The sequence below is a fragment of the Styela clava genome, chromosome 11, assembly GCF_964204865.1.
Source record: "Styela clava chromosome 11, kaStyClav1.hap1.2, whole genome shotgun sequence".
Lineage (NCBI taxonomy): Eukaryota > Metazoa > Chordata > Ascidiacea > Stolidobranchia > Styelidae > Styela > Styela clava.
Genome location: NC_135260.1, coordinates 15,152,808 through 15,279,079, shown reverse-complemented (window position 1 = coordinate 15,279,079; position 126,272 = coordinate 15,152,808). Strand labels below are relative to the sequence as shown.

Here is a 126,272-nt window from a genome sequence, read left to right as displayed (position 1 = left end):
AGGTCTTGTGCCACTGTGGTCTTGTTGCAACTTATACTTTGCCATCCATCTATTCCATGGTCGCACCCATATCTGTAAGATAATGGATACAGATAAGAGTTTTCATAAAATCTAACGATCAAGGAGTGTGAAATTTATGTCCATATCCCACCACAGCCACTAGTCGTAAATGAATTTGATTCCGGGTAGCATATCTTTTTTACCAATGACAATAAAAAGACATTTTGCATCAGTTGTACAAGCACCATTAGGATAGGATTTATCTGGGGGGGAGCCAGTCATTTGTTTTCAAGCATGGACTTGGATGGTGGGGAATGGTCGTAACCGATCAGCGGTCATGTGAACCACCCTCGGTGGGAGTGGAGCTGCAATCCTCTAGCACATAACTATCCCCGCATGGGATTGAAACCAGTGAAACTACCAGGGTGATCAGAGATGCTGAGATGCGGTGGCGAGCGTATTCCTAGATGGCGAATTCAATTGAATTCTGGTTATTTTTTGCATGACCCCTGGTGTTAAACGTTAGTTATCTATTCAACCTTTCACACTTAGTAAAAGATTACCTGCTAATTAGGGAAACAATACCTTACAGCAATTGATTATTAATTCCTTACTGTCTTACACAAGTCAAGTCTGCAACTGCAAGTAGGCCCACGCCTAGGCCTACTAATAACAGTAGTTGATTATTAGATTAATTCCTTACTGTCTTACACAAGTCAAGTCTGCAACTAGGCCTACTAATAACAGTAGTTGATTATTAGATTATTGATTATTAATTCCTTACTGTCTTACACAAGTCAAGTCTGCAACTGCAAGTAGGCTCACGCCTAGGCCTACTGATAACAGTAGTTTGTCATCTGCTTTCCATTGAAATGAGGGAGCTTGTGAATATTTAAAGAAATTGATAACGGCACACTATCACTCACCATCAACGAAGTGCTGTCCACAAACAGTGAAACACAAGTAAGATGGCTTCTGGACTTGACACCAAGCAGTTCTGCCAATAGGCAATAGATGATATCCACATTGCGCGACGTTCAGGATCTTTTGAAATCAGTGGAATATTACTGAAGATCCATTTTGTTGTCTATACTATACGTACAGCCAACAGAACAACGAAATAACCCTTTTCAACAGCCAAACAAAACGCAAACGTATAATCCGACTTGCAACCACAGAGATATATTTCCAGTTCAGTGCTTGCAACTGACAGGAGCCAAATGGACGTTTTTGTTTTATTGCCGTCCAGCAACAATGTCACGTGACCCGTGCAAGTCCTCTATATAATTTGTGATGTAACAATTTGCTCACGTCGGTTCTTTGCGTAAATGACATTTTATATTTCACGTGCTCCTCGTTTGCATTTTTGTCTCCGCTTGAATATTTTATAATTTATTATATTATAGTTTAGGATGACTTAACTTAAGTTGTACACCCTTCGTATACCCTTTATCAGTTGTATATCCAACTAATGGTCCGGTATACACTTGGGTATACCGTGTACCCGGTCGAAGAGCACTGTTTTAGAGCTTTGCTAGGGGGAAGTTGTGAAGCTCCTTATCAGAAGATGGAGGCGTTTTATACTATGGCTGTATTCAATGTAATAGTTCTATACATAACGTAAATTTCATCTTTTTAAAATGCATAGTAGATGTTAGGGTAACTCCTTGTTCAGACCTTGTTCAAAAAAAACATAAACCCCATACATAAAACATACTCCATAAAAACAGTGGTGCTATATATCACGAATTTGAATGATTAATTAATTTCAGAAATAAAGGGATAAACTGAAGAATCCCCCGGACCCGCCTGGTTGGACTCACCCGTTGGTTGGACTCACCTGGGGGAAATTCTTCAATTGGTCTTAGTTGGGGTGGAGATTCCTCAGTTGATCCCGTATCCCAACTGAAGAATATCCCCTTCCCCCAACCCACCTAAGCCGATAATACCAGTTGATCCTTTATTTGACCTGGTGAATACGGGGGGAGATTCTTCAGTTGATCCAAATACAGTAATCTATTAAAACACAGTGGCACATCGTCAGTCCGAGTCCCAGGAAAGTCAAGTTCTAAGTGGTATCAAATCAGTGCTGCTTCTTTTCTGAAGTTTCGGGTTAGGGTAATTATGGAATTCACAAACAATAGTAAAATTGATGAATAGATTGGTAATATTGTGCCATATTGATGCGTCCTCACTGTTGGAGAAGCCCCTTTCTTAATGCAACCACGCATTATTCCAAATGCGTATTTGATAATGTAGGCTACCCGTATCGTTGATAATGCGCCATTCCTAATGTGACCTAACTTTTCCTAATGCGCTGTTTATTTGACCACTCGTATTTTTGCTGCACGAAGAAGCAAAGTCCAAACTAGCCAAATTAGAGTCCAGGTTATATCAAATATTATCGATCAGTATAAGTAGTTTAAATTAAAATTAATTACGGCCGTATGGTACTGAGGTAAGAGAATAGGTAAGCATAAATGTTTTACTATATCTCGTAAATCCGCACAGTTAGCCTTCATTCAAAGTTTTGGAAATTTTCATATTTTTCTAATTTGGCTGCATTGCGGAGTTGAAAATAAATTATTAAATTGTATATCACGGTAGATTAGTAGATTACAGAAGAGTCATTTGCAGGAAGAGCTAGAACGACGAACAGAACACCAGGACCAGGGCAAGCAGCAAAACATTGCAATTCCTCCATTTGTTTTTGTAAAACCGCGGGGTATTTGTTTTTCCTAGCATGTCGATGCTTGGAGTGAATGGTTGCACGTTGCAATTGCTGAACAATTTTTGTAGTTTGCGGCTCTCTGTCTCTACATTCAGACGCTGGACAGTGACATCAGAATATCCAATCTGCCATTTGTGTTAAAAATATGGCAGTATGGTATACTAGACTTTCTTTGGGTGTCAATTATAGTATTTCAGAATCGGGAAATTGCGACTGTACTACTGTACTAGGCGGCGAGGTGGTATAATAAATATATCTGTTTTCTGGTCTTTGTAATGCCTGAATTAAATGCTGGAATGCCTGCCAGACTACCTTTATGAATATTCAGATGGCAGGATGGCGACAAGGTGTTATAAATACAGAAATACGTAAATTCATCAATTTTCTGGTCTTTGCAATGTCTGCCAGTTTACCTTTATGATATTCGGATACTCGTATTAGTCGAGGATGCTCTTCTGGTCTTGAGGATAAAGCAGTAAAGGATAAGATTTACATGTTTATCCCGGGGAAGAGGAAAGCCGATAAGATGGCTTGACCATATGGGGATTCACGGCCTCTCGTCCAGTTACCATTCCATGTCGGTTATGGGATTAGTTAGTTATTTTTTTTTCGGAAGCATGAACTTGATGGTGAAGGAAGCCATAACCGACCAGCGGTTACGTGAACCGCCCTACGGCGCCGAGGATTTCAGCAATCCTCTCGCACATAACCATCCTGTATGCTGGTATGCCATAATACTGTGATATGTCTCATCGCGTTACTTTTCCTGGGATAAAAATGATATTCTCTCCTTATTGGAGGAAGCTTGAAATATAACTATCTTGCATTTGCAAGTGGTACATCTGTACCTAAATCTCAGAACTTGTGTTTATAATCCAGTAATTCTGTAATTGGATTTTTATCACGATTTTTTGCAGTTATCCTCAGAACAAACTTCATGAATTTGAAGCAAATCATAGTAAATCCTTGTGTATTTATACTCATCATGTGTCATTAAAGAATTACACAAAATAATTATAGTTAGTTCTTTAATATAATTTGTTCAAACTCATGCTATTAAAACTTTGTGCAATGGCAGAATGGTGAAGATATTTGTTTTTGCAGCTACTAGTCAGGTTGTAAGGATTCTAGTACAATGTGTGAGCTTAGTTGTTTCCTTGTGATGGATACAACCAATTCAAACTGTGATAATTATTCTCACTCATGGATACTTGAAAGTTAGGTATGAGTAATAATATTAATAATTTTATTTAATTATTCCAGTCATATTATTATTGATATTTCAAATATAGATACACATGCACATGCATCATGCATGTGTCATTTGGTGTAAAATAGTCTTAAAAGAATATATTTTTGATATCGTACAATTTTAAATTTTTTTAAATTGATTATTCATCTCATTTTTTGGTGTAAATCAGCCGTTCCCAAACGTTTTGTTCATGCAGAGTCAAATTATCAGGGAAAAAACTCACGGAGCAAATACACAAAAAAAGTTGTTTTCTACAAATAAAACTCAATTTTGTGATCGCTTTTAATGTTTGTAAACATGTAACCCTAAGGCATAAAGTCAATGTCAAGAAAGCAATATAACAGCATAGCATTTACACTTATTTATCTAATGAGAGGTGTGCAGCTGCTGCTCTGAACACATCTTTTCAAATATGAAAAAAATCAGGAGATCACACTTTGGATAAATTCATCATTTAGGCATTCAGTTAACTAGATCCATTAATGGCTCATATTATAATGGTTGAAAAACTACACCTTGATTGGATACCTAGTTTTGGATTTGAAAATCTACTATTTGGATCATTTGAAGGCTTTCTGGACCAGTTAAGTGGTACTTCAAGTCCAAACCTTTCATTCATATTTCAGAAACAATGGACCAGAGTCTAATCGAGGCAGTTTTGGAGAACCACTCGAGATCACATACCGCAATTAATGTGAGTTTGGTGAATGAATAACTTGTTTGAAATGATTTGTTAGTTATCACTTATTTCTTGTCCTTAATTGGCAGGTGGTAATAATGAATTCGAAAAAGAATTACAAGTTCATCCCACAATTTGGTTGCTTATATATTGTATTGATATTAATTTTAATAAAACAATAAATTTAATCAAAATACCTTTGAAAATTCAATTATAATCCTCAGTAAAAATTGTTTCAATTGCTATAAAATTCAGTAGTTATTTAAAATCTCTACATTAAAATGTTATGTTGAATGATCAAAATCTGATTCAACAGATGATTCTCTCATGCATAGCCTATTAATTTGTTAATATTTTTGTATATCACATTGGTTAGTTGCTGAAGTATTTTCAAAGTGCCTGAAGACTCGGTTTGGTACCTTTCAAAATGATTTTGAATTTCGAAAGGGAAAAGTGATTTTAAAGTTCTAAAGGATTTTAATGAAATGTGATCAAAATTATGGCCCAGTCTCAACACTTGCTTTAAACAGGTTATAGATTATTTTTCACATAAGCTACTATTCCCATATTTTATTTACAAACCCTGTAGCTTTTATTAAAATTCAAGAATAAACATTTTCTTCAAATACAGTTCTTTTCTCGGTATGTTGTGGTAAAAAGAACATTCAAGACGAGCCTCAAGTGTTTTGAAGTTTCAAACCGCTCCCATTTAAATTACACTTTATATTTACCTGTCTTTAATAGATTCTAATGTGGCGAAGGTACTAACTCTCTGTTTGCGTAAGGCTTAGTTGAGTTTGTTTTGTGAAGTCGACGGCTCATCATAATATTTATTTGTTTGAATTAGACTTCATTGAATATGATTCTGTCAAACGGCCTTGGTTTGAAAACATGATAGTTTGTCATTACCCCACTGCTATGCTGTGGCTTCTGTAATATTTATTACTAAGCTGTTGAATTATGGGGGTAAATGTATAGCTCTTTACATTGTGGGACAGATTTTTGTACAAGAGATGCGGTTCTAACTTTGTTATCATTAAATTGTTTGTGGTTGATTATTAATAGAAAGTTATAGTTCTATTATATGTACAGACCAGAGTGTTTTTAATTTAGAATATAGTTTGCCTGTGATTTGTTTTAATAAATTGACCGGACAGTTTTGCAAACTACAACAACATTAAAGGGTGTCTCAGAATAGTATTTTTAAGTGAATTTAGTATTTTGTGTCTCATAACATCCACTCCATCGTGATGTTCATGGCTGTCACGAGGGGAACTTTGTGATAAATTCTCTATTCACTAAAGATATCATTGCAGTGAAATATTTGAGATTTTTTAAATGATTATTTTCCCTAGAATTTCTGATAAATGTCCTTTGCTGACAGACATTATCTCTTAGTCCTCAGTATCTCCTATTTGATATATTTTGTGCATGGAACGACAGATTTTTTTTTTGTATTTCATAAAATGCCTCATATTAATAAAAAGGTGAGCGTTTTCTTTTTTCATCATTTTCATCAAAATATTTTCAATCAAATCAAAACTATCTCGAAATTACATTTTCACTGATATTTTAATGATTTCACTATGCTAGCTGATAGTGGGTAAAATCATAAATGAATGAGCTTTCTATTCACATTTGGTTAAAATGTATGGGTTGTTATGGTATGTTTTGTCCCACCCACCATTGTTTTCGAGAACAATAAAAGTTAGTAATTAGGTTAAGTATTCATTTCAATATATTGTATTGAAACGTCTGCCAACCTGTTTCCATGGCACTCTTGTGTTGATAAAACACAGTTCTAAATACTTGGATTGTTGTTTGGTGAGAGCTATAGCAGTGAAAAGGTAGAAATTATAGTATCTGATTTAGCCGTTAGAGATTTTGAGGGGTTTTATTAATGATAGTAATAACATGTTATGGCTATGATTACTTTATTCAGTCTAGATTCACCGTTGCTCTTTGCTTTCTTTACTGTAATATTATAACGTACGGTTACAATATTGTGTCATATTATCGGAATAAAAACTTTTCATTTTATTACATACTCTTTATTGTGTCAGACTAGCTTTTTAAATCTATGACCGGGTTTGGTTTCATTAGAAAGCAAAATCATGGGATTATAACAAAGTTGAATCAATACCAACCCTACTTAGTACAAGGACTAGTTAGAAAGACGTGACACAATTATCATGGTTTGGAAATTAGAAGAAACCTAGGATCCCACTGCCTCATACCATTTGTGCTTCCATCAAATATTAATGATAATAGTTAAACCTCACTGTGAGATTTAGTACCTAAAATGTCTGACGGAAATACGTGAAAAATTATTATACTGAAATTAGGTTTTGAACCATGATTACCCATCCCAGTGATATGGGGAAATATGCGCAAGAAAGTATTGCAAATTGAACATCGTAATTTTGGCCGGAAGCTACAAATCAGCAGAATCTATATTTTTTCAAAATTCACGAGAATGTTAGCAAGAATTATTGTAATGTTCCCAATTGATATATTACCGGTAGTAGATATCTATGAGTCAAATTTAAACGATTCTGTTCATTTTACAGAGATTGCACGATCAACTCCAATCATTAGAAATATTGCAAGATTCTGCTAGAAGATCTTTTACAGCTGTGAGTTTTTTTGCTGTGTTTCTGATTGTTTAATATCAATTTTATATTTGTGGTTATAGTAAATATCTTAGTCTCATCGTCTTCCAATATTCAGAACCTTGTTTGAATGGTTTGAAATTCATGGCAGTTCACCACTTTGTTGACAGAGCTACTGTTTTATGTTATGCAAATACAAAGTAGAATTTCTCCATTGTTCAAATGATGCCCACTTTCTAACTTAATTGTTGGCCCTAATCCCATTTAACTTCCGTGTCCGTAAGTAAACAATAGTTCACACTAAAATGGCTTGTCTTAAATATTTGTAAGTCTTTTATGACAGATAGACGTTTCATATTTATTTACTTTCAGTGGAATATTTCTATAAAAATTGGTTCGATGCAGAAATGCCATTCTAATTTTCGAGATTTTTTTAGGACAAAAGGGCGTATGTTGAAATTTCAAATTTTTCTATTTGAAAATATTGAAAAGAAGAAGGAGCTCTTCAAGTTTGAAGCAATGTTTACCAAAATTTCACTTCTTTTTATGTAGGCTCGAGTCTCTGGTGCTGAGTTGGATAGGTCATCTAACAATTTGTTGCGATCATCATCCCAAATTTTAGTTCCATCTCCTGAAGTAACTTCTCCTGTATATGGAAGCAAATCTGCCTCTGATCTGCATGGTAAGTTTATTACTGATTTATTTACAATATATGTAACAATCAATTCTGGCTGACCTATATAAGGAATGTCATTTTATTTTCCAAGTGTTTTGAATATCATTTCTCATGTTTGATTTTGAATTTTCTAATTTCCTTGCTATGTTGTATAGATAGCGATTATATCCATGATTATTGTATTAATATTTTTTTTAATATTTGATTTAATATTGGTAGAAAATACTACCCAGCAATGTCAATTTTGAGTGAAATCTGGTATTACTAATTTTAGTATAATATACCTCATTTGATAGTCTTTATCTTGGAAGAACATGTCAAAATACGTTCCAATATATCCCCCTTTTTCTCAATCTTAAGTCAAAGTAAAGTATTTCTTCAAAACCCCTAATTATGGGTTTCATTTTTCAACCTATGGTTTGCATCAGTAGTCGCATACTAAAAATCCCTTTTTTTGTATCAGACATTTCTCCGAGAAGACATTTTTATAAGGACGTGAGTCCATCAAAAATGAGATTATCTGAAAGCCAGACTTCTGGATTCGATGTATCTGCAATTCTCTCACAACTGTCTCCACCCAAACCATTTGCTTCTGAAAATTCAAACCGTTTATCATTTGGAAGTCACAATATGAGCGGTGATGAATTGCTGGGAATTCTCGATAAAATATCAGTCACTGGTCATCAGTTGCAAACAGAACTTCAGGTAATTTGGAGAAGTTTTCTTTTCTCTTTGATAAATGACTGAAGAAAATATTTACCCATTAAACTTTCAATTTGTTACCCAGGACTAATGGGTAAATGTACTCAATTTTTGGATGAGTGAAATAACCTTTTGATAGATTCCATAGGATCCGGGTTTAACATCGAAGTAAAATTATAACAATTAATATGTTTGTGAATTTAGACAGTAAAAATTATTTGAAATGTATTGTAGACAAACTTCGAATTTCGAACTGTTCCAATATTACTAGATGTGCCAGTAGTAGTCAACTTGACCAGAAAGTATAATTGTCCATTCTGAAAATTGAAATTAGGATGATTGAAATTCCAACCTCTGGTAGACCATGCAATATGACATACAATTTGACAAAATAAAATTTGCTAGAAGCTAAATCAGCTTGAAGAATTCTTCTATTCAAAAAGAAACTGACTTTTGGAAACAAATAGTAGGAATTCTCAAAATTTACCCTCAAGTTTCATATAGATATTGCTAATCTGTGAGTGTGATAGCCAAGTTAAGCACTCAACTGTCAAATTTCATTTCCACCAGAGAGTAATAGATTGGGTAGAAAATTGCAGATGTGAGATTCCATTCAATTCAAAATATTGTTGTGCCGTTCATAAAGTTACTGCTAGTACAGAGACTTGTTCAAAGCAGCCTGTGCATATAGGCAACTTCATTTTTTCGTTTTAAATAGTGAATTTTCCATTAAATTTGCATGTGTACTTAATTTTCTAGGATGCTAAAGTTCGGGAGGCACATCTTATTAGAGAAGTTCAAAATGCAAAGTCAAAGCAGAATGGATTTCAGAAAGTATCTCCGTGGAAAAGTAACGAATTTGGATCAACTTGCGCTTTTTGTAAGACTGGAAAACATGACTCAACAAAAATGAGTAGTGATGATGCAGCGCATATTCGGGCAAAATGTGAAAAATTACAGGATGCAATGTTATCTCTGCAAGACGAAAACATGAAATTGAATAGGTAGCAGCATCATAGATTGTTTTATTATTGGAACTTTAGTTTTTCACAGCATGATATTATGAAGCAGGTTAAATTTTATTTAAATATAGTGCACAGTGAATTTTCGAATATAATTTACTCTAATTATTGCACTCTCAGAAATGAACCCTTTAACATGTTCCCAGTAAACATATTTCATTTAAAATTAAAATTAATTGCTAATAATCAATGAATAATTCCCACAAAACTGATCAGAAATGGACACTTATTATGTTCTTAGTAAAAATGTTCATGTATGTTTTAAATTAAGTAGACTGTGATTTACTCTGGGTTCATGAAGCCTTTGAATACTTTGATACTAAATACTTTGATGTACTTCCCTATAACTAACAGTGGGATTAAATAAAGGAAAACAACTCAAACAAACAATGATTAAAATAAAACAAATCAGGTTGAGCTATATTGAGAGTTGACTTTATACCGAAATCTTGATTGTAACATGACTTTATGAACACCCTATCAGTGGTTTTCGAACTTTTTAGTGGCGCTACCTTGTTAGAATTTCTCAAGTCTTGTGCCCCACCTCAAAAATAGCAAGTTAACAATTACCGGTAGCTAAAAAAACGTAAAAGTAAAGCGAAAGTATGTTTCATTCAAAAAACACATTGAAAATAGGTGAATGGAACATAAATATCTAAAATAAAGGAATGAATAAACCAAAATAAGGCGGGCAAGATCAAATCTCACGAATATTTTCATTTTTAACTAGCTTCCCGCCTCCTCGAAAAATTTTCTACACCCCCTTTGTAGGGTGCGCCCCAACCACATCTCTAAATAGTAATTAAGTCTTTGTTTGGAATTTACAGAATGTTGAGGCTTCCTTCACATAGCCAAGAGAATGATTCGGTATTAACAAGCAATTCTAAATTGAAACAAAATGATCAGGAATTAATTAAGCTCCAGGAAAAAATTGATAAATTAAAGAAACAACTGGATGAAAGTGAGAAAAGTTTACTGAAAGAGAGAGACAAAGTGACGTCATTTGAAATATCTCAGGTATTTATTTGAAACCTTTGTAAAACTAAACGAAAGTTAAAGAAGTCGGCGCTCCAGAAGTGTGTGTACCAATATGTAGGTAACTAATTTTGTTTGCCTACTTTACATCAAATTGTGTGAAGGGACTGAAACTCATGGGCAGGGGTATATTCACTTGGCTAATACAGACAGTCCCCGAACTAGTGAAGAACTAAAATAAGGGAAATGTGAATAAAATTATGCCCTAACCCTAACCTGGTACACACACTACGGGAGTAACAAAAAGTCAATCTATATGCAATAGGTTTCAATTTGTAAATGCAGGAAAGCTAAGATATACAATGATTTGGCCCTCCAATCTTACAGCTTTCAAAATTTGAGGTGCTCACGATTATAATGCAAGTCTTTCAAATAGAACTATTTCAAATTATTCTTGAATATCAAGTATTCAAAAATATTGATTAGGTTATAATTAATTTCTATGTAGTTCTAATATCCAGTTTATTTTGGACGTCCCTGGTTAACATATCATTGCTTACCCAAATTATTACCCCATTTACTCTTTTCAAATCACCGAAAGTTTGTTAGTAAATCGGAATCCTCATTGTTTGTAGCAGGTTTGTCACCAGAAAAGAGATGCTGGAATCAACACCTCATCTGAAAAGTTGAACTATAGAGAGAATTCTGAGAAACAGCTTGAGAATTTATGTTCAAGATTACAAATAAAAGCTGATACTTTGCAAGAACAAAACAGTGAATATTCAATGCGGTAAATATATTTATGTAAGAGTTGACGTGGCAAGCATTAGAGATTAGACTTCACATCACGGGTTACACATCTTGAGGTGATGCCATAATTGACTGAATTCTGTCCTTCCTTTCAAAATAGTATCCTGTTGCATATCCTTCGCTGTCATTGGCTGCTTTTACATGGCATGGCCTTGTTGAGAGCAAAAGGCCTTGATAATTGTTATTGCTTGTATGAGAGTGCTCATGGACTGTTTCATAAAACAGGCATATTTTACCACCTGACCAAATTGCTTCAATTAAGACCATTAAAATATGCAGAATATTATGATAGACCTATTACTGATGTCTGCTATAATATTTTATTTGCTCGTCTGATGAATGGTTTCGATGGCTAATATTATAAATATCATTGCGATATTTACCAAAATGTATATGATATTTCCACAAGAGAATATTACCTAAAATATTCTTAATATACTTAGCAAGCTGATAGAGGTGGCCTTGCTTCGTATAGCAACCGCTTTTGTGCGAACATGCGATGAATTCATTATTCTAATTTCTTGATTTTATTTAGAATTCAAAGATTAGAGAAATGTATAAGTTTAGCCAATGAGAGTAAAATGTCAGATGAAACATATAACATACGGATAGATGATTTACATAATGCACTTCTTGGCAAAGATGATCAACTGAAAAGTTTAGAAGGTACAATAGGTTATTATTTTATACCAATTTTATACAATGTTGAAAACGTATATATAGAAGCTTATATTTTTGCCCATTGGAATCAAAGTATAACTGATCATACAAGTTGCCTAGTTTGCTTAAAAACACCTACCAATGCTACAGACACTTTGTATGGTATGCAGTTGTAAATTTGTATTCATAACTCAACTTGTTGACTGTAATTGTGATCGATACAATTAAACAAGTGCTTAAGTGGTCTCAATGGCTTAGTGTTTAGAGCACCCGATCAAACCAGAGCCAACCTCCTTTTGCAGGCTGTAAGAAATTGGATTAGCAAATGGCGAACTTGAAAAATTTCTGTGTTTCCAAAAACGGTTGATCCTCAAATATCAGTTGGGTTTATATGTTCGCATATGTTCGCCCTAAAGGAAAATTGTGCGACCCGCAGAGAAGTGCCAATTTTGAATGCTGTACAGCCCACAAAACAAGTTTTTAATTCAATTTGGTGTGTACGAGTAATTCCAATCTCTTCGCGTTGCAAAGCCTATACCTGAGTCCAATTATCTATGCCTATGCCTTGACCAAAGGCCTTTACAATGCCTTGACCAAATTTTTAATTAACCATTAATCAAAATTTTTGCTCGCAACTACTAGATAGCAGGTTTCACCCAGTTATTTCTATCTGTCCCTCCTGTATTGAAGGTTGCACACCCCTGCTCTACACAATAAAAATTGTGTGTTATAGTACTTTTAATAATATAAGACACATTATCATCCACTTGAACCTAAAATCCAATTCATTCATCTGTGATGATTATCGAAGGTGAGTGCACTTGAGTAACAATATTATCATAACTATGATCTCTCAACAGCCAAACTGAAATCTGTTAATAAACAAATGGAGGAGACGGAAAACAAAACACAAAAGATGAAAACTAAAGATATTTGCAAAAGAAAGGAAGTTTTATTACTTTGTGAAAAATATGAACAACTAAAGAAAAATGTCAAAAGGTAAAGTAACGTATATTTTCAAGTGTGATGGATATGGAGAAGAATTGTGCAAACCAAATTCAAAATTATGAGGTTCAAATTCGGTGTTTTGCAAAATTCCAGCAATTGGTTCTCTCAGTTTAAATAAAAAATTTCAAGTAAATTCGATGATTATGGAAATTTATTCATGGAAAACGATTTCTGAATTTTAAATTATTTGTGTACATACTTCAATAATATAGCAGGTTAAAATTTTATTGCTTCAAGACCTGTTTTGTTCGATATTTAAAACATCCTTGGAGTGGAGAACTTGAACATATAATACTTTGTGACCCATGCATGTTTCTTGCTTGAAATAAGGTTTCGATTAGAGACGTACCATTGGTCGGTCTGTTTTTCTAGATTGGATAACTTTGTGGAAACCTACACATTGATTTTCTTGTTACATGATTGCAATCCAGACCTATGCTTCTATTTGCATATCACTTGAGTGGTATCGCTATTGAAAATGGTTCAAGGTTTATAACAATATACTTGATATGTTCAATGTTCAGATTGGAGTCAGATCTACGAGATTCTCAAAAGAAACTTCAAGAATCAACAACAAAAGCATGGGCATTAGAAACCTCGTATCAAAAGAATGCAGAAGAAAATGAGATTCTGAGACATCAACTTCAACTACATGAAAGTATGTTGGCTTTTCGATTAAAGCGTTAGACTTAGCTGCTTTGGTATCGTAGGTTACATTACACATCTATGGTTTTCTCGCCCAAGAAGTGATAAATTGCTCAGTTCGTGGTTCGTGCTTAACCGGAAAGATTCCGGTCCTTCAAAAAAGGTACCGGTAGTTCCTTCCATATTGATGGATACCAATGGCTGCTTGTACCTTGTTCTCAAAGGGACTCTCTGAGTCCTGGTGTTGGTGAGGTCCATTTTGTGTTGTACCTCAACCTGTATTGCATTGGAATTTTTGAAATTGTTTGAGATATTTGTCATTTGCTAATTAAATAACATTAAATGAAAACTTGAAAAATTGTCTGAATTTTTGTCATCTGCCACAAAAATGGTTGGTAAATATTTACAGTATTTGAAATCTCAAACCTTCTAGTTCTAGGACTATAAATCATAAGTTTATTCAGTATTAGGAAATCAGTAGCTATATTAACGCAGCATTGCTGTATATAAAAAATAATTTCAGTCACAGTTGTAACCAAGGTTCTGTGCCTCGAGTTCTATATAAATTCACGTTTCTGCACTATATGATTAGACTGTATTGCTGAAAACCAGTTTTGTCTTTTAAATTTGATATCTTCTGAATTCCAGGCCTCATTAACTCAACCAGAGCTTGCCAAAATGGAAACGGTGCTACGAATATTTTAAAAGATTATGAACGATTGACTGAGAAATATGAGGCATTATTGGATTTGAGATTGAGAGAATATGATAGAGTGAAAGTAAATACAAAAACCAAGAAAGTAATGAAGCAAATAAATGTTGAACGAAGACATCACACGGATAGAAAACCTGATACAAGAAGATCATTAATTAAAGATTATGGTATGTATATTATAAGCAGATACCTCAAAAACTTTCATATTATTTTAACAACAGTTTAGACGTTTTAAAGAAAGTTTTTGAATTGTGTATGTTGTTGTAACTGAATTTCACAACTTACTCCAAGAGCAGGGGACCAGACAAAATGCTTTAGTGGGTTGTAGTTTTGGTTTCCATGTCCTACACTGTAATTTGGTATAGTCTTGATAGCTCTTGGCACTTTGGTAGTAGTCCGTAACTCTGCTCAAAGATCAATCTCATTTATTTTTGAGTGAATGCGCTGCACATAACCTTGCTTAGTTGTTTTAAACAATTTTTTTTTAAATAAATCTTCGCTCTTATTGAAACCCCATTTGTTAATAACTACCACATAGGCTTGTTATGCAATTTTCTGGCATAACCCTTTGCTTATAACTTTGCCTCTATGGCTGTTTTTGATAGATTTCTATTTTTTACAGAAGCTGTTCAGCGTGTTTATCAAGTCTTTTATTTTTCTAGTTTCAAATGAGGGTTTATGACACAGGCATTCAAATAAATCCTGCACAAATGTTTTCTTACAGACCAGCATGAAAGAGTAATGACAGATTCTATGTGGAAAAGACAACAAGACTTCAGAAGATTTTATGCCCGAGATGAAATTTCTGCTCCATCAAGATTGAGAAGTCAATCAGCAGATGAAGTAAGTTTATTGAAAATGATGATGATATGGAGTTGAATATGATATTCATATGTAAATCTAAAGATAACACATAGGATCTCAAAGTAAACATATGCGCTATACCCATCGGGTATTGTCATATGACACAAAATTCAAAAGCTCAGAATACAAAGGCGATTGCTAGGACCCTACAAATATTTTGGGTATAATATCCTTGGCTGGACTGAAGTCTATGACCTGCTGCACATAAGGATTTGAAACCAGAAGTATACTGGTCAAGTTTAATCATGAGCTACTTATCTAGAGTTTTATTTGGAATGTACCGTAAGTAATATATGTAACTTGCTATTTCTTATTCAGATTCCAATCAATTCCTGTCGATCAGAGCCGAGAAAAATTCACATTCAATCTAATTTGAAGGAAGACTTGCCCATGAGAATGGAAGAATTGAGTTATCCTCGTCACACGTCGCGTGGAAGCTATTTACCTGGTGATGAGTCAGGATTGAGATATTCAGATGGTGAAAAGTATCTTCCTAAAAGGGATTTCAATAATAATAGTAATAACAACAACCACATGCTGAGCCATTTCGACTCTAAAGGCAGAGATAGAAATATGCTGACTAGTACTCCAGTGAAAATGTTGGAATCGGAACAAGACAGGATTGAAAGACGAGAAAAATATGATGATAAAGAAGGAAAATCAACTTTTGTTGTACCTACTGACAGGCAAATACCGTTGCTGTCATCGCGAAAGAACACAATTGATAATCGTACAGCTTCAAAAACACGTTCAAGATCGTTATCTCCTATAAGAATTGATGATAAAGATTTTGAAAACAAAATGGAAGATTTCAGACCTTCATCGAGCAGAGAATCTCAAAAATCTGTTTCTTTTAATTTAAATCCAGCACATCGGCGAACAAAATCAACTAATTCTGTAATGGATGTCGGTTTCGTCGGATCAAAATTAACATCACCTCGCCGTGAAAACATGCTAATGAAGAGAAAAAACATCTCTCCAGTTGAAGTTCTCGAAAAGGTGAAGAGCGCATATCAAGAAGAGTATTTGCACAATATGAAAGGAGTGGACTGGATCATATCACCTGAGAATTCACCACCTGACCTGAAACAAAGCTCAAATCTACCTGGAAGTTATGTAAAGTCCGCTAGTCTATCACCCTCACAAAAATCGTCACTCATGGGGGCCACATTGTGTGCAAATAGATATAAAAGAAGCACAGAAAGTGTGAAAACACTTCTGGAGAAAAATTATGGCACAAATCACTACAATGGAATATCAGGAAGTAAACATGAAACCATCAGTGAATATGTTCCTACTCGAAAATTATCCACCTCACCTAAAAGTATTTTAAAAAAACCGAAAGATTCAAATGCATCTTTAAGTAATTCAAATAGAACACCTGTAGTAGTGAGGGAAAAATTTTCTCATCATAAAATAGACTTCGATTCTACTTATGATCTGTCGCCACCTGAAATGTTTCGCGATTTAAATCGAAAAGATGAAAGCGTCGACAGTACACAGACTGTCGTGAATGAATCTGTTGAAATTATAGATATAAAACCAAAATCAATGAATCAGGATGGCACTTTGATTTCTTCTGATTCTTCTTTTAAAAGTCACGAGTCACAAGTTTCTGGAAAAAGAGAGTATTATGGTAACGAAGTTTCAGAAATGATAGAAAGAAAAGAAGAAAAAATAAAACGTGAAAACAAACCCGAAAATCTTATGATCCCAGTGCAGGTATGTCCTTAAATTCATGTTTTATTTTATACAAGACTTTAGACTAGCGGTTCCCAACCACCCCAAAATAACACTATAAATACCACTGGAAGGATAAAAATGGGGGGCCAGGAGCCATAAAGGGTTGGAAACCCCTGATTTAAACCAACTGAACTTATAATTTGGATTCCAACTCTCTAAGAGTTTTGAAAATACAACTCCAGTGAAAACAACAAACTCTCAATTCCACAACCTCGTTTTTTTTCTACCAGTTTGGTAAAATTGGCATCTATGGTAGCCAAAGTTCATATGATGTCATTTTCTAGTAGCAATGTAAACTCAAGCTTCAGGTACTTGTCTTCATGTGTGAATACTTGCTTAAGTTTTGCCTTGAATATGGCAACGAATTATAAGCTAACAAATATTTATTGTTGATTGATTACTTTTTTAATTTGCCGGTTGGCACCATGCTGTTTGTTTTTCATGAAGACGTGAATTGTGAATTACCGGTAATATTGTAGTTTATGATAACCTTAGATGGAATTATTAATAAACATTGTGTAGTTTTCTGGAATATTCACATTTCTAAGTATAATAATGCTAAAATTGTTTTTTTTCACTTCAGGATTCGAACACTTACTTAGTCCTGTGAATTTGCCACTTTAACAGTTTCACATAAACATGATTTTCTATTAAATTTTTATATTTTTTTATAGTTTTTAAAAGATGATGACACTGATTCTTTGGGACAGTCTAGCATATCGAGTACCCGTGATCATATTGGAAGATTTGAGTTTTTACAAGAAATGCAGTCAACGCTGAAAAACCCTGCGTTTTCCTATCAGAAACAACCTTTCAACGACATGCCAGATTCAAATGACAAAATAAACCTTGATTCTGACATTGGACTCAGTGCACGGCAACAGGAATATGCAGATAAATTGATCAAAAAATACATGAAAAAATCGAATAGCTAATTGACGTATTCTGAAATAACAAGACAAAAGAATGAATATTGAAAATTTTGAAAAAAATTGATTTGAAAAAATTATGAAGAAATAAATGCATTTAAAATGGGTTTCTAAACCTCAAGTCCTGTAGTTAATTTATCAGTTATTTCCACCTTGCCCCTTTTTTTCTATGTTTTTAATGATTTGCCATTTTTGTATGGCTATCGAGCATATGGGAACCTTACTTTTATAGCACGTTGTAGATACTGTACAGTTCTTTTATGGTGGAGGTTTCCGATATTTCTAATGAAAATTTGCTTTCGTAAGTTAGAAATAGTTATAAAGAATAACAATATGCTTGAATTATGATTCTTTTTGAACATTGTATATACGTGAAATACCTGCTGCTATGTTTTTGTGATAATTCCAAAGAATATTTCTCTTTTGTATATTTTTATGAATCCAAAAAATTTACCTTGATGCATTTTTATGACACAAGCAAAATTTCTATTTTTTGCTGCTGTAAGGCTAAAGTGATTTTATACATTTTTAGGTAATTTGATAATCTGGTTTGACCGAAATGACCTGCTGCTTATGTTTGAAATATTAGATTAAGAGAAGTGAACCTTGGCACCATAGTTGAGGATGAGCAAGCATATTACTTCGTTAATAACCTTGCTTTTGGGGCAAACCAGCCATTTGCTGCTATTTCTGTATCTGCTGCTTCAAATTTATTCCAAAAATGCTATTTTTATACAAAATTACCTAAGAGATATGTCACTATTTCATTTTTTCTAGTTCTTCAAAAAGACACTTCACTGTTTATTTTTACCTGTGTGCCTCGTTAGAATTATCACTGTTTTTGTCATCTGATTTGTATATAGCACTATTTGTTTTTCCGAACATTTTTTCTCAGCTACTTATCCTTACTTGGTTTTGAGAGATGAGGATTGAAAAATTCCGTAGTGCTAGACCACAAAAATGTCTTTGTGTGAGCTAGCTTCAACTCTGGTGGTCGCAGCTCAATTAAGAGTATATAAATTCGTAAATAAAGACAGATTTTAGTTTTCAGGAAAATATTTTTTAACACTTTTACTTATCTTAGTTCTTTATGTTCCCATTTCATTGCATTTGTTTCTTACAATCACTGTTTAGAATTACCTATTTTTCACTATTCACAACACACACGTACTATTAGAGTTTTATGGCAATGTACTGTTCAGATATATTTATTACCTCAAATCATCATGGAATCTTAACTTAAAAAGCTGATGTGTAACTTGTGATTTAATAACCCTGATTCTCTTATTGTTACTTATTTTCAATACTCCAGTCATACCAATTGAAAGCTCAACATTTGAAACCAAATTATGAATTGAAATCTTGGTACCAGACAATTTGGGGATGCAATGGTTTGATTATAACTGCAATTAATACTGAAAAGTAACTTCGTTTTAGTATCTAGCTTCGTTCTTGTGGAATAAAATTGAATATTTTGTTTAGTGTCAATGTATGCTACCTGTTCTTTTTTTTTAAATTTCCTACTGTTTTTGTATTGAGGTGTGCTGGAAGTAGATTTATCTTAGTTTTTTTCTAATAAACTAGGTTATTTATGAAATCTTACTCTATTTTTTTTGTCTTGCTGTCTACCATTGTATCAGAATCTGGGACTTTAGAAGTATAGTTTGTTAGTAATCAGCTTCAATCTATCTAGACCAGGCGTGTTCAACAGACAACTGGCCTACCATGTCAAGCAAGCATAAAATCCTAATCCAACCGTTTGTTTAAAAAGGTGCTCACTTGGGTAGATACATGATTTTACCTTTGTTGTTCAATGAATCTCTCGCCGTTTTGCCCGGTAGCCGGTACCTTCATCAGTGAAGGGCTAAGTGTGATAGACACATTCTCTCTTCTTGCCTTTTACTGTAGCGCTCGCTAATTTTTTTTTGTGGGGTGCAGCCAGATAGATTTGTCTGCAGTTGGTTATACCGACAAAAAAATGTTGCACACCTCTGATGTAGACAGATAGTATCCCCGTTCGGGATCTACTAACAGGGATTTCGGCCACCATATAAAAAAAACTCTTCATACCAAAAATAACAATAATTCCATTTTTCATTTATGTAGTAGCAGCAAGAATGAGAACGAGGGAGGCTATCTATCATCATTGAAATCCAACGTTTAAAAGCACAAAGCTTGATCAATGGTAGCAATTGTATAATCCAATCAGCCACTTATACGCATCCCAGAATAAATCAATCCTCATTTATGTATATATTTCAGGCACCAAGTGGAAAAAGAAGCAGCATAATAGACTATTTAAATTGAACTTTCAGAACACAAATCTCCATCAAAAGGTAGTAGGCAATGTGCAAGACATCGCATAAAATGCAGAAGCAGCATATTAGTACGAACACACAGTTTGGCAGATTTATTATGAACAAAAAATTAAAATGTCTCGATCTTTTCTGCAGAGTATTGGATAGAGTTTATACACACTTGATAGCAAGAAAAAAATGACACGGTGAAAATAATTGTTGGGAATGTTACATCAGATTTTATATGTCAACAATACTGCAAATATACAAATAGCATTTTTTAAATTCAATGCAAATTTTTTTCGATAGCAACCTCACAATTGTTAGGTTATCATGTATCACCCACAGGATAATTATGGACAGCGTCAATAAATGCTTTCAAATGATCTGGACTCATATCAGGATACATTCCATGACCTAAATTAGCTATGTAGCTTTTGGTTCCAAACTTATCAATCATTTTCTTAACTGCTCCTTCAATATTTTCTTGTGTGTCATATAAGTTAGCAGGGTCAAAATTCCCTTGCAAAGATTTTCCATATTTCTTTGCTATTTCTCGAGCTTGGACAGGATCAACTGTCCAATCCAGTCCTATTACATCATACTTGGTTTGGGCAAGATCTTCGATAGCATAATAAGCGTCTTTTGCAAAAACAATCATTGGTACCGGTTCAATATCAGCTTCTATTAAATTCTTTTTCACTTCGTCTACAATTCTTTTTAGATATGGCAGTGAATATTTGTTAAACATTTCTTGATTAAGTACCCCAGCATGACTTTCGAATAACTGTGAAAAAACAAATATAAAACCTGTAATTTTTTTCTTGAAGATATTTGAATGAATTAACTTGGTGGGTGCAGTGGCCTATTGATCAAAACGTTAGACCTAATTATGATTGCATCACAGATTCAGCGAGGGTTTGATAAATTGGGTGGGCAATGCCAAACTAGAAGAATTCCGTTCTTCCAAACTATAATATCTCTTTACCTAACAGTGGAGGATTGTTCAGAGTGAAAGGAGGCATATGAATACATCACATAAACATATATTATAATAGATCATTATCACAAAAAGTTATATCAACAAATCTGAAATGCCTGAACATTGAATTTTATCCTCCTATAAAGGGCTACAGACATAAAACTAGGTCTCAGATTTGAAAAATAGGTAAAATATTACGCAAACAAACATGGCACATGACACATCATCGCTTCAACATGAAATCTTTCCCAGCAATAATACTTACTGGAACTATTCATTGCCTATCACTAACAAATTCATTTAGCTGTAATAATTGATATCATAGTTTAGTGCACTGGGCCATCATCCTTTTCATGGGCCATGGAGTGGTTCTCCGGAGGCATGAGCAAATTGAAAGTAAATTGACAATATTTGGTCAATTTTTGACTATGGCATCTTAATTCCTTTTTGTTTGTTGGCTTTTATTATTCAAAATGGCTTTGAAAATACATGTTGGAGACGTGCTGGAAACAAAACTAGATACTTTTATACAAGATATGAGGCCTGCAGAGTTGGGAGTTATTTGAAACAGGGCGGCGAATCATGAGTTTGATAGGTTTGGGTGTAGAAATTCTTCGTTAAATCCACTGAATATTTCGAATCAGACTTGAAATTTGGGTAATATTTACACATTACATTTTCATGTGGGTCCTTACCTGCAATAACTGAGCTCCTGCAACCACTTGACCAACCAGATACTTGATTATTGTTCCAGTCAAAATATTTAAAAGTTCTTTACTCTCTTCACTATGCTTGTACAACCAGGACCTCGGCTTAGAAAACGTAGAAGAACTTCCACCTGTCATTGGAAATTATATAAGATTTCAACATTGCTTGAATTTTGTAGACACTTCAAAACCCACAGGCTGGGTGGACCCACTAGCTGTCTGTTACGGTCTAACTTGGCAATTAGAAATCCACCCCCTTGCAAATTCTGGTTACACCCCTGTCTACGTCATTTGGGAATCAAGGAGATAAAAAAAAACAATTAATCTATTAAAACAAATTGGCAACATAACAAAATGTGGTAAGCTAGAGTGGAATTCCTTCACAGAGCCATCATATGACAAAAGTAACAAGCTTCCTGATGCATTGAATTGTAACTAATTCATAAAAATCCTGAATATTAAAACATAAAAAAACAGACCAAATAATAATTATTTTTATACCTTCAACCATATAAGCCATTAAAGTCCAAGGTGCACCACTGAACCCAATTAATGGAACTTTTCCATTCAATGTTTTTCGAGTCAATGTCAAAGCATCGAATACATATCCAAGTTCTTTATGGACATCAGGCTTGTGATTTAATTTTGAAATATCTTTGGGAGTTTGCAATGGCCTAAAAATAATAAGTGCTGTGAAAATTTTTATCCAACATTGATTCAAAAACTAATTTTACCGGTTTATTTACAGAGAGCTCTGTGGAGTGAAGAGAGTCTGAGATTGGAAGGTTTTCATAGATATTGGAGTCAAGAGCCGGAGCCAAAATTCAAAATATTAACAGAAATAAATGGATAGTTATGGAAGGCATGTGTATGAAGTTTTTGTTATGAGAAATTGGTTTTCCTTGGGTTAGAACTAAAGTCTGGAGTCAGGAACAGAAGTCGTTTTAAATGGCTCAGAGTTTGGAGTTAGACGTACATATTGCTTGAATTTGTGTGTGTGCATCAAGGATGTAAGTTTCGAAAGTTTTTAAAAAATTTTATATATAAACTATAATAAATATTACTTGACTGGATTATTCAGCTCAATTAAATCTATGCCCAATATAGAATATTCAAAAAAAAAGGGTAAAGATTGCTAAGTCTTACTCTGGAAAAGTAGGACCTTTACCAGGAACCATTTGAACTTCCATTCCTAGGGCTTGAGGTATCACAAGAATATCAGAAAATATGATTGCGGCATCTAAATCAAATCGTTTTAAAGGTTGTAACGTCACTTCACATGCAAGTTCTGGTGTTCTACAAACTGTGAAGAAATCATGTTTTGCACGAACTTCTTTGAACTCCGGTAAATATCTGAAAATCACACAAGAATATAGAAGTAAATATAAAAGAAATCTATATAAGCACATGATAAACATACAACTATACAAAGTGATGATCAATAAAAGGCCCATTCGAAAATGGGGTATATATCATGAAATAAGTGAGTTTCATGTCATCTTTTTATACTTATTTGACCATTTGATGCTTTTATAATTGCTAGATACTTCTTGATGATTTCTAATAACCTTGAAATCATTCGGATCATTTTCCATATATGACATATTTATGTGGCTTTTGCTTTGTACAAGGGTCGTTTGCATGTTACTATAAGTTTGGAAGGACAAGAATCTTTCCAATTACTTGTTACCCAATGTGCTCATACTTCAATGCCTTAATCACTAAGCCACCCCCCTCACCAAAGAAAATGTTTAAGAGGATGAAGAATAATTATAGAATTACCTGCCTGCCTGTCTCATAGCCCACACAGGTATACGGTCCACTTTCTCACCTTTGGCTGCTTTAATAATAGCATCATTCTGCAGGTTGGGAAAATCCTGCTTCATTATAAGCTAGTACAAATTTCCTTCAATGTCTTGTGAATTAGGGTATTAACCAGGTACAGAGGTAACTGTTAAAGGAAATAAAATATATAGCCTACATGGAATAATGTATCATATGCCAGTACGCAGATACTCGTCAATACCCAAAATAATTAGTTTGGCATTGTTTTGGGAGGTATTTTCAAATTATTCTGAGCAAGGCTCTCAAAACAGGACTGATTTATGATGAGCTCAGGTTTAGTATTGTCCCATCAATTCGAAATCCATTCAATAATATAAATTCTACATTTCTGAAGTCTTGAATATTAAATTTTTTTATAGCAGAATAGTAGATCTGTAGATCAAGAATATCTTAGCAAAACAAATATCTGAATATACAAGATTTCTAGACAACTATAATGAGGTTAGCGACTTTGTTTTGTAGCAATAAACCTCTCTCGTTCTAGCAAAACAGTTGCTGTCATGAATTTCCACATGTGAGCAATACAAAAGTTACGGTAACTTGACTTGTACCCATACCGTACCGGTACCGGTACTAGTCGCACAACATACACACTCGGCGTTCATTTTAGCACAAGAAACGTAGGCCTACCGTACACAGCAACAGTTTCGCTGAAAGCACGCGACGCGAGTGCATTCTTCGCAGAAAACGTTACGTAACGGTAGAGAATTTTATGAATTGTTTGAATTTTATCACAGCTGTTTCTAGACAATTTTTGATTACTACAATCAAATTGCAACTTCTAGGAAACCCATATGGTGATTGACTTATTTGATTCGTACCAAATCCGGCCCGCGTAACGATTTAAAATGGCCCGCCTAGCTCAGATGAAATAGTGTTCAACAGATTACGTGATTATCACAGTTTAAGCATGTGTTTTTTTTGTAACAATTCAATTAATTAAACGCACCAGTATTAGGATTACATAGGGCAGTAATTTAATTATCAATCACATAAGAAAGCTTAGAGATATCAAAACACAGACGAAAACTACACTCCTTGAACAGAAATTTTTTGGAAACAGTGGTGAATCGACTGAACCACAGCTACTACACTCATCCGGCCCGCGAACATCCCTCCGATGCTAATTTTGGCCCGAGACCAATAAAGTCTTGGAACCCTTCTAAACGAATGCGAAAGAATCTATTGCTACGTCACTTTTTGCATCTTGCCGATTGGTCAATGTTACAAAATGAACAAAGAAGTTGATGATCGGGAAAACATTCTTGGAAAAAAGAAATCGCCATTTTTCGTGTTATAGCGGGGCAGATGAAATGACGTCGCTACCAACCAACCCGTCCTGACCACGGTCTTTCACCTGGTTACGGAGAACCAACGTCAGCGAGGAGTCCAGGAATTCTTTCTCAAGTATCCCGCGGCCATTATATAACGACCATGATTATCCCACACGGGATTCGGGACCTGCGAACCCACGCAAGTTTATCAGAGCAATGACATTAAACAATGTTTAATTAAACAATGAACATTAAACAATAAACAATGTTTAAAATCATTGATCACAGGTACGGTGGCGAGCGTATTCCGAACAATTTGAAAGAAGCGCCATACTGCACGGATTAGGCTAGATTGCCTAAGCATAATGTTATATTTATTACTTGGACACGGAATGGCCCGATTGATCGTCTTTCTTGGCGTTGTTGTGGAGGCCAATATTTGGGCGAGGAAAAACATTACTTCTCTTTGAATCTGTATCAAATTTTCCAAGAGATCACAATCAGGCGTGATCAAAGTCTGGATAGAAAAACGGAAACTATCGCTTGAACGTGGGGTATGATAAAGTAACAAGGACTAAAATAAATTATTAAAGGACAGAGAACTATATGTTAGTCGTTGGGTGCTACCCTACTCCGACGATGCCCATAATAATTATCGCTCTTTCAATGACTTGATTATTCATCTGACTTTCATCTTATTTAAACTTAATAAAATTGAAGATTATTTAGAATCGATAATCAGTATAAAGGACGAGAAAATATTGAAAACATTGATAAAAGCAAATAATACTTTATTTTATTTTTCCCTCATTATAGTTACATCGTTAGTCGTTGAGTTACATTGATTCCAAAAATTAGTCGAAATACGAGGACTTTATGTATTCCAGGTCAACCACAATTCTAAAATCTAGATTGAATTATACTTAATACGTCCACAAAATTAGTTTAGTGCTGTGGTCAAGCGTCCTTCAGAAATAAATAAAAAAAAGTTTACGCGAGAAGTATTTTCCAAGCTCTTGCGCTCTGCCCAATTTCCTTCTCTCTTGTCTAGCATACGCCAAAAAATCAATCTTATTAGCCGTTCAATAATAGCTGGCAACACTTCTATCAGTACTCGTTCGAATTATATTCTAGTAGAGCAGGGGTCGGCAACCTGCAGCCCGCGGGTCAAATCCAATTCAATGGCGCAGAAAAATAATCAAATGGAATTTTTTGAGATGCAATGTAATGAGAAAAATAAATCTATTTTATAATCGAGAGATGTCTCACTGCTTGACATTTTTAAAAAATGTCTTCTTGAATGAAAATTATATCCAAATTTGACAAACCATGCGAAAAAAATCATATCGATGTTTGGAGGTACATATATATGCGTGCGAACAATCATTTTCGAAAATGAACACTACAAAGAATCAGCTGAGAACTCGGATTAGTGATTCCGATTTGAAAAATATTTCAATCTTGGCATTATCCAGTGTGCCGCCTGATGACGAAAACGTATCAAGCGTGATGCAACAAAAAGTGTCACATTAAACGTCATTTGTAACCGTTTGCTTCAAGTAAGACGAGTGAATTGAATTCACGAGTTATCGCCGTCTTCGCGCGCTGCTCAAAATTTCTGTGTGAAAAAATGGGATTCATCGGCCATCTGTTCGGTTTTTAACTTTCTGAAAATATGTGCTGCTCGCCAAGACTGCAGGCTGCCGACCCCTGCTTTAGAGCTTTGAACTTGGGTTGGCAGGCATCGTAGCACGTCGACTAAAACAAACAAATTTAAGTTTGATGAACCCATAGCACACGTTCCATATTGGAGCCCACGGAAAGTTTTAAAATAAATAAACAGATTAGCCTCCTAGCGAAAAATAGAATCTTCAACCACTGAAAAGGCAATTGCCAATTGGTCCAGTAGTTAATGAGAAAAGCGATTTTTTTTCTCAATGACAAAAACGAGATAGCGATCGGAGACAGCCGACTTATCGATCTTCCACAAAAAAGTAATAATTAATCAATAACTCGCTGATTACAAAAAATGGATGAATAAATGAAAATAAAAAAAATAATTAATAACTCGCTAATTCCACGACATATTTCATCCGAAATAAATAGGCATCTGGTCTGAGATATGATGAATGCACCTGCAAAATTTGGAGCAGATTCAACCTCACTTTCGTGAGATATCGCGTAACATACGAAGGTGTCCAACAGACAAACGAGAATATCGGTCAGAGACCGAAGACTTATCGATCCAAAGTTAGGGGATCCCCCAAAACAGCGCTCTTACTCCATAGTGACACCTTGTGTCCCATCACTAATTAATTAATAACTCACTAATTATACGACATAATTTATCCAAAATCAATAGGCTTCTGGTACGACATATGATGAATGAACATGAAAAATCTGGAGCAGATTCAATCTCGCTTTCGTGAGATATCGCGTGCATCTAACAGACACATAGACAAATACCTATCAACATACTTACTGATTAAATTCGATAAGTAACAATCCATATGGACATTTCGTCTCCAATTACTCTTCGTCGTCAAAAAATGATCTAGTAGTCCATAGGCTCTTAGAGTGTATCGTGATACTCCTGGGATTGTTTAATTTTAATAGAGGGGTCAATGTTCAATCCCAATTTTGTATGACTAAAATGTTTTACAAATATGTCACTACATAAACGCTCTACTAAATTGCCAATATAGGCCTACAATGTCATTATAATAATAATAACAACAATATAACTACCAAAAATAGAGTTAGACAACGCACAAAATACATTGACAGTCTGAATAACTACAACGTGGAAAGAATCCTCCAGCAGTGAGCTCATCAGGAGAACTTACAACAGATAGGGATGGACGGCCTCGATTGCCGATTTCAGCTGCAGACATGAACAAGAAGAATGTGATGTCATAATATACTTTGAAAGAACGAATCATACTCAAATCCATTTTCTTTTGGGTACTCACAGTTTTTCAGACGCATCAAATTCTGCTTATCACAACATGTGAAAGTGAAATCAGTGGTATATTACCAGGTATCAGATTTAATCCAATTCAGAATTACTAGTTCCTCTCCGAACGAGAGCTTGAAACGAAAAAAGCGGTCGCGAAGAACATCGACTTTTGTGATTTGAAATGGCCCCAGGGCGATTACATCTATTTGAACCGCAAATTTTATAAATCGAATTGAAACTTTTTTTTACGCTTTTTCTTAATAATTTGTTCAAACAATCTTTCATTATCTAATGCAACCATTTTTGGTATCAAATGTTGTAATTCGAGATGACAGCTGTATAAATACCCTTCAGAACGCTCATTTTGCATCAATTTCCGAACAGACAGTAAAAAATGAGGTCTTTTACGGTATTATTGTTACTTGGGTTGGCAATGGTCGCCTTGGTAGGCGCAGCCAGTATGGAAGAGCCCGAGAAACCAGTGGGTGGTGCAAAAACTAAAGGTGAGGCTGGGGAGGATGACGTCACGATGAAAGGAGAAACAGGTTATGGTGACGGCGAGACATCGGACGATAACGCAACAATGGGTGGCGATGACGCAACAGTGGGTGGTGATTCTCCAGATAGTGACGACACAATGGGTGATGACAACGTATCAGTTTCAGAACCTACCCCGAAAAAACCTGAATACTTTACGGAGGCGTGGCGGACCGCTTACTCTGCTAAACAACTCGTCAATCAACCAAAATGGAGACTGGCGGAAAAACAGCCGGAAGATGGTACGTACCAGGTCAGAGTATACCCAGAGCAATGGTGGGCAAGGTCGTTCAGACAATGCCAGGGTCAAAAGAAAGCTGCAGGAGATGGATATTTGAAGCTTTACCTTTACTTCAACGGCTTCAACTACCAGCGCCAATATCACTCACTGACATATCCGATCTTAGAAACAGTAGATAAAAGGCCAAAGCCTACGATGAAACCAAAAACAACAATCAAGCCAAAATCAACCATCAAATCGAAGCTAAACAATAAGCGGCGGAGAAGGCAAAAAAAAAACAAATAAGCCAATGAAAGTTTGCCCTGTTGAATATAATACTCAGTTTTATTTACCGATTCCGCTGACAAAATATGCCCCCCAAACCCCGGACAAGACGATCACATCATTCAAAGCTCCCGAAGAAACATTCTATGTGCGTTCGTATTCTGCTAACTACACTTTTGAATATTGCAACGAGCAAGCCGGCGCCCTTTTCTTAGATTTGCTGAAAAATGACATCAGGACCTGGGAAGACTACTGGATTTGTGCAAAATACGAACCGCCAGAGGGCACTACAGAGCAAAGATACGAAGTCTGGATGAAGGAGAGACTGCAGTGATGAACTCTGGATTAAAATCCTCAGCACAAACCAATATAATATGTTACTCTAAATATAAATATATATCGACACAATAATAAGTATAACAGGTGATAAAATAATAGATAAAAAAAGACAAATAAAAAAATCCATATTAAAATATGTTTCTAGCGCTAGAATTTGCCAGACGAACTGATTCAAGGCCTGATACTCGTGGGTAAATACGATACGATGATTTGTTCTGGGTTATGTTGAATTTATAATTTTTGCATATTGTCTTGACTGAAACGTTACAAGTTTATATCAAATGGCATTTCCTTGCAAGTAAAGCACCATCATAATTCTTTATTATCCCGGCAGCTTTGTCATTTCGAGGGTCGCCAGCAACTCAAAGATGAGTCTTCATAACTTCTGATTAAATCTGTTGAATGCGTATTGAGCAATATTTTATTGGAAATTATTTTACGGCAAATCTTCTATTCCGCATTAAATGGTTTTCTCACAAAAGATACAAACAAGTATAAAAACTTTCGACTTTTGACATTTTCTCTCCCTTCGGAATAAATATGAAAATCATATAGCAATTGAGACCCAAAACGTATCGTCTAATTCTCTTCACCATCGAATGTTAAGAATATTTTGCGCCTATTGTTTATTCAAATGATTTTCCGAAAAGTTGAATTCTGCATTCCATAGCTGCTAGTCTTGTATATTATTAAGTATAACAGTGTTTTAAGTACATTGTATTATATTAGTGGAACGACATATATTTATGATGATAAATATATTTCAATATTATCGAAAATGTATCAAAATTTATTGTGTATTATTTTTTCGGCAGTGAGAGGATATTAAGATTAGACTTGATATATTTTACTTGGGCGAGGAGAAAGTGGATTTTTCGTACAAAGCCCCCACCACCGCCAATATGTATATAATAGTAATTAGTCGTTTGGATTAGGGCCTGGAATGCAGATTGCGCTGGAAATTCGAATTTTTAAATCATTCCTAACCATAATTGGATAATTGCTAATTTGTTATTAAAACGTAGCGGGGGTGTTTTCGGAAATCATGAACAACACAAAATCATCGCTCAGATTCAGAGTTCGCATGAGAAAACACAATCAAATATTGCCTATATCAGTGCTACGTAACCAGTGAGTCGCGAAGCTATTCAAGGCGGGTCGCGTAGTTTTCAATTAAATCGAGAAACTGTGGCATTACGTAACAATCACAATTATGCGTCATTATCAGACTTGGTCTGATAATATCCTTCATAAAAATTCCAAGTTTCGTATCAACAATAAAATGCATGGCGATACATTGTTCCTTTTCACATTTATTAACATCTCGTTGACAGAAATCACAGAAAAAAATGGCAATATAAGTGGTTCGTGAACTTAAACAGGCTAGGAAGCCCTGGCCTAACCACATATGAAAGGATTTCTAATCATGAAGCCTTGCGGTCGCTTATTAAGTTTTTTTAATCGAGTTCTCCCTTTTCGCTGCAGCTACACTTTTAAATTAAACAAGACTTCCGGCAAACAGCTATGCCAATATGCAAGAAGCCACTTTTTAGCGAAGAACCAGGTGTTTACGATTCGACATTGCTTGATGGGCGTAGAGCAGTGATTCTAAACCCTTTTTCTTCCGTGGCCCACTTTTGTTGCACAAAAAATCTGTGGGCTATCAACTTTCTCATACAAGGGAAAAATACAAACAAAACAAAAATTTTGCAAAGATACTAACGAACTAATTGGGGAGAATTTTTGTACGACCTGGAAGACATAAAATCAACCTCAAAACGTCCCTGTGTTCGTACTAGAGCAGAGTTTTTCAAACTTTAGGTGGTATGGAATCCATGAAGAGGTTGGAACTTACAGATGATGTCATATTTGAATTACCGCCTCCTTGCCACATTTCGTTGACATGATAAGCATGATAAGCGAAAAAACAAGTTTTCGGTATTGCACAAAAGTAAGACTTGAGAGGACAATATGGCGTCATATAAAAAGTAAAACTAGTACACCACTGCATTAATTGCACAAGGACTTTACCACGAAAAAACTACTTTGATTATGATAAGCGAAAAAACAAGTTTCGGTGTTGGCACAAAAGTAAGACTTGAGAGGACAATATGACGTCATATAAAAAGTAAAACTAGTACACCACTGTATTAATTGAACTAGGACTTTACCAGGAAATAACTACTTTGATCATGATAAGTAAAAAAACAAGTTTCGGTGTTGGCACAGAAATAAGAATTGAGAGGACAATATGACGTCATATAAAAAGTAAAACTAGTACACCACTGTATTAATTGAACTAGGACTTTACCAAGAAAGAAATAACTACTTTAATCATGATAAGTAAAAAAAAAAAAGTTTCGGTGTTGGCACAGAAGTAAGAAGTGAGATGACAGTGTGACGTCATATAAAAAGTAAAACTAGTACACCACTGTATTAATTGAACTAGGAAATTACCAAGAAAAAACTACTCTGATCACATGTGCAGTAGAAACTGTTCTCTTGTATGGATCAGAAACGTGGACACTCACAAAGGCAGCAAACCAGAAGCTGAACGGCGCATACACAAAAATGCTTAGAGTAGTTAAAGGAGTAACATGGTAGAATAAGATTCCAAACTAAACGCTATACGGTAAATTACCAAGCATCACAACCATAATAAAGGAGAGACGCCTTAGATTCAGCGCCACTGCTATAGAAACAAGAAAGAAATCGTACATGAACTGATTCTATGAAAACCAAAACATGGGAAAAGAAGCGTGGGTAGACAGCGACGTACATATATATATTAATCAACTCTAACAGGACACGGGAATACCATGGGAGAATCTTGCCAGTGAATCCGGAGGAAACTTTATTATACAAAACAAATTGACATATCACATAGCTGGCATAGAATTACAGTCTATCAAAAACATGTCATAAAAGAATACGAATTAAAGGCAGTCACATATATACGATAGTTATGTACATGCTACGGCATAATCTTAACGATTGACAAAATCAGACGACAACTTTTATAACGATAATCAATGGGATCGTGGTCATCAATTCTCAAGAATCTTACTTTAAAATTGTTTTTTAGTTAAGAAAATAAATGATAAGTAACTACAGAACAAATACCGATAGAGAATTTTTGTGAAACGACTGTTTTTCATTTAGTTTAAACAAGATCACAAGAATCCATCTAAATTTGAAAATGTATCTTGACAAAGAAGTTTATGATTTCATTTGCAAAAGTCAGTCAAGTTATTTAAAACGGCAACTTTACCACCAAACTAAACGTTTCAAATGCACTTCTCGCCATTAGCAATCTAACTATCAAATTCTATTTTTAAACGTTAAAGCTAATCAATGGAATAGGGGGGATAGGTGAAGTATTTATAACATGCTTCAGCCGATTTAGTACCACTGACAATCACCTATTTTATTTCAACCATGGACAGCGTCGAATATACGAAGTGATTTTGTCGTGTTCATATCATTTACAGTAAGCCATGACACTTTCCATCTATGTATTCCACTCTCATGCTCACGTGTCTCTGCCATGTTTGAGGATGAACTCGAATGTATCGAGATGTTATTACATGTGGAAACATGTTGGTGACCTTGGTGCTCCTGTCACTATTTCCAGTAAACACCTAGAAAAAGTCCAATATAGTAATCATCTCAATAACATATCACACAAAAATTTATTTTCTGTAACATTGATTGTGCAAGTAATGCACATAAATTATGTCACGCTTTTATATTCATTCACTCTGAGCAAGTCTATGTACAAATTGCGGCACTCCCGAAGTATGTGGATCAAGATGGCGGACACTGGCAAGGTTCATCAACCCTGCAAGCACTGGGACATAGAGACATCTCATTGTTGTCAACTACATTTGAAATTTGTGTTTTACAAACCTCGTCCTAACGAACTGGTGTCTAATATATTGTGCATTTTATCATATAAGTCTGTGCACAATGACTCAGAAATTCCTTATCAGAGCAACAACCGACAGCTTGTTAGGTTTAAAATGTGTTGATTATGTTTTAAATATATACGTAAAGAATATCTCAAAATACTTCCTTACCTTGTCTAAACCGTTCTCACGTATTACGACCATCGCGCCGGTGGAATTTCCATGCGAAATTTTGAAAGACGAAACCCATTGATCGTGATATACTCTTCCTTGTGTGACGATTCCTCCTATTGGTTTAGGTTCACCAAAATCAACCTGGTGCCATTCTCCTTTCACATCTATAAAATAATTGTTCATTGATTTGAATATTATATCAATTGGGTATGATTTACCTTCCTCGCCCACATTTTGATTGCATCACTTTTTAAATGCTGGTAATTTTGCAACAGGCAGAGAAAATAACCCGTAAACAAATTGCGCCACAAAAGCAGTAGCGTTAAACAACCTTAAATAATAAATTCATCTACAGATGCCCCAAAATATTGCCTGATTTGTTTTTCCCTTTCAAGTTTGGCACAGATTAACAATGATAATTTCGGGTTGATAAAGCCAAGAAAACTAAGTCTTTCCAAAATGGGTTATTGTCATAATTTGGTGCCAAACAATTCAGAATTTGTTTTGAGGCGTGTATCATTACCTCGGTACTCAATTACTATTCGTTTGAATTTTATTTAAAGACAGCTTCAAAATTTCAAGAATTTGTGTAAAGCATCAAATTTAAATAACCACCCTAAATATACTTACACGTGTAACCAAATTGTAAGGCTATTCTAATTATAGAAAATTAACACACACTTACTTCTCGCCGCAGACCAGATTGGATACGTTGTTGATGAACTATCAATATTGTCCAATCTGCCATTATGAGCTTGATGCCGGGTACTATATTCTGATGACGCTGCGATTTGAGAGTCAGGAATTATGTGATGATATTTCACACCCATGTAGCAAATCTCGGCTGAAATTCAATTAGTATAAGTTACCACAGTATGTATGACATTCAATTTCTATATTTTAAGTCATTGAATTTTTATGCGAAAACCGAGGCGAGATCAGCTGTTGTGAATCACCATATTTTTAAATTTTACTCGATGATATATTCTGGGTTATGGTAGATAGGATAAACTGTATCTAAAGGTTAAATAAAGAAAATGTGACGACATACCGTATTCAACCTAATCTATAGTGCGGAACAGATAAATCAGGTTATATTGCATCTTTTTTGGACTGTTGAAATAGGTCCCGAAATGGGTTCATTAGCCCTGCTTACACTGTGTTTGTATAAATCACCTATAAATCACCAAATTTTCGTTGTTGTATTATAATAAAACCTAAAAAACTATAATTTTATTTTCTATTAACCTATTGAAATCGAAACTAAGAAAATACAATAAAATCTTTCTATTTCTTCCGAGAGCGCTTACCATTCGTCATCATCTTCATAAGCTCTTTGTTCTTCAAAACTGAATCTTGAACATAGAAATAAATACAAACAGGAATGTTAAAATGAAGTATATATATGCTTATCTAGCATATGAGATCTTACAGTTGAAACCAATCCTATTAACAGCTTGAGTATATTGAAAAATATTTTAAAAGAACTGTAACATATATAAATTGATGAAAAACCTTCCAACTTTCTAATCCTTTCTTCTATATATCCCACTGTTCCGGGTTTCCCCGGTTCTCCATTTGTCCCCGGTTCTCCCTGTTCTCCTTTAATTCCGGGTAATCCATGTGGTCCTTCCATTCCTCTTTTTCCTGGTCTTCCTTGACACTGACTCGAATCACATCGTGCACGACTCACATTGCTGTTCGCCATCACGTGTGAACAAAATTCATACAATGTCGGCATATGACATAATACACAGGAAAACATAAATACCAAACAGGCAACAGCGAGAAATTTCATGATGGATATATTGTATGAATCAGTATGTTCCCAAGCTTTTCTTTTTAGGGGGGGTGTTTCAAAATTTAGGGGGTGGTAAATGATTTGCTATTAGAGATAAAACTAGGCTATTTGTATTCTTAAAAAAATGGTATGTATTTAAGAAACGATGTACATGGGGGCCCCCCAAGTTGATTGACGCGAGCCAAAATCCACAGCAGAAAGAAATTGTAGGGCCAGAAAAGGGGAGCGAGGAAAAGCGCGGGACGACACGGCTGGGCTTGAGCGCGCCCTGAGAAAATTTTGAGAAATAGGCACCAAAATAGGCTCTAAGCTTGATTTTAGATACACCTAGCATCGCAGTTTGTTATGTAATGAAATCAATAATTATATTATTTAGCTGATAGAATTCCCGGGGAATAGATAACAAGCACGGCTTTCAACCGTAAATATATACTACTACGTTTCAACAAGTAATTTGCAACTGATATGGACTAATGAAGTTACTTGCTAATCTGGCATTGTATGAATGGCTACTAATGGCTTGTTTTGTTACACATTTCTAATTTTTTTGAACATGTTTGTTTGACTTTTGTATGAATTAAATTTTGAAATAAGCTCGTCAACTAATCATAATGTCGCATAATGTTGTATTCCTTCAGAACTGAAATATTTTGTTGGTAAGAAGACAAATCGCTGAAGTTTGATTCTTTTCAATAAAGAAATAAAAACGCTGTCATTCATCTAAAAAACGTCTGTTTTCAGTGCCTAGTTTTCGTTTTGTGACATCTTTAAGCTTTCTTAATATACGGCTGATATCTAAAATACTGCAGTGTGTAATCCTAATACCCATACGTATACATAAGATACCGGAATAATTCAATTGTTACGAAATAAACGTGCTTAAACTGTGATAATGATGTAACAATAGACGGTATCTAAAACTCAAAGGCCGTAATTGGCCCGCAGACTGCGGTTTAGAACACCTCAGTGTGGAATCGCACCTCAAAATTAGGGGGGGTGTTTGAAATTTTAGGGGGGTGTTCACCCCCTATAGGGGGGGTGTAGGAAAATCACTGGTATGAATAATACTAAGTGAGAGCAAAAAAACTATAGAATGTCAACCGCATGGAAATCTCAAGTTGGAAAGTTGTTTCACGTGGAATTCAAGACTGTAAGGTTAATAATTCCATGAACACTTCAGGAGCATGGGCAGAACTGAGAGTTATTATTATCTAGGAGTCATATTTGGGTATCCGCATTAGTGAACAAGCTACTTCATAGTTTTCCACCCATAAAAATGAATTATTCAACGACCTTTGCTATGTTGGTGTAATTCATTAATAAAATGATTTTAGCGTCTGTCCCACTTTGCTAAAATATCAGCTTCCTGCACGGAGTGAAGGTATGACAAAAATTTGAAATATCTGAAGTACTTCATAATAAATTTTTGAATAAGTCAAGAATCTAATCAAATTCAATATATTATATCTCTTCTCCCAGTATCTCTTTAGCAATATATTCCGTTCAAGTAGAAACTCATCTCTAACAACCGGCTGTGATTGAAATATCTTGAAATGAAACAGCGCGCCGAGTAAATGCTTTTAACGAACTAAGTTAAATATCATAGAATCAGATACTCTACCTTATAGGCTAGAACTCTTTTGTGTGGTTGTTCCTTCAAAAATGTAGGTGAAAAAGTCAGTATCATTGAACGCACGTCGTTTACCGTGTTTGCAGTTTGTGTTGTGTAAAATTTTAGAAAAATGTGAGACAGGAAGTATTGTTGAAGTAAACTGAGTCAGATAAAGTAATTAGGTCGTAACCTATGCCATTCTCCACGATCCTTGGTATCTAAATGCAAATAATTCAAATGAATGCTATTTAGAGCCGTGGAAAAAGTACAAAAACCGTCATGGGTAAGTATTTTTGCGGTCATGTGACGGGGAAAACAAAAGTGCCTTGTAACAGAAACATGCCCTAAAATGAAAACAAGCAAGGTAAATATCATATATATATCTGAATACAATGTACCCAATAATAGCGAAACTTGCTTTTAATTTCCTCAACTTTTTCATGACGACATACTCATTTCATTAGGTTCATCATTGCCTAAATGTATGCGTGTAACGTTTATCTCTATACAAAGTACTGGTATACTAGTCGACATATCAACTCTGGAGGTCAAGAAAATTTTTATATGTAGGATAAAGGGGATTTATTTCTATATATGCATCCTTACCTGTCTACATGAAGTTGCTGTTAGGTTGATATTTGCAAAATGATATTTTCCCAAACTACTCTTAACAAATTTGTATTTCAATGTTTCCATGATAAACTTAGGACCTAAGCTATAAGAGTTGCCACCTTATCGTGTTACTTGTAACCAGTGGTGGGATTCAGCTGGTTCGCACCGGTTCTATAGAACCGTCTCACGGAATTTTATGAGATCAGCGAACCGGTTAGCATTACTGATTGATTTCCTAAAAAATATGACTTTTTGTAACAGAACCGGCTGAAAAATATGACTCTTGTGATGAAACCGGCTGACAAAAATTTTGAATCCCACCCCTGCTTGTAAGTGTAACTCACGATGCACGAGGAAATAACCATCGAAACCTCTGCTGTATCCGGTTGTCTATTCATCGGTCAACTTTGTATATCGACTGGAAGCAAACAGATTTATTTTTTTATCTATACCTATTTGTCAACCAATAAATCTAACACTGCAGAAGTAGAACTGATTTCAAGATGAGGGTGATATTTTAACTTGTCTAAAATGAATACCGTAAATCACCCGCCGTAACCGTTACCCGTAAATCACATGTGCTCGAAAACTGCTCTGCATTCAATTTCCATTCAATTTAAAATTGAAACAATTCCAATAGCATTGCTGCAACGTTCATTCACGCAATACCAAATTGCAAAGTGTATAATAGTATTATTCCCTTGATTTCTGGCTAATTGGGCAAATTGTATAGATTTCATTTCTAACACACGGTCATACATGCATGTAAAATCGACTCGATGTGAATGGGCGTTTATGTTTATATATATATATATATATATATATATTTGAGTTTGCTGCATACGTATATTTATGTTTGTTAGTTGGGTAAAGCGTGTGTCGGATACATTCTCTATCTATATTGTCACTAGACAAGCTAATTTATTGGACCTATGGATCGTTTTCCTATTATGCTAGACGGTTGTCAATTTCGTTTATTCCGAAATTTTCTATGACATTTTATATTTTGGTACTCATGTAGTATGTGGACCAAGATGGCGGACACCGGGACGTAGTATGTTTATCAGGTTAAGGTTGGGGTCCCCGAACTCGTAATATAACTAAAATAAGGAAAATTTAAATAACATTATAGCCTAACCCTAACCTGGTACACATACCACGGTCCGGTGTCCGCCATCTTGGTGCACATACTACGGGACCGCCGATATTTTAATCAAAATTCCGCTGAATTATATTTTTATTATGGGAACACGGATTTAAATCCGCTAAGCACGACGTCTGTTTCCGATTCGACGCGACACTACGCGAAACTCTGAGATTAGTTGATATCGGTAACGCTAGATACGGTACAAAAAGTGCTTTGTTTGGATTCCGTGTTCCTAAATTTGATGTTTTGTTGTTCTTTTCTTAGATGACTATTGCGCCAAGAGGCCATCGAGTGTGTTTCAATTCTTGAAAATAACTACTCAATCATATTTTTAGACCGATGACATTTACTGCATTTCCTCTTCCGCAAAAGGTCTTAAACGCCTGCTTAACATATTTATGTGAAAAATATACTATTGAATATGACATTTTGCACAAATTGAAATAATATGTGGATTTAGAATAAGAAGTTTGGGTTAAATAATTAACTGGATATGAAGCTGTGCAATTCTGTTATGGAATAGGATGTGTCTACTCAATATCTTTTCTAGTCCGATTATCTTGATTTGGAAGACCAATTCAAATCAATCTGTCTGCAATCAATATTACGTTCCCAGATACTTTATGTCAGGGGTTGTCAACCTGCTTTCGACCGCGATCGATGAAGTTCTTTAAAACAGCTCGTGATCGTCTGATCGGTAATAAGGTCATACACAAAAACGAATGGGTACTAGACTGCAACAGGGCCGGTTTCAAGAAGATTTTATCAAATTGGGCCCCGCACCTTGAAGTGGCCCCGCGCTAATGGGGGTCTTTTTCCGTATTATGAGGTACAAAATACTACTGAAAACATAAAATAAAAAGTGAAATAATATTAATTTGTTATGCATGGTAAATTTATAAGAACAGCTTTGCCAATACCAACGTACAACGATGCTAAAAACTGTAGCATCAGGGGGAAGAATATTTTCAAAGTTGTAACTAATTAAAAAATACTTGAGGTCAGTCTGCGGTCTCACAAGAAAGACTTAACAGTTTGTCAGTACTTTCTATAGAAAGCGAGATTGCTAAAGCTACTGACTTTGAAAATACTTCGAATGATTTTGCTAATAAAAAAGCTAAAAAGTCATTTTCTGAAAGAGTATTATGTAATTGCCTATTTTGCCTTGCTTGATGTTAAAAGTAAAACAAAATCATTCACATTACCTTAAATTTGTTAAATATCAAGTATTGGATATCTATTTTTTTGGTTTGTATGTATGTTTTTTTTTTATATAAAACCCATAAATTTTACTAAAAAGAGAAGGCGCGACATCAGATTTCAAATTAGGTCTCGCAGTTCCTAGCACCGGCCATGAACTGCACACAGGCGTACAAAGAATCCCACCGCTGCCGATAAGCTCGGCTTTGTGGGCTTATTTTTAATGAAATCAATTGTGTTCAATTTAAGTTGTCCATTCGAGATTTTATTCAAATCCTACAATTTAACACAATCATACATTTTTTAGTCGAAGTGGAAAAGTACTCAAGAGACCTTGCCAGGTATTCATGTTTTATCTAAAAAGCGAAAATTAAATATTCTCAAACTATGAATGTTACATTACTGCTCAAACTTCAGTATTTAATTTATAGTTTTGGTAGACCCGATGTATGTGTACCAGGTTAAGGTTAGACCACAATTTTATTCCTATTAAGAGTCCGGGGACTGTCTGTGTTAGCCAAGTGAATATCCCTCTGCCATTGGTTTCAGTCCCTTTACACAACTTGATGTAAAATAGGCGAACAAAATTAGTTACCTCTATATTGGTACACATACTTCTGGAGCGCCATCATTTTATCTATCCAAGTGCGATTCTTCGCTCGCTTGGAATTAGAAAAAATTGAGCATTCCGATATGTGATGGGCTACATCGCATTTCCATGAAGTCCAATTTGTTGTTTCCTAAAATGCTGGACACAACGTGGACCCATAAAAGAAATAAAGGCCATGTCGAGTTTTTCATATTGTAATTGTTTCATAAAGAAAAAGCAAGAAATTGATTTAAGAAAATTACAGCAACTCTCGAAGAGTGGACGAAAAACTTCACATAATACAGCCACCGCAGCGTCAAAATAGAAAAAGCAAGGTAGTTACTTATTTATGTACAATCAATTAGTTGCAATTGAAATAAAGCAGGATTGAGGTATAGAATATGTGAATATGAATAATATAATACGTTGTCAAATGTGATATAAAAGGTGTTAAACATCAGTAATAATTCCAAGATCGTAGATATTGATGTTCAATTGTCTCTACCAATGCCAGGTCCATTTACAGCGGACTAAATCCGCACGAGGTCGCACGACCCAGCGACCGTCGAACATCATGACCCAGTGCTATAAACTCGGCAGTTTTAAATGGCCGTTGAAAGAAATTTGATTGTCCTCAAATTGTTAAGGTTGTTGATGTAAAATAAACTGAAAAGTTCCATCTTCAGCTCTGTTCAACGTACTTTTCTGAATAGTATAGAATACAGATTAGCAAATAACATAGGTTGTTCAAATAAAGGCAGCAAGATTGCATTTTCTTTACGAATAACACGCCAATATTACGCGAAAAACGAGATAATCAGGTTCAGTTAGTTTATCGCCTTTACAGAATAGTCAGTTCAGTTTGTTTTCTCGAACATAGCCTTGAGTTGTATATACATATGACATTAATGCGCAAAACGATTCCAATTCCTAAACGACACCAGTAACAAGACTTCAGAGCGAGATATCCCCCCCCCCCCCCCCCCCTTTCCGTATGATATACAGTGAATTTGCGAATTTAAAATAAACCCCTCCTTTCCCATACACCATTCGTTAGTCGCACAAAATCGATAAGTCAAGTTTGATAGTCTCTGTGACAATTTTACTAACAAAACATGCTGATTAGCAACGCACAAATAACCGATCTTAATAAAACAAATGAAAATTAACGGGAAAAATTAAATGGGCAAGCGAATAAAATAATCAAAAATAAAGAAATTATTTTAAAATAATATTGATAAAAGTAATCAAAAAACGATAAAAATAAGATTGTCCGATAACTGAAACTAACTAAACGACGGTTAAACCTTGTACGTTATAATTAAGCGATGAAGCAGCGAAAACTTAGGTTTTACCCATACCTTGATTTATTCCTCTAGGAATTTGATTTTAAAAGTACTCAGAAACGTCATTACACATTACTCAAATTAATCGATTTCGGTATCAGAGAAAGATTTAGATTGGACATTTGAATGTCTTTGCGATGTGCGTAGTTGATTTTGCTTATGGGATATACAAATATCAAAAAAAAATAACAGTAAAATCCCAAAACGAGTAACGAAGTATACTTACGGAATAACAAAAATGTTTAAAATTATTAAGTAATAAAGCAATTATATTTCATTTTCTATATAAAAATCAATTTATAACAAAATTTAAAACGTCTGAGATTCAAATGAAGTAAATGGGATCCATACAAGAACAGTTATTCACGAATTATATGTTCTTGTTCTTCAAATTTTATGAACTTTTTATATTACAAATTGTAATAATTGTTGCAAACTTAAATTCTTCAAAGCGTTTATACTTTAAAGCGAGGACGAGTAAAGGCCGATTTAATTGATGGCCTCTTAGATTCAGTGTCTATTATACAAGTTATGAAACCATACAAATTAAGCGCACTTACGTTCAAGTGAATCTCAGAATTTTAAAAATAACGACACGTACTAGATTCGGTTCGTACTCGAACGAGTGTGTCATTATTTATTAGAAATCAAAAGCACACGATTGGTATTCCAACTTAGATTCTCATAAACGTCCAAGGCCCTTTCCGATCTACGTAACATATCCGAATCATACTTGTCACCAAACTTGTCACGTTTGGTCAAGTGTGATCGACCGGGTAAAAATTGTAAACGGACATTCTCGGACCTTGGTTGAAACCGGACCATGTATATTTTATGTTTTCCATTGGTTACTCTATATTCCTTATGGCAATGGGATTATAAATCCAGCTATAGGACTGGTTTGAATGTTCGGTTTGGCCAAAGGTAAATCGCATGACAATGATTCAATATTGACGTATGAATGACGTAATGAAATGAAATCGTTACACAAACATGCAGAAAGTCATGACGTCGCAAGTCAAAAAAAATCTTCATAAAATACTCGGTCCATAATGAAACGCAAATATTGTATGTGGTAAAAGCAAACTTATCTCCGATTCATAAATGGCCGAGTATAGAAGACTTCAGACTTGCGTAATAAAATACACACCATATTAATAATATATAATTTGCACGAAAAATTTAATTTGTAAAATCATCATTCTTGTGGGTAAACGGTTTTCGAACGCGATAAAAAGATTTATAAAAAATTAAATGTTTATAAAATTTCCTAAAATTTCATTTACGAAACCCGTTTCCACAGACTAAAATCGTTTTACAAATTAGTTTTAATTTTTATTTTCACCGCTTAGTTCGCGTAAATGATTTAGCAGCATCACCCATGATAGTGTTCATGCTTTCATTTGATTGTTTTCCACCGCAACGCTCGGCGTGCTACGTTATATCTTGCACGCAGACGCAAATGTCGCGAGCGGACTCACGCATGGGAACGCATCGTCCCGCGTGTGATCCGCCGCGTCATCGGCAGTCTTTCAAAACGTTGTTTGTGGGCAATGCCGCAGCAAATTCGTGCATTATACAAATGGCAACACAGCACTGCAGTCTTTCAATATGGCGACTTTCAAACTCTTTCCATGACGAATATACGGTACGAACCGTCTTTGGTCGTTGCATGCTATCGCTGCGCGTGATGAAAAGCATATATGAGAGCATATTATGTGATATTTTGTCATAATCCGATGTGAGATTCGTTGTCCATTTTGATTGTAGATTGATGAAATTCCGTTGATAATTTGTGAGTGGCAAGCAGCACGCAAAGCAGATAAAAATAAAAACAATATATAGATTAGTAAGTTGAATCAGGCAATTGTTTCTGCATAGGTAACCGGAAAACGACGACGGATATTAAAAATTCAGAAGGATATGAGAAAAAAATAAGACTCAAAATTAACCGAATATATTTGAAAGCATCGAAGGTGAAAAGGTGGGAGTAGAAAGGGGTGGGAGTAATTAAGGGCATTGCCTCATTACACGTTTTAACTGTTTGTCGTTTCACAATTACCATGCAACAATGTACAGACAACACCAAATTAGGATACAGATTATGCAATTTCATGAGCAACCTGAGTAGAAACAACCTGCGGTAAATTTTTCAGTCTCAAATCATCATATGAAATTGCATAACCTCATCAAAAGTGAGTATACGATATAATATTATTACTAGATATATATAACACCCTTGCTGTTAGTTGTAAATTCTAGTACTATTATGGTTAAGTAATAATATCCTTTTCATATCATTTAAAAAACTTGTATTTGGGTCTTTTAATACCAACACAATTGGAAATGTCAAGACTAATACTAAACAGTTTTAGTTATCCCTGACTTGTACATAAAAGGACTTCGGAATGCTCTATAGCTGAGAGCTAAAACGCATTTTTTGTTTCGTTTCAATTGGTACTTATCCAAGAAAATTATTTTTCATATAACAATGTAACTTATGCTGAGGAATATCAGTTTTGCTGGTATATTTTTTTCTGTGTCAAAAAAAAAAAATTGGACTCGAAATATGGAATAGTGGTATTTGTGTGGAGCAGTGCATTTTCCTTCCAACCCATACTGAAGGATCGTGATGCTGATTTGTTCATCGTATGTGAAGATTGTTGCAAAAAGAGGGATATATACACAATAGTAAAATTGATGTAAAGTTAGTATGCTTTATTGTTAGTAAACTCCAGTTCTTGAAAAGAACGGTTCGATCAATTTAGTTATGTCCAATGCACTGGTCATCAGGTCAAGTCATCATCAGCGCAAATTGGGAGATTTACATTGTAGTGCATTTTCACCGACCTTGATAGTTTTAGACACCAAAAATGTAGAAAGAGGCAGAATGATGATTACGTCACATATGTCTTTGTGTGCTAACACAACGTTGCTTTTCATTGTTGTTTGTAGAATTTTGAAGAAACACTCCCGCAATAGTCAAACCCCAACGTGGTGTTTATCAAATTTGAAAATACCCCCGTCTTCTGATGTAAAATTACCTACTATAGGTCGTATCAATTTACTGCATTTAAGTGATACAGATCTGCAGCACGGGCTGCTAAAAGTTTTATTTTTCTAATAATATTATTTTCACATTTTGCCATAGATGAGATGACGCAGTTATTAGAATATGCCCTAGCTTGCTAAGTTGAGTGAGCTTTCATAACGAACTTGTTCAAGGGTCCGGCGTAGGTCCGTTATCTTTATGTATTATTATTACGATTTACTAATCCACCCTCACCTTGCGTTCTAAGGATAATGTGTCACAAAACCTTGTTTTATTGAAAGGTACAAACCTCTACTTGAAAATCAAAACTTTGTACAAAAAAAGAGAAGTAATGGTATCGTGAAAAAATATTAAGTTACAAGAAAGTCAAAAGTTTGAATTGAATGATACTGTGGTAGATGTGATATACATGTATAGGTTGAATTTGCGAAGACACACAGGTACGTGAAGAATGAAAATTATCCACGCTTGCATGATTACGAAAACGAAATCTGTGAAGGTTCGATTCAATAGTATGAAGAATTTGTTTTTATTTGAAGACATTGTCGGTGCATTGTATTTTTGTAAAAAAAAATTCAGTGGGAAAAGATATTCCACAAAAATGGTGTAATAAATGTGGTGTAGAAGGTAAAATAAATTAACCTAATATGAGTTGGAGATCAGAGTTGTAAGTAAAATCATTTAGTTTTGAATCTTCCTGGAATTCGAAAATACTAGCCCAAACCGAAAAAAATAATGGTTTGAGGAAAAGTTCGTTTGAATGCTCCAAGACGCAAACCTGATCTACCTTACAACTCTGATGTGTGTCACACATGTAATTATCTACATGACATGGAATGTGGCAACTGAGCCAAATGTACAATAGCAGTTTTTATGCTGGGCTGAGGTGTGTTGTATATTGACTTTTTACAATAAATTTGGACCAATAGTGCAAATGGTATTGGCTCAAATGTACCACACTTAAAAGTGAAACTTTTTTAAGTTAAGTTTGTAAGAATAAGAAATAGTCTTTTTAAAGCAAAGTTAGTCATTTCTCAAAAAATGTTTACAGTTTATAATCTAACGCCTTGAATGGGTCAACATCTGGGGATGTGTGACCCTTCAATGTTTTCTTATCCCCGCCCCTTTTGTCCCTTCTACGTGATCTAACCTTCTTTGCCCAGCAGTTAGCCAATGGCATTCCGTCTGTACCCTGTAGTGCGTCAACGTCATCAAAAAATAATCATTGTTGAAAATCAAGTTGAAAGTGTCGTCAGGAAATCAACAGCAGCAGAACAAACATAAACAAAAAAGTATTTGTTAGAAATTTGGTATTGGAAAAATAACTTGCCAGACTATTTTCCATACATTTTTTTTTATAGAAATTGATAATGCATAGAGCAGCCAAACATTTTAATTATATAAATTATGAGAAAAAGTCTTTCCGAAATGTTGAAAGTATTAATTTAGAAAACTAAGAATCTCCAGAACCTAAGATTTTAAATAATTATTAAAAACAGTTGAAGTATAGTATTTCTCCACATGTTAGTGATTGTTTCGTATGGGACTAGAATCAACTAGTTCTTCTTAAAATCATATAAAAAAATCCTAAATAAATGTGATAATTCACACAGAATATATTTGCCTTTCTTCCGTCATAAGAATTTGTAACGATGAAATCACAATTAAAACAGAATACCTTCGCAGACACTCATCATACTCAATTTATTCACTCATTCTCATTTTATCAACACACTCAGTTTCATACTTTACCAGTTCACAATTTGGTGGAAATGCATCCACACCATCAAGGCCTGGTATACCCTGGTCTCCTTTCACGCCTTTTCTTCCACGTTTACCACGTGCACCCTGTTCCCATCCAAACGAGAGAGAATTCATAGCAAAAAAGAGAGAGAAGAGAAAAATGTGAACGAGGGGAGGCTACTTAATATTCAGAATATGTCTTCAAATTTAGATGCTGATTGTTTATTTATACCCTCAGCGCAAAAAATTCCTTTTATTAACGATAATGGGTGAAATTTGGCGAGGCTCGCTACTCTTGTGTCATATGCTGATTTCCTCATTCTTTCTTGTTCGAAAAACATTTCGTAAATAAGTCGAAATAAAATGTATGATCGTTTATTTATAGCTTTGGTGAGAGTAAATATGTGAAAGCAAATATTTTAGTATCCCGCAGTTGCGCAATAAAATATGTCGAGATATTGTCCCAAAATTGAAAATTTGTATCTAAAAATGAATAGCCTATGTGTAAAATAATAACATCAATGGCGATGATGAATTGAAAATGTGTGTGACGCGGTATGTGTGTGTGAAGCACAAAGACATGACAAGTGGAAGACTTGAAACAAAAGACAACAAGCAGACTCTTTGTAAAGCATGGGTAAAACCAATCAAGCCGTTTCACAAGCATTCTTACACTGTTGCACACATAAGCTGACAAACAACAAACATGCTAACAAATCCATTAACAACATCTGTGATTGACTTGTAGCAAAAATTAGTTAACCCAGAAAAGAATAAATTGCCATCGTTATACAACAGTATCGGATCGCTTTATGAATTTTGGTAGTTTCGTTAGATCGAAAATTTTGAGGGTCGGTAGTACGAAATTGCTGCACAAAACTGATTTGAACATATTCAAACATTCTAGACAGCTAAAAAATCTTGAATTATATTTATTTACTTCAAGATTCAAAATTTAAATTAAGTTACGTCATCAATATTTATTACATCACAACTTGTATTTAATAATCAGCAATTTTTCAACTATTTCCACTATTTGTAAATAACCACCTGCGAAATATTTTATAAATGTAATTTTTTTTTGAGAAACCTCTCAACCTACCAATGGACACGGTGCATCTAAGCCTGGGGCTCCTTCTTCTCCTTTGGTGCCCTTATGGCCACGTTTACCCCTTGGTCCTTTTTTACCCTGGTGATATGAATGACCAAAAATGCAAAAGGGAACACTACATTAAAACGAATACATGCAATATTACAATCACAACATCAATCGTTAAATTGTTGATGCTGTTTAAAATACAATAAAAGCAGCAAAAATGCAATTTAACCTCTACCAAACATGGGATAGTGCAAAATCATGGAATATAGAACATGGTTTATCTACACTCCGTGATTGGTAGAGCTAAACAAAATAAGTACGCGATGTATAGATCAGGCAAGTGCTGCAAGTCTCGTTAACCACACATATGATAATTATGTAAGAGCGTGAGCACGATTTTGTGTTTGAAATGATAATTGTAAAATCAATGCGACTAATTTTGAACAGTTTGAATTGAATGTATTGGTGAACTGGTAAATATATAAAATTAACTATAAATAGTCATGGCATGTATTTGTGTGATAAATTACCTTTTAATATTTTATAATTAGGAAAAATTGAATTCGAAGTATCTACTATTTCAAGTCAAATCTCTGATCAAGCAAATTAATAACGTGGCCTCAAATTGGTATATATCATAAATATGTGAACGGAAATACGTATCATCTAGTGTAGTATCTAAGCGGCGTCACTAAAATACTAAAATATTGAATGGCGTGACTAAAATGACTATAAAATTGTTTTTATTAATAATGACACTCTGAATGAATATTAAATATTGTATAAAGTGGCATAAGATCATCTCGGATGCCTGGTAACTTGATTGTTATATTCAATTGATATTATAAACATGATAGCTTAATACATATGAGCGGATGCTCCTAACCCTTGCTTGAAGTGATGGTATATGGACAACTCATAAAATTAATTGAAAAAAATATTTCTTTGACGAAATGGTTGAAGTTTTTTATTTGACCGATTTTGACTTTGCTTTGGACAAGTACTTGGACAAAACGTGTATAGTTCAATTTGTTATTAATGTATTGCTAACCATTTTCTACACTGCGGCACAATTAATGCTATGATATAATTGCAGAAGCTTGAATTGAATTCAAAATTAATAAGCAGTAAGCCTTGTGACAAGTTTGATTGCAATTATGCACATTATTCATCAACATACCCTCGGTCCTTTAGGGCCCTGTGTTGCATAAAGCGCAGCGTAAAGGTAGTTGTTAAAACCTTGTAAATTTTAGAGTATCACTTTAACACTAAACAAAAAAACTACATACCCTTGGACCTCGTTGACCCTGGAATACAATATAAAAAAGTATTGGTAAATTTGATCGATTTTTTGGTTGAATTTATAATTCAAATAAGTGTCTTCGTGTTACAGGATACTTATGTTAGTATAGCTCTAAATAAATATTAAACTTACGTCAGGCCCTTGAAGACCAGGCAATCCTCTGCTACCCTTGTCACCTTGTGGTCCAGATGTTCCACTCAATCCCTGAAATTAGTTAAGACCTATCAAATTGGCGAACATTTTGTACCATTAGGTAAAGGTGCCGTGTTAAACATGCCTATATTAAAGCATTTACAGAACTGAACCATTTTGTTCTTCGCGTTTAAACACACAATGTCAATTGGAAATGGAGGACTTCTTCGAAGAATATCTTGCAGTTGGTACCATTGGTGTACATGTAGAACGTGAAGCAGAGTACGTTTGAACGTACTGGCTCATCGCTATTTTTTGGTAGACTGTGTTGTGTAATAGTATATTGCAGCAAGAGCATGATTTAGTAATGAGAGTGAGGAAACGCGTGGAAAATACCGAGGAAAATCTCAGGTAATATTTCAAAATCAACTTGAAAACTTAACAAAAACGGGAGAAAGGGCATAAAAATATGTAAAATACATTTCACATTACAACTCCCGTATTTCGCTTTCATTGTTCTAAAGCAATGGCCCTGAATCTTATTTTAACTTTCCAAGGCCCTTTTCAAAGCCCTTCTCAAAAAGCTGGTTACTATAATTATTGGCTAAATACTTAACCATATTCATTTAATGTGATGGGTGCCATTGTTTATCGCAACTAGCTGTTCAATGTCTGGGGGAGTGGATAATACGCAAGTACGCGAGTGGATAATACGCAAGTCAACGTCACGCCGGTTTTATGCTGTAGATTTGACTTTTTATTGTTTTTACTTTATTTAAATTTATTTACGGTAACCCTAAAAACAAAGATATCTACCCCAGGGATAAATTAATGAATACTGTTCTAAACGAAATTGTTATTGGAATCAATCAGAGATAAACGAACCAAAGGGGGTTTCAAGTCTGAAAAATTATCATGTGAAAATCGAAAAATTACATAGGTTTTGGTGAAAACTACAGTGCGATAATTCATCATAAATACAAAGATCTGCCAGTTGTTCTAAAATAGAAAATAAAAAAAATAATGGTTGACTTACCAAAGGTCCTTGTTCGCCCTTGTCACCCTGATAAGCAAGAATTATTGAAGCAATGTTAAAAAACAGCAGCAACAAATTACAAGCAATGATTCATGAGAGGCATGGGGATGATGTGAAAAACATTTGAAAATTTGAATGCGTCAAAATGAACAAGGCAATTTGAACTAACTTTAGTTGATTGGATATCGAGGCATGGTGTGTTTTGTAACGAAGAAATCAAAAGTTGAAAAGTATTATTATATGTTATAAATGGGATGAATATATTGAATAATAAACGATGGACCTACATGCCATGCACAATTATTCATGTGAAAGTAAGTTTTTATCACGTCAGTTTGCAAGATATAGTGGCTTTAATTATATGGGAATGCCCAGGCTGGGCTTACTCAACATTCTTTTATCTATATTGTACAGCAAAAGTCAGTTTATATATACTTTCGTAAAAGGAACTTGAAAGTTAATCTTACTTCGATTTGGTTAATATTTGTATTTTGCAATTTTCAATTCTATAGATAGATTAATTTCAAAGTTTCTTGATTTTTTTCTTGATGAGGTATGCTACCCAACAACACCACCAAACTCACAGCAAACCAAGCAATATTACATCTAATTATTTATCAAGCATGCAAAATGTGTTAAGATGAGTAGATATCAGATTCTTGTTATAAATGGTAACATAGTGTAATAAGGGGACATTCGATTTTCAGGATACCCAAAAAAGACTAAAACGGCCCACTAAACAACCAGATTTCGTTTGCGGTTTTCAAATAAAGTCCGAATATGCATCCAACTGAAGTTTGGGCTGATATTTTAAAAAATTACACAATTCGATAGCGAAGACCATTACACAAAGCAAAAAATTGTTAGCAACGAATGACTGACGTGTTGTCCGTTTACGAAATAATAACAGCTATTAAGGCGATCATGGTATAATACATATCCATGAAACTTTATTGAATTGAAAATTTTTACAAATTTGATTAGTTGAACAATATCGGTGGACGCGGTGCGGTAATCTAGACTAAAGCGTATGACCTGACTATGATGTCATCGCAGGGTAAAATTTGCGACTAACTTCATGCCGACTCCCTCACCAACTGTGTAATAAACCTATCACCACCTGAATATTGATAAAAAATTTAATTCTTGGAGACTTAAACCATCATCCTAACATGGTTTTCAAACAAAACAAATTACAAATTGTATTATAATATTCAAATCCAATTACTGATAAAATGGTAAATTATTGAGAAATGTGGCAGACACCGAAAGTTTGAGAGAGACGAAGTTTAGAACAGATGGATTTTTAGTAAAAAAAATTACTATTAAGTGCACAAAAAAATTTCCACTCTAAATTCAAAAAATGTGTAAATGCCATAAATCAAACAAAAGTATTATTTAATTTTCACTCGAAACCCCCAAAATTCCGTTTTTTCTACCTTTTCGCCGGGCAAGCCATGTAGACCGGGTTCTCCTGGGAAGCCATCTAAACCGCTTGGGCCCTAATTTTAAATCAGGAATGGACAAAATATGATAATGAATGAAGGAATGACATGAAATGTAAGGAAAAAAGGGGTTGAATTAATTACTGAATATTTTCGATTAAGGGCAATTTTTCTACTTTTAAATTTCAGAGATCTGTGGGCCAATATATAATCATCACAATTTATAGTGAACTGATTACAGGGGTCTTATCGGAATAATATTATAAAAGAGGCACGCAATAATACAGTAAGAAAATGTGTGGATTTATATTTAAGAAATTACAGAGTACTTAATTGCTTAAAATCGTAGGGTTTAGACAGCAGAAACTTTCATATTTTTAAAAATAGTTTGATCATCAAGATTTGCGTTGGCCAGTTCCCTATGTATTATAGCACATCAAAGCGTTATGTCGTGAAGAGTCGAGGTTGGCAAAAATTAAGCAACAATTTTTAATCGTGAAAACAGAAATATGATAAGGTGCCGGAAGCATTAGCCAAGTAAGCAATCACTGTTATGACTAAGCATTTATAACTATAACTAAGCAAAAACCCTCAATCCCGACTACATATTATTTATACAGTAATTCACATACAAAAGGCTGTAGTAAATAGCACAAGGTGTTACCTAATTTTACTTAAATAGAAGATGAGTATAAGTATGGCCTAATATTGAAACAATCTAGAGTCTTTTAGAATCTAGACTACATGCTACGTTTAATTCATCAATAGAAAACGAAAGCTAAGATTCAATCGCAGAAGAAAAACTTGATAATCTCTAAATGTATTATCAAGGGACATAACTAATAGCAATATTAATTTTTATATAAAAATATAATATTGCAGCCTAAAGTATTTTCTACTATTTCAATCACTACTACAAACCTCTTATACAAGTTTGAGAAGGCGATTAGATAAAAATATAAATCATTTTCTTACCGGGAGTCCCATTGATCCCATGTCTCCCTTTTCTCCACGGGGACCAGTCGGTCCTGGTCTTCCAGTACCATCACGTCCAGGTGGACCCTGAATAAGCAGAAAATATCGATTAACGAATATGGTAGTTACCATATGGTTGAAGAAAACCTTCTATACAAGCCAACAAACAGAGCCAAGGCAATACAGTATGCACAATTTAGTCCCGATGCGACGATTTTGGTGTCTGTAAAAATGTTTTTCGAGTTGTTTTTGATCCACAATGAGTCCCATGAAAAATGGGTCAGGGTGAGTATATATTACAGAACACACACTTACCAATAAACCTGGTGTACCTCGCGGGCCTGGTGGTCCGGGGATCTGTAAATCAAACAGAAAAAATAATCAGATTCTGTTCAAAAGATAAACCCTGTATGCAATGCGCAATTCACAAAATGACAAACAACATGCTGAAGAAGAAAATCCGGATGACAACTTTTTACACACAGAATTTATTCGGCGCAACATGCCACAAAATAATGTTTTACAGTTTTATGCAGTCACGTATATGTCATCTTCTTGATGGTTCTAGTCCTATATTACAGTGTTCGTCACGAGTCATGCGAGTCTCGAGTCGAGTCAGACTAAAGCCAATCTGGGCTAAATCAAGCCACTGGCTAAATCAAACAGGCAGTAAGTGGAGTACGAGTCTTCGATATATAGTGACTCGAGTGACTAGGCAGGAGTGGGCAAGGTTTTTGGACCAGGGGCCGAAGATCTTGTCCACATACACTGGTGGGTCATATAGGTGTGACGTGAAAATTTACATTTCATGTACAATATTTACAGTGTTACAAAAGCAAGAGTTGAAAACAATAAACAATAAGCCTCGTGCCAAAACTAAATTCAATCGCAAGCTCAACAAATTCCTTGAGCTATTTTTTAGTTGAAACATCAAAATTTGGTTTGGGTTTGGTTGTGGCAGCATCAGATAGGCCAGATTGAATTACCTAACCGGTCGTATTTTGCCATGCCAGGACTAGAGCCTTTCGAACAATGTGCAACATCATCTTGGGATTAACAGTAAAACCAAGATATATTAGGGTGGCACTAAACTCAACATGTTATTTGTGACCGCTGGCAATCCAAACAGTCAAAATTGCAAGCGATACATTGGAAATGGATTCTTAGTCATCCCCAAAAAATGAAGAACATTATTCGATATTTTCTACCTATAATTCAATATTAAGTATAGCTGGGTATCCAGACGCCTCAAATGTTAGTATGGTAAAATATTTACCTATCCGCGTATAAAAAAAACGTGCATTATAAAATCTGGACAAAACTGAACGCAACCAGACATACAATGCCAAAACTGTAATGTAAGATGTTGAGTACGACAAAACGTCAAATAGAATTGTACCGCAGTAAAATATTATGGCATTTTTCTTTTATTTTTATAATAGTAGGTTTTAGCCTTCCTCAAATCGGAGTAGACCATGCATAAAAACTTGATGCTGCAAAATCACAAACTTTCTTTTTAAAACTTGATCAATGATTTGTTTTTCGTTAGAATTTTTGTCACCTCGGAAAAATAACGAAATTTTTATTTACCGTTCAACATATCGTCTATTTCAGTCTCTAGAAAGAGATCCCTATATGTTATATTGTTATTCACCGTTTTTAAAATAAACTACAGTTTGTTAGGCTACTGAATTGGTATCCAAATTCAGCTTTGTGTGTGTGACACGCATGAACGCACATAAAATGCAGTCATGCATGACAACCAATTACAACAGAAACCTACAAATATGTTTGTTCTCGATCCACGGTAGTCTGACGAACATGAGCAGTTCTGTACGATTAGATCATTAAGGATTAATTAAAATATGTGATAAATACATCAAATTTTAAATAAAAATAATAAAATTGAGAATATCATAAACTAGCCATAAATGAAAATGCATATTAAGACTGATATATGAAGACAAGGTAATTTTTACTTTTACCGACAAAAACAAGATTAAGTATCAAATAATAGTGTGCTTTATCATTGAAGATATGTAATGAGATTTCAAAGATAGAAAATGAGATAAATGAAAATGATAGGTAGATGTAGAAGGCATGAAGAAAATCGCACCTTTCCGTTTATTCCTGGTCTGCCCGTTCGTCCCTGTTTGAGAGATAGAGTTAGAAGAGAAGAAAAGAAAAAAGGGGAAAGCAAAACGAGAGAGACAAAGAAAGTAAACGAGAGAACATAAAAATCGACTGAAATATGGTTAAGACCAACTAGTCGTTGAGACCAACAAAGTACCGTATAGATTGAGGAATTTGGAAAACTTTTATTGGTTTTCGAAACATAATTTAAGTAGTCACCCTGTCTTTTAAAGGCAATATTGTATTAAAACTGACATCAGTGGTGCTTGCAGAAATGTATAATACAAATTTAGTTTTAATAAGAAAGAAAGAGAGCTTACCACATTTCCAACTGGTCCGGAAGGTCCCATTTCACCTGGCTCACCTTTAAGTCCGTCACGGCCCTGAAAATTTGAATTAATGAAAATTGTTATGTGTTCTCACTGCCTATTCAAATGAAACTGGAAGAATTTCTCATATCACAACTTGTAGCCGATACAAAGATACAAAGATTTACTTATGAATAATCCACAGTATGAACGGTGTTGCATTTCTATTCGAAATATTACATTTAAACACTACCACATCTACAACCTATTTAGAGTACTGACATTGACATACAAAACATTATATATAATTGAACTTACAGCAACGCCTTCTTGTCCCTGTAGAAAAAAACATATCAATGTTACATTAATTTACAAAGTAAAACTATTGTAAGCAATAAACATCAATGGTAGTCTCTTGTGATAAAACGGACAAACGATGATTATTGATTACCAATTACTAAAATACTAGGACTTGAAAGTTTATTCATAAAACATGATTACATAAGTTGGATACGAGATAAAATAAAACAAACAGTTTTTCTCAAGGGCATCACGAGCAAATGGCAAAATATTAAGATGAAATGAATGTACCTTTTCGCCTTTGTCGCCATTTATTCCAGGGATGCCATCCAATCCGCTTCCACCGATTTCTCCCTGAAAAAGGTTAAGTAACGATGGAATGATTTATCTATTTATACAGAAGAGAATTTACATCTTCTGTAGCTTATTTATAGCTTCATTCACAATTTTGAAATGAGATAACATACCTTTTCACCGGCCTCTCCTTTGATACCTATTCCATGTTCACCATCTTTACCATTCTCGCCCTTGAACAAAAGGATGTAAGAAATGATTATTTTTATTATTATTAAGACATAACGTTCCTATAAAGTTGACATGATAATGGAGGCTATATTAATAGGGCGTTTCGCTCCCCATTTATATGAAAACAGCTATAATTTCATGACCGAAATCTTTCTTGTATGATTTTCCGTTTCGTCTATGTTACATATAGAATAATTTTCTCACCTGTTCGCCTTTAATTCCCTGTTGGCCTGGTTCTCCCTGATAAAACAAGCAAAAACATTTATTAAATTGATAAAAACTATTACTGAAAACAAAAGGGAAAAATTGGTCAAATGCGATTATAAATATCAAATATCGAGAATAAAAACCTATTATATTGTGCATTAGACTAGAAAATTAAATTAAATGAATTAAAATTTCATTTTAATTTCTGGTAAAGTCAAGGTCACATAAAACCAACAAAATGATTGATCATAATTTCAAAAATTGTGTGAAATTTGACGGGTAAAAACACGCAAATCTGTCAAAATTAACAAATTGAGACTTAATCCCATAAACTGCGAACGAAACCCAAATGACTAAAATTGGTCATATATATAGAAAATAGAGCTATACCTTTTGTCCAATCATTGATAAACCTGGGGGGCCTGGAGGGCCAGGTGGTCCAGTGGCTCCAACTCTGTTCTGTATAAGTTAAAGTTTATTTATTAATTAGCTACAAAACACGCTGCACAGAAAACAAAATACATTTTCTTGAATTTTTTCGGATGATGCATTCCATTGGTGTGGTAAACAAATTAAATTCAACCATTTTTTTATTGCAGTGGAATTTTCACACGACCCAACAAGCGAAAATTTTAGCAACAGCGCGGTACATTTCAGTTCCTACCTGGTCGTGAATAAGCCAAACATATTTATATATTCATTGGCCTTGCATGAACAATAGAGATTGGTAAGAATTTATAATTCATAATCGGAACATGCTTACACCACGGGTAATACGAAAATAATTCGATTAACGTACCTTAATCGCTTCTTGCATCTCCTACAATCACAATGCATCAAGAAGCAATCAGACCAGCGTTACGTGCAGTAGTTAAAGTAGTACAGTACGATCGAGGCAGATTAACACGCATTACGCACAAAAAGAGCAAAAATAGAAAAAGCGACAGTTAGTTACTAGAAATAACACTAGAATTCTACTATAAAAAAGCGCTTGACGTATCATCAAAGTATTGGTATCAAATCCATACTTTTTGAGATTCAAGAAATGCACAAAGTAAATGAATCAATTATGTCGATGTTTAGATGGTTGGTATTATAAAATCTCACAACAATTTGTATTATTCTAATGTCTTTCATTTTGAATGCAAATTTTGATTATCATAATGATTGAATACTTTTCAAACGTCAATATGTATGACAAAAAGCGATTCCCAAAAGCAAAGAAATAATGTATGATCCTCGGAAATACAGAATCCATGAATTTATTGATATCTTTTACTAAAATACAGAAAATTTATTTACCACTTATTTCAGAGTTCGAAAACTATTTTGGATCCCTGAATTTATAAATTTAAAGCCCATTCTAGGGGAAGTCAATTCTATCATAGTTGAAACCCCAGATAGTTCAATACTTTGTGCATTTCTTGTGAAACAATTAAACAGCATCAGCACTTAACATGCCTATATCTCAATACAAAAAGTACAGAAATACAAGAGAAATCAATTATTTTCACATGCTTGGTATTCAACTACACATATCCAGCACGGAAATGCTACAAGTACTGGATTTCCAGTATTGGTATACTACTCAAAACATTCCCTAGATATTAGATCAAGTTATATTTATCTTATCTTAAAACTTATCTGCCATCAGAAATAAGTAAACAATAGTATGTGACTTTGGAATATTCAGCAAAAAAATTCCTATTGCAAGTACAGTATTGAATATGACAAATATATATTGATATGTTGAAGTGTTAGTAGTGAAAAGTAGTGATGAATGCCAGTGGTATATTCCCAATCTCAATACATGGGGGTTAAACATTTTGTAGAAATTGGAAAAACATGTAGGCCCTACGATAAATTGTTTATGCATCGTGTTTGTTGTTGTTACAAAACGACATAAAATTGCCGATTAAAAAAGCCGTAAAATTAACTTCTTGAAAGAAACTTGAAAACTGGCCGAATTATAGTAAGTTTATGATGTCATGAATTATCATTATTGTGTCATTTATTGAACATACTGCCCCATCGCTTATAGCCATGTCACAGGCAGATGATAGAATGATATAGTGTTTGTTATAAAATAATAAGACAGCATTATGAGAAGATAAAATTTGGTATATTTTTAGTATTTTTTTATGGACTTCTAAAAAATCGAATGATCCATTCGATAGCCGGAATGAAAATACGAAAGTAACTTTGAAATGATTGTTAATTATAATGAGACTTTTATTAATGAATTGATTTTAGAAGGAAGTGTGCAAAATGAGTAAAATTGCGGGTTAAAATGAAACGTTTATTTTTATTTATTTGTGCAATGTTTTATCACGAAGAGAGAGTGACATGTTAGAATATAAATGAGATAAAATGCCTGATCAAAAAATAGGCGTTTTCGAGTATGATTTATACATGGGGCATACATGAATCATACACATTTTTTATATTTATTTTCTGACCAGGCAAATAAAGTGACTATGTGAATGTGCATGTGCGGTATAAAAGTATATATGTGCGTACCTGTCTAGAAACAATTGTGGAAACATCTACCGATGTACCGGGTAGGCCGTCTTTACCCTGTTATTATTATTTATTTACCCATAATTTTTGTTGAAGTTCAAAGTGGTATAATTTTTGATTTACTCAATTTTTAAATAAAACCAAAAACTATCAAATCCCAAACCATTTAATCCAATTGAAATTAGAAGAAAAATTTATAAAATTTCTAATTTGATATATATCTTTAAATACAATTTATTTATAGTTGGGTTTTTTAATTCATGTGAAAATTCTTTTATTAACTTATATTATATTAAAACTTGACTAAAAAATACAAATATCTTAGTTTTGCATGCACAGATAAGCAATTTTATTGACATGCCAGGCCTATAACAATACAAAAATGCGCAGACGAAATGACGGATATCTGTTTTATGTATAATGTAAGCTACGTTGAATATGAATTTGTTAACCAGTTTTTATTTACTCATTCATTTTACTTAGGGGGCTAAATATACATGGTGTTCATAAAGTTCTGTTACAAGTCAGTTTTTCATATATCTATGCAAGGTTTGTTTTATTATAATCAGTGTTTAATCAAGTTTTTTTTTCTTATTTAAATATATTCCGAATATATATAAGTTGAATGAGGCACATTAATATCACAGTTCTTTTACGTAATTTATTACAGAACTTTATTACAACCCTGTATATATATATGAACTCTGACGGATATATAAGCGCATAGTACAATGTCCAGGCTCCAGAAAGCCGGTGGTATGACATACTACAATGATCGAGCAGCAAACATCGGCTCAGCATCGTCGAATTGGCAGTATGGTAAGACAGTCGGAGCAGATTATATGATTCTCAGCACGAATTTATATTTCGATAACCATTTGGGTGATGGAAGAAGAATTCGCCAAAGTAACTTTTTGTGTACATGGATATTCACATCATTACAAATTAATTACGGGGAAACCAAGTTGATTTTTTTTCAAATTTATATTTAGATATGACGAGCTGAGTCCGACAAAAATCCAAACTCTTTTACAAACGCGAGCGGGCATGCCATACAACATCTACGGGCATTCTTATTTGAAATTGATCAAAAACGGGCCACAGCGACTTCAAGGCATCAAAACAAACGAAAAATCATTCCATAATCATGTCCATAACAACAAAAACAATCATTTCATTTAACTGACCACTGTCGAAAAATGACCGCCTCGGCCAAATGTTGAGCCGCTCGTAAATAAGCTTTGTGTCTGTGTGTTAATTAATACATATATATGTTTCATATATACCAAGTTTAAAAATAATTAATTATTAATGCAATAATTATTAATTAGTCATAATTAAAATATATCAGATTATATAAGAAAGCTTCAACATGTTGGATAAAATATAGTTATCAAATTTTGGCCAATGATAATGAAACAAATGGAATATCTAATTTTACCTCTTTCGTATATGATGGACATTTAAATAATAGTTTCACAAAAGTCACAATTGAACCTAAGATGGCGGAATTTTGAGCCATGACAGGACACAAGACGGCAGTCGGCTTATCACTATCAATGGCCAATATTTGACAACGTTACAGAACGAAACTAGTTTAAACCGCCGAGTGTACTCAGCAATGTCTACAATACAGCAACAATTTGAACGCCTTTCCCTACACGCTACTTCACACCGCAAAAATGGGTAAATCCAAATTTATATTTCATATTTTTTTTTTCAAATTACAATTCCAATTACAGACCCAAGTTGGTAAAGCTTGATCTATAGGTCTTGGTAGGAGTCCTCTCCGTTCCTTTGCAAAAAAACATTTCAACTAAATTGTAATTTCAGCCGGCAAGGCATGCGTGATCTTGAGGGCCAACTTGGGAATTCTAGTTATGACTAAGCCATATAGGACAAAGAAGAAATGTAGCGGAGGTAAAGATAAATATATATTAAAACATAAAACATTACTTACAGCTCTTCCGAATGGACCCTGTGTATATATGTTAAAAATGGTTAAAAAGATTCGAAAAAAAAGAAATTTGAAATATATAAAATCGATACCTCTTGAATTAATTAATACTGGATAATTTGCTTGCTTGGGACTTTTTTTTAATTGAATAATATTAATTGCTTATCTCTTGACACAGTAGAATAGAAATGATAAACAAAATGTCCAATATTTCTTTTAAGAACTTCAATTTGTTAAATAAAATATATACATATGTCAATCTAAATTGACTTTATGAATAAAGGAAGTTCAAGGTTGTCAGAATGAATATGGCCGGAAACGTGTTTAAGGTACTGTCCAGTCACAATTACTGATGGCAGCAAAGTCGCCCATTGTTATGCAGTAGCTAATTCCATATAGCACATAAACCTAAGTGAGCTACCAAAATTTTGCAATGTAGAAAAAAAGAAAATACAAAAATATACCGGTAGTCCTCTGTCTCCTCTATCACCTTTAGCACCATCGAATCCCTGAGTACCTGTTTCGCCCTGAAAATATAAACATATAAAAAAATAAGTTTTTTTCAAAGTATATACCGGTATCTTGAATTTATTAGTGCATTGAAAATTCCATTTACCTTTGCGCCTTTAGGTCCTGGTAATCCAGGCATACCTGGTCGTCCGTCAGTACCGTTGACGCCATAAACCTTCAGAATAATTGTGTATGTTATATCATGAGGTAACTTAAAATGAAGCAACATAACATTGCGACAAGGTATATGTTTGCTCAGAAATATTCGTTTTAAAAATATTCGTTGTTTCGTTTTTGGGCGTAAACATGCACAAAAAAATATACAGCGCTGAAGTTGCGAGTATACAAGACTCGACTAAAGTCAAAAACCATTTTCGTGTAGTTTCTCTGAGCTATTATGGGTATTTAAATAAATAAATACAATAGAAAAAAAAAATGATTTGAAACAGACAGTTTTTATTAAGTAAACAAAACAGAAAAATCTCAATTGTGACTCACCACCGGTCCGGGTGGGCCAGGAGGCCCAGGAGGGCCGGGGGGACCCTGTGCGCCAGGTTTGCCTTCAGTCTGAAAATAAAAGAAATGGCAAGGTTAGAATAGAAAATGTATAATGTGGAAGTACATATCATCCTCTATCAAATAAGAACAACCCTCAATCGGAAAATGGGACCTCCAGAAGTATGTGCACCAAGATGGCGCTCAAACCGAACATAGTATCAGGTTAGGGTTCAGGTTGTGCGCCATCTTGGTGCACATAGTTCGGGAGAGCCGGAAAATGTATATATTTAAATTTACTTCCAAATTGGAGAATCTGTATTATTATTTATACCGTTTAAATGACATGAAATACAAAGTATAAAATAGCCATGAAATGTGTTTTATAGAAGACATTCAGGTGTTCCGCATCAAATTGTTGTTTCACATTCTATGATAACAAATATAATAATATATATACTCAAATAGACATAAAATCAATTACACGGGAGAATGATTCATTGGGTTCCGTTCCACTGAAAAAGTTGAAAACTAATGATATAGACTTAAAACGCGAACTCACCTCGTAAGCGTAAAGTTTTTCTTTTTCGTGGGCATTGATTCTGAAACCATCTCTGAAAGCAACCTAAATTTAAAAAATAACCACTGTTAGGAAAAAAACGTTTTTCATACTAATTAAAAGCATGCAAAAACACCCGATGTTAAATATCGAAGCGTGATTTGTGTAATCATATAATATTACAAATATTCGGGAAGTGCGAATATTGTGGCCAGTTTTGTTTACAAAAATAAATTAAATATTTAAATGTTTTCAAGGGGACTGCATAGCTTCAAATGCAACCAAATATCCAAAGTTTGAAAGTTTTAGATAAAAGAAATCGCGTAATTCGGCCAATAATTTTTTTTTTATATCGTTTATTTGTTTATACTTTTTATTTAGGCCGTTACACAGTCTAATATTGAAGATCAGTTGTAAACTTATGTCAGATAAATGCCAAAGTTCCAAAATTCTGGTAAATTTAAAACATCAATTTTTTTTTTTTGGAAAACACACACGACGGTGATACGGCTGTTTATCCAGTTCTTATATAATCCAACAAGTACACAACGTCGTTCGCTATTCAATATTGAAAATATTATTAAATGCTATCACCACAATCAATCACCACTAAAACACAAAACAAAAGCAACTAAAAATTAAAAATTTATCTAAATAATAATTAATCAACAAAACAGTGGTTGGATAAGTGAAATAAATTACGTTTAAAAGATGAACATGCAGCATGCTAGAATATTTGAAAGATAATTATGTAAATATGATAAAAAAAGACAAAAATAAAATAGGTATTCATGGATATTCTTTTTGTTTACGGAGAATTGTTGTGACCTGCTGTGTACATGCAAAGCAAATAAAAAAGAGCAAGCAATCTGAGACGTTATTTCCGGCGAATATTCTGAGGAAATACAAATTATCGCACTTGATTTTTTTATCCGAATTTTAATTAGATAAAATAGTGAATTCGAATTAGTAGTCGAGTACGCATGCATTCATACGTGTTAAAAATTGAGAAATTAAACATGCTTGGCCAAACACGATTCAGCTTAAAATGCAGAGAATCGTGGAGGTCAAGGGGTAAATTAGAAATACTTGACCTTTGACCGATCTCCCGCACTCATAGACGAGAGCAGGTTTTCGTACTCTTGCGACGATGTCACTAAATAAACTTGCTGGGGTGGCTGAAGCAGGCTTGCAGGACGGGGCTCGGTGCTCTGAACCGAATCCTGATGGATTGAGCGGTCGTCATCGATAAGCAAAATGGTATTGTGACGTCACAAATTCCAGATCGAAGTGAATGACAGTAACAGACATATACGATCATCATGCAACAGGGGTGGAACAGGATACATGAAATGGTACAAGCAAGAAAAAACAAAGTGAGAAATGGACTTTACACTTTTGCTCAATAAAGCAAGATTATTTTGATATTTATGATCGTTTTGTTACAAATTAGGCCAAGTTAAAACATCAGTCAGTACAGAGAAAAGTTTAAAGATTGAAAATTCAGACAAATGTTATTAATCAGTTGTAAAGAAATTGACTGATTGAAGTCAGTTTAAAAGCTTTAAAACAATAATATTAGCGGATTTTACTGTGAAAATTCATGAAAACATACATATATGGGGCTACGTCTAATTCTACTGAATATAAGGTTTACAAGTAAATATTTAGAAAATGAACAAATGGGAATCAGCATCGAGTTTAAACGATTCTACACAAAACTCAACCCTATTCAAATTGGAATGCATAGCTCAAATTATTGAGTTCAAATAGGCAGAATTTTGCGCTTCGAAGGTCGGTCAATTCTAGTGATGATAAAAGGTAGGACAATCTAGCAATCTTCTAGCAATCTTACATGACTTATCGCTATGAAATCAATTTGCACAATGTCACATAATTTTTGAGAAAAAAAAGGTGCTATGAACCTATATTTTTTTGATTGTGTTAGCACTTTTACCAGTCCAACTATGCTTTCTATACTCTACAATTTTCTACTGATATTGGTATTCTACCACAATTGACCAAGCATAATCTGTAGGTGAACAGCTCAACAAATCCACGGATTATGTCTGACCAATTGAGTTTCATATTTTCCTGGTGAACAAACACAAAAACCCCCAAAAACATCACCAAACATAAGAATAAACAATCAGAAATAAGTACAAAAATACGACATACCGCTCCATATTGTGTCATTCCAGGTTCGCCCTAAAAACAAGACGACAAGGTCAGATAATTTGCAAAATGAACAGATTAATTTACCAGATTGGTAATATAAGGTGACTAAAAATAGAATTCAGATTATTTGGAACATATTCCAGAGAGAACATAACTTCGTACAAAGCGTCCTACATTACTGAAACTTTTGGATACAGTTATACGCGACCAGAAGTTGAAGAATTAAATAAATTTTCTTCATTTTTGTAGAAGTAAATAAGGAATTCATGGTTTCCGTTTTTTTGTCTATAATTATAAACTAGTTCTCCACGAACTATATAGTATATTGATAACTTAAATGTATGTATGTCATTATTCCTACAGGACATAAAAATTTTCATTAAAGAACAGAATAATAATAATAATGACACCATCTTCCTAAAATTTAAAATTCAAATAACATCAATTTCATATTCGTCTATCATGAGAGGTTTGCCTTGACATTAATTTACAGATAATATCTAGTTAGTTACCTTAGCTCCATCTCGACCTGCAATTCCTGGTGCACCCTGAAAAAATAATTGGCATCGTTAAAAAAAACTGTAAAAACAAAAGGATTCAACTGAAAATCGAAAGATTTTGATTTCCTATTCCACCTACCCTATCGCCTTTCATCCCGATAGGTCCCTGTATTAGAAATAATATATATTAATAATAATAAATAATAAAAGTGGCAAAGAATGGGGTTCAAAGATATTTCTAGCACTTTCAAAAGTTGGTTTTGACATTCATAGTGAACGCTCCTAACACTTGTTGAACCAAAATTGTCGTACACAACAGTCAAGCATATGCAACCACACAATATAATAAATTATGATGTTATGATTTCAGGTTTAAAGCACTAATAGTAGTTTTTCGGGATCGGAAAAACTTCAAACCGGGAATCCTGGAGGTCCACGAAGTCCCTGTAAATAGAAAAAGTAACGATGAATACAGTGCACGAATCTGTGGCGGGAGATTTTTTCAATTTTCGAACACAATTTTAAAGATAATAAATGAAGTAAATGCCTTTCAAAAATTATTTTTGCAATGTGTGTTTGATGATGATCACTAAAGTTTTGATGACAAAGCGGATATAATTTTTGTGGTACTAAAAACGCTATGATGTATAATTAAATGCACGAACTCGGTGGCCTATTGGTTAGCGTTAGCGCGTCAGACTTAGCTATGGCGACATCGGGTTTACACACCATGCCGACCATCTCGCCAAAGAGTGTAATAAAATGGAATAGTAATGCCAAAACGACAAGATTACGGTCTTTACAAAATAATGGAGCAACTAACATACCAGTGGCTGCTTATATGGAGCCTTGCTCGGAGCGAAATTCGTATAAAAAAAAAATAACACGTACGACCATGTAACCCGGGGACAACATTACCGTATGTGCGATGATAAAAACTGAACGTATAATAAGAATTACTAAGTCCAAATGGCGTTTAGGGTGAAAATATATATTAGAATGAAGGATGATGTATCATGCTTATTCATACCGGGGATCCTCTGGGACCAGCAAACATTGGCTTGGCTGCATCTCCCTGAGAGAGCAAGAAATAATTTTGGTCTCAAAATTGCTGTCGAGAGTATACGATAGCCAAATGTAATGTTAAGCATAACATGGTTAACTTACTTTTGGTCCGACTAGTCCCCTTTCGCCAGGACACCCCTAAATATTAGAAGGCATTTGTAAATAGTAATATAGATGAGCGAGTTAGCATTCGTGTTTCTTGGTTGAATTTGTCATGATTATATGAACTTGTAATGTTTGTATCCACGATAGTTTATAGATATATAATTGCGCTATCCAGAAATATATCTGTCCTCGTTACTTCTGGGGATAAAAGTGTTCGAGGTTTGTGCGAGTAACAACTAATCGAGGAATATTTTCCGGCATATTATTTAAGAATTGGTCATTTTATATACGAATTATTCATTTACCTTCTCGCCTGGGCGCCCTGGCATTCCTATCGGCCCCTAAAATAAAATATACAGAGTTAGATTACAGTTTTTATTACTTGTCACATTATTTCTCTGGTGATAATTATGGAAGCATGCATTGATATGCATCACAAAAAACTTGTAAATTCAACTTGCATTTGACAAAAAAGTATTAAATGTCAAGTTAATTTTACGTTTTTTTTTGTGATAAAAAGAGTTAATTTAATGATAATTGTGATTGTTTAATGTTGGGTTTCAGACATAGGTCCGTTTTCGTGCTATGTGGCAGAGCTTTCATAGCGTGATGAGATGGCGATTAGGGAAGTGTTGTATACAAGTAGATCATGCTTTGGAAATGGCAATTTTTCATTCATCAGACATTGTATTCATTATAATTACTCAACTGGTTTGAACGCTTTTCATAAAAACGGGCACACTTCATATATTTTGTACTTACAGTGCAGTGCTAAACATATGCTAAAACTCGATAACATGCATTTTGAGTGTAACTTTACTTGGAGAAGCAAATTTGAATTCTTTACATTTCATATTGATATTCTAACATGCAAAATTTTGTGCCTACGAATAACTCTAATTTTACTTTAATATTTGATAAATGGTTGAAAAAATAGATGACCAGTGGTATCATTCTAGTGATCTTACTCTACCTTTCAGTATTCGACAATTTCGTGTTGAAATAAAAGAAAATCATAGGAAACTTACCCAATAACCATAAGTTCCCTCTCACTTGGCTTCGTGCATCATGCCGATCAGAAGATCAAAGAAAAGGATTTTTAACACTAACCAAAAAAAATCACACAATCTAAATTTCTTATATAACATACAATCATTCAATTCATACATACAGTGCACAGACTCAAATAAACGACTTCTTCGGTTCATCAAGTGTAAAAGGTTTTCTAAGGATGTCAAAACCACTGGGCATCTCCAGTTGTAACTGGTAAAAACCAGTTTAAACTGGCTTTGGAAGGCATAGAAGATGATACTATACCCTTGCACATATGCGCTGTGTTTCAAGCACTGCACACACGAAAAGCACGCCACGGTGTTAACAGCACAACTAGGCAGCAATGCCGAGCTGAAAACTAGTTTTTGATAACTATTTCGTGAGCGTCTACATTTTATTGTGCAGAAAAACGTGTTTTGCAATAATAATTTAAATATTTACTGTGTCCAACATTTGGTACAAATGTGATCATTGAATTACCATGAAAGGCCATTAAGATGTGTTTCGCATATAGAATAATATCTGCTATTTACTGAAATCCGTTTATTATTAGTATTATTTGTGTGGTAATAAAAAAACACAAAACATCTAATTTTGTCTACAAGTGAAGTGTTCTATATATGTTGTGAACGTACCTATCTACAGTACCGAAATGGGATGGTGTGAATCGTGAATTTATGCCGGTGAGGTCATGCATGTGATAAAATGTTATTGCGCAGCCAAAGCGGATGTTAAAAAAAGCAAGAGAATGAAATTGTAAAGAAAAAAACGAGAAAAGTTAGTAAGAACACTCAATCATGCATAGAAAAAATAGAAAGAAATTTTGAGAGAATTCAATACTAAAAGGTAATCAATTCATTTAGCCATTTTATATTAACGAGATTGCTAAAAATTTGCTAAAATTTAAATGCGTTTGAATCCGTACAATATCAATTAATTTGCAGCATTCTATGGTTTCAATTGCATTTTTCAAATTTTATTTTCAACACCGTATTTTTTGTCCAATTACTGTCTGCAAATATATAAATTCAACTAAAAATATTTGTCGATTTATAGATATCGGAATTAGTAGCTAAATTTAGAATTCGATTATAAAAGCTCAATCAGAATATAAATTTGATTCATTTTTGATTTAAACTTGCTATAAGTTATTTTAAATTAACAAAATCAAATTTTATTACATCACAAATCAGGCAAAAGCAAAATCAAAAGATGCATCTATATTGAAAGTTCATAAAAGAAAAAAAGTGGATTCAGAAAGAGAGGAAAGTAAAATATGAATAATATGTACCGGGAATCCGTTTATGCCATTTCGACCCTGTTCCACGGTGCAGGCAACAGCAAGGTCAAACGTAATTTGCAGGAAATCAAAAAAATGAAAAAAAAAAATACAAAGTTAGTTGGGAGTAATTAAAGCGGGGGATCGGTTTATAAGAATGAGCAGACAGTATAGAACGAATCTATAAAGATCATCGAAGCAGAATTTATCTCTAACCAGCATTTTTGGTCGATATACATAATGAGAAGTCAGTCAAATAACAGGAAGTTAAAATAATAGGGTTAAAATTAAAGCCAGGGAAGCACGAAACGAGGTGGAACAATTTAAGAATACTCAGTTATTTGAAATACGAAAGCAAAGTCGTAAACTTCTGACATTTTCAATTATAACCACAAATACATAGATTTAAAATTAAAGTTCAAATTAAATTTTGAAATATTACATTTAAATCGAATTTAACATAATTTGAAGGAAATCTATTTTTTCAACAAATCATTAAACTTCAGGCCATTCGACTGACATTGCGGTGTATGTTGAAAATAATAATTTGAAAATAATGCCAATTTCACATGTTTGTGATATTTATTCTACGCTACGTGAGATGTTGAAATGGTATGTTGACACGAATGTGTGTGTTATAGTCTAGGCGAGTTGTTTCATAATTATTATTTACTAATGACTAAAATGACTCCGCAACCTCAACTAAACTAGAGGTTGTGGTGGTTGAAGATTTTACAAATAACACAAAACTATTCGCAAACAAAATTGTTTGGTTATTTAACACTAATTAGAAAAGTACGAAATGACTATCGATTAGAAATTATATTTATAACGGTCGGCATGGATTGGATATGGAATTATGCAAAATTTCGTTAAAAATTACACGTATTTTGTGTAAAATTTTAAGTAAAGTTGAACGAACGCTTTGTGATGTAATAATGCGCAATTATCATGCCATGGTGGCCTCCAAGCGAGCAATGTCACCGCATGTGCGAGATAGCATGCTTTATGTACATTTGTAACCCCGTTTAGGCAATCAGATTAATAATCTAAGAATAGAAAGATTTATGTAATAAGGCAGATTGGGAACATAATGGGAAAAATAGAAAAAGACAAAAAATCCCGTCTTGAAAAAATAACCAGAAAGAGAGCAAAATTTTGTTAAGTTAAATAAGACAATTCCACGTCTAATGATATCACTAAAACGAGCTGAGAAAACGGCTCTTCTCTTAATTCGCCTCCCCGTTTTCTCAGCAACCTGTGATTCACAAAGCGATGGACAGCCTGAAGCACATGAGATATATGTGGACTTACCGCAACACCTGTAAAATACGAAAATACGGATTAAATCAAGGAATGGGTGGAGAAAATATTTAGCTAAACATTCTACGCTATATCTAACAAATACTTCACTCTACCACCATAAACTAAAATTACTGTGCGTGTGCATGAATTAATAACGGTGCATGTATGGCCAAGTGTGGCGATTTGAAAATCAAATTGATGAAGGAATCAAGCGATTATGAATTTTCCGGGTAAAATCACCACACTCGGCCAACCATAAGAGCGCCAAAATGAGGTCCCTCTTTGGAACTAATGCGCAAAATTTATCTTTGAATCATACTTGATAAAGCTAGGAACAACCATGAGTCTTTTTCTCAAGTTTCAATCAAGGTCACCATAATTATCAAGTATGATCACGTATGATAAATTTTGACCTACAGTGCTACGTATTGCAGGTCTGGAGATATTCGAATACTACACGACTCGCGGTTCGAATTCTCTTTTTTTATAGGAATTCAAATCACCAATTCGCGTAAATTCGAAAATGTACCAGCCCCAACGATACGCTGACAATGACACCGTCTTTCTTAATGCCTAAATCACCATGTGCGGCGCCAGAGGGCACTTGATTGGCAAGCTACTTCATAACACAAACTGTTTGAATTAGAAGAGATGTGCTTTTGTTCGCTAGTTCTTCCATAATTTGTCATGCAAATTATGCACAGTAGTGTAGTAGTAGTCTTCTCAGTCATCTAATGCACTCCACGCATGCATTTTTCTACCCCATTTTAGCCTAGTTAAGTTAACATTACCCCTTCTTCCCCGCCGACCTTTATCTCCTTTGGGCCCTGAAAAAGAATAAAAAAAATATTGAGTACAGTATTTGGGTAAAGAGAAAAATACAAAGAAGTCAAGAGCACTTTACGATTTCGATTAATTTATATTTGTTGTTAAATTATTAGTTATTAGTTAGTGTTTCGAACAAACCCGAAACAAATATGATATATTGATATGCAGTGTTGGATAGAACTCCCGTAACCCCGAGTCGCGAGGGAGAACGAGTCACGATTTATGCGAGTCATGTTCGAGAGAGAATCACTGCGCTAAGGCGTATTGGCGGTTGGGTAAGTGCGATGCCGAATCATTTAATTTAGATGACTGAAGTCACTTTGAGTCTATGATAAAGTGTGACTTTCTTAAATAGAATATTTTTTACTTTACGAAAAGCCGACCTCGTTACGTCTAGTGCGCTATCCATTAGAAAGAGCATCTTTTACTGACAATCAAACCTTGTGAAAACGACCGTAGGCCGCAAATCGGGATATCCCTTTGGGTTCAAGCGGAGCATATTTGACTAGTGAAGGTATTATATTTAACTGAAGGTCAGAATTACTAATAAACAATGATGTATTATCTAGCACTAAGTCCATTAGCAAACAAAATTGTTTGTCTTGCAACCTATGCTGTAACAACATAACAATCAATTAGGACGCCGCTTCTGTTTACGTTCGACGAAGAATTCGATTGTCCTCTTCATAGAGGATGGAATAGGATGATTGAACAATGAATAAATTGGAGAAACGTGAGCAAGCAAAGCGATTTGTCGTTTGATAAGATACCATCAAGCGTAGCATGCGTACGGTAGTTGTGAGTAACAATATTTATTTGCCCCAGCGCTCGTAGAACATAGCAAGCACCAACTAAATTATGGTGTTTTGAAGACGACGAAAAATACTGGCCGACCAGTGTGACCTTTTGAAGATTAGGTTTCTGAAGCTGGCTTCTAACACTAACTTATTCGCCCAAACCTAATACTGATTGTACACGTTTTTATGATAAACATCGAACGTCCTTACATTTCTCTTAAAAAAATAACCTTGGACAATCAGTAGTAGCAACTAGCAAGTGCAATTGAAAAAACGGTTTGCTGTATGTTCGGAACTTTTGCACTCATTTTACTGCTCATGTCTCTCAGTTAGGTAAAGGGACGACGCTGGTCGCTTAGTCTGAGAGTCCCGCGCGCTTAGAAAGGATTTAGATCGGTTTGACAGAACGGTTCTTATGAAGAGTCCGATTGGATCAGGAATCGTCTTTGTCGTGTATGTTTTATTAAATATGTTAAATACAAATCCAATACACAATTTTCTCCATGTACAACGTAAATGTCATTCGCAAACACATTTGTGGCATATAGATGTCAAACAGATGTCTTTGTGGCGTATGAAGATGTCATGGGCAAATCTCAACAATAGCAACCGAACCTTTTACACTACAAACATTTTCACACTCCGAATCAAATGAATACGTATTGCTTAAAACATGGCGCCGCAATGTCCCAAATAATACGTAAATACATTTATGCTAGCCAGGTCACGTGTTTTGTTATTTTTGTAATTACATCATTTCAATAAGTTGGCAAATTCCACTGGAAGGCGAACACCACTATGGTGGCCCATCGTTGTCACGTGTAAAATTTAAAAAAAAATGAAAAAATAAAATGAAAAAGCGAAAATAAAAAAAATAGTTGTGAAAGAACATAAAAATAATTGAAAAAAAGAAATAAAAAAAAATTTAAATTAAAAAAAAAATTGAAAAATAAAACAAACAAAAAAAATTAAAATTAAAAAAAAAAACTTAAAAAAAAAAAAAATTTGAAAAAAAAAAATTGGATAGAAAGAAAATAAAAAGGTTGACAACGATGGTCCGCCTCGTGGCCCATCGTTGTCACGCGTTTTTATTTTTGAAAAATTTGATGCTGCTTTGGACCAACGTTGTCAGGCTTAATCCTACACGCACAAATGTGTTTCCTGGGTTTCTAACTCACTACTGATTTTCATGAGCAATATCCAATAAATTCAACATGAAAATGTTCTATAAATTCTCCATGCTACAAGTTCAACCACAAGCAATATATTTATAATAAGGATAAGAGAATATAGAATTGGATACGAAAATTTGTTTTGACGTGTAGAAGGTAATTTAATTGGAAAATGCTGCTTAACTGCTCAGACACTCGTGCGATGCCAGTACGGTATCGTCTGACCGTACCGGTACCCATGCAATCACTCGTGAAAGAATGGGAGATGATGAGTGATTGTATGGCTACCGGTACGGTCAGACGCAAAGCGACTATAACCGACTACCGGTATTTGGTAAGACGGTACGGTACCGGCATCGCGAGTGTCCAGACAACTGAGTAGTTAAGCAGCATTCTCCAATTAAATTACCTTATACACGTAACAACAAATTTTCCGAATTTTCGTATTCAATTTTATATTCTCTTATCATTATTATAAATATATTACTTCTTGTTGAACTTGTAGCATGGAGAATTTATAGAACATTTTCATATTGAATATTGCTCAAGAAAATCAGTAGTGAGTTTGAAACCCAGGGAACACATTTGTGCGCGTAGGATTATGCCTGACAACGTTGGTCCCAAGCAGAAGCAAATTTTCTAAAAATAAAAACGCCTGACAACGATGGGCCACGAGGCGGACCATCGTTGTCAACCTTTTTATTTTCTTTTTATTCTTATTTATTTTATGTTTTTTTACAACAATTTTTTTATTTTCGGTTTTTTATTTTATTTTTTATTTTCAATTTTACGCGTGACAACGATGGGCCACCATACACCACCCTAAATATTCATAGCGACTCAAAAATCCTTTCACGCGCGCACGCGAGACCAATTCAAATTCAACCATAAAAACCGCATCCAAAATCAAGTAAAATATAAAATTGAAATGCACGTGTTATTAAACATGGTTCAAGCATAGAAATCTCAAATTTGGTCGTTTTATCTACGAAAATGCTTGGGAGAGTGGTATGGTCAATTGACATTGCGGTATAGTCTGTGTTATTCTAGGTGGATGCCTAGTGTTGACATAGGTTAGAGAGCATGGTGATGCGCTTATCAAAACGTTTATGGAGTTAAAACGACAACCGAATTTTATCGGAATTTCAGAACCATCGTGAGTTACAAAAATCACTACAAACTACAATACAACAAAATTTATTCAAATGCTATTTGCAATATTATTATGATGTTATATCTTCTCTTCGCTAAGTGTCTATGGTAGTTACTGGCACGTAAAGAGATTTAAAAGGATTAGAATCTTTTTATTTTGGCGTGGACTACCGAATTCCTTAGTTCTTAGATCACGCTCGGGGCAGGGAACTACTGCACTGTCATATACCAAACCCCAACGTCATCACATGCAATTCTTATTATTTCTCTACAAGGTCAATCGTCTCTAATATGCAAGAAGATATTTTTTTTTTGTAGTACCGGAATCTACCCAGACATTGCCTACTCATTTTATAACACCTGTGTCAAACGGCGCTCCAAAAGTGTGTGTACCAATATGGAGGTAACTAATTTTGTTCGACTACGTTATACATCAAGTTGTGTAGAGGGACTGAATCCTATGGTATATTCACTTGGCTAACACAGACAGTTCCCGAACTTGTTATAGAACTTAAATAAGGAAAATCGGAATAAATTTATGGCCTAACCCTAACCTGGTACACACACTACGGGAGTACCTGTCAAACTCACTAAACCCTGTAGTGACACATTCATCATTACAAACCACTCGAATATCAGAACGCAAAACAATGGATAATATTTAGTGTTGACGGATGGAAAGTTTACAAAGCAAAATGCAACAATAAGGAACAGCTGCAAGTTCAGCGGTGATGCATTCAACGCGCACGCTAGCTATCGTGTGTTTTTATAAACTTGAAAATAGTGACCCGTAGGCCCAGTGCGACACACACGGCAAACGTATCAATGGGTCAACGTAGAAGTGGTTGACCGACCCGATTTAAACGCTTAAACGAACGATAATGGCCAAGCCCTGCGTAATTAAACTTTTGAACGACACTTCATACACCATATACTCTGCAGTGAGGTATTACGCGATGAAAGATAGTGATGCCGCACCAAATAAAAAATGCATTCATTCATACACGGATGTCAAATAAGTGTAATAGCAATACAAGTTGGACCAGATACCGCAAGAGTTAGAAACTTGAGTAAATAATTGAATCAGTTTCGCTGCAAGGTTACGACAAATCTTCATAATAAGAATTTGCGACGAGTTTGTATCTAGTTAACTATGTTGACACAAAATTCTGAACTTGTTCTAATGAAAGGCTGCAATCAAATTCAAGGACCACTCTAACTAGAAATAGTTCCATTTCATTTCATTTTAACCGACTTTACACCTGACCTCTTCAGTTTATAAACGGCCAAGTATGCGCCATAGATAGATCGCACCGCCGAGGTGCGATCTATCTATGGCTCATACTTGGCAAAGAATAGTTATAATCCCTTTCATATTGTCTGGATCAAGAATCAAATCTTCGGGGTAAATATCAATAACTGTGCTACTCGAAAGTCATTGAGGCAGATGGGTAAACAGGTTTAAAAAGCGTGAGAAACAAGTTTTATGATGTCACAATCAATTTAGTGATGTCATACAGTATTGTGAGTTGGCCGGGCATTCGAGTTTGAGTTTAAATTTAAAAGAAAAATTAGTGTTTGGTTCACCGCATATCTCACAGCTTAAAATATAATTTAGTGTTGATTTTTATCATAATGATTTATTGGATAACAGAATTTCAACCGCCCCGCAGAAGGTGGTGAGCCCCGTAGGTGATGGATATTAGAACTTGGAAACGCTTCATTGTTTCCTCATAAATCGATTTCAATTTGGGGTGGAAAAAGGATTACTTCAAACTGATTTGGATTTGAGGCGTTCAGAAGTTTAAAAGTAGGATTAAGATATGGAAAGCAATTTACTGAGTCTATGAAGCGTGAAATCGAAGCAAAATACGATAGGTGTGGTCTTCCCCATTTCAAAACAAGACCTTGAACTTACTTTATTCGTTATTTTTTTAATTTATCAACATATTAAAAAACTTGCTACTTCAACAAGGTTAGAGGTTAAATTATAACATTGCAAACAAATGTTTTTCTGGTTTGTTGGCGTCTGTCACCACAATTTTATAGACTTATCTATGTTTTTATATTTGCCTGATAAAATCTACAAGTGTAACAGTGTATCTTATAGTTTAAACACTGCAAAATTGTTCTTTTTAATAAAGTCTTGGGCTGGCATAAGAAATTACAAATCTGGGGGTAAAATCTCATGAACCCACCTTACCCAGGGTGTAAAAAACTGGGAAGGTAATGCCAGTGGTTACCGCCTGTATAAAGCCTTGTACGTAGTAATAAGCGTCGTCGTATGAAAATGCCAAAATTATAAACGTTGGGGCATTGCTGCCCGATTTCACACGAATGCAGCTATCTATCAGGTTGGATTATTAAAATCGTAACCCATTAGGTCTGTCAAAAATCGCGGAACATTATTCTAATTGCGTCCTGTTTCAGACAGTTTGGTATAAGTTATAAGTGCTAATCAGTTGGGGTTGACAAAGTAAGACATCATTAGGTAACGGGGTTCTATTTCACCCAAAAATATTTACTTATCGCGGATCGACCAATCAATTTGACAGATTCATAATATCGGACTTGTATTGGTCAAACAACAGTGCTGACCGGTGCCGGCTACAGCGGCATGAAAAAGACGTCCAGGGAACAAACACCCACTTCCCCGGTTAACATATACTCTACGTCTGAGATCATGAGAGCAGTTTTGCTGAGATTGAGATGGTAACCAGTAAAAGGTTTATTTTTAGAAACGTAAAATTCTTTGCAATACAAACAAACAATCAATCTTAGATTTAAATGCGAATGTTTGCAGCAAAGAGTGACAATATATGGTAACGTGTAATGTTATGCAGATCACACACGAATCGGTCATACTGTGATATCATTTTTATTTTTTCGTATATTTACCTCGAAACCCAATTTTAGGATTTAAGCTTCAAAAATTATGAAATCTAGTGATTTATTAGACAAATCAGACGAAAGCGGTAACCAGGTTAATTCTAGGTCACTGAAACAGGATATTTGGAAGAAACCAAAACTGATTTTACTTAAGCTGTTTGTGTTATTGTTAACCGTTTTAGACACTTTAGGGGCCAATTAGCTGGAAACGCTAAACACCAATTATCGCATATTACGGGCACCCACACAAATGGTGAGTCGATATTTGGACTTAAAACCAGACAGTAACTATAGAGTAGTTTGCGCATAGTAACTTCGCACTATTTTTATCAATTGTTTATTTGCCTATCGATTACCGGGTGAAATTGTTTTTAACCGCAAGAATGAACAGTCCGAAATGATATGCATCTCATTAACAAGGATACGCCAGGGATAAAACAGTCAATGAATATACATATAGCCCATATCTGTTTTGTAGTAATTCATTTTTTTGTTCCTCTAAGGTTACATAAGACTATGAAAGCGGTTGGGGTAGATATTCCCCCTTGTTAGACAATAGTCAAACGGGACTTGAAAGGTACGCCCCGCGCACGGGCCCTATTAAATCTACATGGGTATTATAAACGTTCTTTCGCAAACAAAAAGAAAACAAGATGGCGGCCAATAAAAGGCAACAAAATCAGTCATTCACTGAGAACACAAATGATATCTTTCTTGATAGATGGACCTCGATTACCTTTTCAATTGAGGGAGTGAGATTTACGAAATCCCATTGATGCATCTGGCGTGAAATTTCATGTTTTGTCGACAAACAATGGGGTGTTTGGTTGCGAGTTGGCAAAGATTGGTATAAAGTTGTGTCGGGTGGCAAAAGAAGAATAGCGGTTAATCGTTACGTCAGTCTCTACGTCATTTATCTTGTTTATATATTTATTTCAAAATTCAAGCGGGAACCCAATAGCTGAGTGTAGGATAATTAGATCAGTCTGGTAGATTGCCAACAATAATACTGGGAACAATGACTCAAGAAGATCAGAAATAAGTGCGACAATTTTTCACATTACGTCGAAAAAGGAATAACTCGTGAGATTTAAAAAAAACTTAAATGTTACAACTTTCATACAAGTCTGAAGATTGCTGATTGCTAATGCCGAGAACATCGGTCGCATGGTTCAAATACGCAAGGCGTATTAAAGCAAATGAAGTGCAAACGGTGAATTGACTACTCGCCAATAAAGGTTGAATTGAATGCACAGTTGGATTAATTAAATTTATCCCTTTGGCTCCCTATTCGACATCGGATTCTTGAAACGCCGAGGAAACGAACGGTTCAGCAATTGTGGGTTAGTTTGAGATTGCCCTGACGGAATCCACAAAATACCACGTGACTCATTGACGTCATCTTATAAGCAGTGGTATAGTAGATTATAAGATTAGAAAAGATTGACAAACCGAACTGGGCAAAAAGTCAAAAATGCAATTTGCTTAAAGCTGAGATGGGAATTTCAAAGTTGCTAAAAATTTTGGTTGATAAGGTTATCATAGCAGATCCGCTGTGCACCATTGAAATACTTTTCAATAGTAAAAAATTCCAAAAAGACCGCGCGTGTAGTTAAATTCAATTAAATTCCATCTCCCGAGAGAACCGTGCGTTCGGCCATTAACGAGGTGCTAATGAAAAGCTGAACGGGGTCTGGCGGACAGGCCTAGTTTCAAAGGAAAGAGGATAAAAGAACAGAAGGCTTATCCGTCATCAAGGTTACTTCATGGGATGTCCTTTGTTGTTAATTGTGTTATGTGTATTACAGTGTATGTATATGGGTATATGAATGAAGTACGATAGCCATACAGTTCGAAAATCACAGTTTGTTACACCCACAGTGTTGCAAAAATTTATTTTATTTCTACTATAACAATATAAGGACTACCGGGGTATTGTATATTAAACTACAGGTCCTTTCTCATTGTCTTCTCACTAGTTCGGATCCGTATGTGGCCGTTGCCGAAAGTATGCTTAAACGAGATAATGTTAAACTTATAAATAGGAATAACATAATCTCTTTCCCCGAAATAATATAATTGTTAGCTTTCGTTGATTGGTTAATTTGGTAATTTGTGGTGATTAGTAAATTCCATTTCATCAAGATACCATGACTAACATCACTGAATAGCGTGACTGGAAACAGCTAAACTGCAAGTATATGCCACTCACGCCATCACAAGAGCATATGTGGTTGTCAATCCTTATTATACACCCACAAACACACAACAACAAACACGGTTTAACGGATGATATCAGAGTATGACGTCACAGTATAAAGAAAGTATTTAACAATGTCAAGTACGGAAGTTTTACATACGATGCCGCCGCGGGTATTGGAATGAGATTCGGGTGTTGACGGGAATTTACTATCATTTAACAAAACATGGTGATGAACTTATGCGGAATGAAAAGCTGCAGTAAGCACTTGGGAATACCATATTGCAAAACGAGGAGTTAATTCTACCCATATTTTATAGTTCACCAATACAAACACATCATAAAGTATGAAAAAAAATCGGTTGATTTTTCTCGCTATCCGCGTAGATTTCAAATAGCTATGTACAAAAAAGCATTGATAAAACAGTATTTTAAATCAATGTCCAGGTTTATTGGGCACAATTTCTTAGAAATTAAAATTATTTTTATGTGTTGAAGGTGCTTTGTCATGTTCCAATGTTAAGCTCTGGGAGCCGACTGCGTGGGCGAGGCTTAATTCCAATTAAAATTAAAATAAAATTATGCCTGTATGCTGTATTCAAGGTGAATAAGTAGTACGAAGCATTTGCAATACTCTTATATGTAATCGCCAAAACGCAATAAGCAAAGCGTTTTAGCCTATACTTAGCATTGATAAATAACTTTATCCAAACGAAAACATACCTGTATTCGTGGTATATATTCCGAGTTCTTGAATTTTAAAAAATTCTTTCATATTTTCCTTTGTTTAATCCCTATTGAGCCGGTCAGTGACCCACGCGGATTTAAGAAATAGTTGCAATTTGTTCACTTTTAATTGGCCAGTGAATAGGCGATTTATTTTCGTATCCATATCACCATCAAAAGACTCTATGGCGTGAAATGTCTCACAAAATTAAGTCATATGAATACGTCGCGACAAGGCGGAAATTTGCTCATATTAGTGTGTCGGAAATGTTAAAAATTGGCCATGTCTTCTCAATGGGCCAATGGCATTTGTTATGCATGAATCATACATATATTAAGCTATTTTCAATGATTTTACTTTATAACAACTGTGTACGCGTGGACCCCCCGAAGTTTACTATACCTAATATATTGTGCTTTCAAAAATGAAAAGGATTATAATTCAACCGAAAAAGTTTTGTATAAAAATTATCAATGTTGTTTTTCAACTTGAAGATTTTATATAATAAAATAGAAAATACCATTTGATTGCACGCCAAAATGAACATCAAAGAGATTTATTGAAATTAAAAGGAATTTTGTTGACCATAACACCAAAGTATTATATACTAAATAGTGGATTTAGCGTCTTAAACATATAGCTTGAAGCCAATACAGACTTTTTTTAAAAACAGAAAGTTCCAAGTGGATTTTCCATCTCTAAATTCTGACCTATGAACTTGACATATGATCTGGTTTAGAGTCAAATACAGGACAGCTAGCCAATTTAAAAAAATTCCTAATTGGATTTTGTTCTTTAAATAAAAAAAATACAGTTTGAATTTGTCGGACGGATTAAGTGTTTTGAACCTAAATAGAAGAAGTTTTTATACATTGGGTAAAAACAATTTCTATTTTTTGTAACATCCGATTTTAAAATGTTCACAACATTATACTATACATAACCAAATATCCCTGAAAGTGAAGTGTTACGGGTTTCATTTTACCGCAAAATATTGATTGCGAAAACAATTTATCATTTAATTTCATTTATAAACAAATTTGATAAACAAGACTGTTGGCGATTGATAGACAAGTTACAATAGGCGATTCGTGCTACATATTCATGATATATACAAATGCATCAAAGAGGTAATTCCGATTTAAATCCGGAAACGTCCTTTTAGTAGCGGTAGTTTAGTTATTCTAATATCTCGGCATTCAGAGGACTCCGTTAGTAATTCCTTCAAATTCGACTGGTAATTCTGATATACACAAATCTACAGTTATCTGGCATGGGTACAAAATTAGGATTATTTGTCGGTATCTTCAAAGATGGCGGTTCCGAGAATAACAAAGCTTGTCAGATTCCGTGTGGATTAAAAAAATGGTAATTAAAAAATTTAAAATGAAAAATAAAAATTTTGATTTTCAATCGTTTCAAACAATATCGTGATTGTGAAAGCAATTCATTATTTTACATTGAGACCTACAATGGCCGAGTTTACGGTCGTAGATTGATTGCATCTACTTAGAAAAGCACGACCTCGAAGATCTACATCGTTTGGATGATCCAAAACGATTATAGACTCCTCATTCAGTATGGGATAACCAGCCTGTGGAATGATGTTCGTCAATAACGCTCTCCAAAAATGTAGTGAAAATACTGTACTTTTTAAAAAACCTTTAAATCTAATAATTTCGCAATTCCATAATCATACAACGCATCCATATTTTGATCAGAAAATAGACAAGCGTGTCATTCGATCGTTGCGATAAAGTTAAAATGGCGTAGTTGTCCCAACGAGTTTCATGGTCTTCAATACAGAAGTTTATATCAGAGGTCAAGCATAAATATTGAATGTAAACTTTGTCATAAGAAGAAGATAACTCTCATCGGTAAAAACCAGTGAACGCGGTTTTAATATGAGAGCAAGTTTGTTTTTTATATCATATCCTGGAGGGTATTAGGATTTGAAAAACGTTTCGAAAGTTGATTACGATATGTGAATTTATGCGGAAGACCATTTACCAATCTTACATCATACAGTAGCTCATTACGATCATGTAGTGATAATTGGATTAGTAGCGTGAAGTAGTTACAATACAGTCAATAACACTAAGATATAATTTATCGGATGTATTGATCGTTTATACCAGGTGCTTGTCCGCAGGACGTGACCGACACAAAACATTACGTGACGTTGATGACTTTGGTTGACAATAACTGGAGGGCAATGAATCGAACAAATTTATCACTATTGTGAGGAAGATAATACTCAAACAAATGCAAAATCCAAGTAAAAGCAAAATGACAATAGCCAGAATATTTGACTGAAACAGTAGTCTTTGGCTGACTGATTACAGTCCCTCAATCGAGTTTTATGTGTTCGGTATAATAGTACCACTGACTCATGCCTTTAAAAAGTAGATTTATTAAGATAGCCTTGTTTATGACTTCTCCCTAACGGTACAATTGACGTCATTATTCATACATACACAAGTAAGTCATTCAGAATAAAACAGCGTAAAGGGGCGACGTAACCGAGCCCAACTCGCAGGAGGCCTGAGGTCTTGACTCATTCTTATAAACGGTGAATCAAGCGAATCATGGCGTTCATAATTAGATTATTTCGGCGAAGGAATGTATTTTATATTGTATTCGGTAAGTTGAAGACGTCAAATATTGTCATACATCCTTTATTTTGGATGAAAACATATAATCGAGTCAAAAATATTTGTTTCGGTTCACCGTTTCCCACGACCTTAGAAGTCGTATTCGAATAAAAGTGTTATGCTATAACTCTAGAATATTTTGATGTTTTGATGAGGTTCCGGTCGAAATTGAAATGACAGAATACGAAAAATGCTTACGCATGCCATTCAACAGGATCTGAAATAATGATGTAAGGCGATGATACACACCAGTACGAGTGACGACTCGCCTAAAACTTTCAAAAACCCTGATGGTAAGTAAATTAAATAGCTATATATTCTTCATTTTAATCATATAAATCAAGGCCAACGTTACTTCGTTATTCTATCACTTGTCATCACGAAGTTGACGATCTTTTCATCTGAGACTGATGGAGCGTTGGGGTACGACAGTTTGTAATCACGTGGGTCACGTTGCTGGAAATTCATCAGTCGATGGCAACCATTGAACAAATTATTTACAATAAATCACTTCGCGGTTGCAATTTACACCAAATAGACCGTTTGACTGCAATGTATTATTATGAAACGAAAAAGTGGCGAATGACGAGAAATTGCTGGTATGTTTGCCTGTCTCACGTTGTATGGTATTAATTTATTAAAAGCTATACGAAAAAAGCTATATGTATTGTGTTTGAATAGTTTGGAATTTACCAAACTATCTTTGAGGATATAAGGTAATTCATCATTGCAACACAGTTTATTGCGAATAAATTCGGTAGCAATGTCAGAAAGGGACACAAGAAAGTTCACGGTTCTTTCTAAAATACATTAATTTTAAAATTTGATTTAGTTAAGTGGGTTAGTTCGGCTTATGATAATACTAAATATGTTTTTGTTTTGTGGAGTCTTTTGAAGATTTTGTTATTATTGGGAAACCAAAATTTTAGGGTCGTAAGACAAGAAAGACGACAATCTTCCGGTGTGCAACCGCAGCAATAACGAACCTAACGATCAGCAGAAAGCGCGGCATTTTTGCATGTATGTATTTTCATTCGCACCAGTGAATTTTTTCAAAATATTGACATTCGAGCCAAAAAATCAAAACGACGGGCGAAATCTGTGCCAAAAAATAAAAAATAAATAATGAAACCAACCTTTAAATAAAATTATCGAAAAGCTAATATGAGGTACGCTACAAATTTGTTAGTACTACCGTGACGGGCGATTCAAAATAAAAGCTCTTTATCTGACTGAAATCATGATTGTAACATGTGCAATCTATTGGGTGTCTATGGGGAAATCAGACGACAATTCAAAGAAATACATTCTGTTATTTTGGAGAGACAATCTTATGATTGTGACAGTTGCAAATAATGATTTTTTATTTTGACACTTATCTAAGAGGTAATAGCTTTTTGAGAGTCGGTATATCCTTCCTACTTTACCGCTGACGACAGAATCATTCATAAACCACTTGAATTGGGCTAATAAATGAGCCATCGCAAAAGTCTAATTCGACTTCAATTGCTATCGAAATGGGATAAAAGCTAAGTAGGCGCCGTGTATTTCTTAACAAATTTGTAAAATATACTCGAATTCAACGTTCATGAATATAATTGAATTTACTAAAATACCTATATGTTCAGGTGGATTGTTCGATGTTAAAGTGTAAACGGAATTTTGACTTTGATTGATGAGATGAATGTTGCAGTGAATCAAATTCATTGTTTACTTCTTTATTACATCTTTCCCCAGTCTTTCTATTGTTTGGTATAATTAACATTTCAAAAATGGCATCTTATGGAAATCTCGATAAATACTTGGAGAACGACCTTCAGAGGACAGTTTCACAAGTGGTGTGATATTTTCAAAATTACATTATCGTCACAATGGCTATAATATACTTGCACGAGATCTGCGACTGGATAACTCGTATTGCCACATAAGGGTATCAAATGTGAATAATGGTAATAATCGTTTCAACACCAGGCATCACCGGTATACACTGCCTGACCAATATATGACAAAATTAAACTGCTTTGAAATACCAGTTAATTTTTCGATTTTCTCGTCTTTCGCTTCAAAAAGAAACTAATTATGATTGACAAGTGTCACGCGATATATTGGTATTTTCAGTATGTTTGTTCTTACTTTACCAGTTATAATTGAACAGATTGGTGTCGTCGGGTATCGGGTTTGATACAATTTAAAACCAGAAGTTTGTAACTTTTGAATGACAATTCCACTTGTTGACCCAGTTTTACTGTCGTCAAGATGCGAATTTGAGAGTCTGAAAATACTTAATTTGATCATTTTTTATAGGCGCCGATGATTAGTTTAAAAATGTTCGGAATTAATGCGATATTACTAAGTCTAAGGCAGTACTTATTGGTTCGCAATATGGATGTCCGTTATTGTCAGATACAGACAATGTGACTTGATTACTGAATTCGATTGATATGACTAAAATCGAGTTTTGGAATGATGCTTCGAAATAAGATGATATTGATTCTCTGAGTTGAAAAATACTTATGAATCTTAAAAAGGGTTTTGATGAAATTTGAAATAAATATGAGAACATAATATTGAACATTTTCAAATTCAATATATATTTAAAATGGTGGAAGAATCTTAAAAATTACTACTGCTTTATTGCTAACATTATCTTACAGTGAAAGCAACCTTATACAGCCACTGTGAATTTAATATTAAGTATTGTCATATTGAATTATCTTATGCCTATACTTGCTATATGCCTATTAGCTCATCACTATCATATTTTGGCACGCATGTCTCATTCCTAGCGACTTACGTAGTTCTTGGTTGAACCGCAACATTAGCCTGTCACCTTCGTCGTCACCTCCTTTCTGGAAGGTGTTAAAATTCAATTTACTGTGATTGATTGATATGAATATGATGTGCAATATAGGCAGGGTTGAAGGATTGAAAATATCAACGATAGTGTTGCCAATTTGGACTGGACTTTGTATTTCTTTTCAATGCACTCATTTCCAGTTTTATGATTGATTTTGTACCGTTGAGCATGTGGTAGCAATTTTCCATTTTTATAAATATTTAAGTGACGCTTTTTTACACCTTTTACTATGAACAAACAATCAGAAACTGATAAGTCAGAAACAACTATTATTGTAAGAAACGTATTTTTCGGTTCGGAGTTTCCGATGGAACTGACAGTTAAAGAAATAGACAAAATAAAAAAATTTAGATGTTATAGTGAGTATGTCGATAATCAATTGTTTATTTGACTTTAAAATTGTGTTATCTCAAAGGCCAATTATTACCAACATACCAAAGAAAATTCACATCTGTAATGCAATTTTGGCGATACGATCGCGTGAAAAAGATTTTGAAAACGCAAATTGAATCGTTAATTTGTCATAGCTAACTACGAGTGTCTTCAAAAAAGGATTTGTGGTATTGGCGGATGAAAATAATGACCAAACACTACAATTTAAATCTCTCTTGTTTTCATTGGCACATTTTGAATCAATTTCAGCCACATTACCGACAGCAAAACCCAAATGTCGTCATATAAGGCCCTTTTTGTATAGAAAGAGATCCCAATTTACGATATAATCTAACCACGACTTTGAAAGGGCCGATGAAGATGGCATGGTTACTCTCCACACAAATAATCACTATTTTATCGCACTGATAGTGCAATATAAGTGGTTATGGAATATCGAAAACTTACAGAGAAGTGCCAATTGTGGGGCAATTCACAATTTCATACTTCCATTGACGAGTTATAATAGGATTACAAACAAGGTGGTTAAAATCAAAAGATGATGATAAAAGTGTGTGAACCGTGTTCAAAATTGCGAAATGTCGTGTTGTACCGCAAAACTGACTATTTTCAGAATTCTGACATAGGATTTAGCAGTAAGTGGGCTTTAACGCTGTGTATGACGACAAGTGGTTGCAATTTATATAATCAAATTAACATACGAAAATAATCAACTTTCGTGGCCCATGCAAAATACGCATGTAGAAAATATGAAATTGCCTTATCCCAAAGAAAGGGATTCGAAATCGTTCTTTTTTGTCAGCGCACGATATTGCGTGCGTACGGCATGTGGCCTTGTTTTTTGTAACAGGTGTGGCATCTTTTGTTAGATAAGCCAGATGTGGACACTACTTTGTCACTTTTCATAATTTTGCTTTTAAGTTCAGTGACGTCATAGCCGGAATAGGATTCAACGACAATTGTCTTTCAACGTTAGCGGACCGATAAAGCTTTGCCCTGCCGTTTTATGACATTATAATAATCGAAAGTATGGCAGTACAAAATGCACAAATCTAGTATTAGCTTTAGTTCGGGTCGTGGGTGCAAGACAATTTACTTAATTTTGATAAATGGATATCAAATTACGAATTTTCCAGATTGTGAAATAAATACAAAATGTAATATTTTGATTAATCCAGAAATCAAATATGAATTGTGAATTCAAATAGAAAAGTAAATCACGCTAAAAAACTATAAAAATGTACTTCGGTGCCTAATATTTTGTTCATGGAAGGCCTATTTAAATTTGCATTTATATTTGGTGAAATTCGACTCCTACCAAATAACTGTACCGGAAACTGATTGCATTCATAGTTGGGTGGTTAAATGCAACTCCTACCACATCACGTGTCCGGTCGTGTTATTGTTAAAACTGCGACGTATTCTGCCGGTATAGTTTTCGTTATCAACAAGTCGTCGCCAGTCAGGCGCCTTACCTCTATATAATATAAATCATCGCATTTCGAAAGAAAAAAAATATTTGTAATTTCAAGCATGCTAAGCCTGCAATAATACAGGAATGACCCTTGGGACAAGATCATCAGAGAGTAGAGGTCATACCTATCGGAAAGTTATTGCTTCGGTTATGAAAGGCAGCTTATGTATATTGTAATGATAATCCTGAACGTGCTTTTTTGTGTGATGATCTAACAATTTATAATGTGCCGTTCCGGTGCCACAACGGAATGCTTATGGCAATTGCTGCCATGCGGTTGAAGTGAATATAAAATTTAGTGGCATTTGATAGTGGTTTGGAATAAAGTACCCCAGCAGTAAATGTCACATGACAATTGGAAAATTTGTATTTATATCAACACTCCCCAAACGAGACAAAAATACAAATAATAATATCGCCGATGTTTTGAGGGAATGAGACATTGAAATTCGAATTAAATTTACTGGACATTCAATATGACTAAAGGCCACTTCGTCAAAACTATTTTGTTCATTTAAAAGTCTCTATTTTATTGGGTATGCTTCGTTCATCGCTGTGATTACAATTTTATATCTCGTTTAGAACAACCATGAAACACCCATAAATCATTCTTTTGAGACTCCAAATACATATGGCTCAAGCTAACATGAGAAAACACATTAATGCTATTCCACATTATTGAATCCAAGTTAAAACCTTTTCTAGTTAAGGTAACGAGGTTGACCGCAGAAAATCAAAAGGTTTTCCAGTTATGGTAACGAGGTTGACCGCAGTTACATCTAATTGTAATTGAAACGCTAAAAATCGTTGGAAATTAATTTAACGGAAGTCTATTTTTGTACTAAGTAGAATTCTATCCCATTCCTGATAGGCGTTGTGTAACTGACATTTGAAGAATTAGTAAAATTCAATAAAATCGATTTGAGTAATAATTAGGGAGATAGGCAATTAACTTTTACGAGAAAGTACATCATATTGTCAAGCTTTATCTAACAATTACTCGTAATCCTATATGAAGAGAATTTAAGTGACAAAATTAGTTATTTCATAGTAAATTAAAAAATTGTATATTTTAATTTTATTAGATTTAATAATGAGACTGTTGACTAAAATAAAGAAACGACTAAAATTAGCTTTTATGACATATAACAGGTAATACTGTAGAGCTGTTTTAATCCGAAATTTATTAGCAACATAAAAAGTTCATTCAATAATAAAACTTTTGTTAGTGTATGATTGTACACAAAAGTTTCAGTAATCTAGGACGCTTCGCGCAACAGTTGTTTACTCCAGATAGAATATATCTTAAATTATCTGGGTGTATCTGTAAACCCATCCGAGGCGGAAGACACGAGTAATTGCTGGGACAAGTTTTTTTCTGAAAATGTTCTAAAGACTTGACACAACTTGTGGGAAAAATCAAGGTTTTTACATTCTCACACATCATGAATCAACCCGTCTTCGGCCACCCAACTTTAGTATGCAATTACGTTCAATGATATACATGTTTACAAGTAGAGGAGATCATAATTTAGACCCGGTCACTAAATATATAGCCAGTGAAATTGGGTTGAATTGCTTTGTTTGATGACAAAACGATGTAGCTTTTCAATGGTGGGATAACTGGTCGTATTGGGTAATTTATATAAATGCTTAAAATAGGCATTATATTACTTTAATTTGCGGACGAACATAATTTTGGGCGTCACAAAATGTTATGAGAACATGAGGTTAAATAAAGAAAATCGGAAATTACGCGGATTCAAGAAAACAACTGTAGTTATGAAAGATTGACTATAAAGCACTGTTTACGTCTATTGGTAAGCCTGTGGTGGGACAACTTTTCATTTCCTTGTTCTGTTTTACGACAGTTACACAATGTTAATTAGTTTGATACCCTTGAAGCTCTTGCCAAATGTAAAGTGGTTCGATTCAACCTCCTGTAATGAAGGTTAGATTACTCTGGCTACGTAAATAATACGTACAAGTGTGATTGATACATCACTTTGTGGTTTTCCAACAAATCCCGACAATTTAATTTATTGTTCAAGCCGGAAATCTACAGGAAAGGACAACAGAAAAGTACGCATCAGTGGCGGTTACAAGTAATATCCGAAGACTGACGGACGATGTCAAAAGCAGCATCTGTCTGCCAGCATGATTTAATTATCGTGTATAGTCAAAATCGTTGACGTACGTTGTCGCAATGTTATGGCCTCGGTACCCAATCCACACCGGCTGTTCAAAACTTCCGAAATTCATTATAATGACAGTTGCACGATAAAAATGGCATAGTAAAAAGAGTAAAGAAGAATATACGGTGTTGGACTTATAGAGGTGTCAACGATACAACAAAGTATACATTTGCTCCTGGAAGGCGGTAACGCGTCTTTGAAGAGATGTTTTACGATGCCGAGGCGCCAAAGTTCATGCACGCGTCAAGTCGTGTGTTCACCCTTTATGGTAGAAGCATTGTTATCTTTTAAATTTTCACAAGGGAAATAGCTAGAGTCCTGGGAGCTAACGATGACATGAACGAATCATCCGTGTGACTTGAGGTTGTCTCCTTCGGGATATCAAGAATGCGGTACAACAAAGCGATAATGGCAATCCATGCCATAGCGGGATAGGCTTGATACAAGGCGGTACATATTACCATCGGTGCCTCGATTCTGCGAGTTCTTTTGTGATGGAGCTTTGGATAACCGTGCCAGGGTGAAAGGTCTCGAAACATCAGCATAGCGCTTTGTACCGACAAAGAAGATAACGATTTAAATTAGCATAAGAAAACGCATTTTTAATGGATTCCATCACTGATGGGCGTTTGAAATTAAAGCCTACCAGACTAAACGTCTATAGTTACATTTTTCTTTTTGCAATTAACGAAATCTCACACGAGACAAACACTTAAATAGCTAAACCCCACATCAAAAAGTTAATGTTAAACCATGCTATTGAGAGGCCGCAATAAATTTTTATCGGTATATATTCAAATCCAAATTTAGGTTGGACAGACTTCTTTCGCTTGCATACGTACGAAATTTCACCAACTCATCAGAACAGAATAACACCGTCCATAGTTAAAAGAGAAAGTAGAAATCTGAACAGTCAGGTAACCGACCCTCTCTAACCAGATGTCAATGGTATTATCGTAAAGATTGATAACATCTCATTCATTAATTGTTAAACATCAAAGCGATTTTAAACTACGATGTCTGAAGTCACCGTCCTCAAAATGTTTTCATAAAAATGATCAAAAACGAAATAATTGTTCAAGCCCTGGAACATTTTTGAATGTAAAATTGCAATGTTATAACAAAGCCGCTCTGAGAGTTTGATTCGACTAAAAGTGAATATAAAATAACGCAAATTATCTAATGTTTATACGCTGCAATTTAACAAAAAAAACGAGTTTTCATTAGGTTATTTCAATTCAATTCTTCAATTCGATTGCTAACATTATGTAGTAAAAATGAAATCCCCAAAAGTCAAAACTTTCGCCGCGTAAACAAATAACATTTGAAACCACCTGTGCCCGAGTACAAAAGGTTTGTAAATTGTGTTACAATGGTTTCTCAGCAACCCCAATTCATAAATTTTATTGAATAAAACAAAGTACGGCAGAAGTAAATTTAATAACCAATTTCTGGTTTCGCCAACTATCTATTGACTTCAGTCATCAAAGCAAACTAGCCGCGACCATATTCCCCAACGATCCAACCGCAAACTCATCGAATTAAGTATTGAGTATGAGAAGGTGTATGTGAGAGGCATTTAAAGAATTCTTTGTTTACACTCGTAAAACGCATCAAGGGAATGCGGCACATCTGAACTATGCTTATTTCGAAGAGGAATAAAATATCGAGTTCACCAGAATGGCACGAGATTATAATGGTCTTCAATGAAAATAAAATTGGAATTCGTAACACGAATCACGAGGGTAAAAACAAATATACTTTATGTAAAACAGGAAATGACATTTTTTGTGACAAAACTTTCAACAGTGAGCTTGTCAATATATGAGAGGAATGCGATTGATGCTACGTCAACATTTCTACTACATACTTTACATTCCTAATTGGAAAGACCGATTCGGAAGAATACTTTGCAGACTCATGCAATCTAGGAAAAAATTCAATTTTGAAAACCAAATTTTTAGCCAGATTTTAAAAATATATAAATTAATCAGGCATAAATTTAAAGGTGTTATACATTCCAGACCAAATTTGAATTAGAAAAAATCGGCAATTCCCCAATTTGTTAAAATTTGACGGTCAATGAATGAATGGCAAAATACAATCATGGGTTCTGATCATTATCACGAAGTTATATCCTGATATTATCGTGGACATTTCCGAGGGATATTGCTTGATATCTTGACATTGTCAATCGAGTCATCACATAAAACAAATCGGAAAATTATGGACCGTTACGGCAACCTCAAAGAAATGTCTCCGCAAATTACAGTTGTCTTTGATATAAATTAGGATACGCGACGTAATTATATTTGTCTTCGGAAAAATTTGTACGGAAAAAATAAACAGGTCAAATATAATAAGAGAGGTTAATGCTTTCATAGCTGAAAGCAAATTTAATGGTTGGATAATGGTTTCTACCATTTACCAAAAGTTATTATTTTTTTATTGAATACGGATTGATTTTTTAACAACGTAACCCATAATTTTGAAGTATTTTTGCGACAGATGGTGCTATTTTTCTCTCCACTAAGTGCCAATTTTAACACTTTTAGTGATGATTTTCATAAGATATTTCGTTTATAAACAGTTTTTACTACAAACGAAACATAAGGAAACACGCATACTTTCGATTTTGTCAAATGAAAACAAAGAAATGACAAGATTTTTATCGGCATATCAAGAGAGGTCAATTTTGTTTCGGACTATGTTTTCGCCCATAGAAACTAGAAAAACAGAAAATATTTTTCATTATTGCATGTCATTACATAGGAGGGAACTTGGCCTATATATTGAAAAAAAAAGCCTCCAACCGACCGACGACAGTTGCTGTCATTATGGGGGGAAATTCTGATGAATCATGGTGGATGATTTTTTATATTTACGCACGTACTTTTCATGACTACAGGTTCGGTAATACGACCACCTTATTATTAATGCATGTGAGTATCGCCCTAAAGACGCTAAGCAGATGCCTCACTTAGAGCCAAGGCTACGGAATCCATGTGTAAGCGCGGTTCAAAATGTACATACATTATAGATGCAAAGATGTCAACTTTAGATTAGATGATTCAGATTGCCTCACCACAGGAGACTTGTCGCGTGAAAACAACATTTTAGAAAAATGTTCATTTGTTTTTTTGACGAAATTAAAGAAATTACATCACTCGGAAGCGAAAATTAAACATATATGTTAATAATGAAATGAATACAACAGGTTGCAATCGTCATTAACCACATTGGTGTTGTTTTCCAATGAGCTAATCTATACAATACGCTTCCTCAACTTTAAAACCATTAAGGTAGATCGGGTCGCACACCACAGAGAATACAACAACAAATAGTCCAAATACGCGGTATATTTTCAAGCACGTGATATCGGTGGCGCTTTGTTGCTACATCATTAAAAAAAGATTTGCTATCGTCCTTGGAGGTACACGGTAGATTATTTTAAAAAAGAGATCGTGTCCAGAATAACTCTTAATTCTCAGTTAGATTCTATATATTATAAACAGTATAATATTCGCTCATTGCTAATTTTGAGGATGACTTCATTTGACAATATTAATTATGTAAGACGTATATGGAAACTTTTGTAACGCAATCAAATAAAGATGACGTTTTAAAGCTGCCACGTGGCTAACCCAAAGGTAAAACGACAGCTGCGTAAAATTATTAGAAAGTAAGATTTCACAAATAAACGCCATTGAACGACATGCAAAACACTTGAATGACAAAACCGATTGATCCCAAAAATTATAGTATTAAACTTTCAGTTCTAGAAGTCATGACGACATAAAATTTTTGATACTCATCTTTGTACCATAACGAACAGCAGATATTTCAAATTAGATGGAGAGTGTATAATTATTTCAGTTCTGTCTAAAAAGGTCAATATTCGTGCAAATAAAGAGACTCTAAAACCAATATTACAAGATAACAAAGCCACCGACAAATGCGCGGGCGTTTTTACACCTGTGACCGAATCTATCTGTAGATTGTCTTTGTGACCACACTTTATGAAAGGCGGTATAAATACTGTTCTTATACGTCTGGTCGGCTAGCAGAAACACTGAACACAGGTGTCCAAAATGAAAATTACGTTATGTAATTTGTTCCGGAAAAGATAAATTGTGTATCGATGCGCTAGTGTGTGTATTCCTATATAAGATTATTTCATTTCAGAAAATTAAAGATCAGTAACATCATTTGAAAACATTTCAATACCGATTCAGGTATGGCCATTGTATTGTAACTAAGTCAATGTGAATGCTTCGAAATAGACAAACTTAATGTTATTAAGTATGGCTCACGCTCTACCAAGTATATATCATGTCAAGTTGTGTTTCAATAACTCTTTAAAACTGTCAAGGATAACTTTTTACTTCAGTCCATTATTTACTTCCGGATAATGAAATCGCCACAATTGTCGTTTCAGTTATCACTGGGAAACCGCTATTCACTATTTATAATATTCATTGTCTATTTTGAAATATATTAATATTTATTTAGTGTTTCATAAATATTGGTTCTGGTCTTAGATAATGTCCAGTACAAGTGGACAATCATGAAAGCTGTTACTTTTACTGTAAACATTTGGTTCCGGTAAATGATAACGAATTTTTTTATTTTATTTCAATCCTATTTTTTTTTATTCAAAACACGATTAATTAACTATTTGACTGAATATTAATATTAATTGAGAAATGTATAACTTTCAAGATAGTGTGGACATTTTATAAAAGCAAAGTATTGGTTAATCATGTTCTTAACCAATGACGCCACAAACGGGTTAATTTTGTAATGGGTTAATTTTGAATATAAATTTTTTATGGAATTCTGGTTAGGAATAATAAGTTTGACAACTTGATCGCAATATTCTGGGAAATTAAGTCCATTGGCTGTGAAACCGCTGGGAAAAAGATATCAGTATCGCTTACACGAGTGAAAAATGTGTCCGTCGAAAAGTGAACTTCAGTACACAAAGCGATGGGCCGACTTTCGTTACCAAAACGGAATGGGATAACCTATTCATTTATTATTGTAAGGTACCGGTATTTGTCCCTTGAATGGGTTCAATTTCAATTAACAGTGAAAATCCATTCAAGCTGACGAATATTTTACGAGTCTACAGATAAGATTTAGTAGATGTGGATCAAATTGTCGCCAGCTCATTTTAACGATTCCTGGCTGCGGAAATCAAGGCATTCCTAACCTAATCCTTGGACAGATCGAATACGCAAAACAGACCTTACAGGCACATGATGATCGAACGCGCTTTTTTCAATTTAAAAAACAAATGGGATGCGGGGATGGGTCAAAAAGGCAAATTTTATGTTAATGAACTATAAATATAACCGGTGTCGTCAGGCTGTAAACTCATGTAAAAGTTTCACCTTTGCAAAATGGATATTCGTAAAGGGCCTAGGTTCAACATTCAAGCGGCTGTTACGACACCCATAACGTTTGATTTTGGGCTATAATAATGGCGAGTAGGCTAACTATAGAATGAAAGTGAGTCATATTTTTCGACAAGTACACGACCAAACGTTACAGAGTAATTTATAACGATAAAAAATTTAACAACCAGTTCGGAAATAAATTCAGTTGGTCACCACTTCCGACGACGAATCACTAATTGTTTTCATTGTTGAATAGAATTAAAACAAAAACTAGATAAGCGATTAGTTTTCCCGATAACGAGCGAACTTTTAAAACCTATTATCCTCTTATTATTGAATAAGAATAGCGTAATTGTCCTCAAATTAACTAGCTATTGACCTAAATCGTAAGAGTAGCAAATTACTGGCACAGGTGTGTGATAATTAGGGCAAATCTTCAAGTAGCAAAGTATCGTTAGATTGGATATAGACCTCCCGGTACCCAAACAAAGAGAGCGAAACGAGGTAATGATACCAACAATAGTTTGAAGATCGTACATTAAAGGTCAAATGCTCTTGATAGGATTAGATTTACGACAAATCAATTTAATCGAAGGTGTTAGTTAGGTACAAATTTACGGTCCTGGAAGATTAGCTTTTTTTTTTTTTTGAATAAATATCAAACGTAATATTTATAATTCATTCAGAGATGCTAATATTATTTCAAGAAAAAACACGGTCCTCAAAAATCTTCATTGGATTTATTTATAAACGGTTCTAATCATTGACAAGTCGGGATTGTTTTATCTTACCAGATCAAACGATAATATTTATAACCCGTCAATTTTGTCGCCTTCTAAGTATCTTTCAAAATAAACACTTCTCCGTCGTGGCTTAGATCTTAAAAACCGTTATAAGCCGGGACTATAGGTACCGGTAGCATGTGTCATGCGACAGGTCTTTTAAATTAATAAAAAATAATAAAATATCAAAAATTCTAACACCAGTTACATCACCAGTGGAACAAACTAGAAAAGTTTTTAATCGCCGGTAAAGTTTCCCGCTTTTAAAAAAGCTTTTTCAAATCTCTGGATAGTGTCTTGCGACAATAGCGAGTACGTATCAAGTTACGTTTTGGTTAGTAAAATTTAGGATTACGAATTTCGTCGGTTGTATTGTGATTTGTGAATTCTTTTAACTGAAAATGGGAGCCTTTTCATTAACCAAACCCTGGGGACGTGACAAATTCGATTTAAACAGTGCGACAATTTATTGATACTCCACTAATAGACTGAAATTGCAAGAAACGACAAAATATCGGTATAATTATAAGTATTATTAGGTTACATATATCATTTTATTGTATGCTTACAGCAAATGTGGCTATTCAAACATCACACTCAGTTGTCCATTTTTTTACTCTTTTTTAAAGGTTGACACATCATGAAATTCGCTACAAAGTGATTCGTCGCCCCCGCCTTGGTTAGAATTCAACGTTAAATATTTTTTTTCTGACAAGGAAAATGTCATCTTTGAACACAAAATCCAATATTTGCCTTCGATTGTTCGACAAGTTTATATTTCGAGGGTTGATCATTTTTAAGTAAAGAAGAGGCGCCAGGGGCTGTGCAATCAAACACGAAAACCTATTTGCAGTCGAATCACATTAAAGAAAGATTACACATGACAAAGCCTATCCGGAACATACCGGGGTTACCAAGGCAGGCTAGCAAATAAATAGATTAAATGGACGGATGAAGTTACACGCCTGGGCTTGACAAGCTTACAGAAGAGCGAAACGTGAATTAAAACTGCATTATCGGGCTGTGAATCCAGAGGCAGCAATGTTATACGAGGAGAAAACAACATGCACTGTTACTATTTCTTACTGCAGTTTGCATTATATATCAATATCTATCCTTTTGAAAAAAAACATCTGTTTCAAACGATTACGCTTCAAGATGAACAAGAAATTGATGTACTGGATGACGGTAGATATAAAACTTATGCATGGCGATAAGATTAGACACAGCCAAATTGAAGAATTCGCGCAAATGGTTTTCTCGCGAACGGCACAAAAATTTCTTTAATCAGCGAATTGCAGGGTCGCGCATATAGTTTTCTTGCAAACGACGAATATTCTGAACAATTTGAGATCCGTCCCACAAACTAGAACTACACTGCTCAATTTTATCAAGCACTGGGTACATTCCTCGCTAATGTTATGCTAAGCGCTTCGCGTTGTGACTATTTGTTTACTTTGACGGTTCATCCGCTCGTTGTCTCACTTAATTCACGACTTAGATGTCAATCCATCATATTCATGATTTACGATATTGTCATATTAATATTCATAATCGTGTTCCTTATTTATCCAAATATTAGAATGTGTGTGTACTTTCCGAGAAATAATATATGCTACTGTGAAAGGGTAAAAGATAAAATCTTACCTGGTGGACACGTGCAGTCCGAAGTCGATCTTCTTGCACGTGGCTTCACTTCTTCTTCCAGCATTCTCTGTAATGTAAAATAATAAATGATTTTAATTTTAATATTTCATAATAATAAATGAATTAGTGGAGAAGAGAGGTGCTTCAATATAATTATAGTTCAAATAAACTATATAATTAATTCTCGTTTCAGAGTTATCTATACATAAAATTGTGTACAATACTGTATATTTAACCCCTCCCCTGTATCGTATAAACGCATTCGTCTTTGACGGATTACACTGACTTTACTTTACACATGATTGCCATTATATATTGGTAAAGCGCAAAAGGTTGAAAATATTGTTTTGCTACTTATAAGGGGCGGTGGAATTAGCATATCTCGCGCGTGGCACATCAAACCTGCTTATGCCGACAATTTCCTTTGCTAAATATGATTCAACTCGACCCGGCGACTTTTGTCTCAAATATTTTACGCTTGATATATCAACAGCAAATATAGGGCTCGCTATTGCCAATATCACATTTCCCAGATTAGTGCCGGTATTTTACTCAAAACTTAAATGAATGTAATTACCACGTCCGTCAAACAGTATACTTGCTGGTACGCTAAAATCGAAAATATACCGCAAAAGTGATTTGTCTTCAATGGTCTGATGGACAAACCAAAACTGCTAGAAATAATGCAGTGTTTACTAGAATTTCATAGCAGTTCGTTTATGCGACTTTCGAGCGAAATATCCAATATCCGGGGTATATCGAATAGGTTATCAATATTTTGCTCATACTTACACAAAATACTAAATATTCAAATGAATAACCGACTTCAAATTGCTTTGAGTAGTAGATCAACTTTTAGTATATCCAGGTACAAGTTGTACAGAATGATAATGAATGTCTACGAGGTAAAAATGCATGAGCATCAAAGCGGCGGGTAAAGATAGCAAAAATCGATTAGTTTTTATACTTTTAAATTGCAGAGCATTATTGCGTTTTTAAATGTTTCTTTGAACATTGCTTTACGACCATCGATGACATATTTAAATGCATTGAAATACCACGTAATTTGGCACCTCAAGATGCAAGCATGTCACTTTTTGAATCGGAAATATTGCGAGACAACAAACCAATATCCAACCGAGTGTGGATGACAAACAGTGAGTCAAACCAAATATTAGTTTGCGAAAATCAGGAGCGGGTTTCCGGAAACCTTCCTTCAGTTTTTAATCATATTGTCTGTTGTATATTATCTTTGTGAATGACTAAATTTGGCACTTTTGTTGCAAAACAATAAAGCTTTGCGAATAATGATTTGAGTAACTAAATCATAAACGTGTGCAAAGCATCTATTTGTTCACGCTGTTACATCGTAATTTTTGTTCTTACTAGTAGGCGCTTGCCCGGTGTTTAACGAGACACATAAATATGGCAGTTAGGTATATTATAATGGTTGAAACATCATAAAAACGAAGACTCGGGAGGATTTGTGGACTGAGCGGGTCCGTAAATATATCACACTCAAGGACAGCTTGGCGTAAATTAGGAAATTCCAATCTGTTGGCCCCATGAAAGTGCAGTGCATACAAACAGGCAAATTCTTAACTACAACCATAGGTTATGGACCATAACTTGAACAGTCGCGTTTATGAGTCTTACTTTAAACGGAAGAAATTCACCCTATTTGCTTTATCTCAATATCATTTCGCTATAAAGTTAATGACGAAGGGACTTAAAGTCGTGGTTTTTACTATTGTTTGCACCAAATACTCTTTTTGTTGAATTTACGCAAGGGTGCGTTCGTGTATAATAAAGGTTGATGATCTTACTCGTACAGCAAATTTGGTGGCTCGGTTGCTCACAAATATTTATCTAAATAATATATTAGTAAAACTATAGAATATTCAAATCAACGTCCTAAAAACAACAGTATTATAGAGTTAAGTACCTAACACCAACAGGACAAATACTGACGAGTACTTTATAAGCAAAGGACTCTTGGGGAAAAGCGTTTCATCAAAGCGGGAAAAATAATGGACCACACAGCTTGAGTGCCAAAATCTGTGTCGATCACGAACCGCTACTTCACGATATAGTGATAGTGAGGTCACTGAAACAGACCACAATAGGGACCAATTTGATATACATTGTCTTTTATCTGGCCTCAATGGCACTTCTGAGAGGCCGAAGACGGAAGATGAGTCCTTGTGACTAAAGGCACCCAAGGCGCTTAATTTCCATAACAGTAGGCTTATTTAGCCAAACGCGAAATTTCGATACGGCAATTTAGTACGATGGGATTTTAGTTTGATTAAATGCTGAAATCTAAAATGCACACAAATCACAGGAAAATGCGAATCAGATGTTTTTTCTATACCTTTGTGTAATTACTATATTTCATTCTGGTGGCATTTTCAGATTAGCTCGATCTTATACAGTAAATTCAATTATTCTATTTTATAACAAACAAAAGCAATTAATTTTCAGAAGTACACACAACCTGGTACATTTATCCATATGTCCATTTCAGTACGTGTTGAAGCATAAGTACTTCTTCTGAGTAAAGTAGCATTGCACCCTTGAAGACAACTTCTAATTGTTGCCCTTGAGTGTTTACCCAAAAGATAAATACACTTGGTGGCGTCAAATCAGTATTAAGCTAGGCAAAATATATTTTGCTGTCTGTACTAATCGTCTTCGTACAAATTTACGCTATTTTCACATGGCCAAAGTTAAGTTCATTATGGAGCGCAATGAACGGATATGTTACTTTGAGAACCTATAATTATTAACAGATTGAACAGTTAAGTGTAGAAATGGCCATATGGCCACACTGGAAGTTTAAATGGCCTCACCCGTAGACGGCATATTGGGCTGCCATTTGACAGGACTATACAATTGCGAGAAAGCTTGGAAGATATGGACTTGTCCCATTGCAACTATGACATAAGCAAACGTACGAACAGATTAAACATAAGTACCCGACAAATAGCACCATCGAGCCTCGTTTTATTTTGTCTCATACTTAGAGCGTGTAAATGGATATCAAGGTTACTAAAGTAAAACGATCAGCTGTTATGATGATTGCAACAGTCTCGTACGGTTATGTAGAATTAGGCCGTGGCGATAATTTCAAGCCGAGTGCAGCTACAATAACACTACCGTTGTGGCATATGCAAAAGGTAAACAATGGCGTTCGCGGGAGGTCCTTTTCGCAACTAGCCGCGAAACATGTTACCGCAAATGGTAGACTCTATATTCAACTTCTTTTCGCAGGACGACATAGTGTTAAAATGATGGCATACATTTAGAATTGCCGACTTGAACTTTGTATAACACTGGATATCAAATACTTCAGCAAAATTAGACTGAAATAAAAACTTTACAGTCTGGCGCAGTAAATTAATTTAGGTATTTTCACCAAATTATATCTATAGACTTTTAATAATTTCATCTTTTATTTTTTAAATCTTTCATGAAACACTTCAATGTTTATATTAGTAGGAAACGGTAGTTTCATAGCAGTGGCAAAGGGAAGCCAGAACGTTGACACTGCAAACACGTTATCTCGACTTAATGTACAAGTTTTGATAAATCCAGGGGTTAAATGTTTGCATACGAGATGTTTTACCTAGTGATTGCTTCACGTGGTCAACATTGCGTTACTTTTTGATAAGAAATAAATTCCTGTTCATGTCAAAAACTTTTATGCAGCGGTAAAATGATAAAATTAAACTTCAGGCGTCCGCCTATTGGGCGCCAAAGATAGATTTCACTGCTATCACATGGGTTACCCAATAAATAAGAGGATTTACACAACATGTACTCGTCCCTGTGTTTACCGCTGATGAAATCAAGCCCTTTCCGGAAAATTCATCAGAAGGTAAAGAGCAGACTGGCTACAGTCTTTCGATAAGACCAATAAAAAATACGTTGTCAAAAATTGGCCAGTGTCACAAGAAGATAACATGAGGTTGCAATTAAGACATTACGGACGAAATATCACTATGCTATCTTATATCGCAATATTGGAATTTCTGACTAACCAAAGCTACAATATTTAATGATCGATTTCGTCGAGAATATTGACGCTAAATTCGCCACAAATACTATATGCGTTCAAATAGAAACCTCACAGATTCGTGATAACATAGTACTAATTCCAGACTAATTACACCCAGAAAAATCCTAATTACCACCTAATTACATATCATTGTATGTGTAACCAACACTTGTTGCCAAATGAAGGTATTTATTGGTCCCAAATTAGTGAGGACAAACCGCATTATGATGCGAGAAATAAAATTTGGCATATTGTGACTATGAAGTTTGATAATAATTGAGAAATGTAAATTAACTACACATAATCACGTAGCTTAGAAACATCTGTGTGCGTAGTTGAAGATTCGCAACTGGTGAATCCGCATAAATTTATACTGTTATTATTGAATTATATAACGACGTTTTACAAAAAATTGGCACCGTAATATACAATCATAGGGGTATAATGTATATTGTATATCATCAGCAAAAGCGTCAATGTGCGTAAACTCAGCCCAAGCAAAACACCAGTCAAGATATATTTCGAGAGTTATGATAAAATTATTCTCACCTGATCCAAGAGTTTTTGTAATCTAGATTCAAAGTCTTCAAAAGTAGGCATCCTGATTTCTTCAACTCTGGCAATGACACGATCCAACTCGCTTTGTAGACTTGTTATCAATCCTTTTTGCTTTAAACTCTTTGTTTCAAAATTATTTTCAAGTTTAAAAAGTCTGTCGGCCATCAGTGCTGTTACGACCAAAGAGGCCGCACACGTGGTCACAAGTATCGCGTGGAAGACGACCTGTCCGCGGGTAGGGGCGGATCCAGTACCCGCTAAAGATCGGCTCCTCGTCCCGACCATTGTTGTAGTGTCTGTATGTCTATAAAGCAACTTTGGTTCTCCTGACTTTTCTCTCTCGCACGATTTTGGTATTCCCATGTCCTCAAACGTATCGGTCTTGTTATGCGGTATTTCAAACTGGTATGCAAAATACAACCTATAAAACTAAACCTATAACCTGATAATTGCCCAATATAATAAAACATTCATATTTCAAAATTATATCATATGCGCACAGCAGAATACGAACAAACCAAGCAAAGGTGAACCAAGCGGTAAGACCCGAACACCCTTCGCGGAATAGCTCACCGATACAACTGCGAGCGACAGGGGAAATAAAACCTCGAATGAATGCGGCATTCGAAAAAGTGGTAAAATAAAAGAGACAGAAATAAACGCGAGTGCTCCTACCTTCGCTCGAATCGTATAACTTTCTCTCTCTTTTATTCTCTCACTTTTCTTAGAAACTAGCAGGCACATCTGAGTTGATAGATGGGTCGGACTTGACCTAAACGTTATGCCAAATCAATACCTGAAAGGTCGATTGGAAGAATTGCTGTATTTTATTTTATATAGATTAACATCGGCGACTAGTAGTCTACGGCTCTTACCAAAAGTATCAAATTGTTAGATGGTGTTCCCTGACCAATGACCATCGGCCGTTTGGGTCAGCGTTTAGTAATCAAACAGAAGTTGAAACAATTACATCGAAATGGAATAAATAAACTTTTGTGGGTGATTTTTAGGACTACGAGGCTTACGGTCAAGTTTTTGTGAACACATACAAAACAAACTTATCTGGAGGTTGTCAGATTTGACAAATTGGAAATGCCGGTACAAAGTAATTTATACTTTGACGAAGAAAAGATTGAAACTTCAGATCAGGTGAATGAAATGTCCAGAAAATGCTGATTAAATTAAGAATATGTAAATGTAACCTAAGATGAGGTACAGTCAGCGGTATAGTTATCAAAATATCACTTGGTATTGTGGTTATTTTAACAAAGATTTACTAAAACCGCTGCGGATTACAGTTAAGCAGTTTGACTCCTAGCTTTTCATCACAGGTCCGGATTAGAAGTAAACCTTGTCATTAATTTACAAATAAAATTCGTTTTAGATAATCCTAGGTCATAGATTACTCGCAGTCATGACATCACGATATTATTTAGTAAAACGGGAAAATGAATAAAATGTGGAGAAAAACAAGTTAACATTTTACGGCTTTGGTGACAGCAAGCCGGAAAAATATCCAAAGACGTCACCCTAACTCAACTCTATTAGTAACTATTATGTAGAGCTAACGAGTTTATACCTAACATCTGCATTTCATTAATCGGTGATAATTTATGGTGGGAAGCATGTCGCCACCTTAATCCCTTACAAAACCTAGTATCCGACTGGCCTCAGAAATATAACGTTGTACAATGTCGTATTTATTATACATATTTGTTATAAACGCGAGTTCCAAGATATTTATTTGTTTCTTTTTGCCGGAACAGCGGATATATATTGTATTTTGGGTTTACCTTTATTACCTAAACTGGTAATATTAGGTTGTAAACGTCTATAACAAACGAAAACTATGTGAAATTTTTGTTTTTCAAGTATGGAATAGTCAAATATTCAAATATAGCTTAAGATTTGTGTCGTTTACCACAAGTATAAAAACAAGAATATCGGTCAGAGGCCGAAGACTTATCGATCGAAAGTTAGGGATCCCAAAACAGCGCTCTTACTCCATAGTGGCACCTTGTGTCCCATCACTAATTAATTAATATCTCGCTAATTATACAACATAATTCATTCAAAATTAATTGGCTTCTGGTCCAACATATGATGAATGCACATGCAAAATCTGGAGCAGATTCAATCTCGCTTTCGTGAGATATCACGTGCATCTAACAAACAGACAGACAGACAGACAGACAAATACCTATCAACATACTTACCGATTACAATCGATAAGTAAAAAGTAAGTTTGATCGTTTCCCAGTTTCGATGGAAATTTGTTCTTCCTCATATGCTATAGAATATACGAGACTGGTCATAAATGTGAACTTGGTGTATTGAATAACAAATTTATTAAGCAAGTCAATACCATCAAATCGTAACAAAGGACGTTTCCATTTGCCAAGTATTATTTTATCATCAGTTCACTATATATTTTAAGTCGCACTACCTAATCACAATACCTGAGAACACTAGATTCATCAAAAACAATGGTGCAGAACTGCATATATCTCTATTAGTGAGTTCCTTGAGCTCGGTCGGCTATTTCAAAGTTTATAATTGAGAAGATAAAAGTTGATCTCTTGTATAAATAACCAATTTTTATGTGTCATTATCGATAATATTTGACTCATGTTATTACATTTTAAATTGAAAATTACGTCTATATATATTTGAATTGAACGTTTTCAGATTAAGATCTCGTGATAGCTTAAATTTCCGGTCACTTAATTGAAATTTAAAAATAAAATATCAAAATATTCCAGCACCTGCTAAATCAAAACAAAAGAAAAGCAATTTGAATTTGTTTGACGTCTTGTTTGTTGATTTTGATGTTGGCAAATTGTCTAGATACAGAATGAGTTATCACCAACTGAATGACTAGGATTTGGCATCAGACAATGACCGAATATACCTGGATTTTTACCCAACTATTTAAAGATCTGCAGCCAGACAAGTGTGAGTCACGGCAAGACGGGTCGCTCAAATTAATTATTCACAAAAATTTTAAGATATTTTGCGCCAATTGTTATATATTCAGACATATAAGACACAGACGAGTGTATATTCTATATGCAATTTCTCCATACCAAGCAGAATGAAGTTGTGAATCAATTCGTTGAAGCGGACCAAATGGTAGAAAATGGACCAAATTCACTTCTCTATGCAACCTTTTAATTGAGGCCAAACTCGTACGACGAATATTTTTCACTAGACAGCGTCCATGGAAAATTGAACCAAATTGTGAAATCAAGAAAAATGTGTATTTGACCAGTGTTACAGCCTTTGATATTTCAACCAGTTTTTCTTGGTAATATTTAATTCAGCACAATTTTAACGCAGCACAGATGAGTCATGTTCGAAAGCTACTCGAAAGCGCTAACAGACACTTGTGTCCTATTGTTTGGAAAACCGTTTGGATAATGGGGTACTTTTCACTGATACCCCGGCCAGTAATTTGGGGATCAAGGGTCGTTATCAGAGACACACGATATTCTTCGGGGTCACATCACCCCAAAACAAGATTGGCACGCGCGTCATGGGTTATGTTTGACTTTATATTGAATGCATCACTCAGAGAAAGCGAAAACCGGACGTATGGTCTAGGAACACTCGAACTACTTACTCAAATGCTATCAACATTATGGTTAATAGTATCCTGCTTTCAGCTGCTTATTTTTCCTCTATTTCGGCCGGGATATCAAGAAACTGTACTTCATAAAATTATCCGATATGTAATTTTAGCATAAAAGGATTTTATTGCGTTCCATAAATTCCATAAATTTACGATATTTGTTATATGTCTGTAATTGTATCATAGTTGAGAAAATAAAATTGATAATCCTTTTCGTAATTTCCGTTCCCCATAAAACCCGATCTTGGATGATTCACTCTTAAGCTTCCAATAACAAACAATGTAAGTTGTGTGGAAAAGAGAAATTTTAAGCAATTCGTCAAACTATCAAAATATCAATTACAACTGACTTATTCTGAAATCAACATCTCCTTGCATTACAGGAAATTCTATTTTGAGCCAAACATTCAGCAGCAAGTAGTCATCGACTGAGCTTATTTTTGAATCTTTTTGACGTCACAAAAGGTCGAAAAAGAACACTATGTCAAAAACTAATACAGCTTGAAATAATTATTTTAAATTGAAAAACCGAAACCGGACCGGTTGTCTGATCCTTTCTTGATTTCTGGTCCTTGGGAATATATAGCAGCTCCGTACATATCGTCAGATGCCAATAGCTGATTGTACAGGGTCTTTGAAGGCAAAACGAGATAGTAATCGTTGTATAACATATTCAAAATCAGAAGATTAAATTTCAGATCTGTTTTCTTGAACTCGCAATCTGCATATCATTGTCGCAACCTGGCAACCCTCACTTCTCTGTATATTTGATAAACTTGGAAACCACGTCAAAGCATTTTAAATTTCCACTTCACCGCGGTGTCAAATTAAATCATTTATGAATGGACGCCCTTCACATTCTTTTCATACTTTACACATAGACTGTCGTCGTCTCGTCATGATTTTTACATCTGAAGTTGCCAAAATGCTTTGGATTCCTGCATAACAATACAGCGTCGGAATAATGGCGAATATGATAGGACAGACGAACGGAATTGGCGTCCCAAATTCGCCCCGACAACAGATGAGAAATTGGGCAAAAAACATCCTCGGCTCCGAATTGTGTTTGACGATAAACTTAGAAACTTTGTTAGTATGTCTTGTCTATTTTTAGTGCCGGTAGGGATACTTGATAACCTGAGTTTTTCTATTGTTCTACGCTTAGTAGTGCTTCCACTTGCGGCTGGACCAAATACACTACTAAAAACACCGCAACAAACGGAATTTTTTACGCGCTTTATCAGGGCAGCATTCTATACTTTAGAATCAGATCACAGTTTAACTCTAGGTAAAAGTTACTGTCTTTTTTCAAAAGTAATATCACTTTGACAGCCAGAATGTTCAAATAAAAACCAAACAAATTGATTTCGGCGCCATTTGTGAATTTCGGCTCAATGCCAAATTGACTTAAGCATATTAGTTTCAGTAAACGAGATTTGTTTTCCGTTGCCAATTCAGTTCCATTTATGCCAGTTATTTAAATTACCCTTGATGATAAACAAAACACATCTAAACATTTTGAGGGACATATTTTTGGCCAGGAGTTGTAAACTCACACCTTTGATTGATTGTAAATCAGCCACAGATTTAAAAGACGTTAGAATTAATCAAGTAGCTATTCAATCATTATTTCCGATATTCATTTGGTTAATCAGTTTACAACTGTACATTGAATATTATTTTAAAAATAGTATTCTGCACGTGCTGTTTTTTTAATATTCATAATAAGGTCAACCGAAGTCGCAGGTTGGTTGTGACGTAGTTTGTTATTCATCTTTGACGTCATATGTATCACAGGTCCCCAAAGATAGTACGCATCCTAATAGAAATCTAGTTTTAATAATATGGCATATGCCCAATGGATTGAGATGTAAATAAACCCAATGCAGTGACTGAATTAAGCGATGAAACTCGGATATGAAAAGAAAATTTTTATCGAAATTTTATTCGGGACTCTCTATAGAAATGCTCTGGTTGTACGTATCAGGTTGAAGAATAATATTTTCAGAATTGAAAGCTAACGTTTAATGTTATAGTTGAACGAATCCTTCTATGCCCTAGTTAAAATAACTCTGAATATAAATTAACTATGACCCGTGGATTCTGCAATATGTTAACTCAAGAACCAAATGGGATGAAAAAAAGCTATTGCTTTCGGTTCCATTACATTTGAACCCACGACAATTGCACCTGCATACTATTGCACCTATAATTTTTTTTGTGGTTTTACGGATATTTGCATCCATACTAACCCTAACCCATGGCTTTTAGCACCCGCATAAAGATTGAACTCGCGGATATACACATGGGTTCAAATGTATACGGTCACCATTGCTTTCTGGTAGTTGAATCGAAAGTTTGTTAACCTGCACAATTCGAAATAAAATTTTAGAAAATCAATACAGTATAACAAAATAGAGTGATTGCTAACTCAAACATTTTCTTATCATTTAGAATTGTGGCAAAATAAATACCCTAATTTATTTTTTGCCAATGGATCAATTTTAGATTTGTCTAACTCTAATTTTGTTTTGTTCTATATATTTGTTATTTACATCAAAAATGCGACTAAATAATGTATTACTGACATAGATTGCTCGATCGATAGGAGTCTTGATTGCCTATCAAGAATTATTCCGCCATGGTTGCCATCTGAAAGTTCATTATAACACGGGCCCTTGAAATGGAATAACTATGTACGATTGAAATACAATCCACCACTGTCAAATATAAGTTTACCAATGCGTGAAAATGTCAACAAATATTGTTTGGCTCGCGGTTTTAATAGATTTTAAACATGCGCTGTCTTAGAATGGCTTTTTCTGTAAGCGAAGTAAACAAAATGTTTTTCTTTGAAAAGCAGGGAATACAGTAAATGTTTTGTTGACAACGGGGCCCTATAAAGTAAGTTTATGGCAACTGATCCGTAACCAGTAAATCAACCAAAATCTATATGACAATTTTATATAATAGTGATATCATCTGACTTTGTGAATTTTGAACATATTGATTATCGCTGGATTCTCCAATTGACCACGGTTCATCATCAGCTTCCAATATAATTTGAGCGTGAAATTTGTAATTATCATTTCATTCAGATGTTATTGCAGACCAACTAATTATTCGTTTAAAAGTTGACAAAGAAAATGATACAGAACAAAAGAAAGCATAAGGATACAATAATAACCAATTATATTCAAATCACATATGTAGCAATTATCACAAATCAGGTGTTACAATAACGAGAAGATATAAACAGAATTTCTAATTGACTGACTCGAATACACTTTTATGGCGAGAATTTTGCGAGCGATATAAAACAAATAGAAGATGATTGATATACTTTGATCTGCTGTCAGCAACAGTCAATCAACTTTGATGTTGATAAAAATGCAGGTGTTGATTGCTTGTCGAACTTCACTCGCGGAAATTAACAGCTTCCGGTGCAAATTGCCGATTACAACCCCAGCAATTTGTAATTGTACCGTTTTTCTAAATATATATGTGGTTTCGTTCCACAATAACCCTGAGATACCTTCATTTCGAAACCACGTATTGGTAACAAACTATATTAAGTTTAGTTTTCGTGGGTAAGAAATATTAGATTAAACTAAATTGAACATGTACAAGAAATGGAACATGTACAACAACAGCATAATAATAACAAAACGATTAACATGTACATTTTGTGTCAAAGATAAATAAAGCACAACCGGTGTATAGCAAAAAGATATAATTTGCCGACGTTTCGAATTTCTATTCAGAAAAACTTCATCAGGGCATGATATGAAGAGTACACTTAATCAAAACAGCAATAATGGTCGTTTTGCTATACACCGGTTGTGCTTTATTTCTCTTTGACATGAATATACCTGGTGGCAATCAATGCTCCGCTTTGTCAGGTACCGCATACATGCGGTATTGCGGCAAGTCAGGTCCATCCAGTCCCATTTATCAAAGTTTATAACATTCAAGCAGTCTAATCTATGCGATAAAATGCATACTGAGAAACATGAACATGACAACGAAAAGAAAAAAGTGACAACTAGACAATTTCTTAGGCTATATTGCCCTCAAGTGGAAGTAATTTTGGATGCTTGTTGACGGAAATATCAAAATGCTAAGTGCCTAATAGACCGTTTGCTGAGTAAATTTGACGTTACACGGACCGGATAAATGTCTCACTGTAGTAACGCACACTTTTTCGACACAAAATTGCCGCGATATTTATTCACAAGTAACAAAACCTGCGTTTGTCTATGAACCGGCAATATCTTATTAGAAAACAGTGTTGATAAAAGGGTAATTTCATCGTGGAGCTTTTTGTCGTAGTAATTTTGGTACTCCCGAAGTATGTGAACCAAGATGGCGGACACCGGGACGTAGTATGTGTACCAGGTTAGGGTTGGGCCATAATTCCAGGTACAAATACTACGAGAGTCACTCGGCCAGTCCCCAAACTCGTAATAAAACTAAAATAAGGAAAATTTGAATAAAATTATGGCCTAACCCTAACCTGGTACACATACTACATTCCGGTGTTCGCCATCTTGGTTCACATACTTCGGGAGTACCGTGATTTTTCCTTCGTGTTTTGAATATTGCTCTCTTGTATTTATGTAACATGTTTTTCGCGCGCTACATATTTCTGTAAAATTCCAGATTCATATAGCTATACTCTATTATGGTAAATATAGCTACTCTATATTACCCTTTTGTTTATAAATATTTTCATCCGACGAGTACATGGCATATATATATGGTACATTTGTAATGGATTTTCATCCATTTTGCAGAATGTGAATTGCTTGGTTATGAGTAAAATTTAGTTCGATAAAGATTTATTCATGTGAAATCGTATATAATTACCAACCGTTTCCTAAACCCAGTTATGCAAAAGTGAAATCCTTACTAGCATGGTCGTATTCTGGTATCTCTCCGATGCTTCACATACCCGACCAATTCAACAATTATAAAAACAGTTAAACAGATCGAATATTTCCGAGTTCTGTCTACTGAGACTATAACATAAATATGGGTTAATTTGTTTCCTTTTGGCCATTGTATGAATGTCCTGAATGAGGAAATGAGGTCGAACATTTTCGCAGAAAACGTTGAACAAATAAGTTTCGAATTAATAGCTTAATAATAGTTTCCCTATTTTATACTGAAAACCTTGTTTAAAGTCATCGTTTTGTCATTACCTTATATTTCATAAGACAGTGTCGTTATTCGATCAATATGTTATTCTTAAAGCGCATGTTTATTACATAGCCAAATATGAGTGTGTCAATCGCACGCACGCACATCATTAATTAACAGTTAAATTTCGCATAAGCTAACGGGAAACAGAAGATTGTTTAATAAAACAATTTAGAAGACTATGCGTCGTAAACAGAAGCAACGCAATTTTCAGTATCCACCCCAACGTTTATGATGGAATTTACATTTTTAGAATTAACGCGAGAAGCCTCAATGTTGTATATTGTAACACTATAGGCGGCAGATCTAGTTTAATCATGGCAAGGATTTATCAGGCAAGGTTTTACGTCTAATATAATATCTTCCTCGCAATTAGGCAATAGGTTTACCACGTGAGTTTCTTAATTTCGTAAACGCTATCAAGCAAACAAAGGGCTGAAGTGTTAACTCTGCAGATTAGGATAAAGTGACCTAAATTCAATTTTATATGTATAATCGAGGCGATTAAATATTAATTTTCACTCCGATTTTACATTTTGGTTGTTTTTGTTCAATAATAGGAATGCATGTATCTTTAACGTTATTATGGAGCAAATCTAAAAATTAGGCCTAGTGCTGTGACTACTCTATACTTGGGTTATGAAGAATGCGTTGTTAAGAACTTGATGAATGTTTACTTTACTTCTTTTCGGAAAATATAACGATTAAATTTTTAGTAGGAAGTGTGTATAATATAGACTTTGGGCCTGAACATAGGCAATCACGTAACATCCGAACCATGAATTGCGCATGACTAAACTGAGTCACAAACGATTTAAGGTTCGATTTAACTTATTTGCATTTCTACAAATATAATCTATATATTCTATATTCTACAATCTACAGGATGATAGAGAGACAAGCAATAATACAATTAACTTATATGCGATGTTGCAGTCGAGTACGATAATTAGGAAGCTTTCGATTCAATATAGTATTGGTCGATAGGAAGTTATTGCCCAGGACAGATTTCACGTAAGCATACACATTGGGATTCATAAAAAATTGACGCATATTCAAAACGAATCCAAAATTTGGCAAAAATTAATTAGCTTCTGCAGCTCCACAGGTCTTTAACATCTCAAATCTTTTTTGGTATGGTAAGTATTGACTCCCTTCCAGATAACAGTACTGGGACCCCAAAACGCGCTCACAGCTGTTAAAGTAACAGACAGAGTATAACAGAAAAGTATAAAAAAAAATACACGTAGCAAAAGAGGAATGTTTAAAATTCATTCAAGGGTAAATGCCATTTGTGCTTCCTTTAGTTTGTAACTGTAGTTGACTGTAAACAGGCAGACAAGAATAAACAGATTGGATATTTTCAAAAATATTCGAATGTTTTTTTTATATATAACTTGCGTCTCTATTCACTATTCTTTTCATTTTAATCGTTAAGTAAGAATGGTTTATTAAGACGACGCTAGTGTTTGGCGTAATATTGGCTTTATCTTAGCATTGTAAAACTGAGCAAAGCAGAATTTTATTTTCACGCGAAAACCGTAAAACAAACGTAGAAATATATGATTTTAGTGACATTGCATCTGACTATAGCAGGGATGGCGAACCTTTTTCAATGAATGGGTCAAAAATTATAATTTTATCGCGGAACAGAAGCGAGTGGGTCACCGATATTTAATTCACGTTTGTATCTATAAGAAACTTCTGAAACAAATCTTATAAGCTGGTGTTGGTGTAGTTTTGGGCTTTACTTATGCAGCACTTCTATCAGGGACTTTTCATGGCACTCGGTTTTATGATGTTACGAGTACGAAAACACGCATATGAATTACCAAAAACGTTTAGGATGATGCGTTAAATTATTTTACGGTTCTAGTGTTTGGAGGTAATTCCGCTTTGATAGTGTTATAATTTTCGATCAGTTTCCAACCACATTAAGGCACTTTTACACTGCCCCATTGTTATATCAGATTACTAGATTTTTATTTCAAGTCTGAAAGATTTTGTTTTCTCAGCGGCATTGTAGGCGAGAAACTAATAAAACGCAAAGTAGCATCTAGTTCTCGTATAACCCCTAAAACAGTCTGCAGATGCACTTTCGAAAGAGACAGGAAAGAGACAGGCGTTGCGAGAAATGAACAGATCAATTGCAATGTTATGTCATAAACGATGTCAGGCCGAATAGCTGAATAAGGGTATACAACGGTGCATACATGCGTCTAAGATTAGGGGTTTTGAAAATTAAATCAACATTTTGAATATGAGCTATCGCAGATCTGACTCTCCAACTGACGGTACAATATAATAGTTTAGTTATTGTTGGATTAATTTTAGAGCGGTTTTATCAATTTTTATCACTGATATGTTGCATTTTATTTTATTCGTGCCTTCGCTTGGCGGGTCACATATAAAACGCGGTGGGTCACTTTGTGACCCGCGGGTCAGTGGTTCGCCATCCCTGGACTATAGCGACCTGACACTTTCATTATCATTTATATTTTTTCATTATCTATAGTATACTGTAAAATGATAAACCAGTAAGTTTCCCTTACATTCGCAAGATGTGCCGCTAGTGTGTTCAGTCAACAGCTTCTGAAGTTAATATGTTTGATTATCAACAATATCAATTGTTTTCTAATGTAGCATATCTATCCATATTCCATACTCAATAATACATGCACATAATGGATGCAGACAATTTGGACGCAGTTGTGAGTCACGTGGGCGGCTTAGGATTATATCAAATACTTTGGGTAATAATTTTCCTCATTCCTCTAAGCTTGGGTGCAGCCAACCTCGCAGCTTCAATCTTTCAGGCAATGAATCCAAGAGTGAGATGTAAATCTCCATTTGAGCCAACTTTCCGGAATGTGAGTTCATTTTATTATTCTGTTCGGTTTTTATAAATCTGGAATCATTTTAATGGCAAATTTCGAGACATTTTATTTTTTGGGGGTTATAAACCCGCACGACTTTTCCCTCACAAAAGAATGCTTCTAGAGATTTAGGTTTTTATAACTATTATGTTTGATTAGGACCCTGATTTGTTAAAAAAATTACGCTATATATAATCTACAAAACACTCATATATATTATTGTTTATGTCCCTCTAGAAGTCTAGAATATGCCCCAAATAAGTTCTGTTTTTCTACCACCCAGTGTTCTTTAATGCGACATAAATACTGAACGTTTTTAACATTCTATTTAGGCCTGTTCTACAAACTTTGGTAAATTTTTATTCCCAGAAGAAAGAGGAGAATTATCAAAATGCTCAAGGTATATTAGCTTAAAGCAAAATTATTAGTAGAAAATTCGAAGACGAATAATAACGCTCTACAAACCATACTTTAGGAACAGACATTTATATATTTGGAATAAAGTTAAATGTTGCCTCATACACTGAAAATGGCATGGAATGAAATAATATTTTTATGAATGGCGGATATAGTCTCAATAACATCATCTTTCATTACATGTTCAGTTCAGTTCTATACAACTGATGATTTAGAATCATATTTTAAACCAACTTTTGTTGTATCAGAGTCCCGACAGCGTACTAGTAGTATTAGTGACAAAGTAGTCAGAGGTAATAATTTAAAATGCTGATTCTCACAAACGCTTTTACCGTTTTCAGATTTGATTTATCTGGAACAGACTGGATTGCACTAGCTAATTCATCTGATGACATCTTTACGATCAACTGCAACTCAACAGTAAGTTTATTCATTTTTACCAACAGAGACTTTCGTCTTAAACTCACAACGTGATAAAAATCCTATCTTGATGTAAATTTGGCTTGCTCGAATGAACACAATGGTCGGTGGTGGAACATCTCACAGTTGTTGGAAATCCGTAACTTGTTAATGCACTAAACCGCTACTTCTGTAGCAGTACAAGTTCCGACTGCAAACCATTAGGAAGTACTCCTACTTTCGTACAAACTAGTGTTGAGAAAATGACTCTGGTTCCCAGATTTTCGATAATCTGAGATAAAATTCACAAAACCAAAAACAAGTCGTATTATTGTTTAATTAATTGTTATTTTCATCAAAGAGGTTTCATACTCCGACTTCATGGGTATATGAGTAGCATTAGTCTATTCTATTCGTACGGGATTAATCTTTACCATATCATATATTCAGATGAATGAAACAATTCCTTCAGTAAAATGCACAGAATGGGAGTTCGATCGCTCTATCATGCAATCCACCATTGTTACTGAATTCAATCTAGTTTGTGCGGACAGATGGGCTGGATATTTTGCGCAATCAGCCTTAATGTTAGGTGTTGGAATCGGAAGCTTGGTGGCCGGATTCGTATCGGATCGGTGAGATAAGTTATACCGACATAAAATGTATTGATGAATTAGCTTTTATTGAAAAAAATATACTCCGTAAAAACAAAATTAACATTAATTTGATTTTCTTTAGATTCATATGTAATTTTCGTTTGGTCCTGTGTTCCCAACATACTGTATATTGTTCCTATCAGACTTGATTTATTATATTTTATTTGTGAAACTGTATTATTATATAAATTTTTTTTCTCTTGTTATTTTTTCCATTGTATAAATGATTGCTGGTATTTTTTGCAGGATCGGAAGGCGAATAGCGTTTCTTCTTGTATGTGCAGGAGCAGCCATATTTGGAGTTTCTCTGTCCTTTACGCAAAATTACGCAACATTTTGCACAATGCGATTTTTCGTTGGTTTCTTCATCTATAGTGCTTTCCCTATTACATTCGTACTAAGTGAGTGTGAATAATTGCGAAGAATAATGTTGAAATTCATAAATATTTTTTAGTCGTTGTAATTAGAAAACAACCGTTATTTCCAAGCATGCGACGAGTGTAAACTTTGCTTTATGACAGGCTCTCGTATTTTCGCTGGTATTTGAGTCTAGGGCATGGCCAGTCCAAGAAAATAGTTTTCATTTCCCAGGTAGTGACTACCATACAACCAGACCATTGTTAGGTTAAACTGAACTTTTTCAATGTATCGTGTTTTTGTGTATTAGATTCTGGCGTAATCATCAGGGCATAACCAATACTTTTCTCGGTGTTCATGGCATCGAGGTCAAAATACTGTACAATGCTGCACGACTCAACATTTTTAGTAAAATTGAAATGAACAATACTATATAATTGTATTCATGAATGCAAAATAACACGCATTCACTTTTTTTATCAGTGTGAGAAATTTTATACGTTTCAAACTCTTATCAACTCGGAGATTAAAAAATATATACGTTCCACCACTACATAAACTTCGATGAATGGGATTAAATTTAATTGGGGTGTCGTTATTGTTCCCAACTGCTATAATATTTTCTCGATTTTTAAACATGCATATATATTATTTTTTGTATTTGGAAACGCTGTGACATATCTTTTATCAATATATCAAATCAAATGTAATATAAAACATTGAATTCCAGGTATGTTTTGAAAATTAATATCCGGTCGACATTCTACGTTGTCTACAAATAAATCAATACATTTGTTAAATTTTTTCTTCAAACAACGAAAAAACTGTTTTATACGCAAACATGTTTTGAAGACAAAAATTGTGTGGCTTGTAAAGTCTTCACTAAAAAATTACATCTAGAATGAGGTGGATTAGCTATGTAATCAAGTACGCAACTTTTATTTCTATGTAAACCAATGACATATTTGTAATATTTTCGTTATTTACAGTCGCCGAAATCACTCTGCCAAAATATAGAACATTGCTGGGCCAAGTTCTGGAGTTGTCTTTTCCCTTGGGGTTTATGCTGGTGGCAATGATTTCATATTACCTACGAGAATGGAGAACAATTCAGCTTGCTATATCAGCACCTTACCTCATAGGAATATTGATATGGTGGTAAGGTAGATAGATGGTTTGTAAACAGTTTGTGGAAAATCAGGATCGTTTGAACTCCAAGCTTTCTTGTAATGATTTCAAACGTGTTGACTGCATACAGTCATACATTAATCTATAATCGTATTTGTTTCGGATAATTTGCAAAACTTGAAACTTATCGTACATGTTGCGTTTGGGAATCTTAATTTTTACTTAATCCTTACAATTGAACGATATAGCTTCATCAGTTTTCAGCACTTCTATCGTATATATTTGGCAATTTTTTACATTGCTTTGTCAAATCACTGGTTTCACATGACCATGACCATTTCTTTGTGACGTCACCAAGTACACGCGTTTTCCTCCACTCATTAGGAACGATGCAATGGCGTCATGCTTGATTGAAGCATGACTTCAATGAGTTTTATTATTCACATCCATTATTCTGTTTATATTATTATTGATACCAGGTTAATGCCAGAATCTCCAAGGTGGCTTGTTCAAAGAAATAGAAAAAAGGAGGCGTTAAAAGTTTTGAGTGGAATAGCTCGAATAAATCGAATGCCAAAGATTTCTGAACAAGGTAAGCCTTATTGTTTCGTGATATTGCGGAGTTGGAAATTAGGGTATTTACTTGCTGACAATTTGCTAAAACATTTATTTATTAATTAAAATGCATTAATCAATTATTAACCAAAATTTATTACTTATTTTTAATCATTAATTAAAAATTTATATTCAAGAAGTTGTTATCGCGGAATCAAAAATTGGAGTCGGATTTTACATCAATCGGAGTCGGTTTCTTTATATGTCGGAGTCTGGTGTCCATAGGATTGCAAACGGCCTAGGGCTAGGCTATTGTAAACTGATGCAAAGTTTTCTTCTATTTCGACAGATGCATTCGGAACGGTTGGAAAGGAAATTAAAAACGAGACAGAAATAGAAAACAAATCCGGCGCAAAGGCAGTGTTCAAGTCTCCACATCTTCGCTCAACAACCTTCAAGGAATTCTACATTTGGTATATGCAAATGAGAACATTTATATCATTAAATTAAACAATAAAAACCAGGAAATTAATATCAATTTTTGCATTTTTTTCAAAAAATGCAACACCCTTTGCGTCCTTAGGTTGAAAGGATAATTTAGCCGAAATTCTAGATTTCGAAAAATATCAAATCTTGAGTATATTCCATTTCTCTTTTTTAATTCGTGCCAGGAAAATGATAAAATTTAGACGTGGTCTCGATTCATGTTGAACTTCATATATTCACTATCAGCTTATAATCTAGGCAGTGTCTCGGATTTGTAAGACACGCATATAATATCACAATCATCTTTGCCATATCTAGCCGGATATCTAATTTTGCTTGCCGATATTAGGCCAATGAACACTCTCAATCTTTGCACGCAGGTTTTCAGTATCATGTGTATACTACGGACTTACTTTGAATGCGGCTGAACTAGATGGCGATCCATTTCGGAATGTATGCCTGAATGCGCTTGCCGAAATAATTTCCAATTTTTTAGCTATACCGTTGATTAATTATTTTGGAAGAAGGCTTAGCGGCTCTGTCGCACAATTAAGTGCTGGAATGCTGTGTATTATTTTACCGTTTGTTCCGGGAGGTGAGCAATCCATGATGTTGTATGATATTATGGTTCCATTACATTTGAACCCACGTACATTTGAACCCATGACAATTGCACCTGTATGCTATTGCACCTATGGAATTTTTTTTGTTTTACGGATAGTTAAACCCATACTAACCCTAACCCATGGGTTTTAGCACCCGCATATAGATTGAACCCGTGGATATACGAATGGGTTCAAATGTACATGGGTTCAAATGTACGGTCACCGATATTATGTATCGCCTACATTTATATTGTCATGCTTTTCATATGATTTCGTGCCCCTGTGACCCCCCAACTACCTTCCCCGTGAATAAACTCACTAGCCTCATTAATTGACCTCACTAGCAATTTACTGGGTTGAGTGGAGTAATGGGCCAGCTCGGAAAATGAGTTTCACGAAAGACAAATTCTAACTGCAACCAGTATATTTGCATAACTGTGCTCCCGTGAAAGTTTCAGTCATATCCTAAATATGGAATTCACTTTTACCGGCACAATCATAGATATCGATTGTGACAGGTTCACGTATTTCAATTTTGCAATGAAATGAATGATTATATATATTAATTATTGTAACGATCGATCTTATCTACCGGTATTTTTAATTGTAATTTTACTTTAAAATTAACAAGCGCCCCTGCTGGAACAAGGGCCGGTTTGAATAAGGGCCCAGTTAGTGAGTATATGTTTAAAAAAATAAGCGCCCGGGCTATTAAACGAGCAAATACGGTATATATAATATTTTTGTGACAGCCATGCTTCCGATTGCCATCCTGGGGAAGTTTGCCATCGCTGTTGGATTTTCAGCAACGTACATTCATACAAATGAAATCTATCCGACATCTGTCAGGTTATATTTTAATCTTATTTTCAAGCATGATTACACTTATTTATCATGCAGAACTAAACACCAAACAAAATTTTCAGATATTTATCTCTATATCTTAAAGTTGACCTGAAGGTTGGACGGTTGATTAGGGTTCCTTGTGACCTGCTTATGCCCAGTGACATAATATTAATCATTTCATACATGGCCCGAACATAATGGTATTATCGTACATTGAGAGTTAAAATGACCCTTTTGAGTGGTCATAAACAGTGACAAGTGTTTGGTGGTAAAATTGTCAATATGAATAGAACGTAAAATTAATCATGAATTTCATTGTAACCACGCACATTGGCTTGTTTATGACTTGTCGCGTGTATTATCATCAAAAATGATTACTTTTGATGCATAATGAAGAATTTGCGCACTAATAATTAGGGTGTGACATAATCAAAATTGTAAACTGAAGTGTTATTTATAAATTCTGTAAATGCAATTGTGAATTCTTTGGTGACTATTTCAGCTATAATATTAATGACTGTGGTATTGTTTAGTTAGTAAATAACACAGAAAACGTTAAAATTAAAACAAAATATTTAGTTTTAGTGCTCAACTAGACTCCAAAACACGCAAGTGAGGTTTTAGGGGCTAATGGTTTTTGACGACAAATTTTTTTTTGCTTTTTTTTAAATGACCATACAAAATGGACTCAGGAGGAGAGAGATAAGCGGGTTAGAATCATAACAAGATTATTCCTGAACTCATCATCTTTATCCAGCGATTTTCGATTTGCTTTCCTTTCATCACCCTACCCCCAGCTTTAAATCAAACAAATTGTGTTTCTTTTCAGGACTATGGGACTGTGTGCTTGCAACTTGATGGCTCGCGTAGGTGGTGTTTTATCTCCGATTATAGCAATGTCAGGAGAAGTGATGACTTTCTTGCCATATATTATTTTTGGAATAATTTCTACTATTGCAGGTTTGTTGAAATTTGATTTCTGCATTAGTTAAGCACAGGAAGAAATTTTCACTTGATTTTTTTTTTTCAATTTTTTTTTTTGATTTTTTTTCAATTTTCACTAATTGATAAATTTGTGGGGAAAGAATATTTTATTGCATAGCTTTTCTTAAAATGATCAACATTCGTTCTGGGAATTCTCAATATGGCGTTGAGTCATAGGATATCCCTATTTCCGTTAACAATTGCCAAACGCTTTTTAGCCGCATTTTGATGCGGTTTGAAGTTTGATAACGCCCGCGTAACCAAACAACAAAAAGCATCTACTTACCCTGTCGCAGACACTATTGTGATGCATATATTGGTATCTCCGTATACACCACATTGATCCCTTCCTATCTCTTGCGCAAAATTAGCATTCCCTCTTATAAATTTTCTATTCGCTCCTTGTTTCAATCATTCGATATGATTGGGTTCGACGGAGGCTTGGAGAATAGGACAGGGGTTCGGCTCGCTCACAAAGGTTAAAGACCATGGGGGTACATAATAATAATAATATACCATTTCGGTCAATTAAGAAAAAGCAAAGTTAGAATAGTAACTTCATGCAACTCTGCATTAGTTGAAACAAATTGACTTAAAAGATAAAGTTAGACAATACGATCATAGCTTTCAAAGAGCGATCACGACGCTTCATAAAACCGACTATAAAAACCTCACTCTCTGCATTCTGTTTAAAATCTATAAATTTCGTTATTTTATTAAAAAGGTGGCCTATGTTTAACACTTCCGGAGACAAAGGGAAAGAAACTTCCACAAACTATCGAGGACGGCGAAGAGATTATTATGAAGGATTCGAGTATATTTGGAAAGTACAGGAAACAAGAGAGCAATGCTCAAATATAAAGACACGAAGATCAAATGACTAATATACAGTAATACAGCCAAACGTTTAAGATTTGTACAGAATGTCATAAGTAATATTTAGAAGGCACAGAATTTGGCGCTCCAGAAGTGTGTGTACCAATATGGAGGTAACTAATTTTGTTCGCCTACTTTACATGAAGTTGTGTAAAAGGACTGACACCTATGGGCTTACCTGGCTAATACAGACGGTCTCCGAATTCATAATAGAACTAAAATAAAGGACCTCGGAATAAAATTATGGCCCAACCCTAACCTGGTACACACACTACGGGAGTACCCAGAATTCAATATAAAGGCATACCCGTGATTTAGATAAACCAGCAAAACCAATGAGAGAATCTTTGGAAACGGCAAGATCCTACTTGCGATTTCTTTCAAATTTTAACACTGAAAATGCATTGGCTCGTTACATACAATCGGAGAAATGCCACTTTTCATAACACTAAGAACCCAAGCCTGACCAGCAGCAATTCAACAAAACGATCTTAGACGCGCTTCATATTCAATACTAGAAAGAGAGCAATGCTCAAATATATGAATACGAAGATCGCACGCTGTTACCGGTTCGTTTAGGCCTCAGATCACCGCATTACTGACAAGACCGACAGTTAATCGTTACGGAGGCGGGCAAATGTGACGGAACAAAAGTATGTTCTCTTTAATTAAAATAAAACTTCAAAAGGATCATATAGGACGTGAATGGTTCTTAGTTTCCGATGTCAAACAGACATTTTGAAATGCAATATAATAGTTTGTTCTGAAAGATCTTATGGTATATAACATGATATGTGCATAAATATAATCGGAAAAGAAATAAGAGATAAAGACATTTTTATTTATACGTTTATTTATAACTCAGAGTTACGTGATAACGGTTTGCAGGGGGACATACTAATGATAAATGCGGGATCTCATAGCCTACCCAGGACGACTTGTCTTTTTCGTGCTAGTTCGAAAGAACTCACTCACAAGTTATAATTGCAGCATGAAACTGGTCTTAATTAATTTACTCAAATCTAGGGTTACCATCTTTGTGTGACCTCAAAGCCGGACGCATCCGAAAGCCATAGCTGTAGGCATACCATACGTCCCGCTTTAGGCGGGACAGTTCCGCTTTTCAACGTCTTGTCCCGATGTCCCGACAGGTCAGCAAACTGTCCCGCTTTGGCGTTCAACCAGTCAGCATAATACACAAACGAGAATATCGGTCGGAGACCGAAGACTTATGGATCGAAAGATAGGGGATCCCCCATTCATTCATTCTGACTCTATAGTGACACCGCATGTCCCATCGCTAATTGTTTGATAACTTAGCTTGTCTTCATTGACCATAATATTGTCATCGAGAGTTCATGTTCTGTCTGTCTGAATATCGGTTCCAGTTCAAAAAATAGAAAATAAATTACGTTAAACTTTAGGGCGTACGGGACTTACACTTAACAAATTGTAGCAATTATCCGCTAACATCACAACGAACCAAACAAGAATATCGGTCGGAGATCGAAGACTTATCGATCGAAAGTTAGGGGATCCCCCAAAACAGAAACTGCGGTTTCAATTCATTCGCTCTTACTCCATAGTGACACCGTGTGTTCCATCACAAATTAATTAATAACTCGCTAATTATACGACATTATTCATCCAAACCTTGCTTTCGTGAGATATCTCGTGTATCTAACAGACAGAGAGACAAACAAAAAACGAGAATATCGGTCAACCGATCAATCCCTCAAATCAGCGCTCTTACTCCATAGTGACACCTTGTGTCCCATCACTAATTAATTGATAACTCGCTAATTATACGACATGATTCGCCCAAAATTAATAGGCTTCTGGTACGATATTATGAATGCACATGCAGAATCTGCAGCAGATTCAATCTCGCTTTCGTGAGATATCGCGTGCATCTAACAGACAGACAAACAGACAAATACCTATCAACATACTTACCGATTAAAATTGATAAGTAATAAACCCCGAATACAAAATAGGTTGAAAATACCTTAGTTAGGTTGTTATGACAAACCTTGGGGTTTTAAGTTATTTCGTGCGCAGCACCTCATTTCTAATCCACTAAAAAATTGTAGCTCAGTTTTACGAACAGATTGAATGTAGGAAATAAGTGTATATAAATTGGTATAGGATCAAGACGTTTTTAGTTGCACTAAGTATATATAACAATTGGGGAAACAAATATTTCATTAGAGCATTGCTTAATTATCATCCGTTCTGGACGGCCACAAAATAACGCTAAGTCATAAGGTAGACTATGTTAATTCCTGCAAAAATCTATGAAAAAACGCTTTAATCCGCATTCGAATGCAGTTTGAGAAATGACTGAGCTACCAACATTTTTTTGGTATCGTATCATCTTTTCGATCACGCCACATACTTTTTGGCCACACTATATATATATAAATATAAATATATCGACAGAGTAAAGTATTTTTTTTCACTGCTCATTTCCATTGTATATATATGAACTATAGCGAGAGTGTTAGCAGATACATTAACGATTGTCTTAATTCATTGATTTATCAATATTCATAAACGAGTTCCCGGAAGATCCGAAAGCTTGCTTCTAATTAATTACCGACCCTCCATTAGCGTTGCTCTGAACGTCTTCATATGGTATGACGCAAGAATGTCCTCCTAACAAATTCATTCCAATTTCTGTTGATATTTTAGTGCGTGTGCTGGTTTTCTCAAAGATCATTCCAAGTGATTTTCCTTCCAGCTTGCGGAATCTATTCGAATGCAGTAGGATAAAACAAACAATTGATCTGAACCTAAAATGATCATTAACATCAACTTATCGGCGCAATGATCATTAGAAGGATATTTAAATTTGATGGTACGTCTCCATCATTACACCATAGCTTACAAACTGATTTAAAACAATTTCCTCAACTATTTTGAAGCGTAACTTATGAATTAACAGACAAATTGTATTATTAATGGCGATTTATTGCACTTTGAATAAATTTAGCGTATACCAAATTGAATAGATTTATAAAAACCATGCATAAATTGTGGCCCCGCTATTTATAACATTTATAAAGGCGATGTCGATGCTTAAGTGTACTTATGAAAGTTTTCCTGGATCACGTAACAGCTGGTCGGTTATTGCTTCCTTCATCATCTAGATTCTAGAACTATATGCTACAATGAAATCGACCTAGAGTATGATCGAGAAGGATTCAAAAAAGCTTCATTCAAAGAATTCATCATATATATATGACTGAGCTGTCTTATCATCTTTTCGATTCCCAGGATAAACACAGAAACCCTACCCTATTCCTACCCTTCTCAATCTTCCACGACAAAGGAAGACATTGGGAAAGATTTGTAATACCTTTCGTTCAGTTGCTTCATCCTTAACTTTAGGTCAGCAGCACTGCTCAATAAATGAAGAAAATCTTCTCTAGTATAGTCTGCTAGTGAAAGCAAACTTCTTCCTTTCATCGAGATGTCCTGGTGTCGACATATCTGAGCATGATTTGTAGATGCAACACTGTGGGCATGAAAAGGTAAACAATAAACTAACTCTGTTTTTTATTTGTAAAAAAAAAGTAGTTTGGGTTGATTCAAATATGTATTTCCTACCTTTTTGGTGATGTAGATTATTTTCGAATATGAGTAACACATCTGAGTGTATTACATCGAGGCAGTGTTCGATGAATCCACATTCTATGTAGTATGTTTTTACCAAGTTTCTCATATATATGAATATTATTTCTGTACTTTATCCAATTGCGTAAGGAATGAGAAAGTTATATTTGTATATATATATATATATATTTGAATACTAATATAGACAGTATTTCTACATTTTATAAGCCGACAATAAAGGACGTAACCATTCAACGGTAGGTGCATCGTGTGCACTCACTTTTCTCCCACCTTTCTCTTCAAACTAGTCGTTTACTTCTTCCGATAACACTCACATATTTTGCTATCTCATATCCGGGCCTACGTTGCCAAAGCTACAAGATTGTTTAGCGTATTTTAAGTATGGTGAAGAAATAATGAACTACTGGGCAGTTCACCTTTCCGGTTTCGGCATTAATGGATAACTATACCATACTCCAAGTTTGAAGCAAAATCGATAGCAAACCTGAGGGAAAACAGATGCGACAACCAAACTAATCGCGACTTCCTGGCATACTGCTTTTAGGAAGCAATGTTTTTAAAAACATGTGCGGAGGCACTTTCTCAGTTATGAAGAGTTTTGAATCTTACACTAAATTTAGGTATAAAGAAAGACTTTGGCACGTTTTAGTGAGTTTTTTTTTGTGATTTTCGCATGTTTTAGCTTGATAAATGAGTCAAATGACAAACATTGATCACTGTGTTTGCACACTATAAGTGTTTGTTCTGTATTGCGCTGTTTATCTATTCTTGGCACTATTGTGGTCCCCGAAGAATGCAAAAATAAATTTGTGGCCCCGGAAGCGGACAACTTTGGACCACCCTGCTCTAGAAAATCTAATTAAAAGCTTGCTTCTAATTAATTACCGACCCTGCTTTATTGCTGCCCTGAACGTCTTCATAACGTTATAACGCAAGAATGTCCTCCTAACAAGTGCGTTCCAATTTCTGTTGATACTTTAGTGCGTGTGCTGTTTTCTCAAAGATCATTCCAAGTGATTTTCCTTCCAGCTTGCGGAATCTATTCGAATGCAGTAGAATAAAACTAACAATTAATCATTTAAAAATCTACACATAAGAAAGAATAAAATAACAGTCTTCCTAGCACCGTTGCAATAATTTAGTACAAAAAACCTTGGTGAAGACATAAAACATAAATTTTGCAATAAAAGGCAGTCCAGTTCGTCCAGTTCGTGATTTTAAGAGCTGGAAATATCTTGTGATAATATACTTATCGTGGCGTAGGCTACTTTGTGTGCTTTTGGAGGATTTCATTCAGGTGGGCAACTGGTTAACTATTGACCAGACTTCACAAATATATATAATTCACAAATATAATTGATGACGCCCTGTTATGTAGTATATATACATCTATTTGCTGCATTTCGGTCACATGTTATTTTTTGCTGCAGTTGGGCTACTAGTTTTCTGTGGCATATGGTGAGCCACTCACAGCGTTATTTTTAGCGGTTTTCAATAAAAAATGGTATGACAATTTCACGCAAATAATACAGTTCGTTTCAAATATAGTGGAGTTGGTGCCCAATCGTCGTCGCCCAATTCCGAGGGACTACGTTATTTAGCCTATTTGCGGGAATGAGGAACATCATTGGATATGGTCGACACCGCGAGCTGGCTATTTAATCATAGTCCATCATTAAAAACGTTCACGCTTCCCCTAAATGCTTTGCTTGTAAGCCACTGCCCACCTGTTGAATATATTTGTAAAAATATAGTCTGCAAAACGCTCTGCCCGGAAACAGAGCTCAATGACCTGCAAACATTGAAATCACTCGAGTGTGACTAGATTGACGGGTACTCGCATCCGAGCCCCAAAAACCCGATTTTGCAAACAATAAACCTTTTCCTTTGGCCTTTTGTGGGTTTTGTAGACATCGTGACAGACCTTCTTGCCAAGTTTGGCACGGATTAGTTCCCTGTAAAATGTTCGTTTGTTCCCGAAACCCCGAATATGCTTTCGTATCAAGTTTCGTCGCGCGTAACGACATCTGACTCCGACTGCGCTTTCGAACTGAAGTGCTTTCGGTTGCCTAATCACAAATGAGTTTCTCGTGTAACAGACGATATTAGACCATGAAAATATGAGACTACTCATTTAATTATTTTTATACTCGTAATAGATGACACACATGGAAAAATAATAAATTG

General features: G+C 34.7%; 6 protein-coding genes and 1 long non-coding RNA gene across 30 annotated transcripts; 3 read left to right on the top strand and 4 right to left on the bottom strand.

Annotated features, from left to right (window-relative positions):
- Positions 1-2,328: 2,328 nt before the first annotated feature.
- On the top strand, positions 2,329-19,620 carry LOC120347307 (uncharacterized). 2 transcript variants are annotated; one of them, XM_039417221.2, is made up of 16 exons: positions 2,329-2,388; positions 3,836-3,953; positions 4,610-4,677; positions 7,233-7,298; positions 7,827-7,956; positions 8,414-8,655; positions 9,412-9,656; positions 10,502-10,691; positions 11,288-11,439; positions 11,995-12,125; positions 12,980-13,118; positions 13,652-13,785; positions 14,421-14,654; positions 15,212-15,330; positions 15,670-17,073; positions 17,769-19,620. In XM_039417221.2, exons 3-16 carry the CDS (start codon positions 4,615-4,617, stop codon positions 18,027-18,029), a joined length of 3,510 nt encoding a protein of 1,169 aa, XP_039273155.2. In that variant the 5' UTR covers positions 2,329-2,388; positions 3,836-3,953; positions 4,610-4,614; the 3' UTR covers positions 18,030-19,620. The 2 variants fall into 2 exon arrangements, with proteins under 2 accessions (XP_039273155.2, XP_039273154.2); XM_039417220.2 differs by having other exon boundaries at positions 2,330-2,388; positions 11,285-11,439.
- Positions 19,621-20,263: 643 nt separating this feature from the next.
- LOC120347303 (uroporphyrinogen decarboxylase-like) lies at positions 20,264-23,991 on the bottom strand. The gene is made up of 5 exons (XM_039417216.2): positions 23,792-23,991; positions 23,156-23,362; positions 22,511-22,683; positions 21,998-22,140; positions 20,264-21,107 (listed from the first exon to the last, which is right to left on the bottom strand). The coding sequence occupies exons 1-5, from the start codon at positions 23,893-23,895 to the stop codon at positions 20,652-20,654; spliced, it is 1,083 nt and encodes a 360-aa protein (XP_039273150.2). The 5' UTR covers positions 23,896-23,991; the 3' UTR covers positions 20,264-20,651.
- A 6,848-nt stretch (positions 23,992-30,839) lies between these two features.
- LOC120347896 (lactadherin-like) lies at positions 30,840-37,044 on the bottom strand. 2 transcript variants are annotated; one of them, XM_078118229.1, is made up of 6 exons: positions 36,973-37,044; positions 35,066-35,247; positions 34,861-34,905; positions 34,236-34,394; positions 33,548-33,714; positions 30,840-33,109 (listed from the first exon to the last, which is right to left on the bottom strand). In XM_078118229.1, exons 2-6 carry the CDS (start codon positions 35,184-35,186, stop codon positions 32,954-32,956), a joined length of 648 nt encoding a protein of 215 aa, XP_077974355.1. In that variant the 5' UTR covers positions 35,187-35,247; positions 36,973-37,044; the 3' UTR covers positions 30,840-32,953. The 2 variants fall into 2 exon arrangements, with proteins under 2 accessions (XP_077974355.1, XP_077974354.1); XM_078118228.1 differs by lacking the exon at positions 36,973-37,044 and having other exon boundaries at positions 35,066-36,853.
- Positions 36,371-38,046, top strand: LOC120346928 (uncharacterized). The gene is made up of 3 exons (XR_005570052.2): positions 36,371-36,506; positions 37,216-37,327; positions 37,837-38,046. It is a non-coding gene; the product is annotated as an uncharacterized LOC120346928 (long non-coding RNA).
- Positions 38,047-41,591: 3,545 nt separating this feature from the next.
- Positions 41,592-68,483, bottom strand: LOC120347408 (uncharacterized). 22 transcript variants are annotated; one of them, XM_039417347.2, is made up of 35 exons: positions 68,349-68,483; positions 66,310-66,345; positions 66,002-66,037; positions 65,865-65,909; positions 65,252-65,278; positions 64,974-65,000; positions 64,847-64,882; positions 64,335-64,364; positions 63,251-63,379; positions 62,160-62,222; positions 61,601-61,669; positions 61,209-61,277; positions 61,057-61,119; positions 60,596-60,613; positions 59,823-59,882; positions 58,636-58,692; positions 56,915-56,935; positions 56,506-56,574; positions 56,113-56,148; positions 55,851-55,910; positions 55,675-55,737; positions 55,402-55,419; positions 55,096-55,158; positions 54,759-54,791; positions 54,426-54,473; positions 52,958-52,999; positions 52,643-52,729; positions 51,662-51,724; positions 50,223-50,249; positions 49,187-49,258; positions 49,041-49,058; positions 48,932-48,949; positions 46,662-46,757; positions 46,060-46,101; positions 41,592-43,538 (listed from the first exon to the last, which is right to left on the bottom strand). In XM_039417347.2, the coding sequence occupies exons 2-35, from the start codon at positions 66,331-66,333 to the stop codon at positions 43,533-43,535; spliced, it is 1,635 nt and encodes a 544-aa protein (XP_039273281.2). In that variant the 5' UTR covers positions 66,334-66,345; positions 68,349-68,483; the 3' UTR covers positions 41,592-43,532. The 22 variants fall into 22 exon arrangements, with proteins under 22 accessions (XP_039273281.2, XP_077973866.1, XP_077973867.1 ...); XM_078117740.1 differs by lacking the exon at positions 48,932-48,949 and adding an exon at positions 47,755-47,841; XM_078117741.1 differs by lacking the exons at positions 48,932-48,949; positions 68,349-68,483 and adding exons at positions 47,755-47,841; positions 67,033-68,261.
- An 812-nt stretch (positions 68,484-69,295) lies between these two features.
- LOC144411710 (uncharacterized) lies at positions 69,296-101,887 on the bottom strand. The gene is made up of 4 exons (XM_078117760.1): positions 101,420-101,887; positions 96,811-96,877; positions 70,433-70,468; positions 69,296-69,658 (listed from the first exon to the last, which is right to left on the bottom strand). The coding sequence occupies exons 1-4, from the start codon at positions 101,789-101,791 to the stop codon at positions 69,498-69,500; spliced, it is 636 nt and encodes a 211-aa protein (XP_077973886.1). The 5' UTR covers positions 101,792-101,887; the 3' UTR covers positions 69,296-69,497.
- An 11,023-nt stretch (positions 101,888-112,910) lies between these two features.
- Positions 112,911-121,292, top strand: LOC120347396 (organic cation transporter protein-like). Its single transcript, XM_039417323.2, has 12 exons — positions 112,911-113,131; positions 113,470-113,537; positions 113,896-113,974; positions 114,404-114,588; positions 114,856-115,010; positions 115,956-116,124; positions 116,574-116,686; positions 116,999-117,122; positions 117,516-117,730; positions 118,493-118,589; positions 119,416-119,546; positions 120,295-121,292. The coding sequence occupies exons 1-12, from the start codon at positions 112,937-112,939 to the stop codon at positions 120,429-120,431; spliced, it is 1,668 nt and encodes a 555-aa protein (XP_039273257.2). The 5' UTR covers positions 112,911-112,936; the 3' UTR covers positions 120,432-121,292.
- The last annotated feature ends 4,980 nt before the right edge of the window (positions 121,293-126,272 follow it).

Coding starts and splice junctions, on each gene's coding strand:
- LOC120347307 (XM_039417220.2), top strand. CDS start 4,615: ATGGACCAGAGTCTAATCGAGGCAGTTTTGGAGAACCACTCGAGATCA. Junction 8,656..9,411: donor AGTTGCAAACAGAACTTCAG/GTAATTTGGAGA, acceptor TTAATTTTCTAG/GATGCTAAAGTTCGGGAGGC. Junction 9,657..10,501: donor GAAAACATGAAATTGAATAG/GTAGCAGCATCA, acceptor TGGAATTTACAG/AATGTTGAGGCTTCCTTCAC.
- LOC120347896 (XM_078118228.1), bottom strand. CDS start 35,348: ATGAAATTTCTCGCTGTTGCCTGTTTGGTATTTATGTTTTCCTGTGTA. Junction 33,715..34,235: donor AATCTGGTCTGCGGCGAGAA/GTAAGTGTGTGT, acceptor ATTATTTTATAG/ATGTGAAAGGAGAATGGCAC. Junction 33,110..33,547: donor GTGAGAACGGTTTAGACAAG/GTAAGGAAGTAT, acceptor GACTTTTTCTAG/GTGTTTACTGGAAATAGTGA.
- LOC120347303 (XM_039417216.2), bottom strand. CDS start 23,895: ATGAAGCAGGATTTTCCCAACCTGCAGAATGATGCTATTATTAAAGCA. Junction 22,684..23,155: donor AAAGGTCCTACTTTTCCAGA/GTAAGACTTAGC, acceptor TATTATTTTTAG/GCCATTGCAAACTCCCAAAG. Junction 21,108..21,997: donor CAGGAGCTCAGTTATTGCAG/GTAAGGACCCAC, acceptor GTTTTTTCACAG/TTATTCGAAAGTCATGCTGG.
- LOC120347396 (XM_039417323.2), top strand. CDS start 112,937: ATGCACATAATGGATGCAGACAATTTGGACGCAGTTGTGAGTCACGTG. Junction 116,687..116,998: donor GCCAAAGATTTCTGAACAAG/GTAAGCCTTATT, acceptor CTATTTCGACAG/ATGCATTCGGAACGGTTGGA. Junction 117,731..118,492: donor TTTACCGTTTGTTCCGGGAG/GTGAGCAATCCA, acceptor TTTTTGTGACAG/CCATGCTTCCGATTGCCATC.
- LOC144411710 (XM_078117760.1), bottom strand. CDS start 101,791: ATGGGAATACCAAAATCGTGCGAGAGAGAAAAGTCAGGAGAACCAAAG. Junction 70,469..96,810: donor GGACTGCACGTGTCCACCAG/GTAAGATTTTAT, acceptor ATTCTTTTTCAG/GGCCCAAAGGAGATAAAGGT. Junction 69,659..70,432: donor AGGTCGGCGGGGAAGAAGGG/GTAATGTTAACT, acceptor CGTATTTTACAG/GTGTTGCGGTAAGTCCACAT.
- LOC120347408 (XM_078117740.1), bottom strand. CDS start 66,333: ATGCCAGGGCGCCCAGGCGAGAAG. Junction 65,279..65,864: donor CTGGTCCCAGAGGATCCCCG/GTATGAATAAGC, acceptor TTCTATTTACAG/GGACTTCGTGGACCTCCAGG. Junction 54,474..54,758: donor GACCAGGAATAAACGGAAAG/GTGCGATTTTCT, acceptor CTAATCGTACAG/AACTGCTCATGTTCGTCAGA.